Consider the following 144,179-nt stretch of genomic DNA (forward strand, 5'->3'; position numbering starts at 1 on the left):
TCACTGATCCCATTACCCCTCTCCCCACCAGAACTATTACTGATGCCATTCCCCTTCTCCCCACCAGCCCTGCCACTGATCCCATTCCCCAGGTTAGAAGTATATACGGTAGTTTGTTTGTTTTTTTTGTTTTTTTTGTATGTATGCATCTCCTGTCAGTGTCCAGGGGGCCTCCTAAGCCTGTGAGAGGTTGAGGGTCTTGAAGGAGTTCTAGAGGGTGATTAACATTTAGATATACTCTGATGCATCGCAGAAAAACGCACGCTTCCTTACACTGGAAGAATACATACGAGAATATGTGTCTGCTGTACCATGTACTGGTATAAAGAAGTCTCCTGTTCTTTGTATTACTTCCTTTATGTGAAATCCCTGGTGTTCCTGACAGTCCCTCTGCTTTCCTACCAAATGCTGACCACACTAGGCAGGAGAGCACAGCATGGTTAGTTCTATAAATATGCTGGGAACTCAGTGTGCTCTCCTCCAATGATCAGACTTGTCCTGTAACCCCCCCATCCCCCGCACAGCCATTCCCTGGGAAGCTCAGTGTGCTGTTGCTTCTACTTCCTCCAGGGGGTCCTTCATGATTTCTTGCACCGGGGCCCTGAGAAATCTAGTTACGCCTCTGACTCAAGTGGCATATACTGTATATGTATATATAATATATATTTATATGGCAGCCCATTTTTATTAAAGGAACAAGGAAAGTCCATAACATATAATTCCCACGCAGGGGTTCTTCTCCAGTCAATATATAGTAAACCGAAAATACTAGCCCACCTGGCTCTCAAGCTCTCACTCAGTTTCTCAGTAGCAGTACCTCTGCTCTTTTTGCTGGTCCCCATACCATGAACTCTGGCCTTAGTCCTCCAGCCGTCACCTGTCTCTTGCAGACACACATGTGCTCTGGCTGCCACCTGCAGCCTCTGACTCATAGAGACCTCCTGTCTCTCTTGGACAGAGCTGTCTCCAACTGGGAGCCCTTCTGATTCCTGGGCCAGACCTCCTGTCTGCCCGGGTACAGCTGTCTCCATCTGGGAGCCCTGGGAATAATACGAACCCAGCCCACAGGTGAGCAATCAGCAGGCCTGTCTTAATCAAAACCAGGCATAGATTGCTAACACACACAGTGACCCAGGGTCGCCTCTCTACAATTATATATAGAGATAACAATATATGGTCTATGCTGAACTGACCGATAGATACTTAATGGCGTAATATATACTCAAGTGCCCTATATATATATATATATATATATATATATATATATATATATATATATATATATATATATATATATATATATATATATATATATATATATATATATATAGATGTCAATGTATGGTTTATACAGAACAAAGCGATAGATACTGAATGGCTTGATAGACAAACTCAAGTGGCCTATAAATATATCTAGTAATTTATGGTATATACTGCCCTGCTGCTACGTATATATAGTCAGTGCTGTATCTTGGCCTAGGCCAACAAGGCCCAGGCCTAGGGTGGCACTTTGCAGGGGGGCAAGAAAAAACCCAGCCTTCTCCTGATTTCCGCACGAAAAGGGTCCCCACCGGCTTGCTCTACACTTTTAGTAAAGTGCCATTCTTATGGGGCGAATTGGGCCGGAGGGCAGGGTCCAGGAGGCAAATCAGTCTGGCAGCCCCATAAAGCAATCACATTGCTACCTGCCGGTTTGACAATACCGGCCGGTGAGGACATTCAGACAGAACACAGGCCGCTGACCACACTTAATACAACTGGCCAGACGGCCGCCAATGCTAATAACTGTGGCACCTCAGCCTAATGCTCCGCCTACCCTCCTCCGCCCCCAGGTATGGCGAGCATCATGTTAATAATATAATTTAATGTCTTTAAACATCCTTGTCCTTGAGCAAACATATTGAATTGCATCATATACAATTAAGACTTTTAATTGTATATGATGACAATAATAATTTGGACCTGCTCACCTCATATGTGCTATCGCAATATGTCGCTGGATTAGTAAGATTGCTCCAATCTTATAAGATATTTGGACTTGTGTTTGCTGCCACTGATTTTTTCACTTATTTGTATAATGACTACGGACTTCCTAGTCACCAGTGGGGGCTGGTGCATATGGGGCGCCGCCCCCCTATCCATGCGTCCGGCCCCCTAATCTACATGCAGGGTGCCGGACGCATGGAGTTCAATGATTTTTTTCTGAAGTACGTGATTAGAGCCAGAGGCTCTAATAGGCTTCAAAAAAGGGTGGGCTCGGAGCGCAGAGCACTGCGCCCCGAGCCCACCCATTTGCGTGACAATAGCGAATGAATATTCGCTATTGTCACAAGGATCCTCCTCCTGGCCAATCAGGAAGCGGGTTTGAGACCCGTTTCCCAATTGGCCGAAAGGCGAACCCATGCCATTGGCCATGGAGGAGGACTCGGGAGTACTCGGGGAGACTCAAGGAGACGCGGGGGACTGAGGACTATGGAGAAGCTGCCGCTGCATGGCAATGCTAGGGTTTGCGGGCTGGTGTGGTCCGGGGGGGGTATTGGGTTGGTCCGGTCCGGTCCGTCCCGGGTTAATTTTTGGCCCGTGGAGCACCAGCCGCCACTGCTAGTCATTATACAAATAAGTAAAATAATCCTATGATTACAATCAGGGGCAGCAAACACAAGTCCAAATATCTTAAAAAAAAAATCTTACTAATCAAGTGACATAAGGCTGTACTAATGGGCACTGATTGGGCTGCACTAATGGGGCAGCACTGATAAGGCAGCACTGATCGTCACTGATTTGCTGCACTGATGGGTACGCGCGCAGTGCATTATGGATGCCATTCGAACACGAAGCTCATCCCTACTCCCAATATGTTTTGGGTTTCCAAAAGACTTTTATTCAAAGACAAAGGATAACTCATAGTTTTTTCCACTATTGTGTTTTTTATTTAAAAAGATTATTTGATGTTCAATGCTGTGCAAACAGTAACAAACGCTAGTTAGGCCTCATCCACACTGGACGTTTTTACAGCTGCTGTTTTTGGCTTTGGGTGTTTTTTTCTACACCCTGTAAACTCCCCAGCATGTTATCCTATGTGTCCATGCACACTTAGGCTGACATCAGCGTTTTTTGGCAGAGGAGTTTTCTGGCTGGAAAAAAAAAAACAGAATTAGTGTGTTTTTAAGAGGAATTTTTCAGCTGTAAAACGCTCTAACTCTAAAAAGAAATGAAAAAAAAAAAAATTGAGGTTCCTATATTAAGAGAAATGGGACTTTAAGAGTGACTCAAAGAGTGAACATATGGTTCTGTTAAAAAGTTATCATTTTATTCATTAATCAACAATAATGTTATACAATATACAAAATCAAAATGATAAACCAATAAAAATGAGGTACTATGTTACTCATAGCAGAATCGCATAAGGGATCTGTGGCTGTATGTCTGGCAAATAGGGAGGTGGACATGCAGGATCATGGCCTGTGTATTTCCACTACGCGTAAGTCTCTTGGTGGGTGGTCTCCAAGTGGCAATCTGGAAACTGCATCTGCATTGCCATGGCTATCATGGGAGCGGTATCTGATAGAATAAGTTTAAGCTCCCAAAAATAAAGCATACCTTTGTAAGCGAGATGCTTATGTTGTAAAAATTCCTTTCTGAGGGTTCAGTATTGACAACAGAGGTTTGTGTTCAGTGATAAGTGTGAACTCCCGACCATAGATGTACGTGTGAGATTTTTTTGTGGCCCATACAATGGCCAAAGCTTCCTTGTCTATCTGGGAGTAGTTTTGTTCTACTGAGGTTAAAGACCTGGAGGCAAAAGAAATGGGGCACTCTGTGCCATCTGGCATGACATGGGAAAGCACGGCACCCAGTCCATAAGGCGAGGTGTCACAAGCCAAGGTGACGTGTTTCTTTAAATCATAGTGGACCAGAACTCCAGAAGACAGAATGAGTTCTTTAGAAAGTCAAAAAGCTTCTTCACATTTTTCTGTCCATATCCATTTAGCTTTTGCATCCAGTAAGCGGGTAGAGCGGGTGTGCTAGGTTCGGCATGAAATGGTGATAGTAATTTAGGAGGCCAAGGTAGGACCTGAGCTGTGTGACATTCTGGGGAATAGGGGCATGGGAAAGGGCTTTAACCTTTTCTTCAGCAGTGTGTAACCCATGTCGGTCCACCGTGTGGGCACAAAATTCCAGTCGAGACTTGAGAAATTTGCATTTTGAAAGATTGACATGTAAACCATACCTTTGGAGTCTCTCTAGCACAGCTTCAACATTCTTTCTGTGTTCTTCATCAGTGGGACCGGTGATAAGCATGTCATCTAGTAGACATTGGATGAAAGGTATGCCTGCCAGGACCTCATCCATGATCCGCTGCCAGATGGTTGGAGCTGGGGCTATGCCAAAAACCATGCGATTATATTGGAATAATCCTTTATGTGTGTTAATGGTCAACAGATGGCGTGAATCTGGGTGTACTTGCAGTTGCAAGTAAGCTTGCTTTAAGGGTCCTTTCACATGGGCGATCCGATCTGATCCGCCTGTCAGTTTTTCAGGTGACCTGATCGGATGCTCCATGCATCCCTATGGGGCAGCGGATGTCAGCAGAGACATCTCCGCTGACACCCGCTTCTATCCGATTCCGATCCATTCCGTGAAATCCGGACGGATGGAAACCCTATTTTCCATCCATCTGGCGGATCGGATGGGATCAGGTGAGAATGGACACATGGTACGTTCTCATCCGATCACCCCATAGAGGACAGCGGGGATCTGACAGCTCCGTCTCCGCACACAGATCGATCCCCCGCTGAGCAGGATGGACTCCGTCGGTCGATTTGCCCGCGTGAAAGGACCCTAAGTCTATTTTTGTAAACTTTTGCCCTCCAGCCAGTGAGCCAAATAGATCTTCAAGTTGAGGCAATAGGTATTGATCCACAATAAGTTGGTTGTTCAGGGCAACCCTGAAATCCCCACAAATCCTAATGTCTCCATTCTTTTTCTTGACAGGCACAATTGGCGATGCCCATTCACTTCTATCGTTATGATCTTTTCAGCCAATAGGTGGTCCAGCTCTGCTTCCACTTTCTTCTGCAAGGCAAAAGTTACTGATCTTGCCTTACAAAAACGAGGTGTAGCAACAGGCTTCAAGAGGAAGTGGGCCATCTTTCCTTGTACGGTGCCCAAAGCGTCCTCAAAAACCTCCTTAAAGCGTGACTTTAGGGATTCCAACCAATGGTCTACTGCAGAAAGCAATGTACATTGGGCAATGGTAAAAGGAGGCATGCCCATGGCTTTAATCCAGTCCCTACCATAATACGAAGGACCTCCTTCACTTACAACATAAAGGCGTAGAGTTTGACTGTGGTTGCCTAATGTAACAAGGGGTTTCACATAACCCAAGGGCTGTAGTAGTTCCTTGCTGTAGGTTTGTAATGTGAGATTTATAGGTTGGAGCTGTAGGGACAGACCCAATGCCTTTAAATCAGTCCTTGAAATGACAGACACAGCCACTCCTGTATCAACATCCATGGAGACAGGACAGCCATTGAGTGTGACATCCAATTTTATTGCAGGAGTACTCCTAGCTACTCAAAACAGTCCAGCATGCTGGACACAGGTCTCATCATCAGAGCTAAAGCCATTATTGTCCATATCCACGCAAAATGTCTATTTATGTCTACCTTTTGTGGTAGTGTTCGGGGAGTGGGAGCTGTGGCAAACATGCCCAATATGACCAGTCTTTCCACAAAGAAAACAAATGACATCCTTGAACTTGCAAGCAGGTGCACTGTGAGTAGTGTTACCACAGTGGTAGCAAGCCGGCGTCCTAGAGAAATAGAGTGGTGAGGTTTAGGCTTATTTGGGGGCGGTCGTCTTGGGTGTCGGGTGATAGCAGTAAGAAAAATGTCCTCACCCTGGCTTGCAGGAGTTTCAGGTGGTGCCTTCAGTAGAGTGGCATCCCGTGTAGCCAACTCCATGACCATAGCAAAGTCAGTGGCTTTCGTCAGAGTCAAGTTGGGTTCTGTGAGTAAACGTTTCTGTATGGCTGGGTCGCAGAGTCCCATGACATACATGTAGCGGAGAGCCGTCTGCAGGTAGTCTCCAAACTGACAAGTGGCAGCTAGTTTACATAAATCAAGGATATATGTCTTTATGTCATCCCCCGCCTGCTGCCTCCTACTGTAGAATTAAAACCGCTCTGCAATTTCTAAAGGCTTCGGGTTTTAGTGCACATGTAGCTTCTGAATTAATTTAGGCAGGGGCTTAGAGGCCGGCTTATCTGGAGAAATGAGGTCTCTGAGAGTACCATATGCAGCTTGACCCAATGCTGTGAGGAAAACTGCAACTTTATTTTCTACAGACACACTAATTGCTTTCATACACTGCTCCAGCCTCTCCACCCAGGAGCTCCATGACTCAGCAGCAGGATCGAATGGTTGAATAAACCCTATGAAGACCATGTGTGATAAAATCCACAATCCTCGTCGCCACTGTTATGTCTCTTCGATGAGAGGTCTCTCGGGGTGTTGCTAGAAATGCTGTCAGTATCTGCTCGGATGTACTTCTAAACCAGGGAAAGGTTTATTACTCACTCAGAGACATGATGACATTCTTACATGGAGGAGTCTTATTACAAAAAGCTTCTGTTCCTACCAGATGTAATCTCTTCCCAGTACCATGTGTCTGCTTCCAGTCTCACACATACACTGTGTCTGACTTCTTGGTATGCCCCCCCCCCCCCCCCCACCATGCATCAGGAGAAAAAGGGTAAGGGTCACAGTGATCCTGCAAAAACATCACAGTCTGGAAAACTAATAATAACATTAGCAGTGCTAATCATTTAAAGTGATTGTAAAGTCTTGTCTTTTTTTTTTTTTAAACAAACATGTTATACTTACCTCCTCTGTACAGTTGGTTTTGCACAGAGCAGCCTGGATCCTCCTTTTCTGGGGTCCCTCGTTGCTGCTCCTGGCCCCTCCCTCCTATCAAGTGCCCTCACAGCAAACAGCTTGCTATGGGGGCACCCAAGCTGAGCTGCAGCTCCCTGTGTCCATTCAGACACGGAGCTGTCATTCGGCCCACCCTCCTCTCTCCTGATTGGCTAACTGACTTTGATTGACAGCCGCGGGAGCCAATGAAAGTGGCGCTAATGAAATAATTAACAGGCATATGTCTCCGCTCCTATCACACCTATATATGTGTATGTGTATAAATACATATAAGTGTGTGTGTATATATACCCCTATACAGAAGTTCATATGTTATGCCTGCCTCCAAAGACGCCCAAAAAATGCCCAAAAAAAACGCCTGAGCCAAAAAAAAACGTCCAGGTGTGTTGTTACAGGCGGGTTTTTTTGGGCATTTTTTGGGGGTCTTTGGAGGCAGGCATAACATCTGAACTTCTGTATAGGGGTATATATACACACACACACTTATGTGTATTTATACACATACACATATATAATGCCTGTTAATTATAATGCCTGTTAATTATTTCATTAGCGCAAGCATAGGTTTCTGCTACTTCCACACCTATATATATGTGTATGTGTATATATACATACATGTGTGTGTGTATATATACCCCTACACACAAGTTCAGATGTCATGCCTGACTCCAAACATGTCCTCAAAAAAGCCCTATAAACGCCTGCAACAAAAAGCCGGGTGACAGGGGTGAAGCCACTATCCGGTTCTATAAGTGTTCTAAGAGAAACAAACTTGTTTCTATTGCGGTCACCCTGACATGGAAGTGTTTGGTCACCCTACCATAGCAGTCAGAGTCAGTTCACCCTACACTACACTACGGTCACCCTGGCACTTAACACTTTCCCTACAGAAACTAGATTTTTGAATCTAACTATAGTGGAAAATAGCACCCTAACTACACTAGATATCCCTTTCCTCACACTAATAATTGCTAAATGACACTTTTGAAGCAGAAGTAACAGAACTGCTTCCATTCTCTTCCACAGCCCTGTATGAAAATGCTAGAGATTTGGCGGGGGCTATCTTATATACTGGGGGGCGTATTCACTAATGATTGGCCTCTGGACTCCCTAGTCACTCCAATCACATTCCTAGCATTCTCCTGCCCCCTCAATTGGCTTTTACTAATGTTTGTTGTCCAATCACGGGCTTTTAAAGCCCAGTTCCTGTCCCATTGCATTTTGGTCGGTTCTGGTTGCCGGATTCCAAACTTTTTCAGCAAAAAGTTTGGAATTCGGCCGAATTTCGAACAGCCAATGTTTGGGTCGAACCAATGGTCGACCCGAACCGTTCGACCATCCCTAGTCTTGAGGTGGTGGATCCACCTCAGCTCCCGCTGGAGGAAGAGCTTATTCCAGTCTCCTCCTCTGGGGCTAGGGTGGTCCCGATCCAATGCCAAAAATATGACTTTTGGAAAGTTACCGCCATGTATGGCGGTGACATGTCTACCTAATGGTAACTCAGGGTTACATGTTTGCATGCTGTGAATATGTTTGTAGATCCTTTTCCAAAAGCTTGGTTTTTACCTCTTTACGACTGCCCCCCGCAGATGTACTGCGGCAGACGGCCGCTCCTGCGCAAACCGCCGTCACTGTACGTTGGTCACGAGCAGGAGGCTAGGGGATGAGCCCCTGCTCATCAGCGTGGAAGCCGATGCAGCGGGCAGGCGGCTCCGATTGCCGCCTTACACCCGCGATCGTTCCCCTGGCAGTCACGCAAAAAATCACTGATCGCCGCCATTATTAGTAAAAAAAAAAAAAAAACAATAAAAATTGCGATTTTTGTTTACCAAAAATATGTAGCAAGAAAACAAATTGGCCTAAAATGTTAAAAAAATTTGATTTTTAATTTTTTTTTTTTGGAATGTTATATAACAGAATGTGAAAAATATTGTTTTTTTTTTTTTTTTTTTCAGAATTGTCACAATTTTTTGGTTTATAGCGGAAAAAATAAAATTCGCACAGGTGATCAAATACCACCAAAAGAAAGCTCTATTTCTGGAGAAAAAAGGACATACATTTTGTTTGTGTAAAGTGTTGCACGACCGCGCAATTGTCAGTTAAAGTCACACAGTGCCAAGTTGAAAAAAGTGGCCTGGTCATTAAGGGAGCAAATCCTTCCGGTCTTAAAGTGGTTAATCAACTTTTTATTCCGAAGTTACTATTGAAAAGTCTATAAAAAAAAGGTGAACAAAATCCATCACAACATCATAACAAACATGAAAATCAAGCAATCGATCACCTTATATCCCTATTAGAAGAAAATGACAATGCTGATCTGATTGCATTGACATCAATCAACTTCTACAACAGTGTAAGGAACAAACGGCAGAACCTGTTCCCCAAATTTCTCTCCTAAAGAAAAAAATCTGATCGCTTCCCACCACGCAGCTCAAAGTCAAATGTAACTACCTTTTTGAAATTAGCAACAAGAGATATAAAAAAACTGTCTATCCAAACCATACGAAAGGATAATTTGACAAACTATGAAAGACAGGTTTTGAACAATTTGGCTAATAATCGCTCCCTGACGATTAAACCATTGGATGGCAACATTGTTGTCATGACCAATAAACAATATGTGTAAAAAAATTCTGGACAATGCCAATTGGTACCGTCCCATAACTCTGAGAATGATCAATATATTCAATAACAGTTCTATTATCTTGTTGACACAGCATTTAGGAATGGCACCATAACCAAAAACAAATGGGATTTTGTCCGCACGAGTTTCCCCCAAAACACCAACATTCTATTCGCTTCCCAAGATAAAGAAAAAAGAAAAAAATCCACCTGGGAGACCTATCATTTTGGGGAGTGGTGCCCTTACTAAGAATTTAGGTCGTCTCATTGATTAGTAGCACCTAAGACCCCATATGTTAGGTCTTCCTTCATGCATAAAGGACACCATACATCTTCTACAGATTATTGATAATCTTCACATATCTAGGTAGGCATTCTTAGTCACCATTGATGTGGAGGCCTTGTATAGCTCCATTCCTCATGAGCTAGGCCTAGCAGCTATCAGACATGTTTTAGCCCAAAGAGGTCAGGAAGAATGAACCCTTAATGACTTTATACTACATTCACTAGAATTTGTTCTCAAACATAATTTTTTCACCTTTGACGAATCCCACTACCTCCAGATGCAGGGAGTAGTGATGGGAACATGTTGTGCCCCATCGTATGCTAACCCGTACCTGGGGGAGAGGGATCATATGGTTCTGGCTGATGAGCAGTTAACGATGTATACGGACCATATTATGGTATGGCACTGATAAATCAATGACCTCTTCATGATAAGGGATGGCCCGGAGGACTTACTTAAAGCGGTTGTATACTGAAAAAAAAACCCCTGCAAGGCAAAGGCATAATGATCTAGTATGCTTCGCATACTAGCTCATTTTGAAATACTTACCTTAAAACGAAGCCCCGACACGGACCCCCGGACACCGCTGTGGGAGCTGACATGCTCCCTCGGCGTCTCTTCCGGATTCGGCGGCTCCGGCGCTGTGAGTGGCCGGAGCCGCGATGACGTCACTCCCGCGCATGCACGCGGGAGTCACTTTCCGGCAAGATCTGGCAACCAGCTCTGAAGGTCCGCCGGACCTTCAGAGTGCATGCGCCGCAGACGTCAGCGGCTGCATGCAGGGCAAATATCTCCTAAACCATGCAGGTTTAGGAGATATTAATTGTACCTACAGATAAAACTTATTATAGGCTTACCTGTAGGTAAAAGTCACAAAAATCGGTATACTACCGCTTTAAAATCTTCCTTGAAACACTTAACAAAAATGCATTTAATTTGAAATTCATAATGTCCTATGATTCTGTATAGGTGACATTTCTGGATGTTTTCATCAAAAAAAAAGAGGACAACGCTCTCTCCAGCCGCCTGTTCTGTAAATCTATTGCTGATAAGTCAATATTGCATGCCTTAAGTTTCCATCCTAAACCGTTGTTGACGTCCATTCCCTATAGTCAATATTTGAGGACTAGAAGGAACTACTCTGGTGATGAGACATCTTTTCAGCAGGAAGCAAATATGTGGAAAGATCGCCTTTTACAAAGAGGATACACTAAAACCTTCCTTAAGAAGGTGTATAAAAGTGCAGTTAGAAAAACTAGAAACAAGCTCATATAAAGTAAAACTGTAAAGACAAAAAAACAAAGACAACTAAGAACATTACCAGAAATATTTTAAAATTCTCTAACCAACATCAACAAATGAGAAATATTGTGCAGAAATATTGACATTTACTATCTGTGGGTCAAAATGTTCGCAAGTTTGTTCCCCCCCCCCCACTGCTCTCATTACGTTCAGAAGAGCCACCACTGAATTCAAAGGGCCCAAAAGGAAAAAACCTTGGAAATATAATTTAGACAACATGAGCAATTATGTTTGGAAATATAAAAGCACTTTCATGTGTGGGGCATGTGGGGTCTGTAGATTTATGTACTGTGCCCCATCTGTTAAATTGCCCAATGGACAAGCCTGCAGGGCACAACACTATGTCAACTGTAAAACGTAAGGTGTGGTGTATCTCCTGTTGTGTGATTGTGGTTCTTTCTCTGTAGGAAAAACCAAGCTTGAATTTTGGAAAAGGATCTACAGACATATTCGCAGCATGCAAACATGTAACCCCGAGTTACCATTAGGTAGACATGTCACCGCCATAAATGGCGGTACCTTTCCAAAAGTCAAATTTTTGGTGTTTGATCAGGTCCACCCCAGCCCCAGAGGAGGAGACTGGAATAAGCTCCTCCTCCAGAGGCAGCTGAGGTGGATCCACCACCTTAAGGCCACTTCCCTTCCAGGCCTCAATGAAAAATAATGTATTTATGCCTGTGAATTTTTTCCAGGTTTTCCCTCTTCACATCTGTTCTGGCATTTTGCAGTTTTTTCACGTCCATTAGATTCTCATATGTGTTCCTGACTGTGGTGCTTTTGTATGTCCACACCTGTAGATGGGATATGTGCCTCCCCTTTTTTTTTTCTTTTTTCAGGAGCGGGCGTGCATGGCAGCACCCGACACGCATGTGCCACATCACTCTGCCGAGAGTGGTGTTGGATATTAAAATGCTGGTATTAAAATGCGGGTATGCTAGGAAATAGAGGCACTTTTATGCCACATTCCTTTCAATGTGGTTGTACCACGTATAATTAGTTCATTATAATAGTTTACATTTTATTTTTGATTTCATAGATCTATCAGCAAACTGTTTAGGCACTTATACCAAACAGGAAGAGACAAACACGTATCTGCAATTTTTATCTTATACATCCCTGTGCGTTTGCCTGTTTTGGATACCATCAAATTGGGTATGCAACCTCTGCATGGTCATTGTAACAGTACCATTATGCGATTCTGCTATGAGTAACATTGTACCTCTTTTTTATTGATTTATCATTTTGATTTTTTATATTGTATAACATAATTGTTGTTTAATGAACAAAATTATAACTTTTTAACAGAACCATATGTTCACTTTTTGAGACTTTAAAGTCCCATTTCTCCTAATGAGGAAACCTCAATTTTTCCATATCCGTTTCGGGATGTGGCCGCATATGGCAGAATAGATCTACCCACTTTATTTTGAGCTCTGATAAAAGCCTAAAAACGCTGAAAAAACGCTAAAAATGCTGAAAATGCATCTATTCACATTTATGAGCCATAAGCTTTTGTGGGAGTATAGTTTTGCTCAAAAAAAAGCTAAAAAATGGGACAGTCCAGTGTGCATGGGGCCTTTTACTCAGGATGCCACGTTCAGGTGTTGCCACAGCTGTACATCCAAGTGCGCCCTGAAAAAACGTGCGTCCCAGCTTACAACGCACGTTGCGTTATGTTGTACACAGGTGGAACGCACACTGACACCAAGTGGGTCCCGCTTCCACTGTTCCCACTGCACAGTGCAGATGCTCGCACAGGCCATTGTAAGTGAATGCTCATTGTGGTGCGATGTGCTGCAGGTCCATTAGCACCTATTGTATTAGGGTTCTATTCTAAGTGAATGGGCAGTAAGGTGAGCTGCAGTGTTGGTCTGTTAGCACCCACTACTGTACTAGTGCTTTTGGGTACCATACCAAGTGAATGTGTGTTGCAGTGGACTGTAGCGCATGTCTATTATCACCTACTGAACTGGTGCATTGGAGTGCCATTCTAAATAAATGTGGATTGTGCTGTGCTGCAGTAGAGGTTGGTAAAAACCTACTGTACTAGTTTAATTTATATAGCTTCTGAACTTACAATATAAATATATTTCCATTAGCTAAGCTAGTCAGTTAGTGATGAGAGGGAAAGTGGAATAACAATTTTATTTATCAAACACTTGTTCCTAATTAAGCAGATATATTGGATGTGTATATTTTGTTTGAAGTCATATGGTGGAAGAGCTGTAATGCTTGTGTGAAGCCCTGTACATACGAAGGGAATGTCGGGAGACATCAGCCGGTTCAATAAAAAACAGCCGACATTCGGCCTGTGTGTATGCCAGCTGATCCGACAGAAGCTGGCTTGTGTCAGACTTACATACTGGAAAACCAGCAGCCGACCGACTCCCAATCAGCACTCTCAGCCAATGGCTGAGTGTTCTGGTGGAGGGGAGGTCATCTCTCTGTCAGAACACAACAGCTCAGCGGGGGAGATCGCTGTACTAATGTCGGATTGTTAGTACCAGAGCTGACATTTTCTTTTCATTCAACCCGCTGGGATGAACGAAAGAAAAACTCACAATGTGTACCAGGATTTAGAATGCTATTTACACCTCCAGCTTGGAAGATTTCTATATCAACCTTTGAAGAACTGTTCCCCCAAAGAGCTACTTGAGGTGACAAGCCTATGTGAATAATAATTTGCATCTCAATGAGTTTCACCGGAGACACAGATGTAACTTCATAGAAAGATTAGATAGCTAGGTCCCACCCATTGTAGAAAAAAAGTTGTATTAGATGTTTAAAACAGAGCAATAATTTTGAATTCAACACTGGGGCCCAAATTCATTATAACGCAACGCTGGCGTATTGGCGTACTTTCAGATTTTTTATGGCGATTCCGCTGTAAATACACTCCTAAACCGAATTCGCTATAGCGGGCGGGAAACTGTAATCGCAAACGCAAATTCACTATCGGCAATGTACGGCAAAGAGGGAGTAAAAAAGTAGTCGTGCTCAAAGTACCACTATTTTCCTGGAAATAATGGTTTGAGCATGATAGCATAGCTGAAATGGTTATTAAAGATGTGGTATAATGTTTGGACATGATCTACTTTGAAGTATTTTCAAAAAGTGATGTGTAAAAAGAAATTTCAAGGAAAGTGTGAGAAGTAAAAAATTCTCCCACAGCCTACGACTGTGAAGCAGCACATGTGCGCATACCGAGACCTTAAAAATTGTTTCAAACCTAGGCCTTGAAAAAATTGTAAGCTGCCGTTTATAGTGAATTCGGGAATTCACAAATGTGAATACGAGCATTAAGCTGTACAAAATAGGTGTAAGGTATATAAAAGCAAGTGTAATCCATTGATTTAAATTGTACAACTGTTATTTACACAAAAGCATACATTTTAATTTTGTTATGAATTGTTGAATTCCTAAAGACATGCCTGGAGCAAGGAAATGATAAGCATAGGGCATACATGACAGGGTTGAGGGAAAACCAAGAAGTAGGGGGGTTAAATTAGTTGTTGGGATATGAGAGGTCAGAACTCTTACCTTATTGGCAGAGCAGACAAGGTTATGGGGAGGAGCAGGAGAGAGACTAGTTGGAGGGGAGGAGTGAAGGGGCTTCACTTGCAAACTGGAGATCATAGGAGAAATGTCCCTCCCACCCGCCCTGGTGATGCCGTTTTCTGTTGTTCTGCTAAGGAGGTTGGACGTTGGCAGTTGGGGTCCTTGATTAGGGTCCAAAACATGGTGTCGAACGATAAAATGGTGGGACCCATCTCAGACATGGAGTCCTATGGTTGGTTTGGTTCAATCTAGACTGACCGGGTAGTGTAAGCTGGTAGGGATCTGTGGTCAGTTAGGATAGTCCTCGTGGCGGTGTTTTGGTGGCTGGGAACAGAACCTAACTTAATGGTACCACAGACTCCAAAGTTGTGGAAGAGGGTATCGTCAAGGATCTGCAACCATTGTTTGATCTGGATTGGTTTGACTGTTTTATGTTTTTCTGTTTTTTATGATTTTGTTTTTAATAAAAGGCCAAACCAGCCATTTAATCCCAATGTTGAGTCAGTGTTGTCATTTAAAGGTAAAGGGGGGGTGGTGTTGGGTACTGATCCAGGTAATATGGTTAAACAGGTCAGATCTGAACTACTCTAGTCAAGACAATTGTTCTTGCTGGCTTTTAATTTTGCTTCTTATTCTGTTTTATTTTAAACAATGCTAGTAAGCTGTAATATTTTCATGTATTTTTGCAACAGATATTATTCTCTCTTGCTCTCTCTTTCTCTCAATATATATATATATATATATATATATATATATATATATATATATATGTGTATATATCGAGAGAGAGAGAGAGAGAGAGTGAGAGATACTGCCATGTACATTTTGTATGCCCAGGGACTTGCCATTTCGGATATAGCTCTTGTTACACTGAGCATGCTTAGCCACTTTGCCATGTGGGCCATATTTTTGGATACACTGAGCATGCTCAGCCACTTTGCTGTTTGACATCTGAAATTAAATGGTAGATAATGCACTCCTTGCTCTCCATCTTACATAAATTTTAACCAAAACTCCCACAGCGGCCTTCACAAACCACACACAATACCATTGCTGATGCAAATTTAAAATTAATGACAATTTGGTGTGTTGTTTAGTATTTCCAAATGATAAGCTTTTTCACCACAAAAATGTAATATGAGTACCAACATCATTAATCCAATTCAAAATGTCATTACCAAAATTCAGAGGGTAACACCACTATTCTACGCTCACACACCAATATTCAAAAAAGATCACAGAATAAATCAAGAAACAGAACTCTTAACTGATATAATTACACCTATAGATAAATGCTCCAAGAATTGTACTTTTTTGTTGTAGGAGGGTCCCACCACCATTGCAAATTTTGCCATATGTGTTCCACGGGGAGAGGACAAGAAGTAGCCCTGTGAATTCCACACCAGCACCAATTGCAGCCTTTTACCAACAAAAAAAGCTTCAAAATTAGAGATGGGCCCATAGGAGCATGCTGACAGTAATCAGACATACCCAGCCTTGGACCCAGAGGGCATATCACAGAAACAGGTTGCTCAATGGCACTCAGGACATCCAGGGGACATCTGCTTTGATTAACTTTAGGCACCCCAGGTACTTAGCACTGTTTAACACCACAGAGATGGAGGCTCCATGAGTGTGGCAGCACAGTGGCTAAATGGTTAGCACTTCTGCCTTGCAGCACTAGGGTTGTTGGTTCAAATCACAAGCCTTCCACTAGCTAGCGAGAAGCTTGTCTGTTGTTCTAGTTTCACTTTCACAAGGTATTATATTTCTGACGGGTTTCATATAATGGAAAACCAAGAAATGACATTCTAAAGAAAGCGACTGTGGTTTTTCACCCAATCTACAACTGTGAGTTTGTGGGCAGATATGGATGTGTTAGTCCTGCACTCTTATTTGAATGTTGTATGCTGATGATGAAAGACGAATGTGTTTGGTCAACAATTTGAGGGAAGCAGCCCTCACAACGTTGACATTTCCTGCTTTGTACCCTCCACATGCCCAACAACTTACAACTTGAATAGTTTTGTTTTTGCTCTCACTGATCATGGCCCAAGCCTGGGACATTTGTCTTTTTTTAGTTAAGGCCCCTTTCACACAGGCGGACCGTTCAGATCCACCTGTCTGTTTTTTTGGCGGATCTGAACGGTCCCCCCATGCATCTCTATGGGGGATCGGATGTCAGCGGAGACATGTCCGCTGACATCCGATCCGTCAAATCTGGACGGATGGAAACCCTATTTTCCATCCGTCCAGCGGATCGGATTGGATGGGATCGGGTGAGAACGGAACGACGGTCCTTTCCCATCCGATTTCCCCCATAGAGATGCATGGGGAACTGACTGCTGTGTCTCCGATCCCCCACTGAGAAAAACGGAATCCGTCCGACAGACGGATAGTGTGAAAGGAGCCTAAACCCCCGTACACACGTACCGATCGTCGGCCGAACGATCGGCCGTCTTTTGTCCAGGGCTGTCGTGTCTATTGAAAACTGCAAAAGACTGCACACGAATTTTGTCAGCCGACTGCAGAAGTGATGTCATGTGATGGTTAACTTTCCTGGTCTTTTTTCTTTTCTGAGCATGCCCAGTCTTGCAAATCTGCTGTCTGTCGGCCGAATTCTGTACTGACTGGCGAACAATCGGCCGTTCTGGTGTTGGCCAACAAAAATTTTAATGCTTGCACGACAGATTCTTTTCGGCCGAAAGTGCGCTGTCGGCTGTCGGAAGCATCATACTAACAAGCCTACAATCGGCCGATCGGTCGTCGGCCGAATCTTTACGGCCGACAATCGGTACATGTGTACGGGCCTTTACACTGCACAAATGTATATACTGTTGCATTCTTTCATTTGCCAAGAGTGTGTGTTCCTGATCTACAGGTGCAAGTACCTAAGACATGAAGAGACTGGGTGGGTGTAGGTGTGCTATCAATCCAACCTATGTTATATAAAGGCCTGCACTAGTGTGGTTTGCTTTGCCTGTGAAGAGGCCAGAACCTTTGCTTGCATTTGTTATGAATTGAGGTTTTTTTTGGGGGGGGGGGGGGGGGGGGGAGATAGCGTGCATAATGACTGACCCACACCCCACTAAGGCTGTGGTTTGATCTATTTGCTGTAATAATTTTGCCTTTTGGCTTTCCAAAGGTTTTTTTTGTGGGCATGTTTTCAAAATTGTGTGTCTTAATCAAATCTGAACATGTGTTTGTTTGCGAGCCTCTGTGGAGCCATATCTTCTTCTAGTACCTTTTTAAACCTCACATGTTAGACCTACAATTCCTAATGTTAATCTAGTTATTATTTAGATGGAAAGTAAGCATCCTGCTAACCAGAAATGTACGTGGTTTTTTTTTTTTTTTTCATTGCTACCTTTTTGGATTTAGTATTCATTTTGTCTGTTTTGCTTATCCTGCACTTAAAAACTTTAGATGTTGTTTTTCTAAAATGATTGTGCTGGTTCTTACCGGCCTTTTTATTCCTGTTTTATAATGTGAATGTTAACTTCTTCCGGACCGCCCTCCACAGATATACTGCGGCAGGCAGCCCCTCCTGCGCGAACCAACGTAACCCTATGTCAGTTGCGCACCTGCAGTGTGGGGACTCCGAAGCACAGGGCCGGTGTCTCTGGCTGCCGCCGGGTACCCGCGTTCGCTCCCTGCTGAGAAAGGATGGTCCGCTGACAGCTGACCGTTCTTCTTTCTGGAATGATCACAGAGCGCCTGTGATCCTTCTATATAGGATCACAGGTCTCTGTGATCATTTCAAAAGCCCCCCCGCACAGATAGAAACACTCCCCTAGGCTTATATGTAACCCCCTTGATCACCCACTGTGTTAACCCCTTCCCTGCTAGTGTCATTATTACAGTAACAGTGCATATCTTTAGCAATGATTACTGTAGTAATGTCACTTGTCCCCCCAAAAGTGTCAATGTCAGTTAGGGGTCCGATCTGTCCGCCACAAAGTCGCAGTCCCGCTAAAAATCACAGATCGCCACCATTACTAGTAAAAAAAAAAAAACAATAAAAATGACATAAATCTTTCCTGTAGTTAGTAGACGTGATAACTTTTGCGCAAACCAATCAAAATATGCTTATTGCAATTTTTTTACCAAAAATATGTAGCAGAAAACAAATTGGCCTAAAATGTTAAAATTTGATTTTTACATTTTTTTTTTTTTTGAGAATGTTATATAGCAGAATGTGAAAAATATAGTTTTTTTTTTTTTTTCAGAACTGTCGCTCTTTTTCTGTTTATAGAGCAAAAAATAAAAATCGCAGAGATAATCAAGTACCACCAAAAGAAAGCACATCAATTTTATTTAGGTACAGCATTGAACGATCGAGCAATTGTCCATTAAAGTAACGCAGTGCCGAATTGCAAAAAATGGCCTGGTCATTAAGGGGGGAAATCTTCTGGTCCAGAAGTGGGTACAGTGTCAGTGGTAGCCTACGCCAAGGGGTTAAGGATGTTTAAATTTACATAGTTACATAGTAGGTGAGGTTGAATAAAGACAATTGTCCATCCAGTTAAACCTGTGTAGGTGTGTGTGGCTGTAATCATCTCACATAGCCCTTAATGTCCTGATCCTTGAGATGTACATCTTAGAGTCTTTTGAAAGCCACCATACTACCCGCAGAAACCACCTCCACAATCTGGTAGCCCTAACAGTAAAGAACCCCCCCCCCCCCCACGTTGCCTGAGGTTAAAGCGATTCTCCTCTAATCGCATTGTATGCCCTCTTGTCCTCATGCAATCCCTTCGACTGAACAGCTTTTTTTCTAAGCTGAGATCCCCGTTGAGATATTTATAAATTGCTATCATGTCCCCCCTCAGACGTCTCTTCTCCAGGGAGAATAAATCGAGGGATTGCAGACGCTCTTCATAGTTAAGGTCCTCCAATCCCCTAATCAGTTTAGTTGCCCTTCTCTGGACTCTCTCCAGCTCCAACACATCCCTCCTGAGGACTGGCGACCAGAACTGGACGGAATACTCCAGATGCGGTCGGACCAGAGTTTTATAAAGTGGAAGGATTATAGTCTTATCTCTGGAATACATCCCTTTCTTTATGCATGCTAATATTCTGCTGGCTTTGGCAGCTGCCGCTTGACATTGCATGCTGTTGCCTAATCTATCATCAACAAAGACTCCCAGATCTTTCTCCATTTTTTATTCCCCCAAGGGTTCCCCTCCTAACGTGTATTGTGTTTTTATGTTTTTAGTCCCCAAGTGCAAAACCTTACACTTCTCCACGTTAAACCTCATTTGCCATGTCATTGCCCACTCCGTTATTTTGTCCAGGTCATTCTGTAGGATATCTGCTTCATGCTGTGCAGTTATTGCCCTGCCCAATTTTGTGTCATCTGCAAAAACTGATATTGAACTACTGATCCCGACCTCAATGTTGTTTATGAATAAATTGAACAAGGTTGGTCCCAGGACAGAGCCCTGGGGGACCACGCTTACTACCTCAGACCTCTGAGTATGCGCTGTTTATTACCACCCTTTGGACACACCCTTTTAGCCAGTTCCGTATCCAAGAGCAAACCATGCTGTCGATACCTGCAAATTGATGTGTAAAAAATGCAGAGAAGAAAACGGGGCTTTCCTGGTGCTTGACTATCCCACTCAGTGCAACACTATTGGCAAGAGAATTTAAAACATTATTTTATTCAAATCAAAAATATATATATATTTTTTTAATTTAATCCAACACATGATTGATTCATATGTCATTATAAAACAGTATAATGCAATAAATAGAAATACAAACCCGATTCCAAAAAAGTTGAGACACTGTACAAATTGTGAGTAAAAAAGGAATGGACTAATTTACAAATCTCATAAACGTATTTTATCTATATTATATTGTGAATAAAATATATCAAATGTTGAAAGTGAGACATTTTTAAATGTCATGCCAAATATTGGCTCATTTTGGATTTCATGAGAGCTACATATTCCAAAAAAGTTGGGACAGGTAGCAATAAGAGGCCGGAAAAGTTAAATGTACATATAAGGAACAGCTGGAGGACCAATTTACAACTTATTAGGTCAATTGGCAACATGATTGGGTATAAAAAGAGCCTCTCAGAGTGGCAGCATCTCTCAGAAGTCAAGATGGGCAGAGGATATCCAATTCCCCAAATGCTGCAGCTAAAAATAGTATCTTCACTGCATAATATCATCCAAAGATTCAGAGAATCTGGAACAATCTCTGTGCATAAGGGTCAAGGCCGGAAAACCATATTGGATGCCCGTGATCTTCGGGCCCTTAGACGGCACTGCATCACATACAGGAATGCTACTGTAATGGAAATCACAACATGGGTTCAGGAATACTTCCAGAAAACAGAAAACATTGTCGGTGAACAATGTGGAAAAGTGCAAAACTGTTCTGTGGTCAGACAAATCAAAATTTGAAAATCTTTTTGGAAAACTGGGACGCCATGTCATCCGGACTAAAGAGGACAAGGACAACCCAAGTTGTTATCAGCGCTCAGTTCAGAAGCCTGCATCTCTGATGGTATGGGGTTGCATGAGTGCGTGTGGCATGGGCAGCTTATACATCTGGGAAGGCACCATCAATGCTGAAAGGTATGTCCAAGTTCTAGTACAACATATGCTCCCATCCAGACGTTGTCTCTTTCAGGGACCTTGCATTTTCCAACATGACAATGCCAGACCACATACTGCATCGATTACAACATCATGGCTGTGTAGAAGAAGGATCCGGGTACTGAAATGGCCAGCCTGTAGTCCAGATCTTTCACCCATAGAAAACATTTGACTCATCATAAAGAGGAATATGTGACAAAGAAGACCTAAGACAGTTGAGCAACTAGAAGCCTGTATTAGACAAGAATGGGACAACATTCCTATTCCTAAACTTGAGCAACTTGTCTCCTCAGTCCCCAGACATTTGCAGACTGTTATAAAAAGAAGAGGGGATGCCACACAGTGGTAAACATGGCCTTGTCCCAAGTTTTTCGAGATGTGTTGATGACATGAAATTTAAAATCAATTTATTTTTTCCTTAAAATGATACATTTACTCAGTTTAAACATTTGATATGTCATCTATGTTGTATACTGAATTAAATATTGAAATTTGAAACTTCCACATCATTGCATTCTGTTTTTATTCAAAATTTGTACAGTGTCTCAACTTTTTTGGAATCGGGTTTGTAGTAAAACGACCCTTTCTTCAAACCCAGGCTTGGCCTCTCACAGAGACACACTGAATGCCCATGTACTTGTCAGAGGGCAAGGCTGTTTTGACGTGTTTTGCTTCTATAGCTTCCTCAGGGGTATTGGGTGAAGAGGGTTCACAATGTCAGATTACTACAAAAAAGGAATAATAATAAATATATCCCATGATACCACCAGCTGCACATATAAGGTATCCAAAGACCTACCTCAAATCCCATTCAGGACAGATTCCACATAAATTGTCCTGAACGGGATTCAAGGTAGGTCTTTGGATATGATGATGCATATTTAGAAACCTCCACCTTCTCTATTGGGTTGGACTTCTGAATGCAGGGGGACCGCTCTTTCCCTTTTTTCTCTATGATGCAGGAGACTTTGCCCCATTTTCATATATGATTGAGAATCACAGATGTTTTGGCTATCAACAATCCGGACTCAGACAAACACATACCACCCTCTTTATTCACAATCATATGTAAGTAATATTTTAGGATGTAAGAATTTATGATAAATAGGAAATTTAATGAAGAATTTTGGATGAAAATGAAATATGATATGAATATGTTCTATGGATATATCTATTATCATATCTATTATCATTATTCTTCATTTTTTGTAGTAATCTGACTTTGTGAACCCTCTTCACTCAATACCCCTGAGGAAGCTATAGAAGTGAAACACGTTGGGGCAGCCTTGCCCTCTGACAAGTACATGGGCATACTGGCATTCAGTGTGTCTCTGTGAGAGGTCAAGCCTGGGTTTTGAAGAAAGGGTCATTTTACTATTTCTATTTATTGCATTGTACTGTTGTATAATGGCATATGAATCAATCATGTGTTGGATTGAATTAAAAAAAATATATATATTTTTGATTTGAATAAAATAATGTTTTAAATTCTCTTGTCAATATGTTTTACTCAGTGGGGTAGTCTAGCACCGGGAAAGCCCTGTTTTCTTCTCTGCATTTTTACACATATCTTTATTGGGGTGCTGGTGCGTGACACGATTGGTTAAGGACAATATTTTTAATTTTCGATGTTTAAAGTGAAACAACCAAAGCAAATATTTCAATTAAACATAGTGCTTGGGTGTTCGCTGTAGTCTGCTTGTAAAGTGGTGCATCGGTACTGTATCTAGACCTTGCGTCCTCCCAAATCACATATGGAAAGATTTAGCACATTTTTAAGGGGGGCTCTTTTGTGCCAATGGAAACCTAAAAACACATCCTGCATTTCTCAAACCACCCCCCCCCCAATGAATACACCATGCAAAAAGGTATCATAAATACACGTCATGGGGGCCCCCACCAAATCCATACCAGACCTGCCATCACTACCCCAAAGCACCTTGTCCCCATGTTTATGGGGACATGGGTCTCTTCCACAGAAGCCAGGCCAGTGGTTATGGCAGCTCTGTGGCCAGGAGGCTTATCAATGTCTGGATGCCTCCTTTAACAAGTGTGCCCCCAGATCCGAGCCCCTCCCTCCCGTGATTGAGTATGGGCTGCGTTGTGCACCAAATAATTGCACCACAAAACTAAGGTAATTACACAATCAGTCCTTTTTTTAGTTACAATAGGAAACATCACTTTCCCCCATGGAATTCCATTGTCAATTAGGGACAAAACAAATTGACAATGTCCCCCCTTTTGTGTCGCAGGTGCTATTCATTCTGCTTCAGCAGTAGTTTTTTTTGTGGCACAGCAGCACTACTTGTATTTAGGGCAAGATTGCTGTCCTCCCTTTTGTGTCGCAGGTGCTATTCCTTCTGCGTCAGCAGCAGGGTTTTTTTTTGCGGCGCAGTAGCACTAATTGTATTTAGGGCATAATTTCTGTCCCCCCTTTTGTGTCGCAGGTGCTATTCCTTCTGCAACAGAAGTAGTTTTTTTTGTGTCGCAGCAGCAATAATTGTATTTAGGGCATAATTGCTGTCCCCCCCTTTTGTGTCACAGGTGCTATTCCTTCTGCGTCAGCAGTAGGTTTTTTGTGGTGCAGCAGGACTGTTTGTATTCAGGGCAAAATTGCTGTCCTCCCTTTTGTGTCGCAGGTGTTATTCCTTCTGCGTCAGCAGTGTTTTTTTGTGGTGCAGCAGCGCGAATTGTATTTAGGGCACAATTGCTGTCCCCCCTTTTGTGTCGCAGGTGCTATTCCTTCTGTGTCAGCAGTAGGTTTTTTTGTGGCGCAGCAGTACTACTTGTATAAAGGGCTGACATTCAACGGGAATTAAACCTGCCCACCAACCGCCTCATTTGTGACATGCCCACCAGGTGGGCAGCAGAGGGCCATCAATGAGTACCTGTGTGAGTATGGCACAAGGACATGCTCAGAGGAGCTTGGCTTCTTTTTATAATGCCAGTGGCTGCTGATAAAGGATGCATGCACTGTCCTTTCACCATTTGAGGAGGCCACAAGGATGGTTAGTAGGGATAATCGAACTTTTGAAAAGTTCGGTTCGACCAGAACATCCGAACTTCCCGAAAGTTCAGCCCGGATTTCAGAACCCCATTGAAATCAATGGGACCCGAACTTCGGTAATCAAAAAACACCATTTTTAAGCCCTAAAACCCAATAAATGCCCCTAAAAAGTCCCTAGGGTTCTGGGTCATGCCCCATTAACTATTAATCCCACAAAAAAAGTTCTTAAAAATTGTCATTTTTGATAAAAAAGCCAATTATTGAAAAAAAAAAAAAGAGAGAGATTTTTTGATTTTGGATTTGGTATCTGGGGGGTCTAAAAAGTGTACATGTGAAGTTTCAGCTCTGTAGCATGTCCAGAACCATGAAAAAAAAAAGATAATTTTTCAGTAGAACAGGGATGTGGGACCCTCCTTTTACACCTATATGATCTTTTTTTTTCTGGTTCTGGACATGCTACAGAGCTGAAACTTCACAGGTACACCTTTTAGACCCCCCAGACACAAAATCACACACAAAGTTCTTAAAAATTGTCATTTTTGATAAAAAAGACCATTATTGAAAAATTTAAAAAAAAAAGAGAGATTTTTTGATTTTTACTTTGGATTTCGTATCTGGGGGGTCTAAAAAGTGTACATGTGAAGTTTCAGCTCTGTAGCATGTGCAGAACCAGAAAACAAAAAGATAGTTTGTATTAGAACACTTTCAGTGCTTTTTTTGACGCTAGCGTTTTTTTGGCATTTTTTGGGGTTCTTTTGAGGCAGACAAAACATCTGAACTTGTGTATAGTGGTATATATACACACATAAGTATATGTATATAGACACCTAACCATATATAGGTGTGATAGTAGCAGAAATATATTACTGTAAATGATTTCATTAGCGCAAGCATATATTTCTGCTACTATCACACCTATATATGTCTAGGTGTGTATATAAATATATGGATGTGTGTATATACACCACTATACACAAGTTCACATGTTTTGCCTGCCTCCAAAACCCCCCAAAAAATGCCAGCAAAAACACACCTGGGCATTTTTTTTTGACGCTAGCGTTTTTTTGGCATTTTTTTGGGTTCTTTTGAGGCAGGCAAAACATCTGAACTTGTGTATAGTGGTATATATACACACATAATTATATGTATATAGACACCTAGCCATATATAGGTGTGATAGTAGCAGAAATATATTACTGTAAATGATTTCATTAGCGCAAGCATATATTTCTGCTACTATCACACCTATATATGTCTAGGGGTATATATACAGACATATATGTGTATATATACCCCCCTATACACATGTTCAGATGTCATGTCTGACATCAAACATGTCCTCAAAAAAGCACTGGCAATGGCAACCACTGCAGCATGAAAAATGCTTGCTGGTGAGAAGCCATATTCCTGTCCCGAAGCAACTCTAAATGATCATTTCTCTATAGCGGTCACCCTGCTATGGAAGGGTTTTGTCACCCTTCCATAGCAGTCACTGTCAGTTAACCCTACACTACACTACGGTCCCCTTACACTTAACACTTTCCCTACAAAAACTAAATTTTTGAAGCTAACTTAAGTGTAAAGGAGCACTCTAACTACACTAGATATCCCTTTCCTCACACTAATAAATGCTAAATGACACTTTTAAAGTAAAATTAACAGAACTGCTTCCACTCTCTTCCATGTCCAGTATGACAATGCTAGGAATATGGCGGGGGCGTTCTTATATACTGGGGGGCGTATTCACTAATGATTGGTCTAGGGACCCCCTAGTCACTCCAATCACATTCCTAGCATTCTCCTGCCCCCTCAATTGGCTTTTGCTAATGGTTCTGGTCCAATCACGGGCTTTTAAAGCCCATTTCCTGAAGCATTGCATTTTGGTCGGTTCTGGTTGCCGAATTCCCGAACTTTTTGGGCAAAAAGTTCTAAATTCGGCCGAACCTCGAACACCCAATGTTCGGGCCGAACCGATGGTGGACCCGAACCGTTCGATCATCCCTAATGGTGAGCCGCGATAATGCGTGAATCAGTGACACTGTTCCTCTAGCCTTCCTGCTGGAGCACACGCTTTGTGGAATCATAGACAGGGCATTTGAGACAGAACAGCGGGAGGAGGAGGGGGATCTCCTTTCTTCACAAGGCCCCCATTATGCAGATAACATTCCTGCAAGGCCACAAAGCACACAGGAGGAAGAGGGGGAGGATTGTGGCAGCATGGATGTAGAGGATAATATACAGCAATCTTGCAGTCCCGGAGTTGTACGTGGCTGAGGAGAGGTTGCTCCTGACAATGTCATCCTTAGTGACCCAGAGGACTCAGAATTTCATGTTTCCTCAAACTTACGCTGCATGGGCTCCCTGATGCTGAAAAATCTACAAAAGGACCCAAGGATTCGTGGTATCAAGGAGAGGAATCATTACTGGATGGCAACCCTTCTTGATCCACATTACAAGAGTAAAGTTGCAGAACTCATCCTGCCTTCACAGAGGGAGCAGAGACTGAAACATCTTAAGGACGCCTTGAAGAAAAATTTGTGTAACACCTTTCAAGGCACTGGGAGGTTACCATTTTCTGGACAACGTGTTTCTAAAGGCTTCGTTCAGTCAAAGAAGGAGCGGTGGAAAAGGCGGCTGGCTGACCGATGCCTTTAAACCATTCTTTAGTCCTCAGCGCCCAGAGCTGTGAGGTTTAAGCAACTATCAGCAGCATCTGCAGCATATGGTGCAGGATTATCTAGGAGTAGGAGCAGACTTGGAGACCTTTCCAGCTGAGCATCCACTGGGTTACTGGGTCTTGAAGATGGAACACTGGCCAGAACTTGCTTAGTATGCAATCAAGCTACTGGCTTGTCCTGCTTCCAGTGTGCTTTTCGAATGGACATTCAGTGCTGCTAGATGTTTTGTGACAGATAAAAGAATGCGTCTGCTCACAGACTCCATTGACCGGCTGACATTTATAAAAAATGAATCAGCCCTGCATCAACAGCAGCTATCAAGCCCCTAATGCTGATGTAACTGATTGAATTAGCTAGGGATCTGAGATCCCTTTAAGATTGCCTATGCTGCCTATCCTGTTCCTGAACCTTGATTATGCTAGCTTCCAACAATGTTTTTGGTTTATGGCACCATAAACACCTAAGGCTCAATTTTTCTGCACCTGTATCACAGGTGCATGTAATTTCAATGTTTGTTTCTAAATTTTTAACAGCAGGGCCCGTTCCTTTGCCCAGCAAGAGTAACTGTGAGGGGTTAGTGTTCAGGCACCACCAGTACCCAAGGCCCAACTTTTTTCCCCCTTTATGTAATTTCAATGTTTGTTTCTCATTTTTAGCAGCAGGGCCCATTCCTGTGCCCATCAAGAGTAACTGTGAGGGGTTACAGTGTTCAGGCACCACCAACACCCAAGGCCCAATTTTTCTGCACCTGTATGACGAGTACATGTAATTTCAATGTTTGTTTCTTATTTTTAACAGCAGGGCCCGTTCCTGCACCCAGCAAGAGCAACTGTGAGGGGTTACAGTGTTCAGGCACCACTAGGGATGGGTGAACGGTTTGGGCCGAGCATACGTTTGGCCTAAACATCGCCCATTCAGGTACTCGCCTAACACTTGACCTTTCTCGGCACTTAGCGGGATGTGCGCCCGCCTACCACACAGTCAATAGGTTGTTAAGGCTTCCCTGCTGAGAGCTGAATTTAAAAAAATAATTGTAAAAATAAAATATATATAGGTTTTTTGTTTTAAATTTTGACATTGGGTTCCCCTTAAAATCAATACCAGACCCGAAGGGCCTGGTATGGACTGGGGGGGAACCTAAGCCATTTTTTTACATTTTTTTATCTGTATTGCCAGGAGCTGACAATACATTACAGCCGCAAGCAAGTTTAAATGACATGTTTTCCTTTAGAAATGTCAGTATTGCTTCAATGGGCTACATACATTGTACAGATGCGCCACTTTACAGGCACATTAAGAGGACCCTCAGGCACGATCTATAAAGGAATTTTTCATTTTTATTTTTTCACTTTAAGCATTATTAAAATCACTGCTCCTTTAAAAACCATTGTTTTAAAAACATCTTTTTGCATTGATGCATGTCCCCCAGGGCTGTAACTGGGTCCCTATACATGTTTTATGGCAAGAATTTGCTTATAAAATCTTTAAAATTAGGATTTTTGATTTTTCATGTTAGTGTCCCATAGACTTTAATAGGGTTGCAATGTTCGCTAAAACTTTTCCCCTGTTCGAGATGTTCTGGTGCGAACCGGACCAGGGGGTGTTCGGCCCATCACTAGTGTTCACAGCCTTTTGAACTCCTTTAGAATTTGTCAGTAAATGAAGTCCTCTTTGTCTTCTTGTTCTAGACACAGCTGATGGCCACCAAGCAGTAGTCTGCTTGGTGAAGAAGTGGAGGAGGAGGACTGCCATTTTAAAGTTTGTGGGCCAGGGAGTGAGCCATTGCAGCACCTTGAAGAAGTTGATGGTAAGCAGAAGCATGGGAATTTTGTACTCGCTAAATTTTGGGGGTAATGTGGAGCCAAAATAATGTTTTTTTTTTTTTTTAATTTGGCTCATTTTGTTCCAAACACTTCTGTCTGAACAGTTTGAGAGCAACATCTCAAGTCAACTACTCTTGAGGGTGGGCAACTGATATTATTTCCCCTTAGAATAAATTGGGATTGCTCTTCAAATGAGGATGATTGTAACAGAAATGTTTTAAACTACCCTGAATGGGCTACATTTCTGACAACTGTGTTTGACAGTGATCTGGGTTTGGCTACACCTAATCGCATTGGTAAAAAGTGGTGTGATTTGGCTAGGTAGTATTTGATAGCTGGGTGCACAACACAGCTCACTGGGAAACAAAGAAAAACTGTTCTGAATAACCTGCTTTCAGAACAGCTTTGTGGAGCTTGGACTAATGTGACTGGATTGTGAACACATGATCTTCAGGCTGCTTCAAGTGACCTGAAAGTGTGAGCCACTAGCTACTTTAGTGGATGTACAGTGACCTCCTGGTTCAAAACATGCACAATGAATCTCATTGATGTCATTGTTCCTGTATGTACTGCCTGCCCCAAGTAAATGTCCAATGGACATTTCCTAATGTGTTACTAGCTTTGGAACCGGAATTGTTGGGGCATATTATATTGCTGCCATGTGGATAAGTAGCTGGATGTTTGTGTCCTAAAATTATTTGTAATTTGTGCTGTTCTTTTCTGTAGATCTGAGTGAAGAGGATGAGGAGCAGCAGGAGGCCACTTCCCCTCGGGCCCTCTGTAAGTACTTTGACTGTGAATGTCTGTGTTCTGTGTCCTTGTTCAAACTGGGAGGACTGCAATTTTTTGGTGTTTTCTTATATTTTGTTGTTTATGTATCATCAGCCATGGTGGACAGGAGGGAGGAAGAGGCAGCAGGCCAGTCCTTCCCAGGGGACACCCCTCTGCCTGGAGACCACTGTAAGTACCCTCAATGGGTTTGCATACTTTATGTGTCCCTTTTCCAAATTGCTGGAATGAAATGTTTTTTTTTTCTGTGAGTTTTGTAGTATCAGACAATTTTTTCCCCCGAGCACATGTGCTCCTGGCTTTTATACCACACCCCACAATGCACCGAGACAACCAGTCTGTGCCATTCACTGGGGCTGTATCAAAGCCTGTGTACCCATTGGCCAGGTTTCCTCCACTGTCCAATGTGCCTCCCCATCGGACCAGTGGGGACACTCCCCAAGACCAGATGAATCACACACTGAGCACATTGAGCAGACTGAACTCACAGATCCTGCTCCCTGTTAAGCAGAAAGCAATATAGAATTTACCTGCTGCTCCTCAGAGCCAAGACTATACTCATTCTCTAACACCTACCTAGGAGGGTGCTACATCACCATATAATGATAAATGTACTGTATTTGCTGCAGAGTCCCAGGTGCCTCCTAGAGCAAATGCTGCAGAGCACCTATGACGAAAGCACAATAGATTGGGACAGTTGGGCAAAACAATTGATAGGCATGTTAGGCAAGGCTATATTATACAACAAGGGTGTGGACACAAAAACTGCTATGCCAGACAGGGGGATCGCAGGGCAGCTGGTGTTTGAGGCCCTGTTGGTGCCTGTGAAGGCTGGTCCCCTCCAGTCAGAAGGACCGGATAAAGGCGCATGCGTGACAGATGTGTTGTCCACAGCCCAACAGTTGAATGTCGAGTGTCAAGGTGACAATTTCATATTTATGTGGAGTGCATTGAAATGACAAGTATGCTAGTGGAACTGCTTGAACTGGGGAAAGCACATTCCTTGTATACTTGGGTGCCTCAATTCCAGTCAGATATGTTGGTATTGCGGAATACCAATGAGTGGAGCCACGTAGTACAAGCTGTGCTGGGTAACATTAATCACCAGTGGAACAAGTTGGTACTGTGCTTTTTAATAGTGTGACACGTAATCTCAAGGTTCCCTGTGAGGGTGCTTCCAGTTAATGTTTGGTATGGAAGGCACTCTGGAGAGCTAATTGAGATAACGGAGGTCTCCCCACCTGATGCTGTGACAGAGAACACTTCTGCTAGTGTGGTCTGAGGTGCTGCTGAGCAGGGATTAGTAAATGGCATGGATACTGCATCACCCGCTAGACCTCATAAGAAGCAAGGGCCGGATATGGATGCGGCAGAAGCTGAAATTTTGTCTGTCATCTGCAAAGAGGTACAAATTGAGGTACCTGGAGATGCTCTAAAATACAATACTGATGGTATCAGAAATTGAGACTTTGGAAAGTGTGATCAATTAATGATTGGTGCTGGTGACTATGATGTTGAAATGTGGAATATAGAATTAACTTATGGTGTTTTACCAAGTTTATTAGGGAAAGACAGGTTAAAAATGTCAGAGGTACCTTCTCATAACAGTCGAATAGAAAGCATTTCTGCTGCTGCAGTCTGGGGTTGTCCTGGTCAGCTTTCGGTATCCGTGAAGGGCTCGTGTATAGTACCACTGGACAAACCTCTTGGAATAGAAGGACTGAGCGTGGACCAGCGAACAGCAGAAATCCTGTCTATAGTTCAGATAGAATTGGATAAAAGAAGGCTGAGGATACAGAACTGTAGAACCACATTAAGATTCAAGCTAGGGCTTGCATGGAAACACACCCGAAAAAAAGATTGGGCCTATGCAGCTTATCGCTGGTGCAGAGATGCCCCAATCAAAAATTTGGGCTGGTGTCTTCTGCCCCCTACTGGGTCAAAACAAGGGGGGGATATGTGATGAGAATCTATCACTGTGAAAATGGTAATTTAAAGGCACACAGAATGTGCACATTGGCTCCATGCAGAACTACAGAGCGTAGATGTACAGTGGAGAAAACTGCTTTTGCAGCTTTCTCAAGGTTTTGATATACATGGATGGGGCTCTGTAGTTTGGAGATTCCATAGTGTCTTAGGTGGGAGGGAATCTCCAACCCTGTGTCCATGTTTGGTGAATGACCAGCAGGATGTGTACTCAAGTGCACACAGCCATTATAATGGAGGTATATGAATACCTCAGGGCCCCCAGTTGGAGATGGCTCCACTCAAGAGAGACAGGAGGTCTCTAGGAGTCAGAGGCTTCAGGTGGCAGCCAGAGCACGACTGTGTCTGCAAGAGACCAGTGACGGCCTGAGGACTAAGGCCAGAGCGAAGCTGTTGGCTTCAGAGAATTCATGGTCTGGAGACTAGCATAAAGAACAGAGGTACTGCAACTGAAAAGCTAAATGTGAGAGCTTAAGAGCCAGGTGGGCTACCATTTTCTGTTTGTCATATATTGACTGAAAAAGAACCCCTGCGTAGGAAACTTATGCTATGGAATTTTTGTTTTGCTTTTCAATAACAATGGGCTGCCATGTCCCAAAACCAAAGTGCTCACTGACGTGAATGCCTTTAAAAATGCATTTGCCACTGAGCTAATGGTCCCCCATATTACACCATGTTAACCTCATCTTGTCCTGGTGTTTAAACCATTAAACATGGGGGTGGCTTGGCTTCAACATTGTGTGTCTTCTTAAATGCTTAACCCCTGGAATCAAAAACATTTGAGTTACATTTTTTTATAAAAGGTTCATGGCAGGAGGAGGGGGAGTCTATGCAGAGACCATCCTCTCCTGCCACCCAGACACATGGCCAAGTTGGTGAAGGTAAGTAAACTGTGTTTTTACTCTAATGTGCAATATTTGTTAGTGTAGAAAGTAAATGTGTGTGGGGCAGAGCAACAACACACCTCAGCTTATTAGGAGCTCGGCCTCCTCCCTTCCAACACACCTGATTAATCAAACTATTAGGTCAATAGGAAACTCAGACCCTGTGTGGATTGAATTGAACACCATTCCCAACATAGATATATCCATGGAGATTGAACGTAAAAATGTCAACATGTTGGCCATGAATTCACCTTACATGTGCCCTAAACATTTTTTGGGAATAAGCATTTAAATCTGACTAGACCAGCAATCTATCATGTTTGAGCAAGAATGTATGTAAAACAGGGCAAATATGCTACAGTGCCTAGTTTTTGATGTAGTGGTTTTGTGATTTCTTTGTTTATGCATTTTGCCTCCATGTAATTATCTTGTCTCTTTTTCTCCCCAGTGCTGATGGATCCATCGTTTGGAGACATGCGAGAGCTGCTGCGGTGGGCCGTCCACCGCATCCAAGTTTTGTAGCAGCAAATGGGGGTTGGTCCTGCTGCTGACCAACCCTTGCTCTTTGCGTTTTTTTATGAGATGATTTTATCCCTTTATTTATGCTTTATCGTTTTGTAAAATAAAGGTTTATTTTTTTAACATATTCAAATTTCTGTCTGTCTGTCATATTCAAACTTCAAAGTCTGTCATATATATAATAGAGATATAACTGGTACAATAATGATAAACATTTAATATTAGTGATTGGCTTGATGTTCGAGTTGAATGTAAGTTCGACTCGAACATCAGCTGTTCATGTGTTCGCTAAACACACAAACAAATGGGGCGCTGGGTGGGAAGCTCACTCGCTGATGAGCGCCCCATAATGCACTGCGCTTTTGCAGTGCATTGATTGCTGATGACTGGCCAAAGCATGCACCTGACCTGCATGCTTTGGCCAACTACAGATAAAAGTCCTGGCAGAGCCATGATTGGCCAAAGGCAGGGTGCCTTTAGCCAATCATGGCTCAGGGGCTAAGCCCACGCCCCACACTGTATAAGGCTGCCACTTATAGGGCAGGAGTGTATAGTATGTGACAATAGAGATGAAGCAGGTAGTTAGCGGATAGTGTGTTTTGTTATTTTAGTGCAGTGTACAGGCACAGTGGACTTTTAAAATGTATGGATATGTTGTAGTCCTGTGTCCCCTCTCGGTGCTCCCCAAGTTTGATGTCCCTGTCACTTATAGTTCGGGAGCAGTGCCATGCCATGCTGACCAGTATTTCCCATAGACGCCAATGTTATTGTTAATCTGGAATCTCTCTTTAACAGGGGGGGCCCCTAGATCCCGCCGCCCCTCCATGTTAATGGGTATTGGGTACATCGTACCCATACCCATTCACCAAAAAAGTATACAAAAAAATCACACACAAAAGACAGTTTTTGACAAGTCCTTTATTCAAAGACAATAAATAAATAAATATTTCCATCGTCAATCACGATGCCTGCTGCACCCGAAAAATCAAAAAAAATTGAAAGACTCTTCTGCGGCTTACCCGCCGAACTCAACAGCTCTTTTATAGGCAGGGGGTGGGGTCACCAGGTTATGTCCCCCGGGGGCACCGCCCCTTCTGACGTCATGTGACGCAATCAGAAATTCCTTAACTGGGAAGTTCCTTCATAGGGTATATGAAGGCTGTCCTCTATATATCCCAATGTAGAATCTACTTGCCCTAAATATCATGTCTCGGAGAGCACTTTCATACACATGGTATTGTCTTGTCCCACCTAAAGGCTTTCTGGGAAGAAGTGGCAGGTAAGAGTTTGGGATTTATTGTAGGCTCTCAAAACAGCAAGTAATGGATCCGTACAAGAGAATTATGTGTCTTGATATGTACCACTGTCTGCACTTAAAGAGGAAGTAAACCTTCCTCTGACACTTGTACCCAGTGGCGTCACTAGGGTTGGTGTCACCTGGTGCGGTAAAACATGGTGTCACCCCCCCCCCCCCTATATTCGGGCCGGGCAGCAGCTCAGCGTTGGGAGTTTTTTGTAGCAGGTTGCGACGGTCATTAAGGCCTAGAGGATAGCAGGTTAGGCACTTCCTAATGGCTCAGTTCCTAGGAGCAGTAACGGATAATGGCTGACAGGCCATCCTGCCAGACCCAGCAAAAATGCAGCAGTGATCCCTCTGGTTATACGTTCGCTCCCTCTGGGTTGACCAGGCTGACTTTGGTCAGTAATGTAGCCCGTCTGTACCCTGGCAATGACAAAGTCTTTCTCTCTCTGGTGGTGCTGGGCAGTGTGGCTCTTTCTGAGTTCCCCCAGCACAGTCCTTTCTTTATGGTGTAGCACTCCCTCCCTCAGCTTTTTCCCAGGTTCCCAGTCCTCAATCTCTCCCCGTAGCAGAGTGCATGCTGGGGGCTATGGTCTGCTCCCTGTGGACTACAAATGGGGCCGCCAATCTTCCGGGACTACATGTCCCATGATGCCCCCCTAGTCTCTTCTGATTGGCCCTGAGCGGTGGCCAATGGGAAGGGAAAAAGACTGGGCAGTAAGCTAGGCGGCAATCAGATGAGAGCCGCTCTCTCTTCTCCTGCACTGCTGACAGGAGAAAAGAGGGGGGGGAAGTGGGGAAGATAAACTGACAGCCCGCAGCTCGCTACCTGTTTTCTGGTGGACTGAGCGAGGAAAAGAGCCTGTTGTCACTGCTTAATCATACCTCCCTACTTTGAAATTCAGAATGAGGGACACTGGAGGAGTGAAAAGTTCTGCGGCATGCTAGGTCGCTGTAAATTGTGGGAGGAGCTAAAGGGATATGTTTAAACAAAACCCAGGCTTCCTTGTACCTATAAAATATGCTTTGATTGTTTTGTCTGAGCCTACCTAAAGAATAAATTCAATAAAATAGTCAGCGACTGCATAGCAACCAGCAACTGTTGAGACAATGAAGACTTTGGTGAGAAGTATATAATGTACAGTATTGTGTATATAGTGCGGGAGTGTGTAAAGCAGAGCACAGGGGTTGGGGAGTGCTGCAGCCAGTGACGGGTTTAGGATACAAAGCACAGGCTGCAGGGGTCCAGGGTGTGTAATGCAATGGGTTCAAGATTTAGATGAATGTAATGCACAGAAGGCTGTAGCCAGTGCCAGGTTTAGGAGTACATGATACACACAGAGAGCATTGTCCAGGAGTACATAATGCACAGAACGCAGGGCTCAGGAGTGTGTAATGTATAAAAAAAAAATAATCAGGAGTACAAAACAAAGAGTGCAGGAGACAGGGGTGTGTAACTCAGTGTAGGGGTAAGGAAAGGGCAAAATTCCTCCCACATACAAGAGATGGTCAGAGACTGTGGAAATAATACAGGAGGTGGTCAGAGACTACAGACATGATACAAGAGATGGTCAGAGACTACAGACATGATACAAGATATGGTCAGAGACTGCAGACATGATACAAGATATGGTCAGAGACTGCAGACATGATACAAGAGACTGCGGACATGATACAAGAGACTGTCAATGACTGTGGACATTATACAAGAGACTGTCAATGACCGTGGACATGATACAAGAGACTGTCAATGACCGTGGACATGATACAAGAGACTGTCTGAGACTGTGGACATGATACAAGAGACTGTCTGACACTGTGGACATGATACAAGAGACTGTCTGAGACTGTGGACATGATACAGGAGATGGTCAGAGACTGAAGACATTATACAAGAGATGGTCAGACACTGCAGACATAGTACAGGAGATGTCAGACACTGCAGACATAGTACAGGAGATGGTCAGACACTGCAGACATAGTACAGGAGATGGTCAGACACTGCAGACATAGTACAGGAGATGGTCATAGAATGTGGAAATAATACAGGAGATGATCAGAGACTGCAGACATAGTACAGGGGTTGTCGGAAGACTGCGGACATAGTACAGGGGTTGTTGGAAGACTGCGGACATAGTACAGGGGTTGTTGGAAGACTGCGGACATAGTACAGGGGTTGTTGGAAGACTGCGGACATAGTACAGGGGTTGTCGGAAGACTGCGGACATAGTACAGGGGTTGTCAGAAGACTGCGGACATAGTACAGGGGTTGAAAAAAGTCTGGTGCGCTAAATTGTTACCATCATGAACAAGTGTTATGTGATACCAAAACTTGACCTTATTAAACAATTGTGATGATTACAAAAAATTAAATACAGAGTGAATAAATATTCCTTGAAAGAATATTACTTAAAACAAAATTATGCAATTGTCACACACAATAAAAAAGTCCAAATGTGAAAAATGATGACAATCGTGATACAAATGGGATGTGAAGGTTTCCCACCACCTCACAGATTTGCTTCTTACCAGAATTGGGTTGGTAAAGGGCAGATAGCAGAAAAATCGGTCCAAATGCAAGGGGTGGGAATGCCACTTACCTCTCTGCACATGGACAGGATTAAGATATGACGGTCAACTTCCAACTACCTACACTTCTCATTGTCTCCTATGTATCAGATCTCCGTCTACCGCAGGTAATTCAAATACCGACTTCCCCACCAGGCGAAGTGGCTCCTCCCACTGATCCTACATCAAGAAGTAAAAGGACCTCGGATTGAGCTATATGCCAGGAGCGCCAGGAGTCCCTCTTTACATATGACCTCCAGAGAGTCTGCATAATAACCAATAGCCTGAAATAATTGGGATCTGGTAAGCAGCCCTTTTATATATAGGTGTGGGTCTCAGCACAGCACTCCCTCTTGGTTTCATCACAGAGGTTCCCCTTTGAACCGATTTTTCTGCTATCTGCCCTTTACCAACCCAATTCTGGTAAGAAGCAAATCTGTGAGGTGGTGGGAAACCTTCACTTTGTATCACAATTGTCGTCACTTCTGAATACCAGTTCACCACTATTTCACCTCCCAACATTCAGCACCTGTGGATTTTAATTGGACTTTATTTTGGGATTTATTGCACTTTTCACATTTGGACTTATTATTGTGTGTGACAATTGCATAATTTTGTTTTATCCTTGGTTCACACTTATGCGATGCGGGAAGGCTGTGAATTCGCAGCCTGTTCCCGCATCACAAACGCACCCTTGGCAGTTCACACTGCCATATGCGATACGCTGGGGGTGTCAATGTAATCTTAATGACACCTCCAGTTTGATCGCATATCGCAGTGCGATCTTACAGTTTGCACAGGATCGGATCGCACAAGTGTGAACCGCTGTGCGATCCGATCCTGATGCGGCTCAAAAAAAGGGTCCTGTGCGATTTTACTGCGGGTGCAGTGCGAATTTAGCCATACAAAGTGTATGGCTGAATTCGCACCGCACAGCCGATTGCATATAATGAAGGAGCAGTGCACTCCGATATTACATGCGAGCGCCGCACTTGCACAAATGTGAACCGGCTGTTAAGTAATATTCTTTCAAGGAATATTTATTCACTCTGTATTTTATTTTTTGTAATCATCACAATTGTTTAATAAGGTCCAGTTTTGGTATCACATAACACTTGTTCATGATGGTAACCATTTAGTGCACCAGACTTTTTTCATCACTATTTATTCCTATTGGATCTTTGGTTGCAGCTCACATACATTTATCAGTGCACTTTTCCACATACATTATAGTACAGGGGATAATGGAGACTGGGAGCATGCTTCTGTAGTTTACAAGAGACTGGACACATAGTACATGGTATATTACAGCAGCACTCTCCTAAAACATAAAATACTGTTGAAGTTCAATTTTGTTGAAGTTAAAAAGAACATGAACAATCCTTCCAGTTATAATGTGCCAGCAGTGCAAGGGTTACCTGCAATTTACCTTGTCCTACTAACGCTTCTTCTTCTATCCTGACAGAGAATGCCATAATCAGCAGCGTGGTGTGCCTCCTCCCCCTCCTCCTCTGTGTACACAGGAAGTAAACATCACAGCTTAAGGAGGAGGGGCGGCTTTAGTTCAGTGTACTCCGTACATACACTACAGTGAGAAGTGTAGACTGGAGGCAGCTGGGGAGACATCCCGGGCTGGTGTCACCCCTCTGGCGGGTGTCACCCGGTGCGGACCGCCCCCCCGCACCCCCCATAGTGACGCTACTGCTTGTACCTATAGGTAAGCCTATGATAAGGCTTACCTATAGGTAGTGTAAATATCTCCTAAACATGTACCGTTTAGGAGATATTTACCTTACATGCAGCCAGTGACGTCACTAGCGCATGCGCTCTGAAGGAACGGCCGCTGGTGCCGTTTCTTCAGAGACCCGTGACTGTCGGCTCCCGCGCGCGTGCGCGGGAGTGACATCACCGCGGCTCCGGCCAATAAGATGGCCGGATGCCGAGATCCCGGAAGACGGGCGACTGGACATGTCGCCCGTCATAGAGGTGAGCGGACGGCACGGCGGGGGCTCGTTCTAAGGGAAGTATTTCATAATGAGCTCGTATGCGATGCATACTAGCTCATTATGTCTTTCTCTTTCAGCTTGTAAAAAAAAAATTAACGGAGTTTACAACCTCTTTAATATGACTTGGTACCTTAGGATTTCACCTCTGTAACCTCCCTTATGTGTCAGTAAAAAATGTTTACATTATTTTATTTTCTGTTTGTTTTGCTTCATACTGTAATGTGGTTTTTGGAAAACACAATACAGTAAACCCTACTGTTAAAAAAAGAAATTAAAAATAAGCATGACATCGCTGAAAGCTGAAAATTGGCCTGGGCAGGAAGGGGTATTGAAGTGGTTTAAATAAAAGCATGACAAAACGTATCTTTATTTGGTAAACCACTAGCATCATCAATCCACCATGTAATGGAGATGAACAAAAGAAGGCATGTTTGAAGACCAGCCTGTGTGACAACCATGTCCTTCTCCACAGATGGAATGGCAAAATGGGTGTAGCTACGAAGGAACAGGAAGGGTGTTATTTGCAGGATTACCAGGTTAAAATACAGTGAAAAAAACATGAAAAAAAAGAAAATGAATGCAGACACCTTATTTAAGTAAGATAAGTAAGTAAGAACTGTTAAACTGGAATATTAATGTTTTGGTTTTGGTTTTAGGTTTGCATCTCTTATAGAAAATGTGATCCAACATGGATATACACTGAACAAAATTATAAATGTGCTTTTGTTTTTGCCCCCATTTTTCATGAGCTGAACTCAAAGATCTAAGACTTTTTCTATGTACACAAAAGGCCCTATTCTCTCAAATATTGTTCACAAATCTTTCTAAATCTGTGTTAAGCCCCATACACACACGCAGATCGTCGTCATACAAATGTTCGTCTTTTCTCCCCGGGATGTCGGTGTCTGTTGAAAAGTGCAAAGACAGCACAAGGACAGCACAAGAATTTTGTCCGCAGACTTCAGCTGACTGCAGAAGTGATGTCATGTAATGGTTAACTTTCCCTGTGTTTTTTATTTTCTGAGCATGCCCAGTCTTGCAAATCTGCGGTCTGTCGGCTGATTTCTGTACTGACAGGCGAACAATCGTCCGTTCTGGTGTCTGCAGACAAAAATTTTCATGTTTGCAAGAAAGACTCTTGTCCGCGGATTGTGTGCAGACATCTGTCGGAGGCACCATACTAACACGCATACAATCGGCAGATCTTTCGTCCGCCGACGTTTGTATGACGACGATCTGCGTGTGTGTACGGGGCTTTAGTGAGCACTTCTCCTTTGCCGAGATAATCCATCCACCTCACAGGTGTGGCATATCAAGATGCTGATTAGATAGCATGATTATTGCACAGGTGTGCCTTAGGCTGGGCACAATAAAAGGCCACTCTAAAATGTGCAGTTTTATCACACAGCACAATGCCACAGATGTTGCATGTTTTGAGGAAGCGTGCAACTGGCATGCTGACTGCAGGAATGTCCACCAAAGCTGTTGCCTGTAAATTGAATGTTCATTTCTCTACCATAAGCCGTCTCAGAGAATTTGGCAGTACATCCAACCAGCCTCACAACTGCAGACCACGTGTAACCACACCAGTTTACCACACCTCCACATCCAGCATTTTCACCTCCAAGATTGTCTGAGACCAGCCACCCGGACAGCTGCTACAACAATCGGTTTGCATAACCAAAGAATTTCTGCACAAACTGTCAGAAACCATCTCAGGGAAGCTCATCTGCATGCTCGTCGTCCTCATCGGTGTCTTGACCTTACTGCAGTTCGTCCTCGTAACCGACTTGACGGCTTCTGGCACTTTGGAGAGGTGTTCTCTTCACAGATGAATCCCGGTTTTCTTAGATCTTTGAGTTCAGCTCATGGAAATGGGGGCAAAAACAAGTGTTGCATTTATAATTTTGTTCAGTATATAAAAGGGACTTTTCTTCTGACCAAGGTCAGTAGCTCAGACAAGCAGCTTTTTCAATCGTAAACTACAACCCTCAAGCAGGCCAAATCTGGATATGAAAAAGAAGGATTGAGAATCATAACCCCTAAAGTATTTTACCCCTTTAGCACGCTTGATTTAACCACTTCTAGACAGGGCAGTTAGACCCCCTTCCTGCCCAGGCCAATTTTCACCTTTTAGCGCTATTGCATTTTGAATGACAATTGCGCGGTCATGCAACACTGTACATAAACCAAATTTATGTAATTTCCCCCCCACAAATAGAGCTTTCTTTTGGTGGTAATTGATCACCGCAAGGTTTTTTCTTTTTTGCTAAACAAATAAAAAAGTCTGAAAAGTTTGAAAAAAAAAAAAGTTTTTTTGTTTATGTTATACAATTTTGTAAATAAATAAGTTTTTTTCCTGCACCGATGAGCACTGATGAGACTGCACTGACAGGCACTGATGAGGAGGCACTGATGGGGTGGCACTGAAGGGGTGGCACTCATAGGCGGCACTGATAGGCACTGATATGTGGCACTGATAGGTAGCACAGATATGCAGCATTGGTGGGCACTGATAGGCGGCATTGATGGGCACTGATAGGCGGCACTGATGGGCACTAATGGGCACTGATAGGCGGCACTGGTGGGCAATAATGGGCACTGGTGGGCGGCACTGATAGATGGCAATGATGGGCACTGGTGGGCAACACTGATGAGGAGGGCACTGGCGGGCAGCACTGATGGGGAGGGCACTGGGGGGCTCCCTTAGCCTTGATTGCCATCCCTGGTGGCCATAGTGGGCATCCCTGGGGTCATGGGTGGGCATCCCTGGGGTCATGGGTGGGCATCCCTGGTGGTTCTAGTGGCACCCCCCCCCCCCCCCCGAGGGTCTGCACTGGTAATCAATGATCTGATTACCAGCGCAGACCCCCCCCCCCCGTCAGGAGAGCCGCAGATCGGCGCTCCTAAACTCGTGCCTGTCCGGCACGTACTGAGGAAAGCCGATCAACGGCTCTTCCTGTTTACTATGTGACCAGCCGTGATTGGACAGGGCTGGTCAGATGGTAAAGAGCCTACGTCAGTAGGCTCTTTACCGAGATCGGAGATGCGGGGAGTCAGACTGACACGCCGCATCACCGATCGCCGCTCTGCTCGCCCCCGGGGGGCGCGTAGAGCGCATTATCCTGCCGCCGTCATATGACGTCCGGTCGGGATAATGCAGCCACTTTCCCAATGTCAAACGCCTATAGGGCAGGCGGAAAGTGGATAATATTGGCCCCATAAAAAGTTTACAGTATACTCTTTCTCCCTTCACTCCTCTGCCACTCTGTTCACTGCAAAGAGACCTGTGAAGGTACTGTCTTATTTTGGACATACATAAGACAACAAAAGGTCAATCTCATTCTTAATGACTTCTGGACCTGGGTGGAGATTGTTGGGCAGGTAGTGACAGGATGTCATATCCCAAGCATCTATAATGGTGACCGCCATTCCCTTGAAGATTGCCCTCAATAAAATGTCCAACTGAAGGGATAACCAGTCACTGAGATGTACTGTCTTAGACCCTGTATTGGCAGATTTTATTATTACAGTGGTCTGAGGGCTACGGAAAAGCAGAGATTTAATTGCATGATGAACTCTCTCAAGCCTTTGCAGGTAGACCTTCACAGGGTAAGTAGTGAAATGTGCGAATAAGGTTATCACAATTACAGTCTGAGGCCCTCCACTAATCCTAGCCAGGTCTGCTGCTTCATAATGCAGGTCAGCCACCATGCTCTTCATTGTCCTTAGGGGGAGTCCATGAGCGCGCCATCGTAAGGCCAAACCAGCACTGGGTTCCACCGCCAACAAAGGACCTGATTGGTAAGTTACATGTAGATCAATTCTCTTAAGACCTAAAGAGAAAAGGAAAGAGGTAAAATGCATTTGTTATTGGACACCAGTTCTTAACTTTTTTGCCCTCTTCCAGGGAGAGTAACAAAAAAATCAACTTCAAAATTATTCTGTGGTTTGCCCATGAAAAGCAAAGTGTAAGTTAAAGTAAATGTAAACCTTAAGAGTGAACTTCTCTTATTTTGGTTTGTTAAATATAGAATTGAAAGAGTCTTGATATCTATTCTGTGCAAAAACATACCTCTTGATCTTGCTGGAAATACAGCTCTGTCCAGGGCTCTCTGCAGTTATCTAATGCATGGTGAACAGCCCTACGCAGTTCACTTCTGTGCACTACAGAACACCTCCCCTGTTCTCGTAAGATAAGGAGAGGGAAGGTGATTTCCTGTCCTAGGTTGACAAAATTGCTCCTTCATAGGTACAGAATAGTGAGTGAGTATTGTCACCAGGTGAAAATAGAGTTTTAAGTACATGTAATAGGCCCCCCCCCCCCCCCAGTTGCACATGTTCACCCTGCCATGCCACTCAAAGTAAAGTGTGGCACCCTATTTGTATATACAAAGGGGTTGATTTACTAAAACTGGAGAACGCAAAATCTGATGCATATATGCAAAGAAATCAATCAACTTCCAGGTTTTTTTTTTTTTTTTTAATTGAGCAAGCTGAAGTTAGAAGCTGATTGGCTACCATGCACAGCTGCGCCATTTTGCACTCCAGTTTTAGTAAAACAACCCCAAAGTATTTATAAAGCCTGGTACACACATGCACAGTTTTTATTTTGTTCAACCCAGCAGGCTGAATGTAAAAAACTGAGCAGTTCGCTGTATTAACTGTGCGATTTAGTACAGTGATCTCCCTCGCGGTGCTATTGTGTTCTGACAGTGGCACATTCCCCTGCCAGAACACACAGGTCAGTGCTTGCAGCCATTGGCCAGCCAGTCGTGAGAGCTTTACACATGGCTTGAAAGTTGGCAAGTAACTGCCGAACCTACCGTTTTTGGTAGATTTTTAGCCTGTATGTTGCTAGCTTAACACTAAGTAATGAACCAAGGGGGTAAACATGAGATCCAGGAAATTAGCATTTAGAGTAAATAGATACCCAACATCTCAAGGCTTTAAGTGACTGTAAATTATTATTTTTTAATTTTTTTAATAACAAACATGATATACTTAACTACTCTGTGCAATGGTACAGTGCGACCCAGAGCCTCCTCTTCTTCAGTCCCTCGCCAGCTCCTCCTCCTCAGTCACAGACAGTGCAGCTCGCCCCCCTCCCCTGGCTCACCTATGGCTCACCTATGGCTCCTGCTGCTCTCAGTCTGTGTTTTGAGTGTAGGGAGAGAAGTCAGAGCTGCTGCAGACATGCACAGCGCTGGATCAGGTGAGGTAAGTCTTTTGGAGGGAGGAAGAAGTGAGGGGGTGATAGTGATGGCTAAACATTTTTTACCTGAATGCAGGTAATAGGCTTTAGAACCACCATCAAATTGTGTGCACCAGTCAAATGGTGACTTTGGTACCCCAAATCTTCCATAGGCAACACTTTAGCCCCGATAGGTCACCATTTTAGAGATAATCATAAATAATGGGCCTAGAGTCATTGCTCTATCTTTGTTGTTCATGGTGATATGTAATGTGTTGCACAATCAACATATTTGCACTTATGTTCCCCCCGATGCATGTGTTTTCGTTAATATGTGGGGGAGATCAAATTTTTTGGAAGAGAGGGTTTAAAAGGTCTAAAAATAATAATACTAATAAGACATCAGGGGTTTTCAACACCTAATGTCCCATCTGCCCTCCATTGAAGCAAACTGAGTGCAGATCACGTTCCATTAACCTTTTCCCCAACCACAGTGGCTAGGGAAAGTGAGAGCAGAACCTGGAAGTGACGTAATACAAGTTGTGTTTAGTTTCTTACAGACGTTCCCTGGTCTCCCTCTCCTCTATGTGTCAGCACCCACCATGCCGATACCAGGTCTGCAGATGGGAGCACAGAGCCCAGGCAACAAGACAGGGGTGCATGCAGGGGGAAGGACAAATGTACCAGAGGTGTGTGGAAATGATTGAGTGGCTGTACAGCTGCCTGATCCCTTCATTGTGACAGTTGGCTTTTCAGATTTACACTCAGTAAATTTGCTCTCAGTTTTTAAATCCCCCCCCCCCCCCCCAATTTATGCCATACATCAGTTGCAGCGAAAGAGTTTACTGCAGCCTCATGAAGACTCTGGTCTGTTCTGGAAATGTTGGGAAACCTATTACAAAATTGCAAAGAAAATACACAAATACCATGAAGAAGATAAAACCTTACTTGGGATGAACCTTTCCAGGTACTCGAACCACTGACGCAGTGTGGAGTCTCCAAACATGTGGATGTCTTTCCCTTTAAGGCATGCCAAGGCATCAGCTGGAAGAGGGAAATGTCTTGCTGAGCATGTCAAACTGATCCAGGTGTTCATATAGTAATATCCCGATGGCGTCGGAGATTCCAGGCCAGGCTTACATGGGGGGAGGTTGGATGTGAGGGCTGCAAAATAGTGGGGGAGAAAAAAGACACAATATGGACAAAACTCAAATGAAAGGGTCACTCTAACCCAAATGTCCCATCTTTTAAGTGCTAGTATATTCACTACATTTGATATTTTAGGTGTAATTGTGTTTTTATTTTGTTACAAATATTAAAGTACTACATGAAGAAGCTTTTTTTTTTTTTTTTTTTTTTTTTTTATTTTGTCCGTTCTGTACTAGGAGCTTAGCTACTTTAAAGGGAGATCAACCACCATGAGAGACCTGATGGTGTGGGAATGGGGCATATGCTCTTAGACAGGAAGTCAGGAGAGTTTTTGAGCTACTTTTGACCTACCTTAAGTGTGGTTATGCACCTTTAATAAGTTTGTACTGACACAGGGGCCCAGTGATGGAATAGGGAGGCATGGCTGATGAGTGAAAATATTTACTGAATCTCGGGCTCCATTTAGGAGACTATTTTGTGGATGAAGCCTGCAAACCTACTTCATTCATTAATACATTGTAAGAATATTGTCGCAAAGTGTTTTGTTTATTGCTTATGTGGTGATCATAAAAGTCTTGCCAACAAACCTAGAAATTATTCTATATGGCATGACCATCACATCTATACAAGCTTCCAAAACCATGAGTAATAAGTTGGGTTAAAGCCCATCTTTGTGTCTCCACTTTTTTAAGTAGGCTTTCCATATGATTTTGGAGTGTATCTGTGGAAATTTCTGCCCATTCAATCAAAAGGGTATTTGTGCAGTCAGTTACTGATGTTGGACAAGAAGACTGGGCTCGTTATCGACATTCAAATGCATCCCATGCATCTGTCTCCTCTGCCAGGAGTGTGTGTTGTTACAACCACCAATCACTCTCCCATATATATCCCCCCAATTGCTTGGACTGTCCCACCTGGGCCAGCTGTCCCCCATGCCCTGCCAGATCATCGGGCCAGTAGACACAAGTAGCTAGGCGGGACACTCTATGTGGTCCAATGTCACCTCTGGCATGAACAGGGTTGGAGGTGGGCTGGTCCCTGCTATTGGGGGGGATATATATAGAAGATATATAGATTACCCATGGAGTTTGTGGTTCTTCTCTATCCCATATCTTGTTGGGTTTAATGTTCTACTATCTTGCAGGTAAGGCATGTATGGCTTTCCCCACATTGGCTGGGTCTTAGCTTTAGCCTGGGTCTATTTTTGCACCTCCCCCATGACCTTCCCTTAGCTGTTCTTTGTGTGTCCTCTCTCAGGGGCACTTCTGGGGCGGGATGGTTGGATCCTCTCTAGGGGGGGGTGGGGGAGATTGGTTAGGAATTCCGTGTGGTGGTGCTTTGTTTAGTTTTTTTCCTCTCCCTCTTTCTTCTTTCCACCATCTCTGAAATATGATTTGATGTATTGATTGGAATATAATTGTGAAATTATATTATGGTAACATATGATTTTTTTTCCTATTATGCTTGTAATTGAATTGATACAGCCATATTATCTTTCGATCCTGAAGAAGCACTGTAAGCAAAACGTATTGATCCAGCATGCCTCCTTTATAGTGTCTATATCAGTGATGGTGAACCTTGGCACCCCAGATGTTTTGGAACTACATTCTGCAGTGTAGTTGAGAATCATAGGAAATGTAGTTCCAAAACATCTGGGGTGCCAAGTGTGACAGAACCCACTGTCACTGTGTGTTTTGGAAGGGACTGTACACGTGCCTCCTACCGACAGACTTTGGGCCAGAAGATACTGGAGACCTGGAGACATGCTGGCATTGAGTTAATGTAATGTAATGTAATGCTACAGCCCTTCTCTCCCCCCCCCCCCGCCCCTCTTGTTGCTGTGTCTAATTGTGTTGAGTCATAACACATAGACGATGGTCTGGACTGGAGACATCTCTCCGCAGGGGGTGTGTATTGAGGGACTGCCTGTTTACCATAATCTCATTAGGTTATCTGTAGCCTGTTTCAATGTACAAATGTTCAGTCCCCATTGGTTGTTCCTTGTCCCCTTCCCCCCTTTGGCAAGGCTAAGGGGAGTGTCCCTAGCTGTGTGTAAAACTGTATGTCTTGGAATTTAATAAACAGTTTAAGCTCTGCATGGTTAACCCTCAACACCTGTGTGGATTTTCTCATGATTGAGGGGTTACGGGCTGGGTATGGCTAATCGGCAGGCTGTGGGTGCGTTTGGAGGACAGGAGACACCGGTCTGGCGGATGTGCCCACCGGGGGTATCTAAGATCCATCACACCAAGGTTCGCCATCACTGGTCTATATGTTATAAGTAATTGTGGTTTGAAATATCCAAGCATGTCTCTATTATAACTGTGGATTTGATCAATGTGATATGGCTTAATATGTGATGTAGTGCAGAGATTTAACGATTAGCTTTTCATTTTTGTAATAAAGAGTTTGGATTTTATTTGTGTGGCAGTTTTTGGTTCCTATTGTTGGCACATTTAAAGTCCCACTTTATAATATTCCTCTCCCCTTTGGGGCTGTATAAAGAATATTTTTTTTTTCTTGTGATTCTAACAACAGGAATGGTTCCTCCATAGGTGTGTGTTTCAACTTCATCCACATAATAAAAACAAACAGTAAATAAACATGCTGGTACTTAGCCGGTTCACACTACCACTACCAGAAAGTCGCCCCGTGACTTGAAGAGACTTGTTTAGAGACTTGGAAGAGACTTGTGCACTACTTTGAAGAGACTTAAATGATAGGCGACTTTGTCTGTGGGGAATGCCTGGCTAATCTCTTTCTTCTTCCTGGAAAGTCTGATAACAAGTCGTGTCAATTAAGATAAGGAGGCAACTCCCATTGAAGTATATGGGACAGTCGGATCACAGGTCGCCTCAAAGTAGTACAGGACCCTTTTCTGAAGTCGGAGCAACTTCAGTAGTGCCAATTAAGACGGCACTGATTGATTAACATTGCTTTTGTTATGTCAAGCTACCTGGGGCAACACAAGTTGCCTCACAAGTCACGCTAGTGTGAATGGGCTCTGAGACAATCCTTTATAAAAAAAAAAAAAGTATGACCCACTGATAGAAAAAAAACACCAACACACTCAGTGCCAGCACTCGCTCGCTGAATGATGCCACTGACCAAATACAGATATGACTATATTTGGTCAGTGACACCACGAGGATTCCCAGTGACATAATTGAACAAGTATGGCCATGTCCAAATTTGGCGTCACCTGGGAGCTGTCACTCATAGTCAGCAATTATTGGGATTGGACCTTTTGACAGGTTTTTTTTTCCCTTGGCAGAATGGTGGGCATAATTCATCATGATTCACTTAATGTGAATGACATGAATCCCTGGTTGGAAATCCCTGGCTGACAGCTGAGTAAGCCAGGCAATGATGGAAAAGGGAAAAGTCTCCCTAACAACCAGCCCCAGTGGAAAGTTGCCTCATTTAGCATCAGTAGTAATGGCTATGCTGAATGCATCATTTCCAGCTGGAGCCAGAGGATCGGCTTGACCGAACACCCATTTAGTTCAGCCACCTATCAAACCTCTAAGCAAGCACAATTCAGTCCCAACATCAGTTTGGACCAAACCAGGAGATCATCTGTCAATGGGCTAACCTGAATAGGCATACACCTGGCAGATGTGCCAATCTTTAATATGGCCACACTAATGTGTGCAGGAATAAGCGCAGATGTTTAGCTAAAGATCATGCGCGATGGTGCACATTTGTGCGCACAGAGCTTGCATTAGTTACTGGCCCCCAATGGCCTTTATAAGGACTGCACTCTTGCTTAGAAGTTGCTGGTTTATTGTCGGCTTCCTGTATCCTGTGTGCTTTATACTCTTGGATTACCTGTTACCGACTCAGCTTGTTCCCTGGACCTGTCTATAGCTTCTCTCCTGGCCCTGACCTCAGCTTGCTCTCATGGACTGCTTCTGCTTTCTCCCAGTGTATGACCCTGGTCTGTTCCTGACTTTGATTATCTTCTGTTTCTTACTGATCCTCTGTATATGACCCTGGTACTGGCTCCTGACTATGCATTCTGCTCTAGCCTGCTGCTCAGACATGACCTGCTCATCCAAAGCGTCATCTAGCCTACCGTCATCCTGGTCTGGCTCTGCCTTCGGAGGGAGACCCTTCAACAGAAGCCATCAGGCAGCCATGCAGCTGGCAACCAGTGCTTCATTAGGTGCAGCACCTACTGTCATCACCTTCAGGGGTGTTCTGCACTCAGCTGCAAGGGGAGCCCTCTCATCACTTCGGCCTCTGATCAGGTAAGTGACATTATCCCCTAGTCACAGGTGGGGGTTAGGAGGAGGCAGTGTTACTGAACTATGCAAGAGAAAAATCAGGTCTCCTGCCCTGCAAGGTGGGGCTGTGTTGTGGTACAAAGCTGTGCAAATTGCAGAATTGGATTGACAAAAACTCCTTTGGCAGGTAAAATAGTTACCATATATTTTACTATATACAGTGCCTTGAAAAAGTATTCACACCCCTTAAAGTTTTTCACATTTTGTTATGTTACAGCCAAAAACGTAAATGTATTTTATTTGTATTTTATGTGATAGACCAACATAAAGTGGCACATAATTGTGAAGTTAAAGGAAAATGATAAACTGTAATATTTTGTACAAGTAAATATCTGAAAAGTGTGGCACACATTTGTATTTAGCCCCTTTTACTCTGATACCCCTAACTAAAATCTAGCGGAACCAATTGCCTTCAGAAGTCACCTAATTAGTAAATAGACTCCACCTGTGTGTAATTTATTCTCAGTATGAATAAAGCTGTTCTGTGAAGCCCTGAGTGGTTTGTTAGAGAGCCTTAGTGAACATACAGCATCATGAAGGCCAAGGAACACACCAGAAAGGTCAGGGATAAAGTTGTGGAGAAGTTGTTAGGTTATAAAAAAAATCCCAAGCTTTGAACATCTCACGGAGCACTGTTCAATCCATCACCTAAAAATGGAAAGAGTATGGGACAACTGCAACCCTACCAAGACATGGCCGTCCACCTAAACTGACAGGCCGGGGCAAGGAGAGCATTAACCAGAGAGGCAGCCAAGAGACCCATGGTAACTCTGGAGGAGCTGCAGAGATCCACAGCTCAGGTGGGAAAATCTGTCCACAGGACAACTATTAGTATCACTCCACAAATCCAACCTTTATGGAAAAGTGGCAAGAAGAAAGTAATTGTTGAAAGAAAGTCATAAAAAGTCTCGTTTTCAGTTTGTGAGAAGCCATGTGGGGGACACAGCAAACATGTGGAAGAAGGAGCTCTGGTCAGATGAGACCAAAATTGAACTTTTTGGGCCTAAAAGCAAAACGCTATGTGTGACGGAAAACTAACACCGTATGTCACCCTGAACACACCACCCCCACCGTGAAACACAGTGGTGGCAGCAGCATGTTGTGGGGATACTTTTCTTCAGCAGGAACAGGGAAGCTGGTCAGAGTTAATGGGAAGATGGATGGAGCCAAATACAGGGCAATCTTAGAAGAAAACCTGTTAGAGTTTGCAAAAGACTTGAGACTGGGGCGGAGGTTCACCTTTCAGCAGGATAACGACTCTAAACATACAACCAGAGCTACAATGGAATGATTTAGATCAAAGCATATTCATGTGTTAGAATGGACCAGTCAAAGTCCAGACCTAAATCCAATTGAGAATCTGTGGCAAGATTTGAAAATTGCTGGTCACAAACGCTCTCCATCCAATCTGACCGAGCTTAAGCTATTTTGCAAAGAAGTGGGAAATGGGAAAAATGTAACTCTCTAGATGTACAAAGCTGGTAGAGACATCCCCAAAAAGACTTGCAGCTGTAATTGCAGTGAAAGGTGGTTCTGCAAAGTATTGACTTTGAATACAAATGCACACCACACTTTTCACATATTTATTTGAAAAAAAATTTTGAAAACCATTTATCATTTTCATTCCACTTCACAATTATGTACCACTTTGTGTTGGTCTATCACATAAAATCCCAATAAAATACATTTATATTTTTGGTTGTAAAATTACAAAAGTGGACAATTTCAAGGGGTATTAATACTTTTTCAATGCATTGTATTTTATCTTTGTATGTAGCTGTTTGCCTGGAGTTATTCTTTAAAGCAGAACCCCAGCCAAATATTACAAAATAACAATAAAATCTGATTAAAACATCAAATAACAATAACAGTGTTTTCTATAACATTCATCTTCGATCCACAGATATCCTCCACTGTACTTTTTTCTGCCACTAGATGCCCTTGGTCTTATGGCCAGCATCATTCAACCCAGTTCTTCTGTGCCTAGGTCATCCTGGACCCACCCCCGCCTGTGACTGGACAGTGAAAAGAGAAGCAGCAAAGTGATGGGTTCATCTCTCTTTTACTCTGCTTTCTCCACCTATCAGCATGCTTCATGTCAGCACAGGAACTGATAGGCTTCTTCTGCTGCTTCTCCCTCTCCTACTCCAGCCCTATTGTACAGGGAGTGCAAGAGGCTGACAACAAGTCAGATTCAGGCACAATGCTTGCATTTGAAAAAATACATTTAATAATTTATTAATGAATACCAAGCAACATTAATCCATGTCATTTATATCTGCCTGGAGTTCAGCTTTAAAACTTTATGGAAAGATCACAACCTTGTTTGACTTGCCTGTTCTGGGAAGGCCCTACAATATGTTGCATGCCTTCTAAGACTGGGGTCCTACAATCGGATAACTGCATGCAGAACTTCTGAGGAACTACAGACAAAACAACAGCAATCTGAAATATTGTTCTAGCATTTAGTTACTTAAAATTCCCTAAAAATCTTACCCAGTGAATTGTTATTTGACTTCACCTTGATTGTAGGAACTGACCCTTTGATTGCCTGGTATGTAACAGAGCTGAAAAAGAACATCATTCAGTTAAAGAGTTTTAATTTTACCAATAGCAAAACTACACCTATTATGTCGCTTTTCCACTGCATGGAACCGAACAGTTCGGCTCGCTTTTGTGCTTTTCCACTGCTGGTACCGCATGGTATGGTGTAGGAACGGTTCGGTACGGTACGGCCGCACTTTTCCACTGCATGGAACCGAATGGTACGGCTCTCAAAAACAGTACCACCTCGATTGTGGTTCCAAGAGGTACCATACCCGGTACCATATCCCACAATCCTTTGCATGCAGTCACTACTAGCCACTGATTGGTCAGAGAATCCCACCCACCCCGTTGTTATCCAACCCACTTAACTTTTGTACTACTTTAGTGGAAAAGCAAACCATACCGTACCGCACCGAACCATTCCAACACCGTACCATGCGGTACCAGCAGTGGAAAAGAAAACCGGGCCAAGCAGGGCCGAGTAGAGCCGAGCCGGTACTTGCAGTGGAAAAGTGCCATTAGTAGTGTGAGCAGATGTCCTCGGTTTCCAAACACAGTCCGCAGATCGAGTGTGTTGTCACCTGTACAGCATCCCCAGAACCATCCTGGCTATAAGAATTGGCATCCCTGCTTTATGAGGGGGCATTATATTTCATCTCCATCCACTCACAACTCTGCCTGAGTTCCAACCAACAGCACAACACAGACCTTCAGTGTTGATTGGCGGCATTGGCTCCCTGTTTCTGTTGTTGTAATTGGCCATATGAAGAGAAAGGGAGGGGACACCACACTGATGAAGGCAACAGCCAATGCAATCTATTTGGTCTACTGACATCATATAAATCATGAAGTTTTAACCCTCCCCAACCCCCCCCCCCCCATGCTTTTGTGTACTTGGATGGACTGGAATCGGGTATATCCTGACCTACCAAGATGCTATACGGTTCTGGATGTTCACAATACAAAGACTCAAACTTGTGGGTTTTTTTTCTATAAGAATTATTTCTAAGTCCATATGGTATTATTAATACAATTTTTAATTCACACTGTGCCTTAAACATCAGTTTTTCTCATTGGCTGAAGCAGGCAGATGACATCATGCTCTCCACCTCAGCCAATCTCAGGAAGCTTTGTATTCATCCAGAAAATGCAAATACACAATGTAGCTAAGGCTACATACAGTTGATACAGCGCTGACAGTCAATGCATGTGTTAGTAAAGGAAGTTTGTTTGGATTATTTTGGCCCACAAGAGCTATTTAAAGTTAATTCAAACCTGAATTTAGGCTTTATGTTTTTATTGGTTTAAAAGGAGAGAAGGTTTTCACCCTATAATAACCTTATACTTCATCAAAAAACAATATTGTATAACTGATTGGAAGATACCCTATCTATATAAAGAAATCCTCAGTTTTAAATATCTCATGAAGGACAATGTCTGAATAAATGTACCAGGTATACCTGTCTCTCCACAATAGATGATTTAATGGGGAGAGTATCTTGCATAAGATTAGTTCATATGTGTTGCCCGTTCAAAAAAGCACCTTGTTTATAAACTTCAACAGCCCAAGATTACGTTTACACAGAATGGAATGGTTCATTGCAGATCCCTTGTTCGAATTTTAGGTTGAATATATTTGTATTTACGTATTTTCAAGTTTTGAAAAATCACAGCATAAAGGGGTACTTAACATAGAAAGGGGGAAGAGGAAAAAAGAGGTAAAAAGTAATCAAAGGAACACAGAATGGCAGCTCACCCAGAGACCCGGACGCACAAAAGGAGAAACAGATCCCAGATATTTTCAGGACACACCAGAAGGAGACCACAACTTCACTACAAGCATCAGGTAACAAAATTACTGCCCCCACCTGCATGCTGAGCCAAACTGACTCTCCCCATTCTTCATCCACTGTCACCCATCCATCCGCTGCCATCCATCCACTGTCACCCATCCATCCACTGCCATCCATCCATCCTCTGTCACCCATCCATCTGCTGCCATCCATCCATCCACTGTCACCCATCCATCCGCTGCCATCCATCCACCCATTTCCACCCATCCATCCGCTGCCATCCATCCACCCACTGCCACCAACACAACCAGGGCACTTTGTTTGGATGACCTGAGAGCACTTGCGGATGACATCAAATCCTCCTTTAATACTGCCATAGCGGATCTCCGTAGAGACATGCAGAACATTACCAATAGATTGGATGAGGTGGAGGACCTTACTGACCGTCATGAATCTGAAATAGATGACGCACAAAAAGCCCTTACCTCCCACTCAGTCCAGCTAAGAGAAATGAATAGACACTTAGAAGACCTGGAAAACAGGGGCAGGAGGCATAACATTAGAATAAGGGGCCTCCCCGAATCCATCAAAACCCCCAATCTCACAAGGTCAGTCCTATTCATCTTTAATGATCTGCTGGAAAGACCACATGATTCAGAAATTGAAATGGAAAGACTATACAGGGCCCTTAGACCCAGAGGCAGAGAAGGAGACCCACCTAGAGACATAATAGGATGTGTGTTGAATTTTCAATTAAAACAAAGCCAGGCTTCGAGGTAGGATCACCTTTCAGGGAGCTGAAATTAAATTATTCCAAGATCTGTCGCAGATCACTCTGCAAAAAAGAAAATCCCTGCGCCCCCTCCTTGATATTCTGAGAGACAGGGACATACCCTATAAATGGAAGTTCCCCTTTTGCCTATCAGCAGGTGCCAGGGGGCGCACAGCACAGTTACGCTACCCTGAGGATATCCCAGCATTTTGTGATGCTCTACACATCCCTCTTGTTCCTATTCCGGATTGGAACTTCCCTTCTCCCCAGCAGAGGCCTTGTCGCGAAGAAGCCATGGATATTCCCCTTCAGGATTCTCCTAGATCCTCCAGACGCAGAAGAAACTCGCCTCATAGATCGCCCCCCATAGCTAACCGCAGATCTCCTGGGAGAAGCAGCGTTCCTCCATCACCAGCACAGACTCAGAGCAGAATAACTTCCTTAGTTAAATACCTCTCTCAGACCTGATTTTATTGAACTTTGACAGAGCAGGTGTCTGTTGACAACTCTAGTCACTCCTTAACTCCACCACTCCTATAACGTCTCATCTAGAAAAGCTTAATACAAATCTCTGTTAACCACCCCACAAGTTATACGTTCTAATGATTGGTTTATACCCACAGTACTAATTAGTATGCCTACCAGAAGTATCACCCAATGCCTTCTGATAACACTGTTTAATTCCCAGCTCCTGCTGAGAAAAAAAATTACAAGCTGATCTATCCGACATATTCAGGTTACTGAGACTCAAACAGACACCTTGCTCATTATTGCGAGTTAATTTTCTTGAGAATAACCTTTACCTAGACAATGTCATTTCTGTATCATCCATGTTCTTTCTAATTGTGGTATATATTGCTGGTATAGTAATGTTTTCTAGGAACAATACTGGAATTTATCCACTAGATGGCGGTGTCGAATCACGAATTGCCAACTCTCATACGTCCCTGATTGTTACACACTGTCCTGATTAGTCTGCCTGAAGGTATTTCTCTACAATACTACTCATACACACCTGTTCTGCAGGCTGGGATTCTTACACTGCGGCTATGGAGAACAGGTACTGACAGATCCTTTGTTATTATTCTTCCAGTTTGCATTTAAGGTTATGTTCTCCCTAATCCTACTCCTCTATACCTACATTCACAAGTACACATCCACAAGTTTTCATATTATAGTATTGTACTGCTCTTACACAATTCATTCTGTGATCCTTTGATCTCGGTCCACTTATCCCCATGATACCTCAAACATAGTGATTTATCCAACCCTGGAAGTCAGGTTGCATAATGTTTTTCGCTACAATCACGGGAGTTGCAGGGCCAATCCTGTTTAATTTATTCATAAATGATCTAGAGGAGGGGATATCTAGTACAATCTCAGTATTTGCAGATGATACTAAATTAGGCATGCCAATATCTTCTATGCAGGATGTGGAAATCTTGCAAGCAGACCTGAACAAAATAACGGGGTGGGCAACTACATGGCAGATGAGATTTAATGTAGAAAAATGTAAAGTAATGCACTTGGGGGCCAGAAACCAGAAAGCAAGCTACTCACTAGGGGGGGAACCTCTGGGTGAGTCTAGGATGGAAAGGGACCTGGGGGTACTGGTAGACAACAGGCTTGGAAGTGGCATGCAATGCCAAGCCGCTGCAAGCAAAGCCAACAGAATACTGGGTTGTATAAAAAAGGGGATTCACTCCAGAAATAAAGAGATTATTCTTCCACTCTACAAAACTCTGGTCCGGCCACATCTGGAGTATGCTGTCCAGTTCTGGGCACCGGTCCTCAGGAAGGATGTGCTGGAACTGGAGAAAGTCCAGAGAAGGGCAACAAAAATAATTAGGGGAATGGAGGACATCAGCTATGAGGAAAGACTACAAGCACTGAACTTATTCTCTCTGGAGAAGAGACGATTGAGGGGGGATATGATATCAATGTACAAATACTGTACTGGCGACCCTAGCATAAGGAACAAACTATTCAGAGTAAGGGAATACAATAAGACACGTGGCCACTCACTAAAACTTGAGGAAAGGCGGTTTAACCTTAAAGTGCGTAAGGGGTTCTTCACTGTAAGAGCGGTAAGGATGTGGAATTCTCTTCCGCAAGCAGTCGTATCAGCGGGGAGCCTTGATAGTTTCAAAAAACTATTGGATGGACACCTTAAAGACCACAACATACAGGGGTATACAATGTACGGTTAAAAGCAAACACACACACACATCATAGGTTGAACTGGATGGACTTGTGTCTTTTTTCAGCCTCACTAACTATGCACTGACTGCCTTGATCTCTTTTAGACTATATTGTTATCAAATTTCCAGTGTCACCCTCAAAATCCTTCCACGCACCTACCTAGTTCAAGCCATTCTACTCGCACTGTCAGATCACTTCTCCTACTCCCTTTACTTCCTACCTTCCTCCCCCCTCTCCGATCCTTCTTTCCCTCTCCTGAGGTCTAAGTTTCGCACTCATTATATAATTCAAAAGTAGTGACTCATAAATTTTCCAATAAACAGAAGTAAAATAACCTAAACAAATGGCTTCTTCACACAAAACCAAATCACAAACCAGCTTAGGTGGAGACACAATTTCCCGACCCGCCACCCTGAAATGTGTTTCACTTAATGCCAAGGGTCTCAACATTCCTGAGAAGAGATCCCAACTCTTACTATCCATGAAAAAACTTCAAGCAGACGTGGTCCTACTACAGGAAACCCATTTCCGGTCAGACAAGATCCCCAAATTTCACTCCGATTTTCCATCCATGATGCACACAACGAATCCCTTCGCTAAAACCAAGGGGGTATCTATCTTTGTGTCTAAATCTTTACCCCTAAAAATCTCCGACACTCTAATTGATCCAGAGGGTAGATACCTTTTTTTTAAAGGACTTGTCTGGCAAACTCCCATAACAATCACCATTTACAGCCCAAATAAAGCTCAGGTTTCCTTCTTTAAGGACACGTCTGCATCACTTGCAGCCTTCTAAGAGGGGGTGGTGGTCTTGGGGGGTGACTTCAATGTGGCCTTTAACCCGCTTGAGGACACCTCCATGGGAACAGCTTCCTTGCCATTCGCGGCTTTACGTAGAATCAAGCTACAATTGCAAGAACTCACCTTACATGACACATCGCGAATCACACACCCCAACACCAAGATTATACCTTATTTTCAGCCCCTCACAATAGATATTCCAGAATAGATTATTTCTTCATTTCCCAAAAAGATATCCCCTATATCAACAGTAGTGTTGAGCGAACACGGACTGTATTATTCGTGTTCGTACCGAATAATTGGATTTTTTGTACCCGAACACGGACACGGACACTTTACTGTATGTTCGGGTAAAAATCCGTGTTCGGTCGTTTTATTTCCGGGTTTTGCATGCTTTGGCGCTCTTTTCATGGCGGGCTTTCAACAGCCAATCAACAATCGTTTAACTGGTGTGCCTTAAGCCATCCCAGCCATGCCTGCAAATGTCTCAGTAGCTGTGATTGGCCGTCTGAAGCATGTGACCAAGTCTTTATAAGTTCGAGGCAGCCGCAGCGGCGTCATTATGCTGCTTAGATTCAGGGACAGAGCACACATCAACGTGCTGGCTGCTGATTAGGGAAAGATAGGCAGGAAAAAACCATTTGTGTCCGGATAGAATTGAGGGACAGGTCGGAGTGTTTAGGCAGGGCGAGTTGTAGGCATTTTAGGGATAGAGTCTGCTGAATTATATAGGGTCAGTGTCTTCTACAAACTACAATCGATATTGCTGTGTGGGGGGTGGGGTCTGCACTCAATCCTGATCTACGATCTCTTCTCAATCCTGTTAGGGACAGAGTCTGCTGAATTTTAGGGAAACTGTGTTCTACAAACTACAATCGATATTGCTGTGTGGTGTGGGATTGGAGATAGGCAGGTGTCAGTGATCCACATCCATTTTTCTGTGTGTGAGCTGCAGTGAACACAATCTTTTTGGGCTGCAGTGAACACAATCTTTTTGGGCTGCAGTGAACACAATCTTTTTGGGCTGCAGTGAACACAATCTTTTTGGGCTGCAGTGAACACAATCTTTTTGGGCTGCAGTGAACACAATCTTTTTGGGCTGCAGTGAACACAATCTTTTTGGGGTGCAGTGAACAAAATCTTTTTGGGGTGCAGTGAACACAATCCTTTTTGGTGTGCAGTGAACACAATCTTTGTGGGGTGCAGTGAACAAAATCCTTTGTGGGGTGCAGTGAACACAATCTTTTTGGGGTGCAGTGAACAAAATCCTTTTTGGGGTGCAGTGAACAACATCCTTTTTGGGGTGCAGTGAACACAATCTTTTTGGGGTGCAGTGAACAAAATCCTTTGTGGGGTGCAGTGAACACAATCTTTTTGGGGTGCAGTGAACACAATCTTTTTGGGGTGGAGTGAACAACATCCTTTTTGGGGTGCAGTGAACAAAATCCTTTTTGGGGTGCAGTGAACAAAATCATTTTTGGGGTGCAGTGAACACAATCTTTTTGGGGTGCAGTGAACACAATCTTTGTGGGGTGCAGTGAACACAATCTTTTTGGGGTGGAGTGAACAACATCCTTTTTGGGGTGCAGTGAACAACATCCTTTTTGGGGTGCAGTGAACACAATCTTTTTGGGGTGCAGTGAACACAATCTTTGTGGGGTACAGTGAACAGAATCTTTGTGGGGTGCAGTGAACACAATCTTTGGGGGGTACAGTGAACACAATCTTTGTGAGGTGCAGTGAACACAATCTTTGTGGGGTGCAGTGAACACAATCATTGTGGGGTGCAGTGAACACAATCTTTGTGGGGTACAGTGAACAGAATCTTTGTGGGGTGCAGTGAACACAATCTTTGGGGGGTACAGTGAACACAATCTTTGTGAGGTGCAGTGAACACAATCTTTGTGGGGTGCAGTGAACTCAATCTTTGTGGGGTACAGTGAACACAATCTCATACTGAAGGTTTGAGGGTGCTGCCTGTTCCATACTCCCCCTACTCCTCATCTAGCCTTTTAGGGGTACAAACAATAGTAATTGGGGCCTAGTGTGGTTGTGTACGTGTGATATACATACACTTTTTTGGGATCATATTTTCTATTCCGCTATTTAATCAAAAACCTTTGGGGATCAGTTAAATTGGGGGATAGTCTGTGTTGGTACGTGTGAGAGAGATCCACCTTTCCAAGTTGTTGGGGTTCATCTCATACTTCTGAAGGTTTGAGGGTGCTGCCTGTTCCATACTCCCCCTACTCCTAGCCTTTTAGGGGTACAAACAATAGTAATTGGGGCCTAGTGTGGTTGTGTACGTGTGATATACATACACTTTTTTGGGATCATATTTTCTATTCCGCTATTTAATCAAAAACCTTTGGGGATCAGTTAAATTGGGGGATAGTCTGTGTTGGTACGTGTGAGAGAGATCCACCTTTCCAAGTTGTTGGGGTTCATCTCATACTTCTGAAGGTTTGAGGGTGCTGCCTGTTCCATACTCCCCCTACTCCTAGCCTTTTAGGGGTACAAACAATAGTAATTGGGGCCTAGTGTGGTTGTGTACGTGTGATATACATACACTTTTTTGGGATCATATTTTCTATTCCGCTATTTAATCAAAAACCTTTGGGGATCAGTTAAATTGGGGGATAGTCTGTGTTGGTACGTGTGAGAGAGATCCACCTTTCCAAGTTGTTGGGGTTCATCTCATACTTCTGAAGGTTTGAGGGTGCTGCCTGTTCCATACTCCCCCTACTCCTAGCCTTTTAGGGGTACAAACAATAGTAATTGGGGCCTAGTGTGGTTGTGTACGTGTGATATACATACACTTTTTTGGGATCATATTTTCTATTCCGCTATTTAATCAAAAACCTTTGGGGATCAGTTAAATTGGGGGATAGTCTGTGTTGGTACGTGTGAGAGAGATCCACCTTTCCAAGTTGTTGGGGTTCATCTCATACTTCTGAAGGTTTGAGGGTGCTGCCTGTTCCATACTCCCCCTACTCCTAGCCTTTTAGGGGTACAAACAATAGTAATTGGGGCCTAGTGTGGTTGTGTACGTGTGATATACATACACTTTTTTGGGATCATATTTTCTATTCCGCTATTTAATCAAAAACCTTTGGGGATCAGTTAAATTGGGGGATAGTCTGTGTTGGTACGTGTGAGAGAGATCCACCTTTCCAAGTTGTTGAGGTTCATCTCATACTTCTGAAGGTTTGAGGGTGCTGCCTGTTCCATACTCCCCCTACTCCTAGCCTTTTAGGGGTACAAACAATAGTAATTGGGGCCTAGTGTGGTTGTGTACGTGTGATATACATACACTTTTTTGGGATCATATTTTCTATTCCGCTATTTAATCAAAAACCTTTGGGGATCAGTTAAATTGGGGGATAGTCTGTGTTGGTACGTGTGAGAGAGATACACCTTTCCAAGTTGTTGGGGTTCATCTCATACTTCTGAAGGTTTGAGGGTGCTGCCTGTTCCATACTCCCCCTACTCCTAGCCTTTTAGGGGTACAAACAATAGTAATTGGGGCCTAGTGTGGTTGTGTACGTGTGATATACATACACTTTTTTGGGATCATATTTTCTATTCCGCTATTTAATCAAAAACCTTTGGGGATCAGTTAAATTGGGGGATAGTCTGTGTTGGTACGTGTGAGAGAGATCCACCTTTCCAAGTTGTTGAGGTTCATCTCATACTTCTGAAGGTTTGAGGGTGCTGCCTGTTCCATACTCCCCCTACTCCTAGCCTTTTAGGGGTACAAACAATAGTAATTGGGGCCTAGTGTGGTTGTGTACGTGTGATATACATACACTTTTTTGGGATCATATTTTCTATTCCGCTATTTAATCAAAAACCTTTGGGGATCAGTTAAATTGGGGGATAGTCTGTGTTGGTACGTGTGAGAGAGATCCACCTTTCCAAGTTGTTGGGGTTCATCTCATACTTCTGAAGGTTTGAGGGTGCTGCCTGTTCCATACTCCCCCTACTCCTAGCCTTTTAGGGGTACAAACAATAGTAATTGGGGCCTAGTGTGGTTGTGTACGTGTGATATACATACACTTTTTTGGGATCATATTTTCTATTCCGCTATTTAATCAAAAACCTTTGGGGATCAGTTAAATTGGGGGATAGTCTGTGTTGGTACGTGTGAGAGAGATCCACCTTTCCAAGTTGTTGAGGTTCATCTCATACTTCTGAAGGTTTGAGGGTGCTGCCTGTTCCATACTCCCCCTACTCCTAGCCTTTTAGGGGTACAAACAATAGTAATTGGGGCCTAGTGTGGTTGTGTACGTGTGATATACATACACTTTTTTGGGATCATATTTTCTATTCCGCTATTTAATCAAAAACCTTTGGGGATCAGTTAAATTGGGGGATAGTCTGTGTTGGTACGTGTGAGAGAGATCCACCTTTCCAAGTTGTTGGGGTTCATCTCATACTTCTGAAGGTTTGAGGGTGCTGCCTGTTCCATACTCCCCCTACTCCTAGCCTTTTAGGGGTACAAACAATAGTAATTGGGGCCTAGTGTGGTTGTGTACGTGTGATATACATACACTTTTTTGGGATCATATTTTCTATTCCGCTATTTAATCAAAAACCTTTGGGGATCAGTTAAATTGGGGGATAGTCTGTGTTGGTACGTGTGAGAGAGATCCACCTTTCCAAGTTGTTGAGGTTCATCTCATACTTCTGAAGGTTTGAGGGTGCTGCCTGTTCCATACTCCCCCTACTCCTAGCCTTTTAGGGGTACAAACAATAGTAATTGGGGCCTAGTGTGGTTGTGTACGTGTGATATACATACACTTTTTTGGGATCATATTTTCTATTCCGCTATTTAATCAAAAACCTTTGGGGATCAGTTAAATTGGGGGATAGTCTGTGTTGGTACGTGTGAGAGAGATCCACCTTTCCAAGTTGTTGGGGTTCATCTCATACTTCTGAAGGTTTGAGGGTGCTGCCTGTTCCATACTCCCCCTACTCCTAGCCTTTTAGGGGTACAAACAATAGTAATTGGGGCCTAGTGTGGTTGTGTACGTGTGATATACATACACTTTTTTGGGATCATATTTTCTATTCCGCTATTTAATCAAAAACCTTTGGGGATCAGTTAAATTGGGGGATAGTCTGTGTTGGTACGTGTGAGAGAGATCCACCTTTCCAAGTTGTTGGGGTTCATCTCATACTTCTGAAGGTTTGAGGGTGCTGCCTGTTCCATACTCCCCCTACTCCTAGCCTTTTAGGGGTACAAACAATAGTAATTGGGGCCTAGTGTGGTTGTGTACGTGTGATATACATACACTTTTTTGGGATCATATTTTCTATTCCGCTATTTAATCAAAAACCTTTGGGGATCAGTTAAATTGGGGGATAGTCTGTGTTGGTACGTGTGAGAGAGATCCACCTTTCCAAGTTGTTGGGGTTCATCTCATACTTCTGAAGGTTTGAGGGTGCTGCCTGTTCCATACTCCCCCTACTCCTAGCCTTTTAGGGGTACAAACAATAGTAATTGGGGCCTAGTGTGGTTGTGTACGTGTGATATACATACACTTTTTTGGGATCATATTTTCTATTCCGCTATTTAATCAAAAACCTTTGGGGATCAGTTAAATTGGGGGATAGTCTGTGTTGGTACGTGTGAGAGAGATCCACCTTTCCAAGTTGTTGGGGTTCATCTCATACTTCTGAAGGTTTGAGGGTGCTGCCTGTTCCATACTCCCCCTACTCCTAGCCTTTTAGGGGTACAAACAATAGTAATTGGGGCCTAGTGTGGTTGTGTACGTGTGATATACATACACTTTTTTGGGATCATATTTTCTATTCCGCTATTTAATCAAAAACCTTTGGGGATCAGTTAAATTGGGGGATAGTCTGTGTTGGTACGTGTGAGAGAGATCCACCTTTCCAAGTTGTTGGGGTTCATCTCATACTTCTGAAGGTTTGAGGGTGCTGCCTGTTCCATACCCCCCCTACTCCTAGCCTTTTAGGGGTACAAACAATAGTAATTGGGGCCTAGTGTGGTTGTGTACGTGTGATATACATACACTTTTTTGGGATCATATTTTCTATTCCGCTATTTAATCAAAAACCTTTGGGGATCAGTTAAATTGGGGGATAGTCTGTGTTGGTACGTGTGAGAGAGATCCACCTTTCCAAGTTGTTGGGGTTCATCTCATACTTCTGAAGGTTTGAGGGTGCTGCCTGTTCCATACTCCCCCTACTCCTAGCCTTTTAGGGGTACAAACAATAGTAATTGGGGCCTAGTGTGGTTGTGTACGTTTGATATACATACACTTTTTTGGGATCATATTTTCTATTCCGCTATTTAATCAAAAACCTTTGGGGATCAGTTAAATTGGGGGATAGTCTGTGTTGGTACGTGTGAGAGAGATCCACCTTTCCAAGTTGTTGGGGTTCATCTCATACTTCTGAAGGTTTGAGGGTGCTGCCTGTTCCATACTCCCCCTACTCCTAGCCTTTTAGGGGTACAAACAATAGTAATTGGGGCCTAGTGTGGTTGTGTACGTGTGATATACATACACTTTTTTGGGATCATATTTTCTATTCCGCTATTTAATCAAAAACCTTTGGGGATCAGTTAAATTGGGGGATAGTCTGTGTTGGTACGTGTGAGAGAGATCCACCTTTCCAAGTTGTTGGGGTTCATCTCATACTTCTGAAGGTTTGAGGGTGCTGCCTGTTCCATACTCCCCCTACTCCTAGCCTTTTAGGGGTACAAACAATAGTAATTGGGGCCTAGTGTGGTTGTGTACGTGTGATATACATACACTTTTTTGGGATCATATTTTCTATTCCGCTATTTAATCAAAAACCTTTGGGGATCAGTTAAATTGGGGGATAGTCTGTGTTGGTACGTGTGAGAGAGATCCACCTTTCCAAGTTGTTGGGGTTCATCTCATACTTCTGAAGGTTTGAGGGTGCTGCCTGTTCCATACTCCCCCTACTCCTAGCCTTTTAGGGGTACAAACAATAGTAATTGGGGCCTAGTGTGGTTGTGTACGTGTGATATACATACACTTTTTTGGGATCATATTTTCTATTCCGCTATTTAATCAAAAACCTTTGGGGATCAGTTAAATTGGGGGATAGTCTGTGTTGGTACGTGTGAGAGAGATCCACCTTTCCAAGTTGTTGAGGTTCATCTCATACTTCTGAAGGTTTGAGGGTGCTGCCTGTTCCATACTCCCCCTACTCCTAGCCTTTTAGGGGTACAAACAATAGTAATTGGGGCCTAGTGTGGTTGTGTACGTGTGATATACATACACTTTTTTGGGATCATATTTTCTATTCCGCTATTTAATCAAAAACCTTTGGGGATCAGTTAAATTGGGGGATAGTCTGTGTTGGTACGTGTGAGAGAGATCCACCTTTCCAAGTTGTTGGGGTTCATCTCATACTTCTGAAGGTTTGAGGGTGCTGCCTGTTCCATACTCCCCCTACTCCTAGCCTTTTAGGGGTACAAACAATAGTAATTGGGGCCTAGTGTGGTTGTGTACGTGTGATATACATACACTTTTTTGGGATCATATTTTCTATTCCGCTATTTAATCAAAAACCTTTGGGGATCAGTTAAATTGGGGGATAGTCTGTGTTGGTACGTGTGAGAGAGATCCACCTTTCCAAGTTGTTGAGGTTCATCTCATACTTCTGAAGGTTTGAGGGTGCTGCCTGTTCCATACTCCCCCTACTCCTAGCCTTTTAGGGGTACAAACAATAGTAATTGGGGCCTAGTGTGGTTGTGTACGTGTGATATACATACACTTTTTTGGGATCATATTTTCTATTCCGCTATTTAATCAAAAACCTTTGGGGATCAGTTAAATTGGGGGATAGTCTGTGTTGGTACGTGTGAGAGAGATCCACCTTTCCAAGTTGTTGAGGTTCATCTCATACTTCTGAAGGTTTGAGGGTGCTGCCTGTTCCATACTCCCCCTACTCCTAGCCTTTTAGGGGTACAAACAATAGTAATTGGGGCCTAGTGTGGTTGTGTACGTGTGATATACATACACTTTTTTGGGATCATATTTTCTATTCCGCTATTTAATCAAAAACCTTTGGGGATCAGTTAAATTGGGGGATAGTCTGTGTTGGTACGTGTGAGAGAGATCCACCTTTCCAAGTTGTTGAGGTTCATCTCATACTTCTGAAGGTTTGAGGGTGCTGCCTGTTCCATACTCCCCCTACTCCTAGCCTTTTAGGGGTACAAACAATAGTAATTGGGGCCTAGTGTGGTTGTGTACGTGTGATATACATACACTTTTTTGGGATCATATTTTCTATTCCGCTATTTAATCAAAAACCTTTGGGGATCAGTTAAATTGGGGGATAGTCTGTGTTGGTACGTGTGAGAGAGATCCACCTTTCCAAGTTGTTGGGGTTCATCTCATACTTCTGAAGGTTTGAGGGTGCTGCCTGTTCCATACTCCCCCTACTCCTAGCCTTTTAGGGGTACAAACAATAGTAATTGGGGCCTAGTGTGGTTGTGTACGTGTGATATACATACACTTTTTTGGGATCATATTTTCTATTCCGCTATTTAATCAAAAACCTTTGGGGATCAGTTAAATTGGGGGATAGTCTGTGTTGGTACGTGTGAGAGAGATCCACCTTTCCAAGTTGTTGAGGTTCATCTCATACTTCTGAAGGTTTGAGGGTGCTGCCTGTTCCATACTCCCCCTACTCCTAGCCTTTTAGGGGTACAAACAATAGTAATTGGGGCCTAGTGTGGTTGTGTACGTGTGATATACATACACTTTTTTGGGATCATATTTTCTATTCCGCTATTTAATCAAAAACCTTTGGGGATCAGTTAAATTGGGGGATAGTCTGTGTTGGTACGTGTGAGAGAGATCCACCTTTCCAAGTTGTTGGGGTTCATCTCATACTTCTGAAGGTTTGAGGGTGCTGCCTGTTCCATACTCCCCCTACTCCTAGCCTTTTAGGGGTACAAACAATAGTAATTGGGGCCTAGTGTGGTTGTGTACGTGTGATATACATACACTTTTTTGGGATCATATTTTCTATTCCGCTATTTAATCAAAAACCTTTGGGGATCAGTTAAATTGGGGGATAGTCTGTGTTGGTACGTGTGAGAGAGATCCACCTTTCCAAGTTGTTGGGGTTCATCTCATACTTCTGAAGGTTTGAGGGTGCTGCCTGTTCCATACTCCCCCTACTCCTAGCCTTTTAGGGGTACAAACAATAGTAATTGGGGCCTAGTGTGGTTGTGTACGTTTGATATACATACACTTTTTTGGGATCATATTTTCTATTCCGCTATTTAATCAAAAACCTTTGGGGATCAGTTAAATTGGGGGATAGTCTGTGTTGGTACGTGTGAGAGAGATCCACCTTTCCAAGTTGTTGGGGTTCATCTCATACTTCTGAAGGTTTGAGGGTGCTGCCTGTTCCATACTCCCCCTACTCCTAGCCTTTTAGGGGTACAAACAATAGTAATTGGGGCCTAGTGTGGTTGTGTACGTGTGATATACATACACTTTTTTGGGATCATATTTTCTATTCCGCTATTTAATCAAAAACCTTTGGGGATCAGTTAAATTGGGGGATAGTCTGTGTTGGTACGTGTGAGAGAGATCCACCTTTCCAAGTTGTTGGGGTTCATCTCATACTTCTGAAGGTTTGAGGGTGCTGCCTGTTCCATACTCCCCCTACTCCTAGCCTTTTAGGGGTACAAACAATAGTAATTGGGGCCTAGTGTGGTTGTGTACGTGTGATATACATACACTTTTTTGGGATCATATTTTCTATTCCGCTATTTAATCAAAAACCTTTGGGGATCAGTTAAATTGGGGGATAGTCTGTGTTGGTACGTGTGAGAGAGATCCACCTTTCCAAGTTGTTGGGGTTCATCTCATACTTCTGAAGGTTTGAGGGTGCTGCCTGTTCCATACTCCCCCTACTCCTAGCCTTTTAGGGGTACAAACAATAGTAATTGGGGCCTAGTGTGGTTGTGTACGTGTGATATACATACACTTTTTTGGGATCATATTTTCTATTCCGCTATTTAATCAAAAACCTTTGGGGATCAGTTAAATTGGGGGATAGTCTGTGTTGGTACGTGTGAGAGAGATCCACCTTTCCAAGTTGTTGGGGTTCATCTCATACTTCTGAAGGTTTGAGGGTGCTGCCTGTTCCATACTCCCCCTACTCCTAGCCTTTTAGGGGTACAAACAATAGTAATTGGGGCCTAGTGTGGTTGTGTACGTGTGATATACATACACTTTTTTGGGATCATATTTTCTATTCCGCTATTTAATCAAAAACCTTTGGGGATCAGTTAAATTGGGGGATAGTCTGTGTTGGTACGTGTGAGAGAGATCCACCTTTCCAAGTTGTTGGGGTTCATCTCATACTTCTGAAGGTTTGAGGGTGCTGCCTGTTCCATACCCCCCCTACTCCTAGCCTTTTAGGGGTACAAACAATAGTAATTGGGGCCTAGTGTGGTTGTGTACGTGTGATATACATACACTTTTTTGGGATCATATTTTCTATTCCGCTATTTAATCAAAAACCTTTGGGGATCAGTTAAATTGGGGGATAGTCTGTGTTGGTACGTGTGAGAGAGATCCACCTTTCCAAGTTGTTGGGGTTCATCTCATACTTCTGAAGGTTTGAGGGTGCTGCCTGTTCCATACCCCCCCTACTCCTAGCCTTTTAGGGGTACAAACAATAGTAATTGGGGCCTAGTGTGGTTGTGTACGTGTGATATACATACACTTTTTTGGGATCATATTTTCTATTCCGCTATTTAATCAAAAACCTTTGGGGATCAGTTAAATTGGGGGATAGTCTGTGTTGGTACGTGTGAGAGAGATCCACCTTTCCAAGTTGTTGGGGTTCATCTCATACTTCTGAAGGTTTGAGGGTGCTGCCTGTTCCATACTCCCCCTACTCCTAGCCTTTTAGGGGTACAAACAATAGTAATTGGGGCCTAGTGTGGTTGTGTACGTGTGATATACATACACTTTTTTGGGATCATATTTTCTATTCCGCTATTTAATCAAAAACCTTTGGGGATCAGTTAAATTGGGGGATAGTCTGTGTTGGTACGTGTGAGAGAGATCCACCTTTCCAAGTTGTTGGGGTTCATCTCATACTTCTGAAGGTTTGAGGGTGCTGCCTGTTCCATACCCCCCCTACTCCTAGCCTTTTAGGGGTACAAACAATAGTAATTGGGGCCTAGTGTGGTTGTGTACGTGTGATATACATACACTTTTTTGGGATCATATTTTCTATTCCGCTATTTAATCAAAAACCTTTGGGGATCAGTTAAATTGGGGGATAGTCTGTGTTGGTACGTGTGAGAGAGATCCACCTTTCCAAGTTGTTGGGGTTCATCTCATACTTCTGAAGGTTTGAGGGTGCTGCCTGTTCCATACTCCCCCTACTCCTAGCCTTTTAGGGGTACAAACAATAGTAATTGGGGCCTAGTGTGGTTGTGTACGTGTGATATACATACACTTTTTTGGGATCATATTTTCTATTCCGCTATTTAATCAAAAACCTTTGGGGATCAGTTAAATTGGGGGATAGTCTGTGTTGGTACGTGTGAGAGAGATCCACCTTTCCAAGTTGTTGGGGTTCATCTCATACTTCTGAAGGTTTGAGGGTGCTGCCTGTTCCATACCCCCCCTACTCCTAGCCTTTTAGGGGTACAAACAATAGTAATTGGGGCCTAGTGTGGTTGTGTACGTGTGATATACATACACTTTTTTGGGATCATATTTTCTATTCCGCTATTTAATCAAAAACCTTTGGGGATCAGTTAAATTGGGGGATAGTCTGTGTTGGTACGTGTGAGAGAGATCCACCTTTCCAAGTTGTTGGGGTTCATCTCATACTTCTGAAGGTTTGAGGGTGCTGCCTGTTCCATACCCCCCCTACTCCTCATCTAGCCTTTTAGGGGTACAAACAATAGTAATTGGGGCCTAGTGTGGTTGTGTACGTGCGAGATACATACACTTTTTTTGATCATATTTCCTATTCCGCTATTCAATAAAAACCTTTGAGGATCAATTGAATTGCGGGATAGTCTGTGTCGGTACGTGTGAGAGAGATCCACCTTTCCAAGTTGTTGGGGTTCATCTCATACTTCTGAAGGTTTGAGGGTGCTGCCTGTTCCATACTCCCCCTACTCCTAGCCTTTTAGGGGTACAAACAATAGTAATTGGGGCCTAGTGTGGTTGTGTACGTGTGATATACATACACTTTTTTGGGATCATATTTTCTATTCCGCTATTTAATCAAAAACCTTTGGGGATCAGTTAAATTGGGGGATAGTCTGTGTTGGTACGTGTGAGAGAGATCCACCTTTCCAAGTTGTTGGGGTTCATCTCATACTTCTGAAGGTTTGAGGGTGCTGCCTGTTCCATACTCCCCCTACTCCTAGCCTTTTAGGGGTACAAACAATAGTAATTGGGGCCTAGTGTGGTTGTGTACGTGTGATATACATACACTTTTTTGGGATCATATTTTCTATTCCGCTATTTAATCAAAAACCTTTGGGGATCAGTTAAATTGGGGGATAGTCTGTGTTGGTACGTGTGAGAGAGATCCACCTTTCCAAGTTGTTGAGGTTCATCTCATACTTCTGAAGGTTTGAGGGTGCTGCCTGTTCCATACTCCCCCTACTCCTAGCCTTTTAGGGGTACAAACAATAGTAATTGGGGCCTAGTGTGGTTGTGTACGTGTGATATACATACACTTTTTTGGGATCATATTTTCTATTCCGCTATTTAATCAAAAACCTTTGGGGATCAGTTAAATTGGGGGATAGTCTGTGTTGGTACGTGTGAGAGAGATCCACCTTTCCAAGTTGTTGGGGTTCATCTCATACTTCTGAAGGTTTGAGGGTGCTGCCTGTTCCATACTCCCCCTACTCCTAGCCTTTTAGGGGTACAAACAATAGTAATTGGGGCCTAGTGTGGTTGTGTACGTGTGATATACATACACTTTTTTGGGATCATATTTTCTATTCCGCTATTTAATCAAAAACCTTTGGGGATCAGTTAAATTGGGGGATAGTCTGTGTTGGTACGTGTGAGAGAGATCCACCTTTCCAAGTTGTTGAGGTTCATCTCATACTTCTGAAGGTTTGAGGGTGCTGCCTGTTCCATACTCCCCCTACTCCTAGCCTTTTAGGGGTACAAACAATAGTAATTGGGGCCTAGTGTGGTTGTGTACGTGTGATATACATACACTTTTTTGGGATCATATTTTCTATTCCGCTATTTAATCAAAAACCTTTGGGGATCAGTTAAATTGGGGGATAGTCTGTGTTGGTACGTGTGAGAGAGATCCACCTTTCCAAGTTGTTGGGGTTCATCTCATACTTCTGAAGGTTTGAGGGTGCTGCCTGTTCCATACTCCCCCTACTCCTAGCCTTTTAGGGGTACAAACAATAGTAATTGGGGCCTAGTGTGGTTGTGTACGTGTGATATACATACACTTTTTTGGGATCATATTTTCTATTCCGCTATTTAATCAAAAACCTTTGGGGATCAGTTAAATTGGGGGATAGTCTGTGTTGGTACGTGTGAGAGAGATCCACCTTTCCAAGTTGTTGGGGTTCATCTCATACTTCTGAAGGTTTGAGGGTGCTGCCTGTTCCATACTCCCCCTACTCCTAGCCTTTTAGGGGTACAAACAATAGTAATTGGGGCCTAGTGTGGTTGTGTACGTGTGATATACATACACTTTTTTGGGATCATATTTTCTATTCCGCTATTTAATCAAAAACCTTTGGGGATCAGTTAAATTGGGGGATAGTCTGTGTTGGTACGTGTGAGAGAGATCCACCTTTCCAAGTTGTTGGGGTTCATCTCATACTTCTGAAGGTTTGAGGGTGCTGCCTGTTCCATACTCCCCCTACTCCTAGCCTTTTAGGGGTACAAACAATAGTAATTGGGGCCTAGTGTGGTTGTGTACGTGTGATATACATACACTTTTTTGGGATCATATTTTCTATTCCGCTATTTAATCAAAAACCTTTGGGGATCAGTTAAATTGGGGGATAGTCTGTGTTGGTACGTGTGAGAGAGATCCACCTTTCCAAGTTGTTGGGGTTCATCTCATACTTCTGAAGGTTTGAGGGTGCTGCCTGTTCCATACCCCCCCTACTCCTAGCCTTTTAGGGGTACAAACAATAGTAATTGGGGCCTAGTGTGGTTGTGTACGTGTGATATACATACACTTTTTTGGGATCATATTTTCTATTCCGCTATTTAATCAAAAACCTTTGGGGATCAGTTAAATTGGGGGATAGTCTGTGTTGGTACGTGTGAGAGAGATCCACCTTTCCAAGTTGTTGGGGTTCATCTCATACTTCTGAAGGTTTGAGGGTGCTGCCTGTTCCATACTCCCCCTACTCCTAGCCTTTTAGGGGTACAAACAATAGTAATTGGGGCCTAGTGTGGTTGTGTACGTGTGATATACATACACTTTTTTGGGATCATATTTTCTATTCCGCTATTTAATCAAAAACCTTTGGGGATCAGTTAAATTGGGGGATAGTCTGTGTTGGTACGTGTGAGAGAGATCCACCTTTCCAAGTTGTTGGGGTTCATCTCATACTTCTGAAGGTTTGAGGGTGCTGCCTGTTCCATACTCCCCCTACTCCTAGCCTTTTAGGGGTACAAACAATAGTAATTGGGGCCTAGTGTGGTTGTGTACGTGTGATATACATACACTTTTTTGGGATCATATTTTCTATTCCGCTATTTAATCAAAAACCTTTGGGGATCAGTTAAATTGGGGGATAGTCTGTGTTGGTACGTGTGAGAGAGATCCACCTTTCCAAGTTGTTGGGGTTCATCTCATACTTCTGAAGGTTTGAGGGTGCTGCCTGTTCCATACTCCCCCTACTCCTAGCCTTTTAGGGGTACAAACAATAGTAATTGGGGCCTAGTGTGGTTGTGTACGTGTGATATACATACACTTTTTTGGGATCATATTTTCTATTCCGCTATTTAATCAAAAACCTTTGGGGATCAGTTAAATTGGGGGATAGTCTGTGTTGGTACGTGTGAGAGAGATCCACCTTTCCAAGTTGTTGGGGTTCATCTCATACTTCTGAAGGTTTGAGGGTGCTGCCTGTTCCATACCCCCCCTACTCCTAGCCTTTTAGGGGTACAAACAATAGTAATTGGGGCCTAGTGTGGTTGTGTACGTGTGATATACATACACTTTTTTGGGATCATATTTTCTATTCCGCTATTTAATCAAAAACCTTTGGGGATCAGTTAAATTGGGGGATAGTCTGTGTTGGTACGTGTGAGAGAGATCCACCTTTCCAAGTTGTTGGGGTTCATCTCATACTTCTGAAGGTTTGAGGGTGCTGCCTGTTCCATACCCCCCCTACTCCTAGCCTTTTAGGGGTACAAACAATAGTAATTGGGGCCTAGTGTGGTTGTGTACGTGTGATATACATACACTTTTTTGGGATCATATTTTCTATTCCGCTATTTAATCAAAAACCTTTGGGGATCAGTTAAATTGGGGGATAGTCTGTGTTGGTACGTGTGAGAGAGATCTACCTTTCCAAGTTGTTGGGGTTCATCTCATACTTCTGAAGGTTTGAGGGTGCTGCCTGTTCCATACTCCCCCTACTCCTAGCCTTTTAGGGGTACAAACAATAGTAATTGGGGCCTAGTGTGGTTGTGTACGTGTGATATACATACACTTTTTTGGGATCATATTTTCTATTCCGCTATTTAATCAAAAACCTTTGGGGATCAGTTAAATTGGGGGATAGTCTGTGTTGGTACGTGTGAGAGAGATCCACCTTTCCAAGTTGTTGGGGTTCATCTCATACTTCTGAAGGTTTGAGGGTGCTGCCTGTTCCATACCCCCCCTACTCCTAGCCTTTTAGGGGTACAAACAATAGTAATTGGGGCCTAGTGTGGTTGTGTACGTGTGATATACATACACTTTTTTGGGATCATATTTTCTATTCCGCTATTTAATCAAAAACCTTTGGGGATCAGTTAAATTGGGGGATAGTCTGTGTTGGTACGTGTGAGAGAGATCCACCTTTCCAAGTTGTTGGGGTTCATCTCATACTTCTGAAGGTTTGAGGGTGCTGCCTGTTCCATACCCCCCCTACTCCTAGCCTTTTAGGGGTACAAACAATAGTAATTGGGGCCTAGTGTGGTTGTGTACGTGTGATATACATACACTTTTTTGGGATCATATTTTCTATTCCGCTATTTAATCAAAAACCTTTGGGGATCAGTTAAATTGGGGGATAGTCTGTGTTGGTACGTGTGAGAGAGATCCACCTTTCCAAGTTGTTGGGGTTCATCTCATACTTCTGAAGGTTTGAGGGTGCTGCCTGTTCCATACCCCCCCTACTCCTCATCTAGCCTTTTAGGGGTACAAACAATAGTAATTGGGGCCTAGTGTGGTTGTGTACGTGCGAGATACATACACTTTTTTTGATCATATTTCCTATTCCGCTATTCAATAAAAACCTTTGAGGATCAATTGAATTGCGGGATAGTCTGTGTCGGTACGTGTGAGAGAGATCCACCTTTCCAAGTTGTTGGGGTTCATCTCATACTTCTGAAGGTTTGAGGGTGCTGCCTGTTCCATACCCCCCCTACTCCTCATCTAGCCTTTTAGGGGTACAAACAATAGTAATTGGGGCCTAGTGTGGTTGTGTACGTGCGAGATACATACACTTTTTTTGATCATATTTCCTATTCCGCTATTCAATAAAAACCTTTGAGGATCAATTGAATTGCGGGATAGTCTGTGTCGGTACGTGTGAGAGAGATCCACCTTTCCAAGTTGTTGGGGTTCATCTCATACTTCTGAAGGTTTGAGGGTGCTGCCTGTTCCATACCCCCCCTACTCCTCATCTAGCCTTTTAGGGGTACAAACAATAGTAATTGGGGCCTAGTGTGGTTGTGTACGTGCGAGATACATACACTTTTTTTGATCATATTTCCTATTCCGCTATTCAATAAAAACCTTTGAGGATCAATTGAATTGCGGGATAGTCTGTGTCGGTACGTGTGAGAGAGATCCACCTTTCCAAGTTGTTGGGGTTCATCTCATACTTCTGAAGGTTTGAGGGTGCTGCCTGTTCCATACCCCCCCTACTCCTCATCTAGCCTTTTAGGGGTACAAACAATAGTAATTGGGGCCTAGTGTGGTTGTGTACGTGCGAGATACATACACTTTTTTTGATCATATTTCCTATTCCGCTATTCAATAAAAACCTTTGAGGATCAATTGAATTGCGGGATAGTCTGTGTCGGTACGTGTGAGAGAGATCCACCTTTCCAAGTTGTTGGGGTTCATCTCATACTTCTGAAGGTTTGAGGGTGCTGCCTGTTCCATACCCCCCCACTCCTCATCTAGCCTTTTAGGGGTACAAACAATAGTAATTGGGGCCTAGTGTGGTTGTGTACGTGCGAGATACATACACTTTTTTTGATCATATTTCCTATTCCGCTATTCAATAAAAACCTTTGAGGATCAATTGAATTGCGGGATAGTCTGTGTCGGTACGTGTGAGAGAGATCCACCTTTCCAAGTTGTTGGGGTTCATCTCATACTTCTGAAGGTTTGAGGGTGCTGCCTGTTCCATACCCCCCCTACTCCTCATCTAGCCTTTTAGGGGTACAAACAATAGTAATTGGGGCCTAGTGTGGTTGTGTACGTGTGATATACATACACTTTTTTTGGATCATATTTTCTATTCCGCTATTCAATAAAAACCTTTCTAGGGCAAGATCTTAAATTACAGAAATATGAGGAGACCGTCAAATAAGGGCCGTGGCCTGGGTCGTGGTGCTGCTGGTAGAGCTCCTGTTGCAAGGAGAGGACATGGTCGATCTGTGCCAGCTACACGCACAAGTGAAACACCTTCCTCAAGTGTGAGTAGGCGACAGAACCTGCATCAGTATTTGGTAGGGCATCAAACGCCCCTAGAAGTGATGAGGCCAGAACAAGTTGAGGCGATAGTAGATTGGTTTGCTGCTGACAGTGCCTCCAGTTCCTTCACATTGTCTCCCACCCAGTCTACTGCAGAAAGGTCAGAGTTGGCACCTGCAGCCAATGTCCAACCGTCTTTCACCTCACCCCCTTGCAAATCAGGCCAGCAGTCTGAGCCCCAAGCCATACAGCAGTCTCTTATTCTTTTTGAGGACTCTGTCAGCAGGGTTTCCCAGGGCCATCCACCTAGCCCTGCCCCAGAAGTGGAAGAGATTGAGTGCAGCGATGCCCAACCACTTATTTCTCAAGATGAGTACATGCAAGGATCATCGCAGCACGTCTCCGATGATGACGAAACGCAGGTGCCAACTGCTGCGGCGTTCAGCATTGTGGAGACCGACAAGGAGGGCAGGGGTGAAGACTGGGTGGAAGATGATGTGGAGGACGATGAGGTCCTCGACCCCACATGGAATGAACGTCATGCAGGTGAACTGAGTAGTTTGGAGGAAGAGGCGGTGGTCGCACAGAGCCACCAGCACAGCAGAAGAGGGAGCAGGGTGCAGAAGCGGAGCGGCCGTGCCCTAGACACTACGCCCGCTACTGCCCAACGCAGCAAGGGAACGAGCGCACCAAAGTCAGCTCAAAGGAGTTCTCTAGCGTGGAAGTTCTTTAGAAAATGTGCTGATGACAGGACACGAGTGGTTTGCACCCTGTGCAATCAGAGCTTGAAGCGAGGCATGAACCTTCTCAACCTGAGCACAACCTGCATGATCAGGCATCTAAGTGCAAAGCACGAGCTGCAGTGGAGTACACACCTTCAAAACCAAGAAACGTCTCTGGCTCATCCTGCTTCCTCTTCTGCTGCAGTCTCGGCCGCTCCAGCCACATCTGTAGTGATACCGGCACCTGCCACCCCGCAAACAGACGATCTGTCAGCAACACCACCACCTGGGTCACCAACAACCATCTCCACAATGTCCCGTGGAAGCGTTCAGCTTTCCATCTCCCAAACACTTGAGAGGAAGAGGAAGTACCCCCCTACCCACCCGCGATCCCTGGCCCTGAATGCCAGCATTTCAAAATTATTGGCCTTTGAAATGCTGTCATTCCGTCTGGTGGAGACGCACAGTTTTAAAAACCTTATGTCGGTGGCTGTCCCACAGTACGTCGTGCCCAGCCGCCACTACTTTTCCAGGCAAGCCATCCCTTCCCTGCACAACCAAGTGGGGGAAAAAATCAGGTGTGCACTGCGCAACGCCATCTGTGCCAAGGTCCACCTAACTACGGATACGTGGACCAGTAAGCACGGTCAGGGGCGTTATATCTCCCTAACGGCACACTGGGTAAATGCAGTGGCGGATGGGCCTGAGGCGGATAGCAATTTGGCGCATGTCCTTCCACCACCGAGGATTGCAGGGCGCTTCAGTTTGCCTCCTGTTCCTAACTCCTCCTACTCCGCTTCCTCATCCTCTACCGCCTCCTCATCCGGACAGCGTAACACCTTCACCACCAACTTCAGCACGGCCAGGGGTAAACGACAGCAGGCAGTTTTACAACTTGCCTGTTTGGGGGACAAACCACACACCGCGCAGGAGTTGTGGAGGAGCATGGAACAGCAGACAAATGAGTGGTTGCTGCCAGCGAGCCTCAAGCCCGGCCTGGTGGTGTGCGATAACGGGCGAAATCTCATAGCAGCTCTGGGCCTAGCCGGTTTGACGCACATCCCTTGCCTGGCGCATGTGCTGAATTTGGTGGTGCAGAGGTTCCTTAAAAACTACCCCGATATGTCAGAGCTGCTGCAGAAAGTGCGGGCCGTTTGTGCGCACTTTCGGCGTTCTCACCCTGCTGCTGCTCGCCTGGCAGCGCTGCAGCGTAACTTCGGCCTTCCCGCTCACCGCCTCATATGTGACGTGCCCACAAGGTGGAACTCCACCTTGCACATGCTGGAAAGACTGTGCGAGCAGCAGCAGGCCATAGTGGAGTTTCAGCTGCAGCACGCACGCGTGAGTCGCTCTGCGGAACAGCACCACTTCACCACCAATAACTGGGCCTCCATGCGAGACCTGTGTGCCTTGTTGCGCTGTTTTGAGTACTCCACCAACATGGCCAGTGGCAATGACGCCGTTCTCAGCTTAACTATCCCACTTCTATGCCTCCTTGAAAAAACAATTCGGGCGATGATGGAAGAGGATGTGGCACAGGATGAGGAGGAGGAGGAGGATGAAGAGGTAACATTTCCAAGGCTTTCAGGGCAGTCATTCGCAAGGGGCTCCGAGGGTGGGTTCCTGCACACGCAAACGCCAGGGACGCAATTGTCCAGCAGGGGCACAGTTCTGGAGGATGAGGAGGATGAGGAGGAGGAGGAGCTGGAGGAGGAGATGGAACCATGTTCACAGCAGGGTGGCACCCAGGCCAGCTCATGGCCATCACTGGTGCGTGGCTGGGGGGATACAGAGGACACGGACCATACACCTCCCACAGAGGACAGCCTTTCGTTGCCTCTGGGCAGCCTGGCACACATGAGCGATTACATGCTGCAGTGTCTCCACAACGACCGCCGAGTTGCCCACATTCTAACTTGTGCTGATTACTGGGTGGCCACGCTGCTGGATCCCCGTTACAAGGACAACGTACCGTCCTTAATTCACTCACTGGAGCGCGATCGCAAGATGCGCGAGTACAAGCGCACGCTGGTAGACGCCATGCTGCTGGCATTCCCATCTGACAGCGGGGCCACAGTGGAAGCACAAGGCAGAGGAGGAGGAGGAGGAGGTCGCCAACGCAACCAGGGCACCGCCAGCACCTCAGAAGGCAGGGTTAGCATGGCCAAAATGTGGAAAAGCTTTGTCAGCACGCCACAACAAACAGCAGCACCAGCAGCTCAGATGGAACGTCTTAGCAGGAGGCAGCATTTTACCAACATGGTGGAGCAGTATGTGTGCACACGCCTACATGTAGTGAATGACGGGTCTGCCCCCTTCAACTTCTGGGTCTCCAAATTGGGCACATGGCCTGAGCTTGCCCTTTACGCCTTGGAGGTGCTGGCGTGCCCTGCAGCCAGTGTATTATCTGAACGGGTATTTAGCACGGCTGGGGGCGTTATAACAGACAAGCGCAGCCGCCTGTCCAGAGACAATGTGGACAAGCTCACGTTCATTAAAATGAACCAGGCATGGATCCCACGGGACTTTTCCGTACCTTATGCAGAATAGCAATGGATACCGACCTTACCCACCCATTGTTCCATTTTTGCTCTTTCTCACTCTTTTGGGGTGTACCCTCATTTAAAATTTGTGAAAAGAAGCAGTGTTGGCTACCTCGTCCTCCTCCTCAGGGCCAGATTAATGTAGGGGCTATTGGAGCTGCAGCTCCAGGCCCCTACCTTTTATATAGGCCCCGGGTTGGCCATATTCACTGTTACCGCTCTTCTGTCACTTGTAAACACAGAAGTCTGGCTTCTATGCTCGCTTCCCCAGGCAGCACCCTCAGAACCTCCCCACACAGCGTGAAGGCCGGACAAGGAGGGACAGTTGGCGATGCATGGATGTGTTTATGGGCTTCAGAGACAGCATCCCATGTTGAATTAGGCATGCATGGCTGCACCCTTCCTCCTCTGGGTGCATGGCAAGGCACGGCCCTAAGGCCCTTCAAAATCCTCAGCACCAAGCCCATGATGCTGTTAATCCGGCCCTGGTCCTCCTCCACCGCCGCTTCCACCTACACCGCCCATAGGTGTGCGCAGCCTATTGCATTAAGGTGTGCACCCCAAAGTTGAAATACACATGCATGTGTTTGCCAGCAGGGAGAGTAATGTATCGGGGCCATGTACCTGTAGGCAAGGAGAAATAGAGCAGAGCAGGTCCCAGGGAGATCTTTCCCATCTCCTCACTGGCAATGCTATGTGCCCTAGGTGATTAGGGTGTGCCCAGGCACACCCAGCACACCCTGTGCGCACGCCTATGTCACCGCCACATCCACCACCACCTCAACCTCCCTCCTACTCCATATGGGCCTCGTCCTTCAGAGATGAAGAAGAACATTGTTTTATTTTTCTGTTTTTTTTTGTTGTTTTAAGTTATTTCCCTATCCACATTTGTTTGCAGAGCACTTGCCATGCTCTTAATTACGTTTTGCTGCCATTTGCAGCACTCTAGCCCTTTCCTTTGGTGTTTTAGAGCCATTTTAGTGCCTTAAAGTTCGGGTCCCCATTGACTTCAATGGGGTTCGGTGTCCGGGAAAAGTTCGGTAAAAGTCCGGGACACGGACCCGGACTTTTTTTTAAAGTTCGGCCGAACCCGTCGAACACGGACATCTAGGTGTCCGCTCAACCCTAATCAACAGTACTTCCATCAAACCCATGCTTATATCGGACCATCACCCAATTACACTAAAATAACTCTCCCGAACACTAATCAATTCATTAAAACTTGGAGACTAGATCCCACATTACTAGCTGATCCTAAGAATACAGAAAAAATCTCCACCCAAATCTTAGAATTCTTCTAACTTAATGATACCCCAGACTCCTGCCCTCTTTCACAATGGCAATCCCACAAATGCAACCTCAGGTGATTATTCCTCAAGCTATCAGCACAACGTAAGAGAGTCCATCAAAATTATATCAACCCTTTATTAAAAAAAATAAGCTCCCTAGAAACCCTACATAAGAAATCAAAAGCCCAATTCACTCTTTCTGAATTAGAAGAAACACGACAATTGTTGAGAAACTAATTTAACAAAAAATTCAGAAAAAGATTCACCTTATCCCAAAAATTATTCAATGAATTCAGCAACAAAAGTAGCAAATACTTAGCAAGAGCCATAGCCATAGCCTCCAAAAGAAGTACACATAAAGTCCATTCCCTAACCTCAACACAAGGTGGGAAGCTCAGTGCAAACGAAGACATAGCAAATTAATTTGCTAAGTATTATACTAAGCTGTATAACCTGAACGACCCTTCCAATCAGAATACACCTCCTCCGGACAAAAAACAAATGTTTAAGGACTTTCTAAATACCAACAGCTTACTTGCTCTCTCATCGGACCAAGCTGGAGACATTGACGGACCTCTTACAATTGATGAATTCAATACAGTCATTAAACAGATGAAACTGGGTAAAAGCCCAGGGCCTGATGGCCTAGCTTTGGTTTACTACAAAACTTTTGCAAACATTCTGGCAGACCCTTTTCTCAGGGCCTTCAATTCCCTTGCTTCATCCAAATACAATAACCCATCCCTATTAGAAGCACACATCACTGTGATCCCAAAACCGGGAAAAGATAACTCCCAACCATCTAACTTCAGACCCATATCTCTACTCAACGTAGACCTAAAAATCTACGCAAAGATCTTAGCAAATAGGCTACATCCCTTCATCCCTTCTCGCTTATCCCCCGACCAAGTAGGCTTTATCCCAGGGAGAGAAGCAAGGGATAACACTATAAAAGCGATCAATATTCACCACTATCTGACCTCACATAGAAAACCTGGCTTTTTCTATCCTTAGATGCGGAGAAAGCGTTTGACAGGCTGGCGTGGGACTACCTAGAAGCGGTCCTTATTAATCTGGGTCTGGGTCCCAGACTTCTAAACTTCATACTAGCTCTATATCATAATCCCTCTGCCAGAGTTAGAGTAAATGGCCTCCTGTCAAGTGCCTTCCCCATCACAAAAGGAACGAGACAAGGCTGCCCTTTGTCCCCCCCCCTGCTATTTATTCTAACATTAGAACCACTATTGAATTCCATTCGTGCAAACGACAACATCCAGGGGGTCGATATTGAGGGCAATCACTATAAAGTCGCAGCTTTCGCTGATGATATCCTTCTTTTCCTCTCCAACCCTCACATTTCTATCCCCCACCTCCTACAAACACTCAAAACATACCGTGACCTTTCAAACCTTAAAATAAACTATTCGAAATCCCAAGCCCTTAACATAACTCTCACCAATCACCTAGTTAAGAATTGCGAAAGGAACTTTCCCTTCAAATGGACCTCCGACTCCATTACATATTTAGGAATCCAACTTCCCAAACGACTCTCAACACTATTTGAATTAAATTATGTTCCCCTTCTGAAAAAAATTGACCAAGACCTAACCTCTTGGCAAAAAGCCAATTTTTCATGGTTTGGTAGAGCTGCAATTTTTAAGATGGATATTTTTCCTAGATTTCTTTATCTCTTCCAAACCCTCCCAATACATATACCGATAACATTCTTTAAGCAAATCCATTCCCAATGCAGAACCTTCATATGGGACCGCAGGCCTCCCAGAATCAATTTCACCCAACTCACAAAACCTAAACTAAAAGGAGGCTTGGGTATCCCTGATTTACAGAAATATGCATATGCTTACCACCTACAGCGTATTGTGGAATGGAACACCCAGAGCAGGGAGAAAGACTGAGTGCCACTAGAAAACTTTTTCTCTCACTCTCCCTTAGCAACTCTACCATGGTGTGCTTTTGAATCGATACCCCCAGACACGCTTAAACATCCCCTAATAGGTCCTACCCTAAAATGTTTCCATCATATTTACAAAACTCAAAACATCACCTCCATCCCGGGCCCCCTCTCTCCCATTTTACACAACCCACACTTCCCGCCAGGTCATAAAAACTCCCGCTTCGCTCACAACTCTTTCAACGATCACACTAGAATTATACACTTTCTTAACCAAGGGAAGATACGCCCATAGGAGAAGTTGATTTCCCTCCCACACTTTTCAGAGATCCCTTTCTGGAACTATGTCCAAATCAGAAACTTTGTGCTTCATAGCCTGAAAAACAACATTAAACCCATAAAATTGTCATCTTTTGAAGAATTATGTCTTGAGCCAGACCACAAACCCCACCTGATATCGAAATTGTACTCTACTCTCTGGGTAAGTACAAACCCAGGGGAAAGCCTTTTTTGCGAAGCTTGGTCAGCTGATCCACAGACCATTGTGTCAGATGCCCAGTGGTCGAGGATCTTTTATGCTGTCCACAAGGGGTCCGTCAATGTCTCCACCCAAGAGAATAACTTTAAACTTCTCTCACGATGGTATCGTACACCCTCTCTTCTTCACAGATGGAACAAAGACATCGATAACAAATGTTGGCGATGTCACGAAAATTACGGGGGTCTGCTTCACATCTGGTGGAAATGCCCCGCTATACAAATCTTTTGGAAACAAGCACATGACATAATCCGTGAAATAACTTGCAACACATTACCATTCTCACCACTTACATACCTATTCCATCTACAACCTTATGCCATTAGAAAATACTGTAAATCCCTAAGTATGTTCCTAGTCAATGCAGCTAAGCTTTGCATACCAAGACACTGGGGCACCTCTCAAGTCCCCTCCCTAAAGAGCTGGCTCATCCAAATTGACAAACTTGCGGAGATGGAAGAGCTCATAGTTACTCACATGATTCACCAATCAAATATGCCTTAACCTGGGATCCCTGGAATAAATTCTGAAATTCCAACACTTACACTTCAATTATGAAATAAAGACTTCCATTCCAATTAAAGTACAGTAACCTTCAGCCTTCAATCTAAACACTCCACCTAGACGCCACTTCCCTTATCATCGTTTATACATTCGCCTTCTCACAATGAGTCACTACTTCCATTATCCTTTCTCCCTCCTCCCCCCCCCCACCCTCACTTTAACCCTTCTCAACCCCACCTCAATTCTATTTCTCCTCATTCCTTGGGAAGAGTTGGTGCTGGTAACTAATTCTTCCCCTCTATCACCTTCAGTTAACCTTTACACAATCCACTCACACCATACGGGCGCTCGTCTTGATCTTTGAGACTGCATTCCGAATCCGTCTTCTTACAACAATTTGATGAGACAAGGACACTTCCTTTACCTGCGCCTAATCTCTTTTGTTACACATACTCCTTCAAAAATATTCTGAATTCTGTTTTACGGAACTTGTGTTTTAGCGCATTTTATGTTTGCATACCTGTTTTTTTTCTTCACTTATACCTTGAACACCGAGAATGTTGATCGGATTGTTCAACTGTTTGTATGACTTATTATCACCCTTTATGCATCAATAAAATGTTTTGGAAAAGAAGAATGGAAAATAACAGAATAGTATAGAAAAAAAACAACAGACTAGAGTGGAAAAGAATAGAGCGAATATAACCATCTTCCGAAATTCGAATTTTAAGTAGAACAAATTAAAACTTGAATAGAAAATAATAGATAAGAATAGAATAGAAAAAAATAGAAAAGAATAAAATAGAATAAACAAATATAAAAATAATAGAATTCAAAAAACAATTGAATAGAATAAAATTAAAATATTATAACCATTTTCCAAATAGAACCAATTCAAATTTGAATAGAATAGAAAAGAATAGATTTGAATATGAAGATGGTTATATTCTTTCTATTCTTTTCTGTTGTTTTTTTTCTATACTATTCTGTTTCTATTCTATTCTAATCTATTATTTTCCATTAAATTCAAATAGATTCTATTTCAATTTTGGGAAATGGTTTTATTCTTTCTCTTCTATTCTATTTTTTTAATTCTATTCTTTTCTATTCTATTATTTTCTATTCTACTCTGTTCTTTATTTTGTATTCTATTTTGTTCTGTTTTACCCTATTATATTCTACTCTTTTATTTTCTGATATATTCTTTTATATTCTATTATATTTTATACTATTCAATTCTACTCTTTTATCTTCTTATCTATTTTACAGTGTTTGAAAACTTGAAAACAATTTGAAAACTTTTTGAATTCAAAAACTTTTCGAATTTGAAAAATATTCAAAATTAATTTAAAAACAAATAAACAAAATGAATTCTGAAAATGAATTAAATGGTTTAAACTATTTTAACTAAATTCATTTATGCAAATATTGAATCGAAAGGAAACAAAATATTTTTTTTGTTCCCCACATGTCTAGTTGGCCCACCCTTTGCATCTACAACAGCTTCAACTCTCCTGGGAAGGAGGTTTAGGAGTGTGTCTATGGGAATATTTGACCATTCTTACAGAAGCACATTTGTGAGGTCAGGCGCTGATGAAGGCATGGCTCCCAGTCTCCGCTCTAATTCATCCCAAAGATGTTCTTTCGGGTTGAGGTCAGGACTCTGTGCAGGCCAGTCAAAATCCTCCACCCCAAACTCGCTCATCCTTGTCTTTATGGACCTTGCTTTGTGCACTGATGCGCAGTCATGTTGAAACAGGAAGGGACCATCCAGGGAATGTCAGCTCAGCTCAGCGTTATAGGAATTGTGCAGCGCAATTACCTTCATTCAATGGGCAGGCTACCGGTCTGAGAAATCTCCCCCTGACCCCCCTTCCACCTCCCCGCCACCGTGCCACCAACCCATTCCCTGAGCACACACTACTGCTCCGATCTGTTTGCCTCTCCATCCTTGTTTTCCGGCCTCAGAGTGTACCACGCTCTCTACCACTGGTCTTGTGATAACCAACTCCCCGCCCACCTGCTAGCCAAGCAAAGGAAGCAAACACAGTGGAGCGGGCAGCCTGGGTGGCCAGAGCCCAGGTGGCAGGGCCCCCTACATGTGTATGTGCTGTCCCCCGTAATGGTGGCCCTGGAAGCCTCGGTGTGAGTCAGAGGGTTTACTTTAGATCAGGCTGGAGGGCTCTACAGGTCGGGGCTTCTGAAACCCTCCCACACTTCTAGAAACTGCTGGTAATTTCTAGAAGAGGTGTGTAGGAAGAGAGGAGGCCTAGATTTGCATGTTTCAGGGGGTCTGGCCAATCCCCAGGTTGAAGGCTGGGTAGTATTGGTCAGACAGGCCCTTAAATATTATAGAGCATGGCAAGCAGGGGAGTTGGGTGGAAGATGGATGGGTGAGGTGCTGCCGTGTAGCCTAGGAGGGGTCCCCAGAGAAGGAGGGTACTGCCTTCAGGCTGGAGGTTGGAGGAAGGAGTAAAGCTGACCGAGGGAGCTCCACTGTCCTACAGTCCACCGGGGAAAAGGACAGTCTGCATAGTTTGGAGAGGAACCAGCCCAGCAGAAAGCCTGAAAGCAGTTCCATCCATAGTTGCAGGACAAGGATAGTGTGAGTACCTCTACAACCCCATGGCCTATAAGGGAGAAGTCTACTAGATGCAAGTTCTTGGCAATCTTCAGGGAACAGTCTAATGCTGACCCAATCCCTTGCCCAGGGATCAGATACCATAGCCTGATGGGCTGGTATTTTATTCACTAAAGGGACCAAGAGCTTCTACAAGTTGTCACTTTGCTAAAAAAAAAACATTCAGGGGACATCAAATTCATAGGAGGGGATTGCTTTGCTAAAGACTGTTGCTGTTCTGGCTTGTACACAGTCAAATATTTGTCATATTGCAGTGTGCTAAAGAAGGAAACTGTCCTTGTTTTGTTTTTCTTCAGTCAAGTTGGGCATCCCATAACCCTTTTACTCTATCCAAGTTAAAATACCTAATAAAACCTAAAAACAAGCCCATGGACTGTTTCTTGTGTCTGGATGCATGTTGGAAAATGCATGTTGCCTGGCTGTGCAGATTATAGGGGGACCCAAAACTCAGTGGCTCCTTAGGGGGTAGTGCTATACCAGCTACTTGCTAAATTGGACTGTTTTAGAGTGCAGGCTGGTGTCTGCTCTGTAACAGCATTGGCAAGCAGTGCCCTGCATTGTTACCTTTAACCTTTTGGATGTATCACAAAATGAAATGTAATTCAGTCCTTCTCAGAGCAGTGCATTGTGATGCGCTGAAGTGACATCCAAAGCTGTGCGATGTAAAGACATGCCTGCATTTTTCCACAACACACAGCATCCCTGCATTGTGATATGCATGGGGAACATAGAAATGAATTGTTTTCTATATGTCCTAGCAGCAGGGCTGAAATGGGAATAAAAACCAGCCCTCAAAATAATTTCATACCAGTACCAGTGGTGTAGCGTGGGTTGTTAGCACCCAAGGCAAGGCAAGGCAAGGCAAGGCAAGTAATTTGCGCCCCTAACCAGCAGACATTTAGCGTTTCTGGGTCCCTTCCACTCATACAGAATTAAAAACCCCTTATGGTACATTTTAGGATTTACCACTCATTCTCGTTGTTCTCCTTTCTTTCCCTTTTATTTCTTTCTATTATAATTTCTTGTTTTTTTTTCCATCTCTCTCTATATCCAGCGTTATTGTTCTTTCTCTTATTCTTTCTCTCCCTTTTTCTTTGTTCCTCCCCCACTTTTCCTCTCTCTTCCATGTATTCTCTCTTTTTATTCCTTTTCTTACTTCTTCTTGGAGGAGAGGCTCGGAGAGCCGCGCAGGCTCCAGGGACAGCCCAGCTGGGAGGCCACAGGCTCTAGGAAAAGCCCAGCTGGCCCCCCCTTCCCACTATCTAATACACTGCTGACCCCCCCCCCCCCTCCCCAATATCTAATACACTGCTGGTCCCCCCTCCCCACTATCTAATACACTGCTGACCCCCCTCCCCACTATCTAATACACTGCTGGTCCCCCCTCCCCACTATCTAATACAATGTTGACCCCCCTCATCACTATCTAATACACTGGTGACCCCCCTCCCCATTATCTAATACAGTGGTCCTCAACTCCGGCCCTCAGGGCCCACTAACAGGCCAGATTTTAAGTATTACCTTGGGGAGGTGCAGACTAGAGTACTGCAATCACTGAGCAGCAAATGATATCACCTGGGATGTATTTCAGTTATCTTGCAAACCTGGCCTGTTAGTGGGCCCTGTAGGCCAGGGTTGAGGACTGCTGATCTAATACACTGGTGACCCCCCTCCCCACTATCTAATACACTACTGACCCCCTCCCCATTATCTAATACACTGCTGACCCCCCTCCCCACTATCTAATACACTGCTGACCCCCTCCACTATCGAATACACTGCTGACCCCCCTCCCCACTGTCTAATACACTGAAGACCCCCCTACCCGCAATCAAATACACTGCAGACCCCCCTCCCCACTATCTATTACACTGCAGACCCCCTCCACACTATCTAATATACTGCTGACCCCCCCTCCCCGCTATCTAAAACACTGCTGACCCCCCTCCCTGCTATCTAATACACTGCTGACTCCCCCTCCCTCTTATCTAATACGCCGCTGACCCACCTCCCTGCTATCTAATACGCTGATGACCCCCCTCCCTGCTATCTAATACACTACTGATCCCCTTCCCGCTACCTAATACACTGCAGACCCCCCTTCCCACTATCTATTACACTTCAGACCCCCCTCCCTGCTATCTAATACACTGCAGACCCCCCTCCGCACTATCGAATACACAGCAGACCCCCCTCCCCGCTATCTAATACACTGCAGACTCCCCCTACCCGCTATCTAATACACTGCCTGCCCCCCTCCCCACTAGCTAATGCACTGCTGACTCCCCTCCCCGCTATCTAATACACGGCTGCCCCCCCCCCCGCTATCTAATACACTGCTGACTCCCCCTCCCCACTATCTAATACACTGCTGACCCCCCTCCCCGCTGTCTAATACATTGCTGACCTCCCCCCACTATCTAATACACTGCTGACCCTCCCCTCCCCACTATCTAATACACTGCTGACCCCCCCCCACAATACACTTCTGGCCCCCCTCCCCTTAATACACAGCTGAACCCCCCTCCCCCTAATACACTGCTGATCCCCCCTTCTTCTAATATACTACACTATAGCAGTGTTACCACTGTTGACACCATCCCTCTAATACACTGCTGACCCCACCTCCCCACTATCTAAATCATTGTTTACCCCCCTCCCCTTAATACACTTCTGGCCCCCTGCCCCCAACCCCTATCTAATACACTTCTGACCCCCTCCTCCCACCCCCCAATACACTGCTGACCCCCCCCAGCCCCCTCCCCCTAATACAATGCTGATCCCCCCCTCCCCTAATACAATGCTGATTCCCCCCTCCCCCTAATAAAATGCTGATCCCCCTCCCCCTAATACAATGTTGATTCCCCCCTCCCCCTAATACAATGTTGATCCCCCCCTTGGCCCCCTCCCCCAAATACAATGCTGTTCACCCCGGCCCCCTCCCTTTAATATAATGTTGACCCCCCTCCCCCTAATAAAATGCTGATCCCCCTCCCCTAATACAATGCCGATTCCCCCCTTCCCCTAATACTCTGCTGAACCCCCCCTCCCACCCCCCTAATACACTGCCGACCTCCCTGACTCCCTCCCCCTAATACAATGCGGATCCTCCCCCAATACAATGCTGATCCTCCCCCTAATACAATGCTGTTCCCCCCCGGCCCCCTCCTCCTAATACAATGCTGTTCCCCCAACCCCTTCCCCCTTGTAAAATGCTGTGCCCCCGTCCCCCTCTCCCTAATACAATGCTGCCCCCTCCCCCTTCCCCTATTACAATACTGTCCCCCCCGGCCCCCTCCCCCTAATACACTGCTGATCCCCCCCTCCCCCTAATACAATTCTGCCCCCCCCCCTGACTCCCTCCCCCTAATACAATGGCTGTTGGGGCGGGGGGGGGGACTGCAGTGTATTAGGGTGAGGGGGGGGGGGCAGATCAGCATTGTATTAGGAGGAGGGGGGCCCTAATACAATGCTGATTCCCCCCCAAATGCAATACACGAGTTCCCCCAAGCCTCTTTGCTGTTACCTGGCAGTCTGTCTACAACAGGGTAGCTCAGTCTCTGGTCAGTCAGGGATGCTGGTGTCTGTGCGGGAGGGAAGGGAGGGATCGGATGCCGCCTGTGAGTGTGAAGGAGATCCGCCGCTGCACAGCCGCCGCTCGCCGGGCAGGACAGACACCGGCAGCAGCCACATCTCAAAATGGCTCGAGGGCCAGCGGCCTACCTGGAAATTTCCCAGTATCCCGGTAGGCCAGTCCGGCCCTGCCTAGCAGTGATTAGTGCAGGATATGGCACATAGTGTAAACAAGCCACGGTGCTCCAGTAATCAAATTCGATAAAGGAAGGTTAGCATTTATTTTTAATTCTAGGGTTTTGCTTTAATTTTATGGTGTATATGAAGACTTAACGCAGAAATTCACTCTCTCAATCAACATTGACTATTTTTAATCCTTATGCTGCTAGCATTTGTAAATAGATATAATATATATAATAGGTATATAATTTTACTTTTTTTACATTTCTTCTGTTACTTCCTGGTTTTCATGCCTAGGCACATGATGTCATACATTCTATAAGTATGTTTATATATATATATATATATATATATATATATATATATATATATATTTTATTCATTTTCCAATATACAAAATACATACGCTTACTTTTACCCCTATTTCCCCTGTCCCACTTGCGTCTTAACCTCTTAAAGGTTCCTTCTTTCTCTATTCCTTCCCTCTGTTTTGTTTCAAATTCCCCTTAATTCAAAATTATGTACAGTATTTGTACTCCTAAACTCTATCCAACGTCTCCAGATGTTAATTAATTTTCCTATTTAATTTTTCCCATAGTAATACAGTTCTTCCATATTAAAGATAATATCTATCTTTTAAACCCAATCTCTCAACATTAGACTCTCTGGTACTTGCCGGGATTTTGGAATTAAAGATTTTGCTGTGTTTATTAGATGTGGTATCATCGTCTTTTTATATTACTTAATTGCCAGTTTAGTATTATGGAATAGATAGGTTTCAGGATTTTAGGCATCTCTACTTCTGTTATTCCCTGGATCTGTTGTATAATTTCTTCCCAGAATTCTTATATCTTTGGGCATTGGGGAGGGAGGGTTCTGAGCTCAGCCAATGCCTGAGCTAAGGGCAGAGAGATCCCAGGATGTAAATGCTACATGAATCATCTGCCCGTTCTCAAGATGGTTGTGACAGGCGTCACTTTGGTTGGAGTTAATTAACATGTTAAATATAACATTGTCTAGATGTGGATTCCCATTCACCTATTGTTTCTGTCCAGATGGCTAGATGATTAGTTCAGGTGAATTATATTTCTGTAAACAATTTCATCTGCATATGATAATGTATTCAGGCACCTGACCTGGTGGGGTAATCTGATCAGGAGGGAGATGTCCTCCTGTGTGGTATATATTGTGTGTGAGTTTGTTCAATAAATGTTCCAGATCTATACAAGCTATTCTTGGCTTGTTTTGTATAAGTGGGGGCTAGAATATCTGATATCTATGTTCAAGACTGAAGGAAGCGGTATTCTGACGGAAGCACACAATCGCATTGTGGGGTCACAGTTCCGTTACAATGGTCACTGCCAGAAATACCAGGATATGTTTTTCAAAATGAATTTTCAGCAAAATAAAGTATAGAGACATGGATGGATGGAGGAGTTTGCTTTGAATTTTAAAAATGAATTAAATAGCATTTTTGGTTTGTGGGGCTCAGATGCAGTAAAGTTCCATTTTAAAATACATTTAATAAAATATAAATAAATAAAAACATGTACAGGCAAAACAAAATTCCATAAAAGATTAAAGTCTTACTTACTCACTTAGAAGAGAATCTTCCTGGGCATTGGTCACTTTTCGCAATGCACCCATTGAGTGATGGATCCAGGAGTCACAGGGGAGCTTCTTTGGCCTAACACACTGCCATGTGTCACCACTAACTGGGTCTCGGTACTTGCACACATCCTTTCCTTTAATCTCCAGGTTACACTCCACCACCTCGCTGCTTCCATTATAGTAAAAATACCCATTAAAATACACCTTCAATGTAAAACAAAGTGCAGGCTTTAGACTATTTTGGTCCACATTTTTCAAAAAATGCTTTTAATTTTTAATGATCATAATTCACCTTTTCTGGGTAACTCTCCCTTTTCTTCTTTAAAATATCCACAGCTTCACTGGAGTGGATGAGTGTGATGTGGATTTGGGCTTCCCCTGTCCATGGAATCAAAAAGGTGGCCAGATAGCTGCCATTGCAATAGTCTTTTACTTGTCCGGTGACTCCAGCCTTCAAAGCTGGGTTATGCAACTTGACACTGAAGAAGTCTCCACCATACCCTTTTGGGTGACCATTATGATCCCGAGCTGTGATTACCACTTCTAGAGTTTTTCCAACCCTGTACGATTCTTGAGGATTCCACAGGTGGTATTCAGACATTTTGGGACTAGTCGAAAAATTGAAATGCTGCACAGCAGATGGAGGAGTCGGCCAGTCAATCAACTGGAGAAGTTCCTTAAAATTAGGATTAACAGTAGAAGAAGAGGTGGTTGGAGAGGTTGATTTGTGATACTGGTGCATCTTGGGAGAGGGTGGTTTGTATTTATCTGATGAATCTATTAGGAATCTGTAACAAAACTATCAGCATCATAAATTAACAAAAAGGCCAAACAAGAGAATTAAAAAAACTCCATGAATAAACAAACTAGCATAAGACTAAACATTAAAGTGGTTGTAACCCTGAAAAAAAAAATATTCTGCTCCTTTACAGCATGATACACAGCCTAGGGCTTATGCTTTGTCATTTGTCACTGTCTAAGCTGTAAAAAACCTGGCTGATCCTGCCAGTTCATGTGTCCCCTCTGTGTGCTGACCACAATAATCATGACATCTAAAACCCTGATTACTGTGGTCAGTTTACATGCCTCCTCTGTCATCCACTGCTTTCGTCTCTCCCCCTCACCCCCTCCCTCTCTGCCTGTTAGCTCCGTGTGTCTGTGTTAGCCATCTCCTCCCAGCCCCTCCAGCCGCTAGCTGTTTGAAATTACTAGGTGAAAAATCATGTAATTCCTTTGCATACATTTAAATCTCATGTGCTGTGTGTGTTATTTTTACAGCGCCGCGGGGCGCTCACGTGACCTGCCGGCTCTCTCCTTCTCTCTCCCGGTTGATGTCAGTGGCGAAACATGGCACTTCCCACTGTGGTGCTTGTGTCAAGGAGGTAGAGAGCTGGCAGGTCACATAAGCGCCCGCTGCGCTGTAAATAAATGGATTTTTGTAAGATCTTACCGTAAAATCCTTTTCTCTTAGCTCATTGACAGACATAGTCCTCTTGATTAATATCAGATTGGGTTATGCTGTCCTCTACAGGAGTAGGACTAGGCAGAAGGAAAAACGTTCTGGCCACACCTTAGGGGCAGTCCCAGAGGGTATATCCTCTTCCTGTCTGCTGCCGGAAATCAGTTCTGTCACAAAGCAGTGTCAGAGAATTTAACCCAACCCAACTCAACAATAGAGGGGCGGGTACTACGTCTGTCAATGAGCTAAGAGAAAAGGATTTTACGGTAAGATCTTACAAAAATCCATTTTTCTCTGTCGCTCATTGACAGACGTAGTCCTCTTGATTAATATCAGATTGGGACATCCCAAAGCAGTGCCACAAATGAGGGGTGGGAACAGAAATCAAAATCCAGAAGGCCCAACCGGAGCCAACCAGAAGTATCAAGGGACTCATCGAGCAAACAGATGAGACCTACCCAACAAACCCTCGAGGTAGACCAACAGTCTCCTCAAACAGCGGCCTGCAGGAACCTTGCGGCCAAAAGAGGCATCTGACGATGCCATCACATAAACCTTATACAATATTGTAAAGGTATGAACCGACGACCAAGTAGTCGCCTTGAAAACCTGAACCACTGACGCCTGATGGCGGAAGGTCCAGGAAACACTAAGCGCCTGCGTAGAGTGAGCCTTTACAGGGAACGGGGGATCCCGACCCTTAAATAGAATAAGCCTATACCACCGTCTGTCTGATCCATCTAGAGATGGTCGAGGCAGAAAACAGGCAACCCCGTCTTAGGGCCATCCGTGATCACAAACAGTGATTCCGTATTACGAAATGAATCCGTAGTATTCAAGTATACCCTGATCGCCCGAACTACATCCAAGGAATGCAACGCGAATTCGAGGATGACTGGGCTTAGGACACAGGGAAGACAATACCATGTCCTCATTCAAATGAAACTTTGAAACCACCTTAGGAAGGAAGGATGGATTCGGACGAAGAACAACCTTATCCCTATGAACCACCAGATATGGGGAACGACAGGATAATGCGGCCAGTTCTGACACCCTGCGGGCAGAAGTAATGGCCACCAAGAAGGCCACCTTCTGGGATAAAGTAAGCAAGGGAATCTCCCTGATATTTTCAAAGGGAGGTTTCTGAAGAACCGACAGCACCAAATTAAGACCCCAGGGTGGTAAAGGTGCGCGCACTGGCGGAGCCAGGTGTCGCACCCCCTGGACGAAATTCCGCACCAAGGAATGAATAGCCAAAAGCTTCTGAAAGAAGATTGCTAATGCTGAAACCTGACCCTTGATAGCACTCAAGGCCAGCTTCTACTCAACCCCCTGTTGCAGAAAGGCCCCCTAAATGATTGACATAAGCCACTGCTGTGGCATTGTCTGACTGGACCCGCACCGGGCTGCCCCGGGGCTGCTCGATCCAATGCATCAGACAAAGTCTGATCGCTCTTAGTTCCAATACATTTATCGGTAACCTGGACTCTTCCAGGGACCAAAGCCCCTGAGCAGATAATTGACCGAGAATTCCTCCCCACCCGGATAGACTGGCATCCGTGGTGACAATCGTCCAGTATATTGGAAGAATGACTTCCCCTGGCTGAGCATCGGAGACTGAAGCCACCAGACCAGAGACTCCCTGGTCCGCTCGCTCAATCGGATCCGATTGTCCAGAGATTCTGGATTCCGATTCTATTTGAGAAGAATCTCTTCCTTGAAGGATTCGGGTATGGGACTGGGCAAATGGTACTGCTTCGAAGGAAGCCACCCTCAAGCCCAGGACCCTCATGCAAGTCCGAAGAGAAGGCCAGTTGTCGGATAGTAACAACTGAATTGCTGATTGAATCTTCCGGAGTTTCCCTGCCGGAAGGAATACTTTGCCCTGGATGTGTCTAGAATTAGACCCAGATATTCAAGCCTCCTGGTGGGAACCAGAGAAGACTTCTGCTGGTTCACCAGCCACCCGAACTCTTGCAAAGAGATCATGGTGATCTCTAAGTTTTGTAACAAGATCTGCGGAGACTCCGCACGGCGCAGAAGATCGTCTAGGTAACCTAGAATCGATATGCCTCGTTGACGCAACAGCGCCAACACTGGGGCCAACACCTTTGGGAAGACCCGAGGAGCTGAGGCGAGACCAAAGGGTAACGCCGCAAACTGATAATGGTTCTCTTCTACGGAAAAACGCAGGAAACGCTGATGTCCTGCGTAAATGGGAATGTGAAGATAGGCATCCTTGATGTCTATGGACGCTAGAAAATCCCCTTGATGCAGGGAGGCTGCTACTGTGCGAATGGATTCCATTTTGAATTTTTGTATCTTGACAAAAAAGATTTGAGTGCTCTTAAGTTCAGAATTGGACGCACCTTACCCTCTTTCCTGGGTATTGTAAACAGGTTTGAATAAAACCCTTGAAAACGCTCTGTCCAAGGAACGTGGACTACCACTCCTTGTTGCAGTAAATCCGTGACCGCTCCCTGCAGAGCTTCTAAGCGATCCGGGGATAGTCGGACATTGGAAGGGAAGAATCGCACCGGTGGGAGAGATCGAAACTCGATCTTGTAACCTGACCTTATGACTTTGCGAACCCACTTGTCCGGGATTCTGGAAAGCCATGGATCCGGAAACCGGTGAAGACGTCCCCCCACCCCAGCTATGGGTGGGGGCGCACCTTCAGGCTTTAGTAGTCTTATCTTCAGGTCTGGAAGAGCCGGGCTTTTGCTTGCCCGACCAGTGCCCCTTAAAACCTCCTGAAGGAGTTTTGGAGGGCTTTGCTTTTTCGCCCATGGGGCGAAAAAACTTCTTATGAGCGGAAAAGGAAGGCCCCCGTCTCTGACGAGGTCCTTTACCCTTAGTACTTTGTGGCAAGAAAGTGCTCTTGCCTCCAGTGAGATCCTTGATAATCTCATCTAAGTTGGCCCCAAATAGGCGCTCACCCTGAAAAGGGAGATAAGCCAAAGCCTTCTTGGAACCTTGGTCTGCCGACCAACATTTTAGCCACAGTGTACGCCTGAGAACCACTGCTGAGACTGATGCTCGCCCCAATAATGGAGTGGCGTCTAGCGCAGCGTCGCAGATAAACTGTAACCCTTGTATCATCTGTTCTAACAGATCTGATACCGCCTGAGGGATATCACTCCCTTCTAAGTCCCGGCATAACCACTTGGTCCATACTGTTACAGTTTGAGAAACCAGACCAATAGCAATTACTGGTCTGAAAGCTGACCCAATCAGGGAAAAGATGGCGCGAGACACGGCTTCCACCTTACGATCCACTGGATCCTTAAGGGACAGAGCATCCTCCAATGGGATAACCGTAGATTTGTTCAATCTGGAGATTGGAGAATCCACCATAGATGGTACTGTCCACTTCTTGAGGAGGGATTCCTCGAACGGATAACGCCTATTAATGCGTTTGGAAATAGTAGGGGCTCGTTTTGGATGACCCCATTCTTCCTTAATTACATTACCGAAACACTTGGGTAAGGGAAATACTTTCGCCATTTTGGCGCGTTTATTAGTACCAAATGGAATCTCAGTATCAGCTACTTCTGATGGTGTAACCTGTAGTCCTAAGGTTTCCCGAACGGCTACAATTAATGCGTTTACCAACGCTTCCTCTCGGGCTATAGTAGATGTTGAAACATCCTCCTCACTGTCTGAAGAGACAGTACCCGAGACACAAACCCCAGATGAGGTACCTGCAACTGCAGGGATAGGCTCAGACTCTGAATCTGAAGTTTCAGATGAAATGGGGGTAGGCGGGGGTCGCTTCCTTGCGCCCTGTCCCTGACAAGCCACTACCACCCGGGATACAAAAGTTTCCAAAACTGCTGACAATGACTCAATAGTCAGTGGGGAACTGGAGGGTCCTGCAGCCACCTCGAGGGGATCAGGTGGCGATACATGTGTGGCAGGGTCCATGTTAATCCAGGACACTTTGCCAGTGAAAAAAATTTAAAAAAATAAAAAATACCTTTTTTTTTTCTGAAATCCACCAGCGCAATAGCGCCCCTCAGTGTACCTGCTTTGGACCCCCACAGAGAGAGAGAGAGAGACCCCAAGGGCTCACCACCTGATGCAGAGAAGTTTCCTTATCAAACTGTTGTCAGCGTTGTCCTATGCAGTCTGGGAAGTCCTGTACTAGGTTTCCCGGGTGAAAGGAAGTGGCTCCGCCCCCTGTGCACGCCTTCCGGCGTTCCCAGCTACTCCTCGAGGTCGGCTGGGCACATCAAACATGGCCGCCCCATGTAGAAGACAATAGACTTCGAAAAAATGGCGGCCTGCGTGACCTGCGGGCGGCCTGTGTAGGCAATGCAGACATGCGGTCTACAACAAAATGGCGGCGGACTGCCGATCTAGCGTGGCTCCTCCAGTGCAGCGGCCTGTGACCGGCTCTGGAACAGCTGATGGCGGCCTGTCGGCCTGCGGGAGCCTGGCGATAGCTACAGTCTAAGGTAGGCTATACCTCCTTTGCTCTGGATGCTTATATGTTTACAATGGTAAATCGAACCAGGCTTCCTTGGATCAATCTGCTGGAGAAACCAAGGCTGCTGAAGTGTCAGCTCCCAAACCCAGGTTGTTAGAGTGTTAGCTCCCAAACCAAGGTTGCTTTTAGAGTGTTAGCTCCCAAACCAAGCCAGCTGTAGTGTCAGCTCCTAAATCAAGCCTGCTGGAGTGTCAGCTCCTAAACCAAGGTTTGCTTAGAGTGTTAGCTCCCAAACCAAGCCAGCTGAAGTGTCAGCTCCTAAACCAAGGTTGCTAGAGTATCAGCTCCTAAACCAAGGTTTGCTTAGAGTGTTAGTTCCCAAACCAAGCCTGCTGGAGTATCAGCTCCCAAAGCAGATCACACTATCCAGGGGATAGGTGAATTTGTCATAGGCTAAAGGGGGAACCTTAATGTCAGAAAGGATCCGACCATACACAGAGGGGCCCGTATCCCAAAAACCCCACAGGGGGGAAGGGGGAATATTTACTCACCATACCGGAACTGACGGGCACCCTCTCTTCACAATACCCTCTCCACCGAGATGGGGGGCTGTCGACCAATACGGACGCCGTGACTCTGCTGGTTCCTGGCGTTCAAGCGAGACGTTCAACTCGCAGGGTCAGTCCCCATCCAATGGGACTATGTCGCGGCCGACCTAGCGCGGAGCTATGGTCTGCACGCGCTCGTAGCCTGAGCCGGGGTGACCACTGGCTCTCAACATCCAGCCCGTCGCCCGGTCCCGCATACTTACTTGAATGTGTCGCGGCCGACCCAGCGCGGAGCTATGGCCTGCGCGCGCTCGTAGGCCTGCTGGGGTGACCACTGGATCTCAACATCCAGCCCGTTGCCCAGATCCGGCGTGATTTGCTTGAAGATCTCACAGGAAAACTGGAGAAAACAGCTACCTAAAAAAAGAAAAAAGTTTTTCTAAAAAAATCTTGCCAGGACCAAAAGATCCCAGCAAGGAGCTTAGGTCCTTACTCCTGACTAGACAGAAAAAAACGGATTTCCTGCAGCAGACAGGAAGAGGATATACCCTCTGGGACTGCCCCTAAGGTGTGGCCAAAATGTTTTTCCTTCTGCCTAGTCCTACTCCTGTAGAGGGCAGCATAACCCAATCTGATATTAATCAAGAGGACTACGTCTGTCAATGAGCGACAGGGAAAAGGAATTTTGCTGAGTCATTTTCAAAAAACACACATACAACACATGAAATCTACATGTAAGGAAGGGAATTACATACATTTTCATAGGTGACACAACAACCACTTTAATATCCACCATTGCTAAAAGCACTTTAAATGTACCAGTGAGGAAGAAAATTACATAATGCAGTATATACAGCAGGTAAAATAAGTTTTGAAAACGTCACCATTTTTCTAGGTAAATACTGTATGTTTCTAAAGGCACTATTGGCATCAAATTTTCCCCCACATGTCCGTAACAACCTATGCACTCCATACATACTAAGAAACCAAATCAAATAAGTTCACAAATAAGTTATACATAATATAATTGGAATGACACAGGGAAAAAGTATTTGTGACAGACCCAACCAGGACAGGGGCTTTTGGAGAGGATTAGGGGCAAGCCTCCTACCCCCTGAATATGGCCCTTGGAGAGAGCAGATGCTTCTCCAATGATGGACAACAATGTGATGAGCACAGAGAGTGAGGCTTTGATTAATTCTCTGAATAAAGAAAATAAAGCTTCCCTTCTGGAGTGGATGTAAAGGTGTAATAATAATCTTGTACAGGGTAATGGTCAGAGGAAATATGGTGGCCCGTCTGCAGACTGAGCTGGAGAGGCTTCTTAACTTGAAACAGAAATATTTATAACAATATCCTTCAAAAAAGATAAATTCAATTTTTTTAAACTACTGGAACATTGTATGAGTTGAGTTTGTGTCCTAGACTGCTGTCGAATGTTGCTGGATAGTCTGAGGTGGGGTGGGATCACTGTTTGTTATATGTTTATTGTTAAGTGTGTCTCTCCTATTGTGTGCCTCCTAGGTGTGCATTCACATTGTTATTTGAATCACCTATTGTTTCTGTCTGTTGGCTAATTTTGCTAACTTTTGGAGATTCCTATGATGGGATTAGCTCTGTGTCAACTCTACCTCGTTATCTAAACTATTGTGTGGCGTTTTGGGTAATGATCTACTTGTGTTAAGTATAAAAAACCTGTATTTCTGTTCAATAAACAGTCATTCATTTTTATCTTAACATCTTGTCTGTGTACGATGCTTGGGGTAAAAGAGCTGGTATTAGCTCTTGGTTTGCTGGAAGGGTTTGGAGGGCAGGAGGCACTGGTTGGCAGAAGCACCCAAGCGGGGTACCAAGCACTTCGTCACAGTATTAAACACATGAAGAAAAGGAGATGCAAAAGGTCATGGAAAGCCAAGACACCACCTGAAATCTATCAGTAATTAGAAAGCAATCCTGCCCCTTGTCAGGGAAATTAATATCAGCTGGTTCAGTCTGAACTTGATGGCCTATAAAAAGGTGTCTCATTATCAAGGTATCACACAAACATCTCATGATGGGTAAACGCAAAGAGCTCTCTCAAGACCTTCACAACCTTATTGTTGTAAAACATACTGATGGTATTGGTCACAGAAGGATTTAATACATTTCTAAATGTTCCAGTGAGCACTGTTGGGGCCATAATCCGGAAGTGTAAAGAACATCAGGACCAGGTGTTCCTTGCAATATTTCTGACAGGGAAGTGAAAGGAATTTTCAGAAGTGAGCCAAGGAGGACTTGTGGAGAGCTCCAGAAAGACCTGGAATTAGAAGGTACAATTGTTTCAAAGAAAACAGTTATTAATGCACTCAGCCGTCATGGCCTGTATGCACACTCACCACGCAAGATTATATTGCTGAAGAAAAAGCATGTTGAAGCTCATTTAAAGTTTGCTGCACAACATTTAGACAAGCCTGTGAAATACTGGGAGAATATAGTCTGGTCAGATGAGACCAAATTTGAACTCTTTGGATGCCATAATACACACCATGTTTGGATGTCAAATGGCACTGCACATCACACCAAAAACACCATACCAACAGTGAAGTTTGGAGGTGGGAACATCATGGTGTGGGTCTGTTTTTTTAGCATACAGTACTGGCAAACTTCATATCACTGAAGGAAGGATGAATGGAAAAATGTACCAAGACATTCTTGATAAAATTCTCCTGCCATCTACCAGGATAATGAAGATGAAATGATGGTGGACATTTCAGCAAGACAATAATCCCAAACACAAAGCCAAGGATACTCTCAGTTGGTTTCAAAGAAATAAAACAAAGCTGCTAGAATGGTCTAACCAATCCCCTGACTTGAATCCAATAGAAAATCTACGGAAAGAACTAAAGATCAGAGTTCATAGAAGAGGCCCACAGAACTTTCAATATTTGAAGAATGGGCCAATTTATGACAGCCTGGGATCAGAGTACGTGGGTTAAATTAAGCTAGCTGTCATGCATAGTGGATAGCTGGGGGAAGGACAAATGTTTGACTGGAGCTCAGTTTGACCACTTGACCTCCGGAAGGTTTTACCCTCTTCATGACCAGGCCATTTTTTGCTATTCAGCACTGTGTTACTTTAACTGGCAATTGCGCTGTCATGCATGCTGTGTGCAAATAAAATGTATAATTTTCTTTTTCACACAAATAGAGCTTTCTTTTGGTAGTATTTGATCACTACTAGGTTTTTTATTTTTGCTATATAATTGAAAAAAGACAAACATTTAAAAAAAAAAAAAGCTGAAATTGATATTTTTTACTTTCTGTTATAAATAAAGCCAATAACATCAAAAATGTATTCTTCTACATGTCTTTGGTAAAACAAAAATCTCAATAAGTGTAAATGAATTGGTTTGTGTGAAAGTTATAGTGTCTACAAACTATGGTATATTTATTTGAAATTTCATCAATCCTGATGTGCGGACGACCTATCTCATTTCTTGAGGCCCTTAAGATGCCAGGGCAGTTCCCCCCAAATGACTCATTTTTTGAAAGTAGATAGGCGGAGGTTTTTAATAGGAGGCATGGTGAGTTTTTTGAAGTTGTGGATTTGAAGTTGAATTTTTTGTCACAATTTGGGAAATTAAGAAATTAAATACATTTTTTTTCACATATGACTGGTGTGGTGGTGATCAGGGTCTGGTGACAGAATGTTAAAAAATGTAAATACATTTTTACTTTTTACATACTTTTATCAGTAATGCTCTTCTACTCAAGTACTAGAAAAATGTAATGTGAATAAATCACCAGGAGTTCTCAAAGTCGTGGTATAGCCAGACTATTGTTCCTAACATTCAAAACAGTTGTAAAGTCACTAATCACAAATCCTGGAATCCCCTCTGTTACAGCAAGATATACTGTGCAATGTGTGTTTTTTAAAAAAATATGCAGCGAAATACCTTATTTTACAATGCTGCTGTGCAGTCAAGTGACCTCCCAGCGCTCACCTTCCCCCATCTGAGGATTACATTGGGAGAGGTTGAGATTCCCCTTTGACGTCAGCAGGGAGGAGAGGGGTGGGAGGACACATGAGTGCACAGTGACACTCTGAAAAAAGGTGTTTCTCTGCATAATTTTTCAAAAACAGACAGTGCACAGTATATCTTGCTGTAACAGAAGGGATTCCAGTATTTGTAATTAGCAATTTTAGGGCCATAGCAGAATAGTGGCGGGTGGGAAGGGGTGGGGTGGGGTAGAGAGGAGATGGCTCTCACACACACACACACACACACAGACTCTTGAGCTGACAGGCAGGGAGTGACTGTGGGATGACTGAGGCAAATAAAGTGACCATGTTATTATGGTTCAGCAGCCATGATTACTGTTGTCAGCACACTAAAGGGGACACAGGAACATGCAGGATCAACCAAGTATTTTACAGCATAGAGAGGGACAAATGACACTGCACACGACCTATGCTGTATATCCTGCTTTAAAGGAACAGGATCTTTTTTACCAATATTTAAAAAAGGGTTAAGGTACAATACTACGTTCTTAGCTGTCAGTTAAACCCATGTGGGCTCATTTGTGGGGCCTATACTGGCCGACACTTACTTCTTTATCCTGTGAATGCCTAATGTACCTCCAGCCACCAAATACTACGTTCTTAGCTGTCAGGTAAACCCATGTGGGCTAATTTTTGGGGCCTATACAGGCCGACACTTACTTCTGTATCCTGTGAATGCCTAATGTACCTCCAGCCATAAAATACTACGTTCTTAGCTGACCGGGAAACCCATGTGGGCTAATTTTTGGGGCCTGGAATGGCCGACACTTACTTCTGTATCCTGTGAATGCCTAATGTACCTCCAGCCATAAAATACTACGTTCTTAGCTGACGGGGAAACCCATGTGGGCTAATTTTTGGGGCCTGGAATGGCCGACACTTACTTCTGTATCCTGTGAATGCCTAATGTACGTCCAGCCATAAAATACTACGTTCTTAGCTGTCAGGTAAACCCATGTGGGCTAATTTTTGGGGCCAATACTGGCCGACACTTACTTCTGTATCCTGTGAATGCCTAATGTACCTTCAGCCACAGAATACAAAGTTCTTAGCTGTCAGGTAAACCCATGTGGGCTAATTTTTGGGGCCTGGAATGGCCGACACTTACTTCTGTTACCTGTGAATGCCACCTGTGAATGCCTAATGTACCTTCAGCCACAGAATACTACGTTCTTAGCTGTCAGGTAAACCCATGTGGGCTAATTTTTGGGGCCTATACTGGCCGAAACTTACTTCTGTATCTTGTGAATGCCTAATGTACCTCCAGCCACCAAATACTACATTCTTAGCTGTCAGGTAAACCCATGTGGGCAAATTTTTGGGGCCTATACTGGCCGACACTTACTTCTGTATCCTGTGAATGCCTAATGTACCTTCAGCCACAGAATACAACGTTCTTAGCTGTCAGGTAAACCCATGTGGGCTAATTTTTGGGGCTTATACTAGCTAACACTTACTTCTGTATCCTGTGAATGCCTAATGCACCTTCAGCCACAGAATACTACGTTCTTAGCTGTCAGGTAAACCCATGTGGGCTAATTTTTGGGGCCTGGAATGGCGGACACTTACTTCTGTTACCTGTGAATGCCTAATGTACCTTCAGCCACAGAATACTACGTTCTTAGCTGTCAGGTAAACCCATGTGGGCTAATTTTTGGGGCCAATACTGGCCGACACTTACTTCTTTATCCTGTGATTGCCTAATGTACCTCCAGCCGCCAAATACTACGTTCTTAGCTGTCGGAGAAACCCATGTGGGCTAATTTTTGGAGCCTATACTGGCCGACACTTACTTCTGTATCCTGTGAATGCCTAATGTACTTTCAGCCACAGAATACCACGTTCTTAGCTGTCAGGTAAACCAATGTGGGCTAATTTTTGGGGCTTATACTAGCTAACACTTACTTCTGTATCCTGTGAATGCCTAATGTACCTTCAGCCACAGAATACAACGTTCTTAGATGTCAGGTAAACCCATGTGGGCTAATTTTTGGGGCCTATACAGGCCGACACTTACTTCTGTTACCTGTGAATGCCTAATGTACCTCCATCCATTAAATACTACGTTCTTAGCTGTCAGGTAAACCTATGTGGGCTACTTTTTTGGGCCAATACTGGCCGACACTTACTTCTGTTACCTGTGAATGTCTAATGTACCTTCAGCCACAGAATACTACGTTCTTAGCTGTCAGGTAAACGCATGTGGGCTAATTTTTGGGGCCTGGAATGGCCGACACTTACTTCTTTATCCTGTAAATGCCTAATTTTTCAGACTGGAATTGAAAATCAATGGGTCTGTAAAGGTTCCGCCAAATTGTGGAATGGATTCGGACCCATTTTACATATGTGTGAATGGACCCTATATGTAATAGACATGTATTTACCGGCTGCTGTCAGTTCTGGCTGATTTATGAAAAAGAAATGATAATTTTTTGCTGTAAAAAAAAATGAGGGCAACTTTTCCAAATGCAATACTTCTGTTATGACATTGTCCATGTGGTGGGACTATTTGTGCACAGCTAGTACGTCTTTTGTGGCTGCAAATATGACCTAAAGGTTTTTAAAGTTCGCCTCCCATTAAAGTCAATGGGGCCCGCTGCGAACTTGCGGTTCGCAGACTTTTGAGAAAATTTGTGGCTGACGTTCGTGAACCACCCTGGCCGATGTTTGTCCATCTCTAGTGGCAGACCCACCGTAGGCTCAAGGCCTAGAAAAACCTGCTACATTTGTAAGCAACAAGCGTCAGAAATAGGCCTGGTCCTTAAGTGGTTAAAGTGAATGTAAGGTCTCATTTAAAAAAAATAAATAAATAACAAACATGTTATACTTACCTCCTCTGTACAGTTGATTTTCACAGAGCAGCCCGGATCCTCCTCTTCTCGGGTCCCTCGCTGCTGCTCCTTGCCCCTCCCTCCTGTCGAGTGCCCCCACAGCAAGCAGCTTGCTATGGGGGCACCCGAGCCGAGCTGCAGCTCCCTGTGTCCATTCAAACAGGGAGCTGCCGTTCGACCCCACCCCTCTCTCTCCTGATTGGCTATCTGACTTTGATTGACAGCCACTGGAGCCAATTTCGCCGCAGGAGGGAGAGTCATGGACAGCTGAGGGACTTGTGGACATTGCTGTGGCTGCTACACACAGAAGGATTTTTATCCTAATGCATAGAATGCATTAAGATAAAAACCTTTCTGACTTTACAACTCCTTTAAGAAGTGGATGCGTATAGGGATGATCGAATGGTTCGGGTCCACCATCGGTTCGGCCCGAACATTGGGTGTTTGTCGGTTCGGCCGAATTTAGAACTTTTTGCCCAAAAAGTTCGAAATTCGGCAACCAGAACCGCCCAAAATGCAATGCTTCAGGAAATTGGCTTTAAAAGCCCGTGATTGGACCAGAACCATTAGCAAAAGCCAATTGAGGGGGCAGGAGAATGCTAGGAATGTGATTGGAGTGACTAGGGGGTCCCTAGACCAATCATTAGTGAATACGCCCCCCAGTATATAAGATCGCCCCCGCCATATTCCTAGCATTGTTATACTGGACATGGAAGAGAGTGGAAGCAGTTCTGTTAATTTTACTTTAAAAGTGTCATTTAGCATTTATTAGTGTGAGGAAAGGGATATCTAGTGTAGTTAGAGTGCTCCTTTACACTTTAGTTAGCTTCAAAAATTCAGTTTCTGTAGGGAAAGTGTTAAGTGTAAGGGGACCGTAGTGTAGCGTAGGGTTAACTGGCAGTGACTGCTATGGCAGGGTGACAAAACCCTTCCATAGCAGGGTGACTGCTATAGAGAAATGATCATTTCTCTGAATAGCTTCAGGACACCCATATGGCTTCTCACCTGCCAAGCATTTTTTATGCTGCAGGGGCTGCCACTGCCAGTGCTTTTTTGAGGACATGTTTGATGTCAGACATGACATCTGAACATGTGTATAGGGGGTATATATAGACATATATGTCTGAATATATACCCCTAGACATATATAGGTGTGATAGTAGCTAAAATAAATGCTTGCGCTAATGAAATCATTTACAGTAATATATTTCTGCTACTATCACACCTATATATGTCTAGGGGTATATATTCAGACATATATGTGTATATATACCCCCTATACACATGTTCAGATGTTTTGCCTGCCTCAAAAGAACCCCAAAAAATGCCAAAAAAATGCTAGCGTCAAAAAAAAAAAATGCCCAGGTGTGTTTTTGCTGGCATTTTTTGGGGGGTTTTGGAGGCAGGCAAAACATCTGAACTTGTGCACAGTACCACTATACACAAGTTCAGATGTTTTTCCTGACTGCAAAGAACCCAAAAAAATGCCTTCTATTAAACCGGCAAGGTATTACAGCAGCGAAGCCAACCCCCTGTCAGAAAGTTTTCTAATACAAACAATCTTTTTTTTATGGTTCTGGACATGCTACAGAGCTGAAACTTCACATGCACACCTTTTAGACCCCCCAGATACCAAATCCAAAAATCAAAAAATCTCTTTTTTTTTTTTTTTTTTTAATTTTTCAATAATTGGCTTTTTTTTATCAAAAATGACAATTTTTAAGAACTTTTTTTTGTGTGATTTTGTGTCTGGGGGGTCTAAAAGGTGTACCTGTGAAGTTTCAGCTCTGTAGCATGTCTAGAACCAGAAAAAAAGATCATATAGGTGTTAAAGTTAAAGGAGGGTCCCGACCCACATCCCTGTTCTATTGAAAAATTATCTTTTTTTTTTTTTCATGGTTCTGGACATGCTACAGAGCTGAAACGTCACATGCACACCTTTTAGACCCACCAGATACTAAATTCAAAATCAAAAAATCTCTCTTTTTTTTTTTTAATTTTTTCAATAATTGGCTTTTTTATTAAAAATGACAATTTTTAAGAACTTTTTTTGTGTGATTAATAGTTAATGGGGCATGACCCAGAACCCTAGGCACTTTTTAGGGGCATTTATTGGGTTTTGGGGCTTCAAAATGGTGTTTATTGATTACCGAAGTTCGGGTCCCATTGATTTCAATGGGGTTCTGAAATCCGGGCCGAACTTTCGGGAAGTTCGGATGTTCTGGCCGAACCGAACTTTTCAAAAGTTCGATCATCCTTAGATGCGTATAGATTTTTGATAAATTAGGATATAGTTTAGTGTCACTTTAACATGCCCATTACTTTGTCTTTAATTCTGTTTTATCCTGTGTTTACTATAGCTGTAGCTTCATGCTGTTTTCTCTGGAATGGTATTCATATTATTATTGTCAATTGCATGATATAATATTGTTTCTTCTAGTAGCCACTCTACCAGAGCTTAATGGTTTCCGCACTCCATCTAGTGGTTCTTCTCATAAGGGTTGTGTATAAGGTTGAGCGAACCCGGACTGTATTGTTTGGGATTGTACCGGACTTTTGGGTATTCGGTACCCAGACACGGACCCGAACATTTCACTGTATGTTCGGGATACAGTCCGTTGTTCGGTAATGTTATTTCATGTTTTGGCACGGTTTTAATGGCGCGGTTTCAACAGCTGCAAGGCAGCCAATCAGCAAGCGTTGAACTAGTGTTCCCTTAGAAGCCATCACAGCCATGCCTACTAATGGCATGGCTGTGATTGGCCAGTGCAGCATGTGACCCAGCCTCTATATAAGCTGGAGTCACATAGCGCCGCACGTCACTCTGCTCTAACTATACTAGGGACTGGTTCCTGATGCTGCTGAGGTAGAGATAGGAGATTATTGTAGGGTCAGGCTGGAGATTGCTTTCAGGGAAAGAATAGGAAGAATCTTCTTTAATCAGACAGCGATCTACATTGATTTTATTGTGTGGGGGTGCAGTGCACAATCTTTTTATCCTGACCTGAGCCCAGTGAGGAGGGAGGAGAAAAAAAAACTTTTATCAGTCTGTTAGGTGGGCAGCGTGCGGCGTGCAGCGGCCATGTAATGCAAGCTCAGTGCATATGTGTCTGCTTAATCTGGATTTAAAAAAGGAAAAAACTTTTTTCCTTCATATTTTACTTTGACATACAGTGTTTAGACACTGCTTTTCAAATCTGCTCTTCAAAAAGCACCAATTTAAGGGGAAAATATTTTTTTTTTACTTTTTAGGGAAAAAAAATATTTTTCAGTTTTTCATTCAAATGGGTTTTTTTTTTATTCAATAGCGGAATAGAACAACAACAGTATTCAACCTGTTAGGCGTGCAGCGTGTAGCAGCCATGTAATGCAAGCTCAGTGCATATGTGTCTGCTTAATCTGGATTTAAAAAAAAAAAAATTTCCTTCATATTTTACAGTAACTTAAAGCGTTTAGAAACTTGCAGTTCTAATCTGCTATTCAACAAGCACCAATTAAGGGGACAACTGTTTTTCATTTTTTTATTCATACTTTACTGTGACACTGTCATACAGCGTTTAGACACTTTTATGCAAACCTGCTCTTCAAAAATCACCAATTAAAGGGAAAAATAAAAAATTTTCATTCATATGTTACAGTGAGATACAACCATTGGATACTGTTGTTGTATTCCGCTTTGCAATAAAAACCCATTTAGGGGAAAAAAAATTAAATTGCAGCCTAGTCGGCATATGTTACAGTGAGATACACCCATTGGATACTGCTGTTGTATTCCGCTTTGCAATAAAAACCCATTTAGGGGGAAAAAATTAAATTGCAGCCTAGTCTGCATATGTTACAGTGAGATACACCCATTGGATACTGCTGTTGTATTCCGGTTTGCAATAAAAACCTATTTAGAGGAAAAAAATGTAATTGCGGCCTAGTCTGCATATGTTACAGTGAGATACACCCATTGGATACTGTTGTTGTATTCCGCTTTGCAATAAAAACCCATTTAGGGGGAATAAAATGTATTGCGGCCTAGTCTGCATATGTTACAGTGGGATACACCCATTGGATACTGTTGTTGTATTCTGCTTTGCAATAAAAACCCATTTAGTGGAAAAAAATTTAATTGAAGCCTAGTCTGCATATGTTACAGTGAGATACACCCATTGGATAATGCTGTTGTATTCTGCTTTGCAATAAAAACCCATTTAGGGGAAAAAAAATTAATCGCGGCCTAGTCTGCATATGTTACAGTGAGATACACCCATTGGATACTGTTGTTGTATTCCGCTTTGCAATAAAAACTAATTTAGGGGAAAGAAATTAAATTGCGGCCTAGTCTGCATATGTTACAGTGAGATACACCCTTTGTATACTGTTGTTGTATTCCGCTTATCAATAAACACCCATTTAGGGGAAGGTCCTAAATTAGAGAAATATGAGGAGAAGGTCAAATAAGGGACGTGGCCTGGGTCGTGGTGCTGCTGGTGGAGCTCCTGTTGCAAGGAGAGGACGTGGTCGATCTGTGCCAGCTACACGCACAAGTGAAACACCTTCCTCAGGTGTGAGTAGGCGACAGAACCTGCAGCAGTATTTGGAAGGGCCTAATGTGCCTCTACAAATGTTGAGGCCAGAACAAGTACAGGCGATAGTAAATTGGTTTGCTGACAGTGCCTTCAGTTCCTTCACATTGTCTCCCACCCAGTCTTCTGCTGAAAGGTCAGAGTTGGCACCTGCAGCCGATGTCCATCAATCTTTCACCTCACCCCCTTGCAAATCAGCCAAGCAGTCTGAGCCCCAAGTCATGCAGCAGTCTCTTCTTCTTTTTGATTACTCTGTTAGCATGGTTTCCCAGGGCCATCCACCTAGCCCTGCCCCAGAAGTGAAAGAGATTGAGTGCACCGATGCCCAACCACTTATGTCTCAAGATGAGTACATGGGAGGACCATCGCAGCACGTCTCGGATGATGAGGAAACACAGGTGCAAACTGCTGCGGAATTCCAAATTGTGGAGACCGACAAGGAGGGCAGGGGTGAAGACTGGGTGGAAGACGATGTGGAGGACGATGAGGTCCTCGACCCCACATGGGATGAACATCAGGCAGGTGACCTGAGTAGTTTTGAGGAAGAGGCGGTGGTCGCACAGAGCCACCAGCACAGCAGAAGAGGGAGCAGGGTGCAAAAGCGGAGCAGCCATGCCCTAGACACTACGCCTGCTGCTGCCCAATGCAGCAAGGGACCGAGCACACCAAAGCCAGCTGAAAGGAGTTCCCTAGCATGGCAGTTCTTCAGACAATGTGATGATGACAGGACACGAGTGGTTTGCACGCTGTGCAATCAGAGCCTGAAGCGAGGCATAAACCTTCTCAACCTGAGCACAACCTGCATGACCAGGCATCTAAGTGCAAAGCACGAGCTGCAGTGGAGTAGACACCTCAAACACCAAGAAAGGTCTCTGGCTCCTCCTGCTTCCTCTTCTGCTGCAGTCTCGGCATCTTCATCCACCTCTGTAGTGACAGTGGCACCTGCCACCCTGCAAACAGAGGATCTGCCAGCAACACCACCACCTGGGTCACCAACAACCATCTCCACAATGTCCCATGGAAGTTTCCAGCTTTCTATCTCCCAAACACTGGAGCGGAAGAGGAAGTACCCCCCTACCCACCCGCGAACCCTGGCTCTGAATGCCAGCATTTCAAAATTCCTGGCCTTGGAAATGCTGTCATTCCGTCTGGTGGAGACGCAGAGTTTTAAAAGCCTTATGGCGGTGGCTGTCCCACAGTACGTCGTGCCTAGCCGCCACTATTTTTCCAGGCAAGCCATCCCTTCCCTGCACAACCAAGTGGGTGACAAAATCAGGTGCGCACTGCGCAAAGCCATCTGTGGCAAGGTCCACCTAACTCCGGATACGTGGACCAGTAAGCACAGTCAGGGACGTTATATCTCCCTAACAGCACACTGGGTAAATGCAGTGGCAGCTGGGCCTGAGGCGGATAGCAGTTTGGCGCATGTCCTTCCACCACCGAGGATTGCAGGGCGCTTCAGTTTGCCTCCTGTTCCTAACTCCTCCTACTCCGCTTCCTCATCCTCTACCGCCTCCTCATCCGGTCAGCGTAACACCTTCCCCACCAACTTCAGCACAGCCAGGGGTAAACGACAGCAGGCAGTTTTAAAACTTGCCTGTTTGGGGGAAAAACCACACACCGCGCAGGAGTTGTGGAGGGGCATTGAACAGCAGACCGATGAGTGGCTGCTGCCAGTGAGCCTCAGCGAGCCCGGCCTGGTGGTGTGCGATAACGGGCGAAATCTCATAGCAGCTCTGGGCGCATGTGCTGAATTTGGTGGTGCAGAGGTTCCTTAGAAATGACCCCAATATGTCAGAGCTGCTGCAGAAAGTGCGGGCCATCTGTGCGCACTTTCAGCGTTCTCACCCTGCTGCTGCTCCCCTGTCAGCACTGCAGCGTAACTTCGGCCTTCCTGCTCACTGCCTCATATGGGACGTGCCCACAAGGTGGAACTCCACCTTGCACATGCTAGCCAGACTGTACGAGCAGTAGCGGGGCCATAGTGGAGTTTCAGCTGCAGCGTGCACACGTGAGTCGCTCTGAGGAACAGCACCACTTCACCACCAATAACTGGGCCTCCATGCGAGACCTGTGTGCCTTGTTGCACTGTTTCGAGTACTGCACCAACATGGCCAGTGCCGATGATGCAGTTCTCAGCTTAACTATCCCACTTCTATGCCTTCTTGAAAAAACGCTTCGGGCGATGATGGAAGAGGATGTGGCACAGGATGAGGAGGAGTAGAAAGAGGTATCATTTCCAAGACTTTCAGTGCAGTCATTCACAAGTGGCTCCGAGGGTGAGTTCCTGCACCCACAAACGCCAGGTACATAATTGTACAGCAGGGGCACAGTTCTGGAGGATGATGAGGAGGAGGAGATGGAGGAGGAGATGGAACCCTGTTCACAGCAGGGTGGCACCCAGGCCAGCTCATGGCCATCACTGGTGCATGGCTGGGGGGATACAGAGGACACAGAGGATACACCTCCCACAGAGGACAGCTTTTCTTTGCCTCTGGGCAGCCTGGCACACATGTGCGATTACATGCTGCAGTGTCTCCGCAATGACCGCCGAGTTTCCCACATTGTAACTTGTGCTGATTACTGGGTGGCCACGCTGCTGGATCCCCATTACAAGGACAACATACTGTCCTTAATTCCCTCACTGGAGCATGATCGGAAGAAGCGCGAGTACTAGCGCGCGCTGGTAGACGCGCTGCTGGTGGAATTCCCACCTGACAGCGGGGGCACAGTGGAAGCACAAGGCCAAGGCAGGGGAGGAGGAGGAAGAGGTCGCCAACGCAGCCAGGGCACCGCCAGCACCTCAGAAGGCCGGGTTAGCATGGCGGAAATGTGAAAAAGCTTTGTCAGCACGCCACAACAAGCAGCAGCACCACCAGCTGATATGGAACGTCTTAGCAGGAGGCAGCACTTCACTAACATGGTGGAGCAGTATGTGTGCACACGCCTAGACGTACTGAATAACGGGTCTGCCCCCTTCCACTTCTGGGTTTCCAAGTTGTGCACATGGCCTCAGCTTGCCCTTTACGCCTTGAAGGTGCTGGCCTGCCCTGCAGCCAGTGTATTATCTGAACGGGTATTTAGCACGGCTGGGGGCGTTATCACAGACAAGCGCAGCCGCCTGTCCAGAGCCAATGTGGACAAGCTCACGTTCATTAAAATGAACCAGGCATGGATCCCACAGGACTTGTCTGTACTTTGTACAGAATAGACATGTATACCGGCCTTACCCAGCCATTGTTGTATTTGATCTTTCTTAATCTTTTGGGGTGTACCCTAATATAAAAAAAAAAATAAATTTAAAACCAAAACCAGTGTTGGCTACCTCGTCCTCCTCCTCCTCCACCGCCGCCGCCGCTTCCACCTACACCGCCATATCCACCACAACCTCAACCTCCATATGGGCCTCGTCCTCCTCCTACATCATTCAAGATTATTATTTTTTATTTTTATGTATTTTATGTTATTTTAAGTTATTTCCCTATGCACATTTGTTTGCAGAGCACTTACCATGGTCTTAAGAAGATTTTGCTACCATTTGCAGCCCTCTAGCCCTTTCCATGTGTTTTTTAGAGCCATTTTAGTGCTCAAAAGTTCGGGTCACCATTGAATTCAATGGGGTTCGGGATCGGGGTAAAGTTCGGGTTAAGTCCGGGTCACGAACCCAGACTTTTTTTTTTCAAGTTCGGCCGGACCCGCCGAACCCGGACATCCAGGTGTTCGCTCAACTCTACACGTAATATGTCTTTGAGGTGCGGATCTTCCATAAATATTGGCCCACGCATTGTTAGTACTTGCTGAATCTTTTTGTATTTAACGTGGAACTGTGTCACAATCCGAGGTACACTTTCTGATTTATCCTGTATTCCTTTTGTCTGCTTTGGGCCTGCTAGATATGTAGTGTGTTCCTCGTCCAAAAGGGATTCAGGAAATAGTTTGTCGATTAATTTTTGTTTAAGTCCAGCACTTTGTTCCATATAATCCTTCCCATTTGTGCTTTCGCGTCACGACTTACTCAGTAGGAGTGGAGCTAATGACGGACCAGCACGCATATGTACGCTACACTCCTCCTCTAGAGGCGCGGTCTGCGGGTGTCCCCGGGAACCGAAAATATAGGTAGGAAATGCAAACCTCTGCATACTTAAGCTATATTGCTGTATAAACAATAAGGAAACCGGATGGCCAAGCAGGTACCGCCAGCCAGACCCTCGACAGCTATTACAAAGTCCACACAATTTATTAAAACATCATAAAATACCCTAAAAAAATATTTATTAAAATACCAAAGAAATAGCATGAAGATAAAAATAAAAATGAAGATGAAAATAAAAATAAAAATAAATATAAATAATAAAAAATAATAAAAATAAAATAAAAATAAATATAAAAATAAATATAAATATAAAAATGAAAATAAATATAAATGAAAATAAAAATAAAATAAAAATAACAATAAAAAATAAAATATAAAAATAAATAGTTTTTGAACACTTTTGCATAAAATGGGATAATTGCGGCACAGAAATACTAGTCCACAAAGGGACTAAAAAATAATCAATTAAAAAGGTAAAAATACTAAAATTTTAAAATTCAACGATCACTAATAAAACAATTAACATCCAGTTCTACATTCAGGCCTCTTGGGGTTAATACTTTGGTTTGATATATCCAGGCAGTTTCTCTTTTACTCAACGCCCTAATATAATTGCCACCCCTCCAATGTTGGGGGACTTTCTCAATCCCCCAAAATTTGAGAGTGCTGGGTCTCTCTGATGACAAACTCTGAAGTGTTTAGAAACATTGTATTGCACTTTGCCTTTTTTAAAACGAGTTACATGCTCCTGTAGGCGGACTTTTAAAGGACGTGATGTCCTCCCCACGTATTGCAGGCCACACCCGCATTCAAGCATGTACACTACCCCCTCCGTGTCACAAGTGATAAAATCCTTAATGGAAAATGTGACACCTGTGCTGGTTGCCACAAATTCCTTGGTTCTTTTCCGATTTACTTTACTATGTGAGCATGCTGAGCATTTTCCGCATGCATAAAACCCCTTAAAAAAATTAAAAGTGGGGTTCTTGGTTAATACTGGGGGATCTATGGCACCTTGTACACTTTTATCTTTTACAGTGGGGGCCTTTTTATATATAAATTGAGGGAATTTGTGTAAATGAGGACCTAAAACATTATCCTTTTGTAGCACACCCCAATGTTTTTTAAAAAAAAAATTCTATTTGTCTATATTGGGTATTATATTCCAAAAGAACACGAGTATACAATTTACCCATATTTTTAAATATTTCTAAATCAAGGAAAACTATTTTTTCATTACTTATGTTCCATGTGAGTTGAATCCCTTTGTTATTTTCATTCATCATTTGGACGAATGAGTCCAATGATGTATAATCACCCTTCCACACAATAAGTATATCATCAATAAAGCGTCTGTATACTAGCAATTGTTCTGGACGTACTCAAAAGATTTGTTCATCTTCCCAGCGGGCCATATAAATATTTGCCACGCTGGGAGCAAATCTAGCCCCCATGGCTACACCTCTTGACTGGAGGTAATAACGTCCTCCAAACCAAAAATAGTTGTGTTTTAGACAGAATTTAAGACTGTCCAAGAGGAATTTTCTATGCTTTAATGACAAATCAGTCTTTCTTAATGCCCAGCATACACTGTCCAATGCTTCGTCGTGGCCTATGATTGTATATAAAGACCCTACATCAGCAGTGGCCAATTTACAATCTTCCATCTGCAACAGATCTTCCAAAATTTGTAATATGTGTGTGGTGTCTTTCACATATGCTTCTGTCATGGCCACGAGGGGCTGTAAAAAATGGTCAATATACTGGCCCAAACGGGCACATACTGACTCAATACCATTTATAATGGGTCGTCCAGGGGGATTTTTTAGATCTTTATGTATCTTGGGTAAGATATATAAAAAAGGAGTTCTACATGCTATGGGATCCAAGTACATTGCTTCTTTTTTCGATAAAATGTTTTTATTTTCTCCTTGTTTAATTAATTTAGATAATTTACCTTTAAAATCATTCATGGGATTCTTACTTAATAATTTATAAGTTTGTTGATCTGAGAGTTGTCTCTCTATTTCTGATATGTAATATTGTTTACTCATAACAACCAGACCACCGCCCTTATCGGCCGGGCGTACAATTAAATTTTTCCTTGCTTCAATTTGTTTAATCCCTTTGCTCATCCAATAAGGATCTTTTTTCTTTGCAACCGGCAATTCTTCTAGGTCATCAAGGACCAAATTTTTAAATACATCTAAGAATTTACTGTCAGAGGTAGACGGGTTAAATACCGATTTGTTTCGAAGAGAGGTATATTGTTTCATACTAGTGGCTGGTCTTGTATTAGGTTTAGAGAGGAAATATTTTTTCTGGTTAAGTGTCCTCATATACTTATGTACCTGCATATACTGTAAGTATTACATTTATTAATATTTTTGACAGGCGCATACTGTATTTGAGCCCCCTGTCAAGTACTTTGATTTCCTCTTTTTCTAATTCCTGGCCACTAATATTGTATATACCTTGACCTATTGTTTTCTGATTTTTTTTGGGTTCTTCTTCCTGCTCGCTTTCCTCTCTTTCACTTCTTCTAGACCCAGATGTTTTTCCATCCGCTCCTTGTGGATTCCCCTGTGGGTAAGGTTTCTCTAAAAAAAGGTCCTCATTCTCTGGGAGAGGTGTGTATGGTAGGGGAGCAAATCTATGAAAAGTGGGTAAATTGTATTGGTATGAGTGGGATTTATAAATCTCATGTTCCCTCCATGCATCACCATATTGCGGGGGATAATAAGGGGGATTGTCATATTCCCCTCTATATGGTGCTGCATGATTCACATAACCCCAATTACCTCTCCCTCTCTTTTCCCCTCTGATTTCCTCTGAAGGGAGCCTCTCTATTGGGTCTCCTACCTCTCCCATTCCCCCTATTTTGAGGTGGGGGGTAGGGATACGAGGTAGGTGGAGGAGGAGGGGGTGGGGGAGGTCCCTGTGGGGTAAATTTCTTTCTCATATCTTTCACAGGAGGTCTTGCTGTGCTAGGTGTGTTGGGAAAAAATGGAGTACTAATAATCTCCTTAATAGGAGAATTATCTCTTGATACTCCCTGGATATCTTTGATGTTTGCTTGCCATTTAAAAGTGTCATTGCTTCTATAATCATTAGTATCCCTGACAAACTTTTTCCTCTTTTTTTCTTGCGTTTCCCTATCAATTTTTTCTAATTTATTTTTAAGGTCACTGGATAATTGCATAAACTCAGGTTGTGTCGCAGCTGAATCTCAGCAAGGCAAGCCATCGCTTTGTAAGATCTTCGGAAATGGCCCGAGATTTTCCTGGCCTGCCGCAAGATGTCCTGGACCCCAGGGTATTTAACAACGAATCACTGCACCACCAAGTTCAGGACGTGTGCCATGCATGGCACATGTGTTATTTTGCCCTGTTTCAGCGCGCTCAGCAGATTGGCACCTTTGTCGCACACCACTTTACCAACAGACAAATTCAGCGGTGTCAGCCACTGATCTGCCTGTGAACGCAAAGCTGAAAGGTGTGAAGGACCAGTGTGGCTCTTGGCTTCCAGGCACAACAGACACAGCACAGCATGGCAACATCTCACCTGGCATGTGGAATAGGTTCTGGGGATCTTGGGCGGTGCAGGAGAAGAGACGGTAGCAGCGGAAGAGGAGGAGTCAGCCGAGGAGGAGAGGGAGGATGGAGGAGGAGGAGAAGAAGAGGCAGGCCTGCTTGCAATCTGTGGAGGTACAACTAAATCTACACAGGTGCCACGGGTTGCATGCTTAACGGCCGTCAGAAGATTCACCCAGTGGGCAGTAAATGTGATATACCTTCCCTGCCCGTGTTTGCTAGACCATGGGTCTGTGTAGAAGATAACACTCCGCTTCAATCTATGGTATTGGGGGGGCCACAGGTTTATCACACCAGTTCTACAAATAATTGGCCAGTATCTGTTGTCAATGTGTGTAGCACAGTTAACACAGCAAAAGAGGCCAAATGTTTGCAGGACTAAAATACAATCTTAGAAAAGTATACTGTTAAATAACACCCCGCTTCAATATGTGCTATTGGGGGGCCACTGGTCTATCACACCAGTTGTTCAAAAAATTGGCCAGAGAGTTTGGCACTGCTGGTATCAGAGTTAACACAGCAAAAGAGGCAATATTGTTGCAGGACACAAATACACTTGTAAAAGTATACTCAGATAACACCCCACTTCAATATGTGGTATTGGGGGGCCACTGGTTTTTCACACCAGTTGTTCAAAAATTGGCCAGTAAGTTTGGAATTGGCACTGTGTGTAGCAGACTTCACACAGCAAAAGAGGCAATATTGTTGCAGGACACAAATACACTTATAAAAGTATACTGAGATAACACCCCACTTCAATATGTGGTATTGGGGGGCCACTGGTTTATCACACCAGTTGTTCAAAAAATTGGCCAGTGAGTTTGGCACTGTGTGTATCAGACTTCACTCAGCAAAAGAGGCAATATTGTTGCAGGACACAAATACACTTGTAAAAGTATACTCAGATAGGCTCCAAAAATTAGCTCACATGGTTTGAACTGACAGCAAAGAACGTAGTATATGATGGCTAGAGGAACAGTAGGCGTTCACAGTATACACAAGTTGGTGGCGGGCTGTATAGGCCACAAAAATGAGCTCACATGGGTTGAACTGACAGTAAAGAACGTAGTATATGATGGCTAGAGGTACAGTAGGCGTTCACAGTATACACAAGTAGGTGGCGGGGTGTTTAGGCCGCAAAAATGAGCTCACATGGGTTGAGCTGACAGCATAGAACGTAGTATATGATGGCTAGAGGTACAGTAGGCGTTCACAGTATACACAAGTAGGTGGCGGGCTGTTTAGGCCACAAAAATGAGCTCACATGGGTTGAACTGACAGCAAAGAACGTAGTATATGATTGCTAGAGGTACAGTAGGCGTTCACTGTATACACAAGTTGGTGGAGGGCTGTTTAGGCCGCAAACATGAGCTCACATGGGTTGCACTGACAGCAAAGAACGTAGTATATGATGGCTAGAGGTACAGTAGGCGTTCACAGTATACACAAGTTGGTGGCGGGCTGTTTAGGCCGCAAAAATTAGCTCACATGGGTTGAACTGACAGCAAAAAACGTAGTATGTGATGGCTAGAGGTACAGTAGGCGTTCACAGTATACACAAGTAGGTGGCGGGCTGTTTAGGCCACAAAAATGAGCTCACATGGGTTGAACTGGCAGCAAAGAACGTAGTTTATGATTGGGTACAGTAGGCGTTCACTGTATACACAAGTTGGTGGCTTGCTGTTTAGGCCGCAAACATGATCTCACATGGGTTGAACTGACATTAAAGAACGTAGTATATGATGGCCAGAGGTACAGTAGGCGTTCACAGTATACACAAGTAGGTGGCGGGCTGTTTAGGCCACAAAAATGAGCTCACATGGGTTGAACTGACAGCAAAGAACATAGTATATGATGGCTAGAGGTACAGTAGGCATTCACAGTACACAGAAAAGTAAGTGTCGGCCTGTATAGGCTGCAAAAATTAGTCATTCAATGGACATGAAATGCCTTTTATGCCGCTGTATTTAGCGAAGCCAAGGACCAGGAATTTTTGTGGGTGGATGGCGGTCTTTCGGATATTTGTGGCCTGGCATGAGGAATTTTCGATGAAACCTGGTCTATTGGTCACATGTGTTGAATTCCTCAGAGATCCATGCCTCATTCATTTTTATAAATGTGAGGTAGTACTAGTCTACACTGTCATGAGCTAGGCAAGTGCGCATATCGGTCAAGATCCCCCCTGCTGCGCTGAACGTCCTTTTGGACAGAAAACTGGACGGGGGGCAAGCCAACAGTTCCATTGCAAATTGTTCAAGCTCTGGCCAGAGGTTAAGCCTGCCCACCCAGTAGTCCAGGGGTTCATCACTCCTTAGAGCGTCCACATCAGCCGTTAACCTGATGTAGTCGGACACCTGTCGGACACCTTTTTTTACGCTCTAACATTTGAGCCACATAAGCCTGCCTTTTTCCAGAAAAACGTGACGACGGCATCATGGAAGGTGGAGTGTTGGACAACTGTGAGGAGACAGGAGAAGGAGAAGGGGGGGGGGGGAGAAGGAGAAGAGGCTGGACGATGAGAGCATGGAGTGTGGCTTTGTGGGTTCTGACAGTTTTGCTCCCACTGGGCTTGGTGATGGGATTTCAGGTGCCTTCTTAAGGCGGTTGTCCCTATGTGAGTGTTGGGCTTACCATGACTTATGCGTTGACTGCAAAGGCTGCAGATGGCAACACTGGTGTCAGCCACAGAGACATTAATAAAAGCCCACACTGTGGAGCCATGTGTGGGAGAGCCAGATGTGACTGTACATAGTTGATGGCTTGCTGCTGATACATTTGCAGTCTGCTTTCTACCTCTTCTGCAATGCAAGTTCTGCCTGCCTCTCCTCCCTATCTGCCGGTCCGTCAGTCCGCCAGTTCTACAAATAATTGGTCAGTAACTGTAGCCACTGTGTGTAGCAGAGTTAACACAGCAAAAGAGGCCAAATGTTTGCAGGACTAAAATACAATCTTAGAAAAGTATACTCAGATAACACCCCACTTTAATATGTGGCATTGGGGGGGGGGGGGAGTATTGGTGTAGCACACCAGTTCAAAAAATTGGCCAGTGAGTTAGGCGCTGTGTGTACCAGATTTCACTCAGCAAACTAGGCAATATTGTTGCATGACACAAATACACTTGAAAAAGCTTACTCAGAGAAAACCCAACATCAATATGTGGCATTGGGGGGAGCATTGATGTAGCACACCAGTTCAAAAAATTGGCCAGTGAGTTAGGCGCTGTGTGTGTACCAGACTTCACTCAGCAAACTAGGCAATATTGTTGCATGACACAAATACACTTGTAACAGTTTACTCAGATAACACCCCACTTCAATATGTGGAATTGGGGGGGGGGGCACAGGTTTATTACACCAGTTCTACAAATAATTGGCCAGTAACTGTTGTCACTGTGTGTAGCACTGTTTTCACAGCAAGGGGCCAAATTTTTGCAGGACTAAAATACACTCTTAGAAAATTATACTGTTAAATAACACCCCACTTCAATATGTGGCATTGGGGGGGGGGGCACAGGTTTATTACACCAGTTCTACAAATAATTGGCCAGTAACTGTTGTCACTGTGTGTAGCACTGTTTACACAGCAAGAGGCCAAATTTTTGCAGGACTAAAATACACTCTTAGAAAATGATACTGTTAAATAACACCCCACTTCAATATGTGGCATTGGTGTATCACACCAGTTCAAAAAATTGGCCAGTGAGTTTGGCGCTGTGTGTACCAGACTTCACTCAGCAAACAAGGCAATATTGTTGCATGACACAAATACACTTAAAAAAGTTTACTCAAATAACACCCCACTTCAATATGTGGCATGGGGGGGGGGCAATTGGTCTATCACACCAGTTATAATACATTATAAGTGCTTTTGTCACTGTGTTTAGTGTTGCTGCAGAAACGCTCAGTCTCACCACCACACCTGTCACAATGCTGCACAGTGCACAATAATAGTACTATTCCACTATAATATGCTTTCTACAAAGTATATTATACTGTGGATTACCCCCCCCCCCCTTCCTTTTTAGTGCACTGCACAGCAATACCAAAAAATTTGCAGCCCTTTACATGACTTTTGTGGACATTAACAGAGCAATTTGTGTGTGACTGTAGCCATTCTCTAACTGCCCCTAAAGCAACCACTGGATACCTGCCCCTATAGTAAAGAGACTGTAATAGACCCTATAACAACATTGTAGCATTTTAAATGACTTTGGTGGACATTGACAGAGCGATTTCTGTGTGACTGCAGCCGATCTCTAACTGCCCCTAAAGCAACCACAGGATACCTCTCCCTAAGCTCAAAAGATACTAGACCTATACCGAAATACCAGCCCTCAAAAGGACTTTTGTGGACATTAATAGAGCGATTTGTGACTGCAGCCGATCTCTAACTGGCCCTAAAGCAACCACAGGATACCTCTCCCTAAGCTCAAAAGATACTAGACCTATACCGAAATACCAGCCCTCAAAAGGACTTTTGTGGATCTTCACAGCGCTATATGTGTCTAGCAAACTCTCCCTACACTGGCAGAAAGCGGAATGTGAAATGACCGCCAGATCGGGTCTATTTATAGGGTAGGGAGACTGTCCATGTGCTGGAAAGTTTCATTTGGCTGTACCGTTCCACCTGACGGCTGTGTCACGGGTCAAAGTTCTCCCCAATGTAAACAAATATGGCCGCCGCAAACGACGCCATGTGTCCGAAAATTTGGCGGGTAGCGAAGAAGCAAAATTCACCGCGAACCGCAAGGCCATCTCTATATAAGAGGGAGCAACAAACTGAGTTTCATCTTGAATTATAATTTAGGTTTTATTATTTAAAACAATAGTGTGTATCACAAGCATATCATCCATTTTTATTAAAGCTCCATTTGTTTGTTACAAAGATACACGTGTGCAGAGCTAATCAGATACAGCCTCAACCACATAAACAAAATACCTAAACAAATAAAAAACGTACTAAACCCATAATAGGAAACAATAATCGCATTTGTGTTCCTGACCCACAGGCAAAATGCACTGCTTTTTAGCAGACATGCGGCAAGCGATTCATTCCTAATGGCACTTCATCCATCGAAAAACGTGGCACATTTTCATGTGTCTTCAAAACCGCATGGGTCAGGGACTTTTTCCATGCATTTCCCATAGCCTATTCAAATGAATAGGCGGCTGTGCTTCTGCAAGCGTGTGTCGCCCAACACAAGTGTGAACCTATCCTAAAGTGTCACTGATCACAGGGCATAAAAATATTCAGCTTCACATCACATACTTAATAAAACACTTACTAAGTCCATAGTGATGGGCATTATAAACAAAAAAGCTCCTTTGCGGTGCTACTATTATGACAGCCAGATGATTGCTCCATAATAGCCAGCCAGAGTCTGGGGGTATAGGCAGTTCAAGCAGGATAATTAGACAGTTCCGCCCCATGGGGACTGTCTAATTCAGGCAAAATAAACCTGGGATGCCACCCTACAGACAAAAAAACTTGGGATGCCGCCCTACAGACACTCAAGGGGAACTAGAAATGATTAATTAAAAAGAGAACATTTGAATGTGGTTGCCAGAAAACCAGAGTCTGTAATTAAGAATTAACACTTTCAACTGGTCCTGGCCCTGTAAGCCATAACTAATTACAACATCAACCAATATCAGGGTGTAACAAATATATATTGTGTGTGTGTGTGTGTGTATATATATATATATATATATATATATATATATATATATATACATACACACACACATATATATATATATATATATATATATATATATATACATACAGTATCTTACAAAAGTGAGTACACCCCTCACATTTTTGTAAATATTATATCATAGCTTTTCATGTGACAACACTGAAGAATTGACACTTTCCCGCTACAATGTAAAGTAGTGAGTGTACAGCTTGTCTAAATTTTCTATCCCATCAAAAAAACTCAACACACAGCCATTACTGTCTAAACCACTGGCAACAAAAGTGAGTACACCCCTAAGTCAAAATGTCCAAATTGGGCCCAAATTTTGTGTGGCCACCATTATTTTCCAGCACTGCCTTAACTCTCTTGAGCATGGAGTTCCCCAGAGCTTCACAGGTTGCCACTGGAGTCCTCTTCCACTCCTCTATGCTGATATCACAGAGCTGGTGGATGTTAGAGACCTTGCGCTCCTCCACTTTCTGTTGGAGGATGCCCCACAGATGCTCATTAGGGTTTAGGTCTGGAGACATGCTTTGCCAGACCATCACCTTTACTCTCAGCTTCTTTAGCAAGGCAGTGGTCATCTTGGAGGTGTGTTTGGGGTCGTTATCATGTTGGAATCTTGGTCTCATCAGACCACAGGACATGGTTCCAGTAATTCATGTCCTTAGTCTGCTTGTTTTCAACAAACTGTTTGCAGGTTTTCTTGTACATCATCTTTAGAAGAGGCTTCCTTCTGGGATGACAGCAATGCAGATCAATTTGATGCAGTGTGTGGCATATGGTCTGAGCACTGACAGGCTGACCCCCCACCCCTTCAGCCTCTGCAGCAATTCGGGCAGCACTCATAAGTCTATTTCCCAAAGGAAACCTCTGGATATGACGCTGAGTAGGTGCACTCAACTTCTTTGGTCAACCATAACTAGGCCTGTTCTGAGTGAAACCTTTCCTGTTAAACCGCTGTATGGTCTTGGCCATCGTGCTGCAGCTCAGTTTCAGGGTCTTGGCAATCTTCTTATAGACTAGGCCATCTTTATGTAGAGCAACAATTCTTTTTTTCAGATCCTCAGAGTTCTTTGCCATGAGGTGCTATGTTGAACTTCCAGTGACCAGTATGAGAGAGTGAGAGCGATAACACAAAATTTAACACACCTGCTCCCCATTCACACCTGAGACTTTGTAACACTAACGAGTCACATAACACCGGGGAGGGAAAGTTGCTAATTGGGCCCAATTTAAACATTTAGACTTAGTGGGGTACTCACTTTTGTTGCCAGCGGTTTAGACATTAATGACTGTGTGTTGAGTTATTTTGAGGGGACAGCAAATTTACACTGTTATACAAGCTGTACACTCACTACTTTACATTGTAGTAAAGTGTCATTTCTTCAGTGTTGTCACATGAAAAGATAGAATAAAATATTTACAAAAATGTGAGATGTGTACTCACTTCTGTGAGATACACTATATATATATATATATATATATATATATATAGTCAATTTAAAATAATAAGGTTAAAGGAGTTGTAAAGGCAGAAGGTTTTTTTATTCTAATGTATTCTATGCATTAAGATAAAACGCCTTCTGTGTGTAGCAGCCTCCCTAGCACCCCCTAATACTCCTGACGTCCTGACGAAGCGTACGTGACGTATGCAAAACGCGTTGACACAATTAGCACAAAGGGACCTGCGTTTCACTCTACATTCCACATCACAGCTCATTGAACTTCCGGTTCCGGCTCTGACTTCCGGACGCTATTACCATGAGCGGAGTCTGTTACTTGCTTACGGACTAGGTGGCCATCCTGTTGCAGTGGAAAAACTAGCCATCCAACTCTGGACCTGATGGATTCTATGGACAGCGGAATGGGGTCTCATTCAGAGGAACAGACTTGCTGGACTTAGAAGATGGGCAAGTCACCCTTTGAGACCGTCAACTTAAACCAGCTGTTATTCTGATTTCCCACGCTGTCTGGGTGAACTATTAATGTCTATGTGCCATAGCCCATGAGTACTAGCCTGGCTCAATATTCCCCCGTGGAACATTTATCTACTGCCTAAGACTCTGCTCTTCCTGAGAGACTATGCTCGCCTGGAAAACTGGTGGTTGGTTTGATTTACAAACTATGACCTTTTGAGGAGGCTACCCTCTCCCTAGGGTCTTTCCTGTCATATGGGTATGACCTTCATAACGGGAATCAGCTTTCCGTCACCAGTACCACTAAAGCAGCCATATCCGGAGGCTTGTACTAAGTTTGAGCTGAAGATTTGATATGATCCCCTTTAGTTATGCTCCATGGTCACCTTAGTGTCAAGTTTATCACTTGAATGTGCTGAATAGCCACTGTTGAACTACTTCCCAATTCTGACACTAATATCTGGAATTGCATACTTCTTGAGTGGGTCTGATTGGAATGCATGTGTGGACGCTTGGGGCCCATTTCATGTGCTTGTCTTGACAAGTTTTAATCTGTGGTTCACTGGGTGTCTGGGTATTTTTTGCCAATAGATATTTTTAGTAAATTATTTTTTGCCAGTATCTTCAATAAAATTGTGCAATTTCACACCGAGGCTGGTCCTCTATTTTCAACTTTTCTCTTGGGTACCCCTCTTGTGAGGGATTTCCCACTTCTTTCTATTTTTGTATATGACCTAGTTGTAGAGGTACCCAGTCCTATTGGACAGTGCGGTAATTGCATTATTAGTACCACCATTCCCTTAATTATTTGGGTTGAATGGAAAAAGGATCCCATGAGTTTTTATGTTTAGCACCCCCTAATACTTGCCTGAGCCCCATCTCTATTCAGCGATGTCCACGAGTCCCTCGGCCATCCAGGAGGGAGTCCCTCTCCCTCCTGATTGCCTGAGACACAACAGTGGCGCCATTGGCTCCCGCTGCTGTCAATCAAAGTCAGTTAGCCAATCGTGAGAGGGCGGGCAGGGCCGAATTGCAGCTCCGTATCTGAATGGACACACGGAGCTGCAGCAATTGGCTCGGGTGTCCCCATAGCAAGCTGCTTGCTGTGGGGGAACTCAACAGGAGGAGGGTCCAGGAGCAGTAAAGAGGGACCCGAGAAGAGGAGGATCTGGGCCACTTTGTGCAAATCCAACTACACAAGGCTGGTAAATATAACATGTTTGTTGTTTGAAAAAAAAAGGAGACTTTACAATAACTTTAAAACTTCAAAATAATATATTATATGTAAAAAGAACAAACACTGTATTGTCAAAAGTATTGGGACACCTGCCTTTACGTGCATATGAACTTTAATGTCATCCCAGTCTTAGTCTGTAGGGTTAAAGATTGAGTTGGTCCACCCTTTGCAGCTATACCAGCTTCAACCCTTTCAGGCAAGGCTGTCCACAAGGTTTAAGAGTATGTAATGTTTGACCATTCTTCCAGAAGTGTATTTGTGAGGTCAGGCACTGATGTTGGATGAGAAGACCTGCTTCGCAATCTCCACTCTAGATCATCCCAAAGGTGTTCCATCGGGTTTTGGGTGTTCACAGGTCAGGTCAAGTTCCTCCACCCCAAACCCGCTCATCCATGTCTTTATAGACCTTGCTTTGTGCACTGGTCCAAATCATTTGGTGGAGGGGGGGGTTTTGGTGTGGGGTTGTTTTTCAGGGGTTGGGCTTGGCCCCTTAGTTCCAGTGCAGGGAACTCTTAGGCATCAGTATACCAAGACATTTTGAATAATTTTATGCTCCCAACATTGTAGGAACAGTTTGGGGATGGCCCTTCCTGTGCCAACATGACTGCGCACCAGTGCACAAAGCAAGATCCATAAAGACACGGATGGGCAAGTTGGCAAGTTTGGGGTGGAGGAACTTCACTGGCCTGCACAGAGTCCTGACCTAAACCTGATAGAACACCTTTGGGATGAATTAGAGTGGAGACTGCGAGACAGGCCTTCTCGTCTAACATCAGTGCCTGACCTCACAAATGCACTTCTTGAAGAATGGTCAAATATTCCCATAGACACACTCCTAAACCTTGTGAAAAGCCTTTCCAGAAGAGTTGAAGCGGTTATAGCTGCAAAGGTTGAGCCAACTAAATCTTGAACCCTACGGACAAAGACTGGGATGCCATTAAATTTCATGTGTGTGTAAAGGCAGGCGTCCCAATACTTTTACGACAATATTCTCCTGCGTATAGGTGTGATACTCCAAGTAGGAAGACTCTCTGGTCAGAGGTGGATATTACTTTAGAACCTTTCTAGGACTGGGGTTGTCCTCAGACACTGTAGCAAATAGATAAAATCAAAAAGTGCACTGGCCTAGTGCATAATCCAACAACAATTTTATTTAAGATAAAAAAAATAAAATGTAACTACTCACAAACATATGTAGTGCATGCGCTCATCTGGTAACCACATGCGGCAACAATTTCCTGGCTTTGCCATAGCTTCTAGCTTAAGGAGGACTTCAACAGGGTCCCTGCTAGCTGACGCATTTCGAAGGTATGTCCTTTTTCATCATAGCCGAAAGCCAAATGATCATAAAGCCTTATATATACCTCCTATCCTATTGCTGTCCCTCCCATAGCATGAGAGCCAGAGTCCCTCCCTGCATGCACTAGCTATGTTTGTGACTTGTTACATTTTATATTTTTATCGTCAATAAAATTGTTGTTAGATAATGCACTAGGCCAGTGCGCCCCCTGATTTTATCGATGTCACAATACTTTTGACTATACAATGTATATTCTACCCATATAGAGAAATGGAAACAATTCACCTATAAAATTTTAAGAGAAGAATGATCCCAATCCTTAAAAGTCCTTTACAGTTATGGATATCCCTCATAAATTGGGGGACAATAAAACTTTTTGGTAAATAAAAAATGGACACAAGCTAAAACACCTTCTTATAAAGGGGTAATATACTATAAGTCATACATAAACATTTATATACCAAAGGAAATTAACATTTTTCATAATCTTTCTCCTGCAGTTTTAGCTATAGAAGTAATTGTATTTGGCATATTGATTGTGACATGCATTACTAGCTAGTGGTATGTGCTAGATATAATGAGTAATTAATGTCATAGAAGCAATAATGTCAATCATATTTAATTAAAAAAAAAAAACATGTAAATGTTTCAGGCATATTACGCTCTCCAGGAAGAATGTTGTTTAACACGCAGTTTCAAAAGGCTTTTAAAGCAATAACAACTGTATCCAATTACCTCCCTTTTTTGATATGGGAATGTGTTATATCACCCGGCCTGCCAACTCACGTGCCCTTTTAAGCCAGCAGACCTTCAAAGGTTCAAAGGCTAGGCAGTGCTTTAGGATGACACATAATTCTGTCTGGCGAATTTCCACATTAATTAGCCAGGAGCACAAACTTCAATCACCTTGAATCTGCAGAAAAACCCATGGTAGCAACCAACCAGAATTTTATCATGAGATCTGGGATCAAATTGAACCCTGGTTTAGGCCAAATTTCAGCTGTTCAGAGCTCGTAAATCAATTGGAACTTTCAGGCTGGGTTCACACTGATGCGAATTGGATGCTGGTTTCCTCGCATCCAATTCGCATGATAGGAGAGTGTGAAGGACTCTCAATGAAACAGGTTCACACAGCTCCGGAGCAGCTGCGGTCCGAATTGCAGAAGGGTCCTATGAGTCTATGGCTCCATTTCAAGTGCAAATTCAGGCAAAAAGTTGCACATGAAATGGTGAACATGGATGTACCAGACCTCCTGCTGTGACCCGCGGCCGCAGCAAGTGTGAACCCAGCCCTAATGCCTCGTACACACGCATCGATAGTTGGCCGTGAATTTTCGGCCAATGTCCTATCGGCCGATTTTCAGCTTGTTAGTATGATGCTTTCGACAACCGACTATGACTTTTCGGCCGAAAAAAATCTGGTGTGCAGGCTATAAAATTTTTGTTGGCCGTCAACATAACGGCCGATTTTCGTGCAGTCAGTACAGATTTCAGCAGACAAAAATCTGATGAGCAAGACTGGGCATGCTCAGAGAAGAAAAAACACACCGAAAGTAAACCAGCACATGACATCACTTCTGAAGTTGATTTTTGTTGGCCGAGAAAATTCGTGTGCAGTCTAGAGCACATTTCAACCAACACAACAACACTGGACAAAAGACGGCCGATCGGTCGGCCAATAATCGTTGCGTGTGTACGAGGCATAAGGCATTTGACAGAAACTGCCCAGCTGAACAATGCACAATTCCTTATAAAAAAAAATATCATTGTCCAAAATCTTGCATCTGACCTCTGATCAGGTGCAGAACTTTGGCCACTGATGAATTGTGGCTAAAGTCCCAGTCTACACCTAGAGAAAGTCTGCTCCCCCAGCGTTGGAGTTTAGAGAGAGTAAAACAGCTCTTTTTTTTTTTTTTTCGTTTAACTAACAGTTTGAACAAAAAAAAAAAAACCTTAATTCCCCCATCCATGCACTCGATGTAGATGGGGGAACCCTCCCCGCTGAGGTATTGCATGCTGAGGGCAAGAAGACTTTTCCGCCGTCAGATAACACTGATCAGCACTGCCATAGGCAGCAGTGCTGATCATGCGGAAATTTTCCAACAGGCTGGTTGTACAGAAGTCGATTGGTAGATCCACTTCTGTACAACCAGCCTGCCCATACATGGATAGAGACTCAAGTAGAAAGAAATGAACTCCGCGCTAAGGATATCTAAAGGATGCAAATGTATAAATAGGCTGCAGCCTACCCTGGACTACAGTCAAAAGGCTGTATAAAATGAAGGAAGAACTGCGGTGTAAACGATAAAAATGATATATAAATAAATAAATGCACCGTAATGTGTATATAAAATGTGGTGTTCAATTGGGTATATCTGGTTAGTAGGATATTTACTTTAGGGGTCACCCAGCACCTCGCCAGTTACCCACCACGGGGTCACTCTAAGATTTACCCACAAAGTCACCTGTACATCCATCCGGTTATGGACTAACCTGGTTTTCTATACACCACCATCGCATCACGGGCTATCAGGACTTTCTCCCAGCCAGGCACTTCATTACATTTATTAGTCACTTTTGTACACCTTATTGCACCATTTTTTGTCACCTCCTTTTTGAGCGCCTAGGCCACTTCCTAAATCTTTAGTGCAATTTCTCAGCGTTTTTGCCACTGTCACTTTATCTTGTTTATACCAGCATTGTACCAATTTATATACTACATTTCATTCACTGCTCGATTATAATTATATATTTTTATTTATTTTTTATATACACTCTGTCACTTGGATTGCACTTTATCACGGGGATATTGATATTTATTAATCACTACATTTTTATTATATTATATGTTGATTTTATATTCTCATTTTTATATATCTATTTGTTGCACTGATAACCTATTGAACACCACATTTTATATACACATTACGGTGCATTTATTTATTTATATATCATTTTTATCGTTTACAGTGCAGTTTTTTAATATAGGCAGCGCCAATTACCCAAAATTCTTCCTTCATGGATAGAGATTCGGCCAGTCCCTGCTGAACTGGCTGAATTTCGATCCATGTAGGACCAACTTCAAGAACAGCCTACAGTGCTTTTAGAGAGAGAGAGAGAAAGGTTGCTAGTGTAGTGTGCCTCTGCAGAGCTATACAATATTGCTATATACAGTACTTTGTTTAGTGTGGTATATTGTCATTAATAAGAGCCCTTTCACACTGAGGCGCTTTTCAAGCGCTTTGGCGCTAAAAAAAAAGCAGCTGAAAAGCTTACGAAAACCTTTTTCTCATTGAAATCCATGAATGCTTTTACACTGGGGCGGTGCACTGGCGGAGCGGTGAACACAATCCTGCAAGCAGCATCTTTGGAGCATGTTTGGAGCGCTAAAAAAAGCACCTCAAATACGCCCCTCTACATTGAAATGAATAGGAAGCTCCTCAAAAGCGCCCGAAAAGTGCTTCAAAAGTGCCTCAAAATGGTTCTTGAAGCAGTTTATGAGTCACGTGTCTATAAAAAAAGTGCGCAGCTAGTGCCTCAAAAGCCCCACAAAAGCGCTCAGAGTTTGATGGGCAGTTTTCAAGCAGCTCTGTGTGAAAGGGCTCTAAGTTGCAGTGAATTTCAGTTTGTGGGGCTAGGGAGAGGGGAGTGTAAGCCCGCCTGCATTCACTCAGACTTTATAGGACTCAACAGTTCAACTTCAGCGCCAACTTCTGTTGCTGTGTTGCTGCTGTTTCCCATTTTTTGTTATTTTGTTTTTTTTGTTGTTCATTGTGTGTTTTGCTGATTGTCTTTTTTTTTTAAAAAATATTCTTTGCATTCACAGCTTTTTCTGTTTAGGATTATTAAAACGGGGGGTAGATGTATTTTGCTTTTAGTGTTTTAGGGATGGGGTTTAGGTTTTTTAATTTTTTTTTTTTGAGCTTTTTCATTCGTGTTTAACCACTTAAGCCCCGGAAGATTTTACCCCCTTTCTGACCAGGGTTTTTTTTGCGATTTTTTACTGCGTGACTTTAACGGACAATTGCGCGGTAGTGCGACGCTGTACCTAAACAAATTTCACGTCCTTTTTTTCCCACAAACAGAGATTTCTTTTGGTGGTATTTGATCACCTGTGCGATTTTTTTTTTTTTTTTCAAATTATTTCTTTATTTCTTTAAGTTCCGTTACATATACACTGTATTCAATACATTCCAACTTTCACAGTTACAAATTATACAATATTCAATTCAACTCAAAAGGACCATAGCCTTCCTTAAACATTCTATAACCGAACATTTCAACTTTCATGATTATAAATTTCAAAATATTCAGTTCAACTCAAAAGTGACCATAGTCTTCCTTAGGCATTCTATAACCGAACCCAAATCTCCCATTTCAATCCTTTTCCCTCTCTCCCCTCCTCCCCACCTCCCAAAAACAAAAAAAACAAAAAACAAACAAAAAAAAAATTATTTAATTTCCTCTCCCCTCTCTCCTCATCTCCCGCACTTTTTCCTTATACTTATTTATCCGTTGTATCTAATTCTTGCTCTGTATTTTAAAGTTGTCCTTCTCCTGAGTTTACGTAATCTGTCCATTGTTTCCATTTCTTCTCATATTTGTCCGTTTGTTGGCGAGCGGAAAAGACCAAGCTTTCCAAGTTATTTATTTCCTCCACCTTCCTAAACCACATAATTATGTTAGGTGGCTCAGTCTCTTTCCACTTGAGAGGAATACATGTCCTAGCTGCATTTATTAAATGTGGTATAATAGATTTATTATAATTTTGTATCGGTATGCTAGGGACGTGGAGCAGAAATAAAGCCGGTTCTTTGGGGATATAGCTTTTCGTAACTTTCTGTATTATCTTCAAAATCTGTTCCCAATACATTTCTAATTTAGAACATGCCCAGAATATATGAAGCATTGTGCCTCTCTCTATCCCACATCTCCAGCATCGGTCTGTGTTTGCTATAGAAATTTTATTCATTTTAACCGGGGTATAATACCACCTGGAAAAAATTTTATAATTCATTTCTTGAATTCTAGCACACATTGAGGTAGCAAATACTGACTTAATTATTTGATTTTCTTGTTCTGGTGAGAAAGTAATACCCATTTCCCTTTCCCACTCCCTCAAGAAAGGAAATTTATGCTGTTCTACTGGTGTCATTAACAAGGAGTACATTTTGGATATAGTATGTTCCAGTATTCCATTTTGGGTACATATTTTTTCATAGGGTGTTACATCTTTATCTCCCTGAGGGGGGGCTTTCAATGTTCCCAGAAAATGGCGTAACTGAAAAGCCCTCCATGAGTCTAGGCCAAAATGGCCTGACCCATCTGTTAACTCATCTGTGGTCACCCATCCTGTCTCTGAGCGGAAATCAAGAATCTGGAAGATTCCCCTTTCTGCTAAAGCCTTAAACTTCCTGTCTTGACATCCTGGCTCAAAGAGGGGGTTCCCCAGGACTGGATATAGTAAGGAGTTCTCCCGTATAAGATTGTCTTGTTTAAATATTTTTTGCGCATATTTTGATCGTATTTCCTATAATAGGGTGATTCTTAATAGCTGTTGGCAGGTTCTTATGACACCAGGGGGCTCTTTTCAGTGATACCTCACATTGTGCCTGCTCTATGTTCGGCCATAACTTGTATTCTCTATGGCGACACCAATCAATCATTCTGCCTAATTGAACGGCATGATAATATCTCTTCATATTCGGGATCGCCAGCCCCCCATCTTTTTTTAATTTAAATAAGTATTTCTTCCCTACCCTGGGGCGTTTTGATTTCCAGATAAAGTCCATTATCATGGTTTCAATCTGGGACAAGTATCGAGGTGGAATGTGGATGGGAAGTGCCTGGAAGATATACAAGAATTTTGGTAAAACACTAATTTTAATTATATTGCACCTTCCCATCCATGAATACATTCCTCCTTTCCACTTTTGTAATAATGCATTTATGGCTTTTGATAAGGGAATGAAATTCATCTTAAACAATTGTGATATTTTTGGAGTAATTAACGTCCCTAGATATTTTAAAGCCGTCTTTGTCCAGTTCAACTTAAAATTTGCCCTTAGTTGTTGTTGAAGTGTCCCTGCTAATTCTATTCCCATTGTTTCGGATTTAATAAAGTTTATCTTCATATTAGATTGGGTTCCATACTTCCCTAGTTCGGTTAATAGATTAGGAAATGATATAACTGGATTTGTAATCGAAAATAGAACATCATCAGCGTACGCTGATAATTTATATTGGTCCCTCCCCACTTTGATACCCGAAATGTACGGGTTCATTCGGATTCTACACAGGAAAGGTTCCAATGATAATACAAACAGGAGCGGGGACAGGGGACATCCCTGTCTTGTTCCGTTTGTAATTAAAAACTCTGTGGAAAGAATTCCATTTACTTTTACTTTTGCTGAGGGGGTTGAGTAACTCTGTTTTATCCATCTTAACATTTTTTCCCCTATTCCTATGTAACGGAGGACTACAAACATATACTCCCACCGTACCCTATCGAACGCTTTCTCTGCGTCGGTATTGAGTAGTACGGTTGGTATCTTATTTTGGTGGATTATATGTAATAGACTCAGCAACTTGGTCGTATTGTCCCTCGCCTCTCGGGTTGGGACAAATCCCACCTGATCCAGATGGATCAATTTCGTCAAATATTTCTGTAATCTAACTGCTAGGATCTTTGTAAAAATTTTAAAATCCGTGTTCAACAGGGAAATTGGTCTGTAGCTTTTACACGAGGTGGGGTCTTTCCCCTCCTTGGGGATTACCGAAATATGTGCATGTATAGTTTCTTTGGGGATTGTTTTCCCTACCCCCCACGCGTTAAACATGTCTTTCATGAATTCTTTCAGGTAAGGAATTAATTTCTTATAATAATGAATCGTAAACCCATCAGGTCCCGGCGCCTTCCCAACTTTCGTATTTTTTATAGTCTCCATTATCTCTGTTAATGTAATTGGTGATTCAAGTATCTTACTCTCCTCTTCAGACAGCTGGGGCATTTGTGAAGTTTGTACGTACTCCTCCATTTGAGATTGTGGGGTTATGGGGGTTTTTAAATGATATAATGTTTCGTAGTATTTTTTGAATTCCTGAGTTATCTGTTTAGGGTATGTGAGTTTCTGTCCTGCGTCCGTTACTAAATGTGGAATATAAGTTGTCAAGTTTTGGTCTCTAAGTGATTTTGCTAATAACTTCCCACATTTATCCCCTGATTCATATGTAATCCTTTTAGTTTTTTGAATTGCTGCTTTAACTCTAAAGGCTAGAAGTTCGTTGATGTCCCTTCTTATCTTCAGAAGTTCTGCCTTTCCCTCCTCTGACGGTGCATGTTTATGTTTCGCTTCTATTTTATTTAGCAGTTGGAGTAACTGTTCTAGTTGTTTAGTTCGTTGTTTTTTTATCCTGGCCCCATGCTTAATGAAAATACCTCTTATAACTGCTTTATGCGTTTCCCATATTATCCCTGGGTCTGAATCTACAATAGTATTGGTTAAAAAAAAAATTCCATTTCTGATTCAACTTCTGTCATAGTCACCTGGTCTTGTAAAAGGTTTTCATTCAATCTCCACGTTGTTTCTCTCCTTTCTCTTTTGTCTGGTAGTTCGTAGGTTATTGTGATTGGGGCATGGTCTGACCAAGTTGCTGAGCCCATCACTATGTCTTTTATTGCATGTAATTGATTATGTGGGATTAAAAAGTAATCTATGCGGGAATATTGTTGATGTAAAGAGGAATAGAATGAGTAATCTCTTTCTCTTGGGTGCATTATACGCCATGCGTCTATTAATTGTCCCTCCTGTAGTATCTTAGCAAACTGCTTTCTTACTCTAGGCGGAATTGATGATAAGCCCCTTGATGTATCTTCTGAAGGGATCAAGGGTATGTTCATATCCCCCCCTATTATTAAATGGCCCTCTCTGAAGTCATTAAGTGCATCCATGCTCCTCCTCAAGAAGCAATCCTGTTTTACATTTGGGACATACATGTTAACTAATGTAACTATGGTCTCTCTTATAGTCCCTTTCACAAACAGGTAACGTCCATTTGGGTCGCTCATAATTTGGGTACATTTCCAAGGTATATTCCTTGATAGGAGGATGGATACACCCCTTGACTTTGCCTCCCAGTTGGTAGAGTGGTATACTATGGGGAAGGAATTATTGCCCAACTTCGGACATTTATCCTCTCTGAAGTGTGTCTCCTGCACCATTGCAATATCTACCCTAGATCTATTCAGATCGTCCAGCAAGATTCTCCTTTTCTCTGGAGTGTTCAGGCCTTTTGCATTAATGGATAAAATTCTTATGTTTTCCATTGCTCGAGAGGAGAGGAGTAGAAGAGAGAGAGAGAGAGAAGAAAAAAAAAATTAAATTTAAGGAGGGCAGGGGGGGGGGGGGGGAGAAGGGGAAGTACCCTCTTAGCCTCTCAACTTTAGAGAGGTCACTAAATAGCTTTACGCTGGGTAGCTCATCCAAACTATGTTGGTTCTTTGAGCTAGTTCCTAAATGGGGTTATGGTTAGATTGGATTAGAGAATACCACTCTCCCTTCCCTCTCCCAAACACCGACACTAATCATCTCCATAGTCTCTCGGCATGTCTAAATTCATTCCTTTTCTCTATCTACTTCTCCCGGCCTGCTTTTCTCCCATCCTCCCTCTGTATCACAACAAAAGGAGGGGGGGGGGGAATTGGAAATAAGCGTTACGTTGCGCTTATGCCACAGGGAAAAAAAAAAAAGAAAAAAAAGGGGAGAGAAAGGGGTCCCATTTCTGTCCCCTTTCTAGAATCATTCAGTCCCTCAAATCTTGACTTGGGCGGTTTGATGGCCCTTCGACCTCCAATCTAAAAAAGAAAAAAAGGGAAAACAGAGCCCTTGATAGTAAAAAGAGAGAGAGATGGGAGCCAATAAATTTAATATGTAAATAAAAGAGGTCTGTGTATTACCCCCAGTCTACTCCGTTCCCCTCTTCCCTAATATAATGTCCCCTTCACTCCATATACTGTTTCCGATACCTACCATGCCCTCTATTGGTTTATTAACATACTGGTCTCGAAGAGAAGAGAAAAAAAAAAAAACCAAGGGAAGGGGGTCCCATTTCTGTCCCCTTTTTAAAATCATTCAGTCAATCAAATCTTGACTTAGGCAATTTAATGGCTGTTCGGCCTATGATCCAAAAGGGAAAAAAAAAAAAAGGGGAAGAAGAAAACAGAGCCCTCGATAGTAAAAAGAGGGAGAGATAGGAGCCAAATAAATTTGATATGTAAATAATAGGGGTCTGTATATTACCCCCAGTCTACTCCGTTCCCTTCTTCCCTAATACAATGTCCCCTAACTCCAAGTACTGTTTCCGGTACCTACCACGCCCTCTATTGATTTATTAACCTGCTGGTCACAAACACAAACAAAAAAAAAAGGGGGAAGGGGAAGGGAAGGGGAGGGGACGAACTCCTCTGTCTCCTCCCCTTCCCCCATTCCCTCCTCCCCACCCCACTTCCACTCTCACAGTGCTTCAACTGTCACCCCCTCTCCCCCATACGGGTTCCCCAGACCTACCGGTAGTTAATTGATTCTTTCACCACCCTTCACACCTTCTAAAAAATATCTGTAATATACCACTATCCCAGGGGCATAAAAAAAAAAAAAAAAAAAAAAAGGGGGTGACCCTCCTTCTCTCTCCGTGATCTTTCACTCTCTTAGGGACCAAAAAAAAATGGTCCTTTAGGCATATGTATTCCATATGTATTCCAAAAAAAAAAAAAAAACCCGTAGTGCTATTTGTGATTCAATTTTACAGCAGTTTACAATATTATTAATGTGAAGGCAGCTCCCTGCTGTCTTACCCCACCTACTTCATTTAAAAGATAATCTAATAATTGTGTACCAAAAAAAAGAAATAAATTAATATGTAGCTTCACACAACCCAAACCAAAAAAAACACCCCCAAAAAAGGGGAGAGAAAAAAAAAAAAATATTACATAGCAAACTAAAACACAGGCCCTTTATATCCCATAAGGGCCCCCTGCATCTCTCCACCCTCGTGATTCGTGACTCTTGTGCGATTTTTTGATCATGCGCTATAAACAAAAAAAGAGCGTAAATTTTGCAAAAATAACAATATTTTTCACTTTATTTTATATGAAATTCCCCCCCCCCCCCCAAAAAATGTAAAAATCAAATTTTTTTTAACATTTTTGGCCAATTTGTTTTATGCTACATATGTTTGGTAAAAAAAAATCGCAAAAAGCGTATTTTGATTGGTTTGCGCAAAAGTTATTGCGTTTACTAACAAAGGGAAAGATTTTTTTCACTTTTGGTGTTTTTTTTTTAACGAGTAATGGCGGTGATCTGCGATTTTTTTTGCGGTACTGCGACATTGCGGCAGACAGATCGGACCCCTGATTGACATTTTTGACACTTTTGGGGGTACCAGTGACATTACTGCAGTAATCAGTGCTATACATATACACTGTTACTGTAAAAATGACACTGGCAGGGAAGGGGTTAACTGTATTGGAGAGGGAGGGGTTAAGTGTGTCCTAGGGGCGTGTTTCTAACTGTGATGGGACATGTCTCCTATTGTAAAAACAGAGATCAACGGTTCTACATAGTAGAACCGTCTGATCTCCATTTTTACACAGGGGAGAATGACAGGCGGCTTGTTTACATAAGCCGCCCGACTTTCTCCCGCTCTACCGACGATCGTAGTGTGACTGGCAGACATCGGGTCCGCCGGTCACATGCCCGGACTCCTCTGTGAATGAGCCGAGGCGGGCGCGCGCCTCAGCGGGCGCGCGCTCGCCCGCTATTGGCTCAAAACCCAGTGACAGGCTAGCGACGTAGATCTACGTCACTCTGCCTAGCCGGGGCTGACTGCCGCAGTAAATATACTGTGCGCAGTCGGCAAGCGGTTAATTTAATTAGGATCTTTTAATTATTTTATGGGCAGCAGCCTGAAGTTAGTGAAACTGCAAAAGCTGTCCTCTGTTTTCTGCGGAGCACAGCATGCTATTGTGGTGCAGTTTAGTCCTCTAAAGCAGCCTTTTTCAACCAGGGTGCCCAGGCACCCTGGAGTGCCTTGAGGCTTCTTCAGGGGTGCCTTGGCTAAATGCCTAAAAATGTAACAAAAATTGTAAACAAGCCGGCAGGTAGATGAAACCTGCCTTTTAGTTACACAAAGCCACAAGTTTTCATTATGCACCATTTCGACTTTCTAGACACTGGCATCCTAACAACCAATGTCATCAATTGATCAGGAGGATGTCTGTCGCCTCCACAGCATCCTTGTTTGACCCTCCTCTGCCTTTCTCCCTCCGTATTGGGGTCACATTAGCTGACTAATGGAGCGAAATTGAGGGAGAAGAGAAACATTGGAATACTAGTCAGTCAGTACCAGTTTGTAAAAGAATATTTGCTTTGGAAGAAAAAATCACCTCTAGCGTTGGGTGTGCTGTGTGTGTGGATGTTACTACAATATGTTAAACTAATGAAATAGCTTTTTATATTTTATAATAGGATGCCTTAAGATTGTCCATAATTTTAACGAGTGCCTTGGCTGAATAATGGTTGAGAAACATTGCTCTAAAGTACCACGTTCCCCATACTGTTCTTGCCATAGCTGTTACTAAAACTAAGGAATAACCCCCACATTACCATCATGTTTGAGAGGTCTAAAGGGAGAGGAAGAGGTTCCTGTGCAGCTATCAGGAGTGAGCAGCTTCTGTATTTATATACCAAAGTAGTGGTCAGGTGCAGCATCAAGAGGAAAGGCACGTGAGGCCTTTCATTTTGCGGCGTAAACATGCTATACATCCAGAGCATGCAGAAAAAGGGGATAAGTGGCTAACCAAGCTCTCATCCTTCTCCCCTGTCTTCCAGGTACACAGTGGCTTAAAGTGGATGTAAACCATCACATATACCAAGTGAAGTGAACAGCCTCAGATGATACACAGAGATAAAACAAATCCTCCTACATAAGTTTTACTTGTAAATCTGCTGTCTTTAGCTTTCTACGCCCTTTAGAAAGTGTAGATCGCGTTACAAATCGTTCTTTCTCATTAGGCAGCACATAGAGGTGGGTGTGAAGTCTTGGCATACACTGTGTGTGAGCTGATTGGAGGAAAGGCACACATCCCCCCTTCACATAGGCAGAGGAACGAAGAAACGTGCAGAGTTGCAGTCTGAATATAACAGCTCTCTGCTGAGCTATCTCTAAGCACCCTGCCCAACACAAATTTACAGCTGCTTTTATCTCGTGTGTCTGAGAACTTGTCAGAAGTTATCAAGCTGATAACAGAGGAATGGAGCAGCAGAATGACACAGCACTTGGAGTTTTGGAGAGCGATAAGTAAACACTACAGATATATGTTCAGATTTCAAGTCAGATTTCATGAATGGGGTTTACAACCACTTCAAAGTTATCATCAGCTGCATACATACTCTGTTCCTCACACTCATTCTCAGCTACAACTGCTGTTGGCCGACAAACTTCCACATAGAAGTCGGCTGATTTATTTGAGCACAATGTAAGCCGTTTGCTGCAGGACGATGAACAGCAATTGATTGCATCTGAAGTTGTGGAGGGTTGAAACTAAAACATAGAGGGAGGGGGCAACATGCAGGAAGAATTGGTTGGCACTGATGTTCCTGCAGCTGCAGGTTACTGCCAAGTCGGCTCCAGTGATGGGGGGAGGGGGTGATGAGGCCCCCGGCCATACCTGGGTGCCAGATATAATAGAGGAAGAATGTGAGGGAAAGGCACAGCATAAGCAAGGAAGGATGTCCTCCAGTGGCAGCAGAGGGGTGGCAGGAGCAACTGCCTTATTCCCCACAGGTGCAGGCCACTGTTATCCTCCTATCTGGTCCCCAAAGCCCAGCTGTGTTTGCCTATTTTGAAACCTGCTGCAGAGCACATCGCCATAGTCATTTGCAAGAGACACATAAAGCTCTCCACCGCAGCTGGGTGGGGGGCAACACGGGAAGGCTAGCAGTAGACAGCATAAGGAACAAAAGTATTTCAATGGGTGTCAGAGGCTTACTGTACAGCAGTGGGGTAGAGGGTAAGACTAGGAACACTCAGAGTAGGGGCAAGCTTAGGCTGCAACCATGCTCTGATTTTGTCAATCCCATCCTGCGATCTCCAACTTTAGCATTTCTAAGGAAGGTTTCCCTCCCCAAGGTGCTGGAATAAAAGAAAAAGGACAACCCCAGCCTTGGCCATGATGCAGTCACTGCAAATGCATTAGCAGTTCATAAATTAGTACTTGTGCGAGTATGGCAAAAGTACAGGCTCAGGGGAGCTGTTTTATTTTCCCCCACATCAGTGGATCCTCAATCAGGAGGTTTGCACCATACAGTCACAATTTGAGAAGGCATTCAGAATGGTGAGCCATGACAAAGTGGGCATCAGCATCGCTATTCCTGTAGTGTTCCTGCTGGAGCAGACGATGAGTGGGATAATAGAAACAGCACTTGAGGTAGAATAATAAACTCAGGGCCTGCTTTATCCAGACTCCCTCCCTGTGAGGCCACAGCAGGCATAGGAGGAGCACAAATAGGAGCAGTAGAGTTTCCAAGGGGGTTTTGAGGACAAGGAGAACATGGGGAAGGCTTCAAGGGGAGGGTTTCATCTCTTACCAGCCCCTGGGCATGAACACTGTTGAGCGAAGATAGCTGAGGACAATGTTGTCCTGAGCTTCCCAGAGGACTCAGTTTCCTCTGCTAATTTGGGGTGTATGAGCTTCTTGATGTTCCAGTACCTGCAAAGGGATTCTAGTATTCACGATATCAAGGAGAGGGACCTGTACTGGTCGGCCACCCCCCTAGAGCCCCAATATAAGGGGGTAGGTTGGGTGGAGGGATTTAGGGATGTTAAGGGAGATCTGCACTGAGGGGATATGGGCTTGAGGGAGAGGATGATTTGTATTGGGAAGAGGGGGTAACTTTGGTTGTACTCCGTAAAGTTGCCTGTGTGTTACGGACTCCTGCACTATAAACACTTATGGAAATTAATCAAACCTAGAATTTGAAGCAGCTGTACATGACAACCAATTAGCTTCTATCTTTCATTTTCAAAGCTTAACTGAACAAGCTGAAGATAGAAGCTAATTGGTTGCCATGCACAACTGCTCCAGATTTCAGCTGCTCCAGTTTTGATAAAATCCCCTCTGTGTTTCATACTCCTGACTACTGAACTCTATGTCCTTGGTCACACCATGAATTGTGGCTAAGCACACACGCTTTTTCAAGCATTCCCACGCGTTGCATTTTAGGACATCCTATTTGTTTCAATGGGCTGCCCTATGCAAGAGAAACACACAAAAAAGTGCAGGCACAATCTTTTAAATTGCACCGCACCAAAATCTATGGAACTGTGCTTCCATACGTTTTGACAGGCGAGAACGCATGCTCGTTTGCAGGATGCGTGGGGTGCCATTATGAAATAATGGTGCCAGCACACGTCGATAAAAGTGCAATATATTTTTGCATGCATTCCCACACCACATCCAGTGTGAACAATGCCTCAGTAATTTACTTCTGCAGTGGGGAAAATAATTATTTGATCCCCTGCAGATTTTGTAAGTTTGCCCACTTGCAAAGAAATGAAGGGTCTATAATTTTTATCAAAGGTGTAATGTAAATGAAAGAGACAGAATATCAACCATAAATCCAGAAAATACACATGATACAAATGTTATAATTTGAGTTGCAGTTCAGTGAATAAAATAAGTATTTGATCCCCAAGCAAAACATGACTTAGTACTTGGTGGAGAAACCCTTGTTGGCAAGCACAGAGGTAAGACGTTTCTTATTGACTAGGAGGTATTTTGGTCCACTCTTTTTTACAGATCTTCTCTAAATCCTTAAGGTTTCTTAAATCTCAGTTGGCAACTCGAAGGTTCAGGTCCCTCCATAAATTTTCTATTGGATTAAGGTCTGGAGACTGGCTAGGCTACTCCATGACCTTAATGCCTTGGTGGTATGTTTTGGGTCATTGTCATGCTGGAAGACCCATCTTCATTGTTCTGGCTGGGGGAAGAAGGTTCTCATCCAAGATTTTACAATACATGGCCCCTTAATGCGGTGGTTGGGAGGATTTATGCTAGGAGTAGGTGGGGGGATATTGGTTAGGAGGGGGAATGGGGGGAGGGATTTGACCGCCTGTACACTGCTCTACTGACCCTCTGTCCTCCATCCTTTTGACTTCTGTACACTGCCCTACTGACCCCCTGTCCTCTGTCCTGGTGACCCCTGTACACTGCACACTGCCCTACTGACCCACTGTCCTGCTGACCCCTGTACACTGCCTTCCTGATCCCCTGTCCTCTATCCCACTGATCCCTGTCCTCTGCCCTTGTGACCTCTCTTCTCTGAGGTACTGACCCCTAGGCTCTTCCCTGCTGACCCCTTTCCTCTGTTTTACTGAGCCAAATCCACTGCCCTGTTGACCCCTATCTTCTGCCCTGATAACCTCTGCTCTCCACCCAGCTGACCTCTGTCCTCTGGCCTGCTGACCCCCTTTACACTGCCCTACTGAATCTTGTACATTCCCCTGCTGACCTCTCATTCTCTGAATTACTGAACCCCCTGCATGCTGCCCTGCTGACTCTCTGTCCACTGCCCTGCTGACTCCATGTACACTGCCCAGCTGACCCACTGTACACTGCCCTACTAACTCCTATACATTGCCCTGCTGACCTTGCTTCCTTTGCCCCTGTTAGGGACACGCTGGCCATAGTGCAAGTGAAGCTCCAAGGTGCACACAAATACACAGGCTTAGGCCTGCAGGTTCTCTTCTTGCAGTACACAGGAGTGTGCACATAGTTACATAGTTACACAGTTAGTCAGGTTGAAAAAAGACACAAGTCCATCTGGTTCAACCAACAAAAAAAAAACCCAGTATTGAAAACCCAACCATACAATTCTATATACACAATCCTATACCCGCAGTTGATCCAGAGGAAGGCGGCAGACGTGCACGCATTACCCACTGATACTGGTGTTAAGTGGCCTATATAAGTGCAGAAGCTGCACTAGTTGCTTGTTGTCTCATCTGCAGCTCTTCCTGTGTTCCTGTGCCCATTCCTGTTCTTGATTCTTGTGATTGACCCGGCTTGTACTCACCTCACTTGAACACTACCTGCCCTGAACCCGGCCTGTCTTTGGATTCCGCTTGCCTCTTGCTCATCTGCCTGCTCCAGTGTTGCTGACATCTGCCTGTACCCTGACTATCTTCTGCCTGTTGTCCACGCCTGTAAATGACCGTTTGTTGCTGATCTGACTTGACCATTCATTCTGTTACCCGTCTGCTCGGCTCCATACGCCACTTACCTGGTCCTTGCTGGTCATCCCCCTGCCATGTGTTTTTAGTCTTCCACAACAGACAGGCTAGACCCAGCAATGCTTTAAACCATATTTAGTGGGTAAAATGACAGTGGCATATGTTTGCTCAGTACTGGAGGGAGTAGGCTCACGTTTTATTTAACTATACAACTTTAACCGCTTGCCGACTGCGCACAGTATATTTACTGCGGCAGTCGGCCCCGGCCAGGCAGAGTGACGTAGGTCTACGTCGCTCGCCTGTCACTCCTTCCAGAGCCAATAGCGGGCGGGCGCGCGCCCGCCGAGGCGCGCGCCCGCCTCGGCTCGTTCACGGAGGAGTGCGGGAGTGTGACTGGCGGACCCGATGTCCGCCGGTCACACTACGATCGCCGCTACAGCGGGAGAAAGACAGAGCGGCTTGTGTAAACAAGCCACCTGTCAGTTCTCCCTGTGTAAAAGTGAAGATCAAACAGTTCTACTATGTAGAACTGTTGATCTTTGTTTTTACACTAGTAGCCATGTCCCTACACAGTTAGAATCACGCCCCTAGGACACACTTAACCCCTCCCTGTCCAATACTGTTAACCCCTTCCCTGCCAGTGTCATTTTTGCAGTAACAGTGCATATATATAGCACTGATTACTGCAGTAATGTCACTGGTACCCCCAAAAGTGTCAAAAATGTCAGTCAAGGGTCCGATCTGTCCGCCGCAATGTCGCAGTACCGCAAAAAAAATCGCAGATCGCCGCCATTACTCGTTAAAAAAAAAAACACCAAAAATGACAAAAATCTTTCCCTTTGTTAGTAAACGCGATAACTTTTGCGCAAACCAATCAAAATACGCTTTTTGCGATTTTTTTTACCAAACATAGGTAGCGTAAAACAAATTGGCCGAAAATTTTAAAAAATTTTGATTTTTACATTTTTTTTTGGGGGAATTTCATATAAAAAAAAGTGAAAAATATTGTTGTTTTTGCAAAAATTACGCTCTTTTTTTGTTTATAGCGCGTGATCAAAAAATCGCACAGGTGATCAAATACCACCAAAAGAAAGCTCTGTTTGT

At 43.8% G+C, this 144,179-nt stretch overlaps 2 protein-coding genes and 1 pseudogene across 3 annotated transcripts in view; all 3 read right to left on the reverse strand.

Moving 5' to 3' along the window:
- LOC309554697 (NXPE family member 3-like) overlaps positions 1-4,353 on the reverse strand; it is a gene marked incomplete at its 5' end in the record, with an annotated part of 146,005 nt that extends 141,652 nt beyond the window's left edge. The window contains one exon of the mRNA XM_082256403.1: positions 4,232-4,353. Coding sequence (XP_082112529.1) covers positions 4,232-4,353 — 122 coding nt within the window. The remainder of the gene's footprint in view (positions 1-4,231) is intronic.
- A 1,220-nt stretch (positions 4,354-5,573) lies between these two features.
- LOC309554698 lies at positions 5,574-6,449 on the reverse strand (annotated as a pseudogene). Its single transcript has one exon. The product of its transcript is annotated as an uncharacterized misc_RNA (transcript).
- Positions 6,450-42,171: 35,722 nt separating this feature from the next.
- Positions 42,172-91,801, reverse strand: LOC309553977 (NXPE family member 3-like; the record flags this gene model as incomplete). Its single annotated transcript, XM_082255496.1, has 5 exons — positions 42,172-42,716; positions 45,023-45,238; positions 52,009-52,079; positions 91,043-91,263; positions 91,352-91,801. 5 exons carry the CDS (start codon positions 91,799-91,801, stop codon positions 42,184-42,186), a joined length of 1,491 nt encoding a protein of 496 aa, XP_082111622.1. The 3' UTR covers positions 42,172-42,183.
- Positions 91,802-144,179: the final 52,378 nt, after the last annotated feature.

The sequence above is a fragment of the Pelophylax lessonae genome (genome assembly GCF_965119305.1).
Source record: "Pelophylax lessonae genome assembly, chromosome: 4".
NCBI classification, from domain to species: Eukaryota; Metazoa; Chordata; class Amphibia; order Anura; family Ranidae; genus Pelophylax; species Pelophylax lessonae.